Here is a 117,045-nt window from a genome sequence, read left to right as displayed (position 1 = left end):
CACTCCGTAAAAAAAGTTAGAAATTTTACAAACAAATATAAATATTTTCAAAAAAATTTAATTGCGAGGGTGATGTAGAATAATTTTAATTAATGCTTATGGACAACTAATACAGAAAAATTATTTTTAATTTAATAATCAACTAATATGGAACAAATGAAATAATAATAATTAATATGAATATAGAGTATTCTCAATATAGAAAATCAAGAGATACTTTACTCTTTTGTATCTGTTTTATCCTTTACATTATACTATTTAATAATAGTTCATTTTTTAAAGTATTAAATTAAATATATTTAAAGGGTAATATAGTCATATGACCCTTATTATTTATTGTTTTTAAAGGGTAATATATTTTATGTGTCAGTATTTACTCAGACACATAGATTTAGAGTCTAGAATAACTTTTTGGCTTTTAACTTTTTTTTTATATAATTAATTTTACGTTTAAATCAAGTGCTTATAAATATGTTTTAAAATTCACTCAACAACCTAAAAATGATATTTTGATTTAAAAGCGTTTAAAAACGTTTAAAATAAATCAATACTAACGGGATGGTCCGAACCCAGACCAGGCCATGCCAACTTTTGGACTGGGGTGTATGTGTACTGTGAGTGGCTCCTCTTTTGATGATCAAATTAAGTCATCGTCTCTTCGTGGCCTTCCATCAAGCTCTAAGTTTTTAACTTATTTATTTGGTCTGAGACCTTCCATTAGGTTGAATTCATACATTCGGTTGTGTTGTTTTTTATATTACTCCTATGTTATGATAATAATTATTATTATGATAATAATAATAATTATAATAATAATAATATTGTCACCTACCATGTACTTGTTTTTAAAGCATAAAATAAAATAATACTAGTATTTAGAATTGGTTGAATACATGACATATATACACCAAACTCCTAGTCTGCTGTATTTCTCAATGCGCGTTTCGGTGATTTGCTGGGACCAACCATATATACATATTCTCTAAAAAAGAAAAGAAAAGTCAAGTTTGCAAATTTCTGAATATAATATTATCTATAAATAAAAAGGATTTATAATTACTAACCTAATATGCAAATAATGGACCTAAGCAAGACGAACGTACATGACTAGTCTTAAGCTTAATCACAACTAATTGGTCTACAACATTATACTTTTAATAATTTTGTTTTATGACAACATCAAATGTTTAACAGCAAATTTATAAGAACAGGGGCTTATGCTTTAATCAAATAATATAATGATAAGTAAAATAATATAAAGGGACACTAACTATTTATGTCTCAAAACGAAATTTGATTTGATTGTTACTGTGATTAAGTGAAGAGAGAAGACAAAATAGAATTAGTTATCAATTGATGTGCTTTAATTAAGATACAGTAGTTAAATGGTCCCTTGTTAAATAACTGATTGCAGAGCAAATATCAAATCACACAACAAATTAAATGATTTGCGGAAAAAACGTGGTCTTAATTAAGGTAATGGTAGGACTGAAAATGTTAATTCGGCTAGCGTTTCCTATAGATTTCCATATACTTTCGTAAATATTGTTAGAGTGAAATTTCACCATATGCTTGATCATAGTATTTGAAAAAAAAAAATTATTTTTTTAGAAAAATATGATTTACATTCACAAGTTTAAAAACTATCAAAACTAATCATAAATTTGTATTACAAGTCAATTGGATATTCGTTGCAACAAATAACAAGTAGTACAATGTGGTAATTTAAAGTGAGTGCAATAAGAGTTATTTTATATACCGTGAAGCAGTCAAAGTACATGACTTTGTTATTCTGAGCCAATTGTTCATCATTTTTTCAATAACGACATATATTAACTGAATATTTCATCACTAGCTACTTTGATGTTCACATAAAAAAAATTATGTAATATAACATAACAATTACTATAGAGGATGTCTTTATAAAAAATTAAAATTTAATATAAAATTTTAATTTTTAAAAAATCATAAATAATGAGATTTCGCCAAAATACTAAAAGAAACTAATATTTAAAAATTTAAAGATCCTATTTCTCAAATATTACACTTTGGGAAATATACGGCGAAAACTGTCCTTCTAAAGTTCGTGTTCCAACTAGAGAATAACGTGTGGCATATGTGTAATGTGCTTTACATTTAAACTCTTCGACTCTTTTTAAACCAAAAATAAGAACTCTTCTACTCTTTTCATTATCATTTCATTAATTATGATGCCGACTTCAAAGCTAACTTGTAGATCTAAGATAGCTCAAAGTTGCTTCCTCATAGATTAAACACCATTTAATACGTCGACATGTAATTATTCAATATTTTCATGTAATTATTCAATATTTTCCTTCATAGTATATTGTTAGCGTTTCATTTTTTAAAAAATATTTAATTTTCACGCGGTTATGTTTATTAAAAATTATTATATCTAAATATTTTCTTTATTTTAAATTATTTATCCACTTTGAATTGATACACCTATTAAGAAAACAAATTATTGATATAGCGAATTTATTATTTTATTTTTATTAATTATGAAGTGGATAAATTAAAAAAGGATGATTTTCAAAAAGTTTTTCCCTTTTCAAAATAATCAATTAAAGGTATAATAAGTATTTTACTTTTCTTAATTTGTCAAAATAGATAAGTAATTAGGAATAATTAAAAAAAAATAGAGAAATAATTAAGGACAGAGGGAATATTTGTTTTAAAAAAAATGAGAGAGAACTGATTTTTTTTTTATATTTTTCTAAAATTATTGCTCAATAAATATATAGTCAGATTAATGTGATGAAAATAAGTAGTAATAGATTAAATTTATAAAAGAATATATTGAATTATTTAGTCATATCAATTATTATTTTATTAAAAGCGTGCAAAATGAAAAGTGGAAGAGAACATAGCAATGGCTTGAACAGACAACCTCTCTAAGAAACTTTTGTAACCTCTTTATCACTAGACTAGATTTTCTATTTATGTCAAAGGGATGAATACTTTTATATATATATATAATATATTTTTCGACGAAAATATCTACTCCTGGAACAATCGAGTAGCCTCAAAGCTAGCTCAAACCTAAAGTATTTATTTAACATAGCTTTTATTTTTCTTTAAATGTTTCATATTAATTAGTATTGCACTAATTGAAAGAGTAAGAGTGAATTTGAAAAGAAAAAAAACACAAATTAATAAATACATCCTATTTCGATAAGATGTCAAATAATTTAATTTATCAAAATGCCAATTTGGGATAGAAAAGAGTTTAATTTAGATAGAACATTGAAGTTAAAAGAAAAAAATGGAAACGTTAGGGGTGCACAACAGGGGTTGGAAATTGGTAAACATATACGAGTAATTTCAAGATTTTGGTTGCAAAAAAAAGAGACCATTTCTTCAAAGATCAAGTCTACCTAATTTTGATGTGAAAGTGTGCACAAATGGCCACATTTCATGGGGGGGTCTGAGAAACAAACAAACAGCCACACCCCACCTCATGTTGTCTAAACTTGAAACTTACTTGAGAAAAACTTGCAATATATCCAAAAACATATATTGTCAAATTTGAACAATACTTATTAGTGAAAAGAAACTTTGGTGCTTAGCAAGACAGAGAGTGATTTGTTTGTTGGAAAACAAGCACATCAATGACATCAAACTGTTTTTATATTGATAAAATTGCCACTTCACCAAATTAGATTACATTTTTCAACGTTGAATGTTTGTCCAAATTAACGCGTAAGTATATGAAGAATTTTTCCTCATTTTTATTGATATAGCAAAAACATATTTTCTCATTCAACTTTCATCTTTAGACTATTGCTTCACTTATCTTCTACTCCACATCAACTCATTTGAATTTTCCTTCTTTACTTTCACCTTGGGTGTAGTCGAAATTCTTTCAAATTTTTTATAATATATATATTTATATATATATAGTAAAAAAGATAGTTTTCCTACTGTTTTTTAATCAAATATTATGTTTTCTGTGAAAGAAAAAAAAACAATTAAGTTAATTCATATCTAGTACTTTTTTTTACGAATAAACTGAATAGTTCTCTAACTTTACGAAAACTAAATATATTTAAGTTCAAAACTAGGTAATTTCTAAATTATGCCAACTCACCTCGATGAATGTGTTTTGCTGTTGTAATGGGTAATATTTAGTTATTTTATTGTAAATAAATTTTAGTTACCGTAATGAGATAAATAAAAAAGAGTTTGATTCTTTATTATTATAATTTTAAAAATTAGTGACGTTAGTCCGTACTATTAAATTAGATAAGTTTCCGCAGTATTAAATTAGATAAGTTTAACTTATTTTTGTGAGAAACAAAATAAAATAGTATTATATCATTTATGAGACTCAGTGAACATACGGTTATAAAAAAAAAAGTTAAAACTGTGAAAGTATATGTCAGTTTCGAATTTTGAATATAAATTTTTTAAAATATATTTTATATGATATAAATTTAAATTAACTAATCTTTTTTTTAAAAAAAGAAAAAGAAAAAGAAGGTGAATGTCCAGTTGGTGAATATACAGACAAACGGATTGCCCGTGACTAGCTCTTTCTTTTATCACAACTCCCACTCTATCTGTTCATAAATTTCTACTACTCCTAATATACATTTAACGCCGTTAAAGTAGTACCGTAAAATATTTAATGCAAAGTTAAAGATGTCCGTCCGCCCAGCAATCATTTCTGTTTCTTAAAATGAAAAAAATCGACTTTCTCCTTGAATAAATAAATGCAACCATACTGTTATAAATTCATTGAATGAGTGGATAGTCCATAAGGTTGGTACATGAACAACCATTCATATTCATTAGGTTACATGAACCTTTTTGGATAAGAATGTATCTATTTATTATGATACTTAATATGGTGACCTTTGGAGTGATTTTTCACTCTATAAATAGGGTTGTTCATTCACTATTGTAATATAGATATATGAAAGTTATATACACTTGAATAAGAAGAAAGTCTTATCTTCCATCTTACTTCTCTTGTCTTCATCTCTTTATATTTATATCTCTTATGAGCTTGATTTTATAACACGTTATCAGCACGAGTCTCTAGCCAATTAAGATTGAGTTTTACTTTTTCTTTAACTCATGTTTTGGTTGATCTCGTTATGAAGATCAAAGTATTATATGCATAAAATCAGGTATGTATTTTCTAGAATATTTTTATGATTTAGAATAAAATAGTATTCAGTCACTAACAATTATCAGGAACCGAAGACATATACTACTATTGGTTGAATATGACATGCTATATAAAATTTCTTAAATAGAAGAAGGTATAAAATTTTAATAGCATGAATTTGAATGTTATTTTGATTGTTTTGAAAGACTCAAAGGATGAGTCATGTTGTACTTCGATTTATTATATCGTTGGTTAAGGGTAAGACGATGAATTCAAGTTTCATCGCACCAAAAGGGTAAGACATCAGGTTAAAGTCCGGATGCACCATAATGAAAAATATTTGAGGATAAGACGATAGATTCAAGTTCTATCGCACCAAAAGGGTAAGACATCAATTTGAGTTTTGATGCACCGTGATTGGGTTCAATTCCCATAGAATTATGGCGTAAAACGCCTTATATGGATAAGACATTGAGTTTGAGTCAATGCACCATAATGATGATATAATGATGACTAGGCTTTGATGAAAAGTCTTGAAATTCGTTCTATTGAATTTGCTTCATTCCTTGAAAAGAATGTGGTAGCAACATGTAATAACTCTGAAATCCGCCTGTTAACTTGCTCCATTCAATCATACGAATGTGGTAGCAGTGAATGTTAGTCTGAAAGATGACATGATATGAATAAGGGCGTGGAGGGACATAAATATAATAGTCATCATTGTGGTAATTATAAAAGGAAGAACACTATGGGTTCTCCAAATAGTCCTTCAAAATGTGAAGGCAGTTTTCATTATCAAAATGGTATGAAAGGACATTGGACTTGTGAATGTTATCGACCCAATAATTTATAAATCCTCCATCAAAAGACAAGAAGATAAAGTGATGGTACACTTGATCTTTCAAAGTGATGTTGAGGTGTGTCATGGAAATATGATGAATTTTAAAGCCATGACAATGTGCTTATAATGCAAATTTATGAAGTACATATAAATAATTAGTTCAATCCTTGAAGAGAATGTGACTTGTAATGAGTATCGTGAATGCTCGACCATTCTATAAGAGAATGGGTCCAGATGTGATAAAATCATTATGGGTTGGATATATGTCACAACTCACCTCTATGGAAGGTTTGAGAAAAAATGATACATGTCACTTCTCATCTTTACGGGAGATTTGAGAGGAAATAAATTTTATTTGACAGAAATGGCTAATTGTATTGTACGGTTTATATGTCACTGTGGTATGAACTACCGAAAGGGCAAAAGAAAGAAATAGTTTTTGCCTATAAGGATTGTGGTCATTATTGTGTGGCAATACAAATTTGTCATTGGTTGTGTACCTATGGTACAATAAAAGTAAAGCAAGAAAGACGTCTTGCTCGTAATGATTTTGACCATGAAATAATAATATAATTTCCTCCTTGAAGGAGATGCTCACTATAGGGATGTTGTCATGCAATATGTGATAGTACACAAAATTAATTGCAAGCTCTAACGAGTTGTGCTATTATTAGAGGAATAATATTGGGGTTGTAGCAAGTCTCAAAAGAAACTTTTTAAGTTTCGGATGAATGAAAATAAATATTGAGACTATAAATCACTACAACCGAAAAGGGTTATAATGTTTATGTAAAAGATTACCCCACTTTTCCTCTTGTTTGTTCCATACAAACATGTACATGCTGATGAAATCACATGTAAAAGTAAATTATAAGTGTACTAAAATAAAGATCAGTTGGCATGACTGATTGACCATTCCGATTAAATGTAATGCAAACGTGATTGAGAATTCAGATGATTTATATGATGAAGAAATAAAGATTCTTCAAGAATTCTCTTGTGTTGCTTGTTCTCTTGATAAAATGATCATTGTACCAGCTAAGGTCGGGACTGTAATCCCCTAAAAATTTTTGGAACATATAAAAGGGTGAATATGGACCCGTTCACCTGTCATGTGGATCATTTGCAACTATATGATTGATGCATCTATGCGATGGTCACATGTATTTTGTTGTCAACTTACAAATTGGTTTTTGTAAGGTTGTTTGCTCAAATTGTTAAAATTAAGAGCATAGTTCCAAACTATGAAATTATATTGATAATGCTGGTTCATTTTAGCAGAAATTGTATGCCTCCAATTATAGCCAAATCATGGTTATGAGAACAAAACTCCCAAATATGATTTGGTATGAGATAATTTTGTTTAACATGTAGCAACACATGTATGTATCAAACCAACAAGGTTTTCCCATTAAAATTGGTTCAGGGTCAGGAACCATATAATTTTCATCTAAAATGTTGAATGTGCGGTTATGATTTTAATTACTCCACCACGCACAAAGATGAACTTTTGGAATGAATGTTAGATTTTCTAACATTAGGGGGAGAGATGATTGACAGCTGAAAATTATGTGTGAGGTTAATTATGAATTATCTAGATCCTCGTTAAAATAAATATGTGAACTTAAAGTTCAAGGGATAATTCAGTTGCATAATGTTGCAAATCAGTTGCTAGATGAATGCACTGACCCTATGATATAATTCAGCTGCAAATGCTCCAATGTGAAGTCCTTGAAGTACAGAGTCTATGATACGCCGGAAGCGTAATAGACCAATCGATTCCAAATATAAAATTCCTTGTAGAAGGAAGGAGCAAATGATCAATATGGTCATGATAATGAGGCAAGTGCTATAAAAGAGCACATTGACATAACACTTCATAAAATCTTGAAAAAGGTTCAGGTACCTGAAATAATGAAAAATGAAGAGATCTCGATAAGTTATGTCTTGTTGGAATCGATATTAAATAACCGTCGACGGTATCTTTGATATGAGGTAGCGCTCAATGATATAAATTGTGATGAGGATCTTGAATTCAAATCTGTCATATAGTGTGGACAGATAAATGGTTGGCCAAGTAAAATACACAATTCAAGTATATTTTGTTTCACTTAGAAAAGTGACATTTTGGACTGGTAATCCATAAATCAAGATATAATGTCAGTGGGGTACAAATAAATTATTATGCGATAGTATAACCGTAAGATATCAAATACGGTTTGTGCCTTGGGGCATAAAGATTTATCGCAAAAATCCTGACATTAGTGGAGATGTTTTCTCCTTTGGTGGATGAAATGAGGTTTGTTTTGATCTGGCAACATATGAAAACTTGAATGCATGTAAATGAATAATTGTAATGTCTAGCTAGACAATGAAGGTTATATGAAAATCCTTGAAACAATCGAGGTGTCTGAAGCATATAAGAGTTTGAAAGAAACTTATCCAATAAAGCTTCAAGAATTCTTATATGGATTGAAATAGTCAAGGAAGAAAAAGGGTACAAAAGAATGACCCTAATTGTCCTTGTATTTTTATGAAAAGGTCTTGGTAAGACAAAATTTTGTCTTGACCTACAGATTGTTAATTTGACAGATAAAATATTTGTCTAACGGTGCACATACACTGAAAAATTTTGATGCAATTTTATGTGGATATATCGCATTCATTGAGTACCCCAATGATTATGAGATCACTTGACATAAATGATGATTCAGTTTGATCTCAAAAGAAGGATGAGAGTTTCTTGGTGATGAAACTCTATCTTGGTGCAATCAGGGCACTAGTGCATCTTACTAACAATATTATTCCAGATATTTGTTTTGCAGTAAATTTACTGGCAAGATTCATTTTCTCCCCGATAAAAGGACATTGAAATGGTGTTGAGCACATGATTGAATATCCTCGAAGGACTATAGTTATGGGTTTATTCTATCCCGAGGAATCCAAGACAAAATTGATTGGTTACGCAAATACAGAATATTTATCTGATCCGTATAAAGCTCTATCTCAACCACGCTATGTGTATTCATGTGGAGGCACAATAATATCCCGGCGATCAATGAAGCAAACAAATGTTGCTATGCAGAAATAAAAGTCCTCCATGAAGCAAGTTGAAAGTGTGTTTGGTTGAGATAAATGACACACCATATTCAAGAAATGTGTGGTTTTTCTTTAAAAAAGAATATACCAACCACAATGTACGAAGATTGGAGACATCATCACAAGAAATTAAGTGATGTTTAAATCAGGGGGAGTACAATACGCGTTGCACTCTTTTTCCCTTGATCGAGGTTTTTTCCCACTGGGTTTTCCTGGCAAGGTTTTTAATAAGGCAACAAATGGTGCGTATCAAAAGATATGTGTACTCTTTTTCCTTCACTAGAATTTTTTCCCACAGGGTTTTTCCTAGTAAGGTTTTTAACGAGGCACATTATCTATGGACATCCAAGGGAGAGTGTTATAAATTCATTGAATGAGTGGATAGTCCATAAGGTTGGTACATGAACAACCATTCATATTCACTAGGTTACATGAACCTTTTTGGATAAGAATGTATCTATTTATTATGATACTTAATATGGTGACCTTTGGAGTGATTTCTCACTCTATAAATAGGGTTGTTCATTCACTATTGTAATATAGATATATGAAAGTTATATACACTTGAATAAGAAGAAAGTCTTATCTTCCATCTTACTTCTCTTGTCTTCATCTCTTTATATTTATATCTCTTATGAGCTTGATTTTATAACACATACAAATTTCTCTCAGTAATTTTTAAAAAAATATTAATTTGGGAATACAACCAAATTTAGCTCCAACACACCTAAACTGATTTTACTGGACAAGATAATTGGAATATAATAATAATAATAATTAACTTTTTGAAAAAGAATTACTCTTTTTTCTATCTGGGAAAAAGTTAAATCTTGGAATAGTGTTTGGCTATCTGCTTTTGTAAAATATGTGAATCTAAGGTCTGGTAGCTGTATACAGAAAATAAATTCCTATTACTACTATATTATATTCTAAATAAAATAAAATGAAAGGATTATACTCTCTTTGTCTTTGGATTCTTGTAGCAGATCGTGCCTGCCAGCTTTTCCCTTATACGACCTCTCCCCACCCAACCACCTCATCTTTTTTTATTTATTTATAAAAAATAAAAATACACTTCCCAATATTATAAAGCAAATTAATCAAAATAAAAATAGGAAAGTTCTGACAAAGCCTTTCTGTTCCCGAGCTGAAGCTTGGGGTTTTTTTGTGTTTTGTGTTGCTGGTAGAGGAAAACTCCGACGACTGTGACTGAGGTGGAAAAGGAGAAAACTACGCCGTGAAGATGAGGTTGCTGCCGCTGTCGCTACTCATCGGCATTTTGCTTTATTGTGCTTATTGTGCCATTGCCGACACAGATCCAAATGACGGTCAGCTATTGCCTTGAATCATTCTCATTTATTGTTTCTATCTGTATGCTTACTGATCAGCTGATGCATCATTAATTTAATGGAGGTTGATTAATTTGGAAAGTCAATGAGTATCAATCTACCTGATAATGAACTCGGCAACCGTCGCAAATTTGTTCATATTTTCCTTACCTGAATAGTATAGTCTATTATATAAGTCAAAATGCCACAAGTTTCTTTCTGATCAAGGCGTGAATCTTGTAGAGGGAGCTCACTTGGATTCTTATATATTATGTATGTATTGGCTATGTCGGTGGACTTATACTACTGTTGAATCTTTGCATTATTACTTCCATTCATTCTGACATCTGACATATTGAAACTTCGTCGGACATAGTTGACTGACTTACTATTTTCAGCCAAGTTACTCCAGAAGATTTTGGCTTTTCTTCTTTCTGCTGCTTTGGAAGGGACAGGGTAGTGGGGATGGGGCCAAAAACAAGTGAGGTTAAAAATGATCAAGGACATTATAACCTTGAAGGCTCTTCTCCCAGTGATACTACACAAATAGGTTCATGGCTTGATCATCGTACTTGTTGCCTTTCACCATGTTTATTGATGTCTTGTAGATAACACCACTTGTTAACAGTTTGTCCACCGTTTGATTACTCTTCAAGCTATTATTGATCAAAAGATATTATTTCTTTGAACAGTGTAAGAATATGTTGAGCGGTAAGTATGCTTAGCTGATTTTTTGGGTGGCGCTTTGATTTTCAGCTTCTGCTCTGAGAGTTCTGTATAGCAGTCTAAATTCTCCTGGACAGCTAACAAAATGGAATGCCAATGGTGGTGATCCTTGTGGAGAGTCCTGGACTGGTATTACTTGCTCGGGCAATAGAGTTACTGAAATGTGAGTTCCTCTTTTCCTTATTGTTGTAAGTAATTATTGTTGATGTTTTCCTTCTTTACTCTTCTTCATCATGTTTCAATTCTTGGAAATGTTGACTTGGTAATTTCTGATGCTTTCTTACCTTTTCATTTTCCTCCAGCAAGATATCAGGTCTTGGACTCTCTGGTTCACTGGGCTACCAATTAACAAGTCTTACATCCGTGACTAATTTGTAAGATAAATGGTCTTCAATAATGTCCCCATAAATGTTTCTTTGATCTATATCTATATCAAATTCTTACACACTTCTAATTTTGCAGTGACATAAGTAATAACAATTTGGGAAACCAGTTACCTTTTCAGCTTCCTCCAAATGTGCAAAGACTGTATGTCTCGTAGTTAGTATAATTTCATCATTCCAGATGTGATTTTTCCACCTATCTATCTTAAGCCTTACCTTGCAATGCAGAAACCTTGCTGCTAATGGTTTTAATGGTGGCCTTCCGTATTCCATTTCGCAGATGACTTCTCTCCGATACTTGTATGTAAAATCTTTGAATTTGACTGCAATTTGCTTTCCAGCAATAAGCTTTTGGTTTAAGGTAAAGCTTTTCAATGACTTTAATATTTTTATGTGGCTGTAGAAATGTCAGTCATAATCAAATTCAAGGACAAGTGACTGTCATGTTCGACTCTCTGTCTTCTCTCGATACATTGTAAGTCTTCCCTATCTTCCTCTCATGTCATTTCTTGAGTGTTTTAATATTACAAAGTTGTGGTCATAACTTATTTATGAGGTGTTATTGGTAAAACATGTCATTCTTACTTCATTAGTATTAACTTTCCTTCTCCCATCTGAGTTATTGCTTTGGGAAAGAAAGTCAATATCATGAAAAACAGTATCTGATCCTTGTTATAATCTGTAAACTTATGTGGCTGTCCCAGTTAAGTTAACTAAGAAGCTGTATACATTTCGAGATATTCTTTAGTCAAGTCTTAGAAACCTCTAAATGACTAGTTAATCATTCTCTGTCTCATAGTTTTTGATTGATTTATCTGTACGCTTCAGGGATTTCTCCTTCAATTCTATGACGGGTGATCTTCCTCAAAGCTTCAAGGCACTGACTAGTATGAACAAAATGTGAGATAATAAATTTTCTACTTCATCCTTGTAGACAATTGGTAGAGTCCTTTAGCGGGAAGTTTACATGTTGAAGTATGCAGGTATTTGCAGAACAACCAGTTTACAGGAACTATTGATGTCTTAGCCAATCTTCCTCTGGACGATTTGTGAGTTTTCAGTCTATGCTTCTTTTTAGATGTTATCCTGATGTTTTATCTCATTTATATAGTCTCGATTGAAAGCATGGTTGAAAGTCATGTGTATTCCTTTATGCTTTAGGAATGTTGAGAAAAACCATTTTACTGGCTGGGTTCCTGATCACTTGAAAGGGATCACAAAGTAAGTATACCATGTTAGTGTAATAAATTGTGAAATTTGTTTCAGAAGTACTTTGAATTTATTCAGGGTTTGTGACACTTCTGTTACAGATCAAATGGTAACTCGTGGAACTCAGGATCTGCACCCCCTCCTCCACCTGGCACACCCCCTGCAAGCAGGCCGCACCACAAATCTGGAGGCAATAATAGCCCTTCTGATGGTGGAAGCAGTGGTGATGGTGGTGGTAAATCGGGGATAGGGGGTGGAGCCATTGCAGGCATAGTGATATCTGTTCTAGTTGTTGGGGCAATTGTAGCATTCTTTGTTATCAAGAAGAGATTGAAACGGTCATCGACGGACATTGAGAAACATGATGATCAGCCATTTGCTCCGCTTGCTCCCCCCCAGGAAGTACATGGTACTTCTTTTCATAATTTCTTGGTTTTATCAGTTAAGATGTCTATTATACACTTTCATGATCTCTGTGATTGTTATTTAACTGTGGAACATATCATTCAACCATACTATCATCAACCTCATTCCTGTATCCTGCTTAAAAAGGTACAAAATAGACCTACTGCATGAAGTGGAAATTTTATGGAAGTGACTTTGGAGAATCAATTTTAACCTTTGTGCTTTATCACTGCATGTAATGTTTAACTAATAGTGGATCAACACATTGCCAGCCACTATCTTCGCCATAAAAGAAAAACACCAAAGTAAAAACCGAACATGATATCGAAATGTAAAATTGCCAAGGCTGATAGGTCCTATTTTCCATGGAAGCAAAACTTCTTACTTACTGAAAAGTTCCAAGAACTTGATTGTAGAAGTCTGAACTGATGTTTAGACTCTGTATTGCCTGTTGAAGCTGACAGTGGGATAAAGAAAACTTCAGCTTTTTTGATAATGAAGAAAACTTCGGCTTTTTTGATAATGAAGAAAACTTAAGCCTTATGATCTCTTTCTGTGGATCTGGTCCTATGCTTGTTATAAGTAAGCTCCCCTTGATGGTTTGCCTTTCCTATGAAACTACTATTCATAATTCTAATTGACCTTTATTGAACAACTATTGCTTCAAAATGCAACTTTCAGCTTAGTGAAAGTTTCTCCCATTCTAAACCATTTGTGCTCACCACCAAATTCACCTCCTTGCAAATACTAATTCTTTGCTTTTCTCAACTCCATCACTTGTGGTGCATAGTTGTGCCTTTTAATCCTCATCTCACTCCTTTATCTCAAGCCTCATCTCACTTCCGTATCTCATTAATCCGTACCTGATTATGCATTTGCCTGTTTGTGACACTTACAGTCTTGTGCTTCCTTCTCTATCTGGATTTTCTGTCCATTGTCCTTTTTTTTACTGCAGAGTTGAAAACTAATGAAGCTTCCTCTGCGCCAATAATGAAAGTATTTGAAGCTCCTGCGGTAGTAAATCTAAGACCTCCACCTATTGAACGCCACAAGTCATTTGATGAAGCTGACATAGCAGCAAAACCAATTGTCCCACCCAAGAAAGTTAATACAGCTAAAATAGATGCAAGACAATATTCAATTGCAGACCTACAGATGGCGACAGAAAGCTTCAATGTTGATAACCTCATTGGCGAGGGATCATTTGGGCGTGTTTATAGGGCTCAGTTTGATGATGGAAAGGTATGATTTCTCGCTTATGACTGACTATCTATGTAAAGAAATGGTTCTCTCTAATTGGATAAAAATTTTATATAATGAATATTCAAGGTGCTGGTAACGAATGTTTAAGCAAGATTGTTGAAATGACAGATAAATGTTCAATATGAAAAAGTACCTATCTAAAGAAAATGAAAGAAAGAAGTTTGATCATAAAAAATTAGTTGAAAAATATGTTTTGTTCAAAACTTTCAGTTTGGAGCTACTATCATCTTGTCCTGTGTAACTGAACCATCCTCATAAGTTCCTTCCTAATTTTTGAAATGCCATAGGTTCTTGCAGTCAAGAAAATCAACTCTTCTGCACTCCAGAATCCTGAAGATTTTCTCGATATTGTTTCTGAGATATCACGGTTGAACCATCCAAATGTTACTGAGCTGGTTGGATATTGTTCAGAGCACGGGCAGCATCTGTTGGTTTATGAATTCCACAAAAATGGTTCTTTGCATGATTTCCTGCATCTGTCAGATGAGGAAAGCAAGCCTCTAACATGGAATAGCCGAGTTAAGATTGCACTAGGCACAGCAAGAGCACTAGAGTGAGTTTCCATGATTACAAAGATATTTGATGCCATTTTATAATGTTCACGGAGCTCACAACAAGGTTTTATATTTTCCTTGTACCATTGGTTGGAATACTAGTCTTGTCATATATTTTCTGGTATCTGTACTCAACAATTATGAAGTTTCTTTTCCTGGGGTGGGGGGGGGGGTGGGGGGGAGGGGAGAGAGAGAGAAGAAAAGACCAGGTTTTCTTCCTGAAGAGGAGGTGGAGAGATATATATTGTGAACTCCAATACCTAAGAACTCAGTAATTCTAGCAGTGTTCCTGGGTTTAAATCAGACTTAAATATTTATTATGAATTACACTAAATAGTTTAGATTTCTGGAACATTGATGATCAGTAACATGCAAGAAGATGATTCGTATCTGAACATGGGACCTCTGAACATTGAAAGAAAAGAAATATACTGATCTTTCCATCTTCTTCTCAAGTTTCTAGAGTAGTAGCTAAATAAGCATCCTTTGCAGGTATCTGCACGAAGTTTGTTCACCATCTTTGGTTCACAAGAATATCAAGTCTGCAAATATTGTACTTGATGCAGAACTCAATCCTCATCTATCAGACTGTGGATTGGCAAGTCTTATTGCTGATGCAGATCAGGTAAGCTATAGCTCCTAGCTTCAGGATTCCTTTGCTAAGTCTCTTTTGTTGGATGTTGCTATATCTTCTAGTGTATGTTTGGAAAGCCACTTGGTATTGGTAATTGGAATTGGTGTAAGTACTAGGGTAGTAATTACCAGCCTAGTAATTACATTGACTTGTTTGATTGCCATAGTATAATTACATATAATTACACACGTCCTGTTTGGATGCCACAGTGTAATTACACATGTTCTCTTTGCAATCATAAATTATAAAAAAAAAATTAAAAAAAATAATTAATTATTTAAAATTTATACTAGACAAATAAGGAACTTTATAAATGACATTAAATTAAATATTTAAGATATATATTCGATTTTAAAAAAATATATTAATTAATAAACATATTTTCTGTAACTAATATTATGAAAAAATAATTGATTTATATTTTTTCAAATTAAAATATTTCAATTGAATTGATCATAACAACTAAAAATATGAAGTTTCTACGAACATCATTAAATGCATGTTTGATAAAAAGAATAATATATAAATAAAATATTATAAACTATTAAATGTTTGACAAAAATATAATATACCAGTCTAATTAAAAAATGACTTGCAATGTAAATTCAATGTTACTAAAACAAATAAACTGAAAATATAACATAAGTTATAAATTCAAAACAAAATACTTGACATATTACTTTTATAACAAATTTCAACATAGCAATAAATATGATTTATTTTTATTTTTTCTTAATAATGAAAACGTAAGTCTATAACCTTACTTAACAATAAATTTTATTTTAATTTATAAATTAGAATACTAATAAAAAATTATGCTAATGAGAAAATAACCATAGCATAAATAAATAGATAATACAAGAAAATTGCGTAGAGTCAGGTAAAGTAAGGTTGAGAACAAGAAGAAAATGAAATATAATGATATAAAATAAAAAATAAACTCTTTTACAAATTTTTAGAATAATAAAAATAAAAAAAGAACTTGAAATAATAGAAGTTAAAAATTAAAAATATATAATAAAAATAGAAATAAAAAAAAGAAATTAAAAAGTAATCAGGGGTAATTACACCGTGTAATTACCAGCAATTCACAGCCTTTGCCTGTGATTGTAGAGTGTAATTACACACTGCCAATTACACCTATTACTGACCAAGTAATTACTTGTCCTTCTAAACAGGACAAGACAGTGTAATTACATCAAATGCAATTGCCAGGGTTTCCTTCCAAACTGGCCCCTAATGTATGAATGTGGGTAAGACTGGGCAACGGAACGGGACGTACCGGTACCGTTCCGGTTCGTTCCGGTTCGTCCCGTTTCGGTTGCCTATGGGACGGGCCGGGATATTCTAAACCGGTACACGGAACGGGACGGAACCGTAGTTTCGTACCGGTGTACCGGTACCGGTTCATCCCGGTTCATTCCGGTTCCGGTCCGGTCCGGTTTATTTAATATATATTAATTTTTTTATATTTTATATTTTATATAATTTATATTTATATTTTTTATAAATTATATTTTAAAATTTAAATTTTTTTCAAAAATCCCGCCCATTGAAATTGTAATTTGTTACAAATTTAAATAAATTAAATTGATATTTTTTAATTTTTGTAATTTAATTTACTTTTTTAAAATTACAAATTTTATTTATTTAATATTTACAAGATACAAGTTATAAATATAACTTATAAAATAAATATTAATAAATATAAGTAATAACTTATCAAGTATAAACTTCAAAAGATTTAAATTTTGAAAACTTTATTAGATTACTTGCAAACTTAACAATAATAAAAAAAAATTAATAAAATATCTTTAAAATAAACTTAAGTTAAAAATTATAGTATAAATTTAAAAACTATTAATTTATACTTAAAAAATAAAAAAAAATTATATTTTCGTAATTTAAAAAATATCGTCCCGTTAATTCCGTCCCGTTCCATCCCGGTCCGTTCCGGTTCATTCCGGTTCCGTCCCGGTATATAGTGGAACGGGACGGAACCGATGAACCATCCCGGTAATTCCGGTCCGGTTCATCCTGGTACCGGTCAAAATTCCGGTCAACGGATTCCGGTCCGGTCCGGTACCGGTTCATTCCGATCCGGTGACCCGGTTCCGGTCCGTTGACCAGTCTTAAATGTGGGTTCTGATTGACAAATGCATATGCATAAGGGTGCTCATGCACATGCCTATATGGCTGTACTTGCATCCTCTTTGCCTATTCATCTGTCCTTGGATAAAAGAATCCAGAAATTTTATTCAGATCTTCGATATAAGTCATCCACTGTATCATATCTATAGAAGGTGAATACTCTTTACCATGAACTATCAAATATCAATAAAGGAATTTTGTTGCCATGTTAAAAATTAGATTGACTCAAGCTGAGAAGTGCCTAGTAGTTTTCTGCAAGGTGTCTTTTTTCCTCTTTTTCTGCTAGTATAGAATTTCATCATAAAGCCAATTCCCTGAGATTCACACGAGTATCAATCTCTTCTCGTAGGCATTGAACCATAATACAGGATCGGGATATGGTGCCCCCGAAGTTGCTATGTCTGGACTGTGTACCATAAAAAGTGATGTGTACAGCTTTGGAGTGGTTATGTTGGAACTTCTTACCGGACGAAAACCTTTTGATAGGTAATGTTATTTAGTATGCCATGATATTATGTAAGTTTCTTAAAGAAACAGTACATATTTGAAGGTTCAGAAAAAATTCTGATGATGTTCTCTTAATGCAGCGCAAGAACAAGATCTGAACAAGATCTAGTTAGATGGGCAACACCTCAGCTGCATGATATTGATGCCCTAGCTAAGATGGTTGATCCAGCACTCGAGGGGCTCTATCCTGTTAAATCTCTATCACGCTTTGCTGATGTAATAGCTCTGTGTGTCCAGGTAATATTTTGAACTGGAAGTATATGATTAGCTTTCAGAAATCTGCTACTTAATCTAGTTCCTTAAATCACTCAATGGACCTCTCATTTTTTTTTCCCTTTGTGGCAGCCTGAACCGGAGTTCAGGCCACCTATGTCGGAAGTGGTTGAAGCATTAGTTCGGCTAGTGCAACGAGCAAACATGAGCAAGAGGACATTTGGTGCTGATCAGGGTACTTCAAGGGGTGAAACAGATGGCCCGGACTATGAACCATAGTTTTTCCATATGACGTTGATGTTGCCTATTCTAACACGTGGAGGTGTCATGAGAACTGACGTCGAGCCTGTTGTTTTGCAGACTTGGAGTGCATTGTACCAAAACGAGATGCTAAAATTTGTTCATAGTGCATAATTTAATATTTTCAGTTCTTTCCCTTTTTTATCTGAATTTTTGACTTGTAATTTGTTCTTACAGCGGGAGTAAAGAAATAATATTATTTCATATTTTCATATGATGTCACATAACAAACTATCATCTGAACAAACATGTACTAGTGCTATACCCCAACACCCAACAATCGATTTTCTTTATCTTACATGACGCTTGACATGATATTGCAACCGACGGCAACTATTACTTACCAACTGGCTGCAAGCCTACCCTGGCCCCAGTTGTTTACGCCAAGCTTATAATATAATGAGATGTCAGGAGGAAGGATACTTGAATCCACACAATCACTTGCCGTTGGTTGCGACTTTTGGGGCCAAAGAATCTGGAGAGGATGGATTCATCATGACCAGGGGAAACAATGTTAGGCAATACGCAGGGCATGGCACTGTCCCAAAAATAAAATCTCCTTGCACTTTACAATGAACCACCTAAATATGTATGTGATGTGACTACCACTGTATAAGGATCATTCAGAATTGGAGTCACCTTCACACATTTGCTGGATATCTCTATCTATCTATTATACTAAAAATGTTATATTGCACACATGACACCAGGAAGCATGTGCAGAACAAAAAACAAATGTATCTCTTTGAAGATGTGTAACAGTGGGCAGTCAAAACAAAAACATTGCAAAGCTATGAATGGAAGTACAACTAAAGAAGCTGAAACATAGAAAACTATCAGAGAAATAGAGTTCTCTTTTGGTACCGACAACAATCATCAAAGGTTTTAAAATGCACAAGTCACATCTGATCCTGCATCTTCCAGGCCGTAACCAAGACATTTTTCATGATCAAAGAAAGCTCCTTGTTCCTGTCAATGCCTTTTGTCCCCTCCATCAAAAGCCAAAAAGAGGCCCAATCAATTGTAGACCATGTACTTCGGTGTTGCACTGAACTTCTGATACCCTTTGATGACTTTATTCACAGCATCTAAAAAGTCTTTCTCCGTGACAGTTTTCCTCCTCGCCCGAATAGCATACATTCCAGCTTCCGTGCACACACTTCTAATGTCAGCTCCTGGAACAAAAAGAACCAATAGAATGTTACAGTCCCTATTCATCTCTGCTTATATATCATATATACCATACATTTCTCCTTTGACTTTGATGCTGCCTCCTCAACTTCAGTCTAAGTGCATCAATAGCTCACAGAGATGTTATGTCCCTAGCAGTGTGCGCCTATCATGGCAATTAATCTAAGCTCCCCCATAGCATTAAAGCTATTTAAACCTCTAACAGAAGTACAAACAAACATGACAAAACAATAATTAGTGGCCCTACAACAATGAGAGAATCAGATTCAAAAGGTATCAAGAAAGATGGCAGCCTGAGATGGATGACATACGGTCAGCAAAAGTTATAGGATCTTGTTTACATAGAACAACTACGAGAAATAATTTCTTAAAACTTCTAATGATTTCCTGTAATTTTCTGACAAACCCTAAAATGGAAATCTGGCACTAAAATAATTTCCTAGTCTTCATTAGTATGACAGTACAAATATCCGATTTACGAGAATAGTCTTTAAGCTATCAAAAGACGAAGGTAGGTGTTACAATCAGCCAGACACAGTTAAAGCCCATATATCAGATGTATTATTGCTTATTTTATAATGTCTGACATGCTACTCATGTTTATTGGAGATTACCTGTAGAGTTAGGACAGAGTCGGGCCAAGAGTTCAAACCGAATGTCCCGCTCGCAGTTCATTGTCCGTGTGTGAATCTTAAATATCTGTGTTCTACTCTCCAAATCAGGCAGCCCAAATTCAACTTTCCGATCCAATCGTCCAGGACGTAATAAAGCTGGATCAAGTGTATCAGGTCTGTAAACAATAGGATGGAGTTACAAGTTGAGCGAGATGATAACAAGCTGTGAGCAGCATTTTACGCTACCAAGCATGAGTATTTGTTTGAAGACACCACATGTCATTCCTGACCATAGACTATTATATAAATTTTTTTTTTTGAAAAGTTCAGATCACCAAGAGAGCACAAAAAGAGGAAGAACCTTCAAGAGTATCAATTAAAAAAAAATCAGGCCCACAAGGGACTTCATGTGGTTCAGCTCTAGGTGACTTTTTTCAGTAGCATATATATATGAAGTCAACTTGAAACATGCTCAGGAGAGCCATTCACGTCTTTGTCCAACACTTATTGACCAATAGCTCCAAATTTAATTACAAAAACATGAAATAACATAAGTAAATGTGTACACTAATGGAAGAAAAAACAATTGCAACATACACACACATTATTTTGCAACATATAGGCAATCTAACCTATTGGTTGCCATGAGAACTTTAATATTCCCTCGAGCATCAAAACCATCAAGCTGGTTCACAATTTCAAGCATGGTTCTTTGAACCTCATTGTCTCCCCCAACTCCATCATCAAATCGTGCACCTCCAATGGCATCTACTTCGTCGAAAAACACAATGCAGGCCTTCTTGGAGCGTGCCATCTGTTAGCAAAGTTCCAGTCAAGAATCAATGCTAAAGTTGAATCTTGCATAAACGAGTTCAACAATAAGAGTGTATTATCTCACAGTGGTGCTTTGGTTCAAAAGTAAGGACGTTAGGTAGTTGCATCTCACGAATTCGAACCTGTAACTGACACGAGGTGTGGTATTTAAGTGGGAACATGGTAGAGGTGCAGGTCAATACTCTCCTGAGTTTTCTACCAATAGACCAATTGGAGTTGGGGGATACCTAGGTGATCCAAAGAAAATAAATATAAAAAAGAGTGCTTCTAACCTGGAACAGTTCGCGAACCATTCTAGCGCCCTCACCAACATATTTCTGAACAAGCTCACTACCAATAACACGAATGAAGCATGCATCCGTACGATTTGCAACAGCTCTGGCAAGCAATGTTTTCCCAGTACCAGGAGGACCATAGCAGAGAACACCCTTAGGGGGGTCAATTCCAAGTTTGACAAATTTTTCAGGGTGAAGCATGGGAAGTTCAACAACCTTTTGTTAATTAAGCAAGAGAAGGAGCACAAACCAATTTGTCAAACGTCAACCAAAGTGGAAAAGGGAAAATATGAAACACAACAGAAGAATGAACACTCATAATCACCTCTCGCATCTTCTCGATTTGTTCCTTGCATCCTCCAACATCATTATATGTAACATCAGGTTTTTCCTCGACAGTCATCATTGTGACACTTGGATCAATTTTGGGGGGCAACGGAATCTGAATTTGATATTTATTCCTATCAACGCTGCAACATCAACAAAAATAGTCAAGCTAAGAGTCAACAAAATTTTAAAGGAACAGAAGACTTTAATAATCTTACAGATGTTCCACCTAAAAGCTAAATAATATCTATAGACTATACTGGCCATCTTTAGCAGGAAAAGAAGGTAAGTTGTTTGGGTCCATTCCACAAACCAATAATTTTGCAAGATATGCACCAATCAAGTTTCATAATCAGCAATAAGCAACAGTGTGCTTCTGATAGAGAATGTGGAATTGTGGATCCACCAATTAAAAAGATAAAATGCTTGCTAAGCCAACAGAGATAAGTGTTGCTTTCTTTCACCATCTCCAGCAAAAAGTTATGAACAACTCGCTAAACCAAATCAGCACTTTTTGGGGGAACAGACCACAGCAAAACATCAAACCATGCTACAAGATCCTGAGACAGAACAATAAGAAGAAGAATTTACCCAACTCTCATGCCTTCTTCTATATCAGTCGGTGAAACTTTATCACCTAATCCAACAACAAACTGCAGGTACGAAAAAAGCATAAAGTCAAAAAAGGTGATCATAATCCATTGCAATTTGCAAAATAAATCCAACCAACGATACTGCAACAATTGTCGCATGGAAATACATCATTCACCCAAAAAAAACTAAAGCAGTCTAAAGAGTACAAATTCTCAGGCTAAAGACAAAAACATGGGAAGATATCCTGTTAGTTAATCAGTGTAAGTTCTCCGAAGAAAAGGTCAAATTTTTTATGTGTTGCTGTTAACCACAATATGCTTCTTATTACTGCTTAAGCACAGACCTAATTCTGGATGAGTTTGCAGAGACTTACAAGACAAAAGACACTCACACAACTTGAAATACTGTCAGAAATGAAATTAATACTGCAAACGCGATATGCAAAAGAAAGGATAACATACCTTAGCAATTTGCTTGACATTTATAACATATTTTGCATCTTCAGTATTGGGGCTAATTATCTTTGTACACCTAGCCACCTGCTCCAAAGATTTAGGTACAGCTTCAAAGTATCTGACAAGCAAAGACTTAATCAACTTTCATTTCCAAAAGAAGCCACACCTGAAGAGGTTGCTCCTCCTGCATCATCTGTTTATCTGAAACTAGATCCCACTGACTTGGTACAGCCAACCCAGTGTCAGATTCCTTAATACCTGCATGATCAGTAAGACAGTAAGTTGAAATTCACCATGCATATATAGGGAAATATATAAAGAAAAAAGTAGGAAAACACATCTACACATTTTAACAGAAGCAAATCAATTCCCAGGATCAAGGGACAAGAAAAACTCTGTTCCTCCTTTCTGTCTCACCAGAAAAAACAAAGACCACAATGTGCGGCAAAGAACAGTAGTTTTCATTTAGAGATACAATTAATTAGTTCAACATCAAAGACAAAAGGCAAAGACTTACAAATACTTACCACACAAATCATTTATTTTTTTTGCCATTTCCTTGATTTCCTTCTCACATTTCTTTATGCTTGTGGAATAAGGCCCCAAACCCTGCAAAGAGCATTTCAGTGATTTACTTAAAACAATGATCAGATACTAAGTCGCATATACTTTCAAAATGAAAGAAGGTATTTCTAGAGAAAAGGAACCAAACTGTAAATTTCACAAGGAAAAGAAATTTCACAAGGAAAAGAATAGCATACTCTTAATACATATAATGTAGGATGTGTCTGTGATCGGACTTGCACACCACAAGTACATATAGAAATGTGATCAAACACTCTTTACATAAATAACACTCATGCAATGTCTATCCAAATAAATGATATTTTATCACCAAGAACTATACACCCCTATTACGTGATCACACCATATTTTAGTAAATAAATCTCCAAACTGTAAGAAGGTTTACTTCAGGTAAGATGGGTATGGCTTAAGAACTTGTAAGAGTAAGCCTAATTTCTGTTTTATCGGAGTGAATATTAAAAGGGTGCTAATTGCTCAAAGCAGAAGGGGATTGTACAGTCTGACGTAGTAGCAGGGTAGCCATCTTCCAAAACACAAGAATGAGAAAGCATTCGACAGGGCAGATCAAAAGCAGGTTCTTCATCTAATAATGCTGGTAATAATTTACTCTTTGCTCCTTCTCTTAATTGAGCTGGAAAACTTAGTCACTTCACTTACTTATATTTCAAGAAAAATCTCATGGATTATCTGCCAAAGCCAATTTCAAGGAGGGTCGGCACATCTGGAAGTAAATGGAAGGTCATATTGTTGTATGGTTGCTTTCAAGCTGATGAGAAAAATTTTGGACCCTGGATGTTGCTCATTTCTTTTCTATATGGTCCGGCCATCCGCGTAACTTAGGAAATCAAAAATTCCATCATCAGTACTTGACCGATTTCCAGAGGTGATCCCTTGATGACAGGGTGGGTATTCATACACAAAAATAAGACGGAGGAGGTTTTTAACAGTACATATTAATTAAACTAAAGGAAAAGAAAACCATACATATCTCAAGTGCAGCTCAAATGTAGCACATGTAAATTTGTTAGGTACAATAGAAGTAGTCTCAAGTTCATTTAGGCCGTAGGGATCGTTTCATACTAGTTATCAGTATGAAAAGTACAAATACCATCTAACATTAATAAACTCCTTTAGTTTTCTCAGCTCATTACTTATTACATAGCTTTGTGATTTCTAAATTTCTCATTGTTTAAGTATAACCTGTGAGTTCTTCGCAATTCTGCATTTTTGCATCATCACGATATGGTTGCAACAGTGGGTCTAACTAAAATTAGAAAGAAGGCATACGATAAAAAAGATTAGGCGAGGAAGAAGAGTACATAAGTCTTGAGTAGAGCAATATCATCTTCATCAAGAGGCCTAGGGTTCTTCTCGTCCTTAATCTCATCCTCCACATCTGCTGCCGGTGCCATTGCCTTCAGATTGGAATCTTTTAGTTTTCTTGAGAAACAAGAAGAGAATGGGAACAAATACCAGAGAACTAGAGGAGACTACTCATTATATATAGGGCTTTCTATCCACGTGATCCGACGGCCTAACTAGGCCCGATTTCTCGGGTTAAATCCTAACGGGCTCACAAATTTTAAGCCCACTCCGGTAATTAAAGGTATCAACTAATAACAATTAATTAAGGATTAAAATAACAAATACCTTAAAAGAAAAATGGATATTATCAGAACTTACATGTAAGAACAATGCAGTTGCTAATATCTGAACGTACAAGAGCATTAAATAGTATGGTTTTGAGTATTATAGAGTATGCGATAGGTGTATGTATATCTTATCAGTTCTTTTGAATTAGCAGAGCTGAAAAATTATTATGTCATAATAGAAAAACATTCTTGCTGGTTAGTAAAATGAATTGATTGAGCAAAACAGTCAATTCAGCAGTGAAACAAATGAGAAATGTCAATGAACATTAATAGCAAAATTGAACAGAAACTTTTGTATTATTTGTATACATTTTCATCTTTTCTCAACGAGCGGAAAGGAAATTACAAGAGTAAAGAAAACCAAGTGTAAGCGGAATATGAAACATGTCGATTTCTTTTTTCCATCTCTGAAAGCATGTTGATTCTGATCCACTTATATTTGCCTCAGCTTTTCTGATTTTCCCTCGGTATACATAAAACACAAACAAAGAACTAAAGAGAGAGAAATGAAACAACTCCATTTTCTACCACAAGAAAGTGAAGTTGTCTTTTTTCATCCTGAATATTGAGATGTGTATGTGTCAATATGCAAACCTACAAACTCTAAAACTGGTCGCAAGAGATAAAACAGCTACACAGAACAAAACATTGTTACTCCGCTAACCAATATTATACACTAGAATACAGACCAAAAGAATTAGCCAAATAGGCCATCTATGCTAAAGAACCGAGATTACAAGTATCGAACAGACAATATAACAACCGATATCACTCTTTACTCCAACACAATTTTTCATTTGCTTTGCAAGTAGAGCAATTGCTTTGGGCAGAGTAACTTGTCCAGTAGCAGAATGAGCTTGAGGAGTACTAGACGAAGTATGCTCAACCATTATCTGCTTCACTCGTCATCAGCGACAAAGTTTGGCAGTTCACCCTGACATAAATACTCATCACAAAGCGAAGCAGATCCCCAGTCTTTTCGTAGCCGCAAAATATCATCAGTAAAAGTAGACCCTGATGATCCAATAAACACACTAGACATAGCACAAATTGTCTTGTCCAGCATAGCTTCCACCTTCATGAAGGAAATGAGCAGACAAATAAGAGCATGCAAGACCAACAAACAAAATGCAAGAAAAATAAAGAAAAGCAGACTTCATTTTACTGGGTTCAGCTTCTGCGTTGCCTGTCCTCCTATAAGGAATAATAACATGAGCTATAGAAAAACCATACTATTTATAAGTTACATGAACCTTGTTCTTCTACCAATAAGTTCTCTAAGATCCTACATACAGCTGATGGTAGAAACTGTACAATCTAAGAGAAGAAACATGTGATGTTTGGATGTACGCATTAATCCATTGTGTCTAAAATATGAGAAATCCAGTAGGATTCACAGACTTGAACAGATTAATTTTGTACCTATTACCCGGAAATGTAGGTACCATTAAGAGCCCTTTTGGATAGGCAGAAAAAAAGTAGCTTTTAAGACAAAAAAATAAGAAGTAGAGAGAGTCCTACTTAAGGTTTTTAACTATTTAAAGTTATTTTAAGTAATTTTAACTTTGCCAAACATTTCCAAAAGCTAAAAATGACTTAAAAGTAGGTTTGGCCAATTTTTAAGCCAATCCAAACAGACTCTTAGGCTTTCTATACACATTAGGTCCAGTAAAAATAAAATTCAGGCAAGAGCAAAAATGCACAGCCAGTTCAATACAACTTTCTTGTACATCTAGTACTTCATGAAACTGGTAAGCATCCTAGAATCCTATTTTGACATCCCAAAATCCTACGCATCTTTAAAAATAAGGAAAAAACTCTCTTTTGCCAAAGAGAAATATTTACAAATTTCATGCCAGCTAATAGGTACCGATTAACCTTTTGTTTAATAAGTAAATACTAAATACAGTTTTGACTTTTTTTTCGGAATCAATCTCTCTGCCGCAGAAAGGTAGTGGTAAAGTCCGCATACGTTCTACCCTCCCCGGACTTCACTAGTGGGATTTGGATTTCACTGGGTATGTTGTTGCTGTTGACTTAAGCCCATGAAGAACTAAAGGACATCAAACTACATTCAAGAACCTACATTATCACTTGTAAAATGGCTCACACCTTCTCCACTTTGCATGTCCTTCCTCCCTTACCTTCTCAACCCTACCAACCCACAATAATTATGAAACCTCTAGACACCTTGTTTAGACTTGAATACAATGCAAGTATAATGGGGTGATGATCTATATTATCCAAGATAAAATTGGATCAGATCTATGTTACCTTCCCATAGATAGAATTAAAATTTAAGTTGCTAGAGGTTAAACTCAACGAATTCGAAATGTGCTCATTTGATAGATTAAGATTAGCAAGCCCCTAAAGGATAGAACATAGAAGTTCCAGTGTCAAAGTTACCAACTGAATAGTCCAGTGCCACATAGAGTAGCTGCTCTTAATTTTCTGCTTATGAATATGGACAAAGTGCATATTTAACGTTCAATCTCTGACTCACCTGAGGGTCACCCTCAAGGCCATGTCTGTACAATAAAGCATCCCATTTTTCGGCTGAATTTCGAGCAGGCCTTTGAACAAGGGGTACTGTCTTCCCATTGAATACAACAAGTGACTGAAGAAGACCAGTTTCACTTTCTGCAGCATCTGTGGAAAGATACATTACTGGAGAATTGGCCCTCTCAAGCACACGATTGATACAGTCTGCAGCTTGAGGAACAGGGTAGAAGCAACTTGGCTTTTTAGCATTGCTGAGAAGAACAATAAATGAGTTAGAGGTGGTAAAGTATGATAAAAAGATGAGGAAGAACTAAGACAAGAAGCTTTTGTCATTATGGCAGTAACACATAATTGGAGGCATTATTGAGCTTGGAAATGAAAGTTACTAAGCAATTTATTGATCAGCCTTGTTCCCCCTTCTAGTGATAGATGCAAAAGCAAATAGCTATTAAACACTAGATCCGGCATCGAAAGAAAACATACCAGAATTTCAGAAAACCGTGTCTGCGGAAATGAAGAGCGATAAAGTTGTCTCCTAAAAACGTTTGGACGAAACGTTGAGCAGTAAGCATAATAAGACGACTTGGCTCAATAAGTGTCTTGCATTTGTGGGAAATGGGGCCTCCAGGCTGCATTACCCAGTCCTTCTCCACATCAGCAAAGAACACATCACCTATTGCAAGAACATCATCATCCATTGAAAACTTTGCCACTATGTCTTGGGCAGTCCTTTTCTTTGGATTCTTAACATCTTCATCCCAAGCAGCTTCGAGCTTATTCATAGATATCCCTAATGACTTCAATTTCTTAACACGTTCTTCATCCAAAAAACAAGGTTGTGGCTGAGAGAAATAACAAAGGAATTTATCTATGTGCAAATGGCTCTTTCGTCTTTCTGCAAACTCATCATAGGTCACAATTACTTCTCTCCCCAAGCACTTATTTATATGATCAACATCTAAGACTCTACGAAACTCATAATCAACTTTTGAGCTCGGAATAACCAAAACGCGGTTGAGCAGAGCTGCGAAGAACATATGCTTTTCCAAACAGATCAAATGGTTTGACATCTGGCCGGAGACACAAATTGCAAACAAGTACTTGTTGGATCTTGGTTTCCATTCCACAGTTCTCCTCTCGGACAAGTTGTGATCCACCTTCCGACACCTACCTAAACCACCAAGACTAGGGTCTGTGGAATTATCTGATGTAATTAAAGAGTTACCTAATTGATGAGAGGATAAAAGAACTTGCTGAATTTGTTTATTTAGTGAAATCTGTCTGAGCAAATCGTCTTTGAGATCTTCGACAATTGAGGACCTCGAAACCAAAGTAAACCCAGGAGCGGACTCCAAGCTATGTGTAGTAGAAGTATCATTAACTAGTGTGTGATTCCACAGCTTGAAAAGTCCCAATTGCTGCTGTTTAAGCAAATAAAGAGCCCGCAATTCGGACTCGCGCATGGAATTGACAGAACCATCATACTTTATGGTGGTAACAGTGGTCTGAAATAGGGCCTTGATATCGGTGGCGAAATAAAGAATGAGTACCAGAAGTGGAAGAATAATTGCCAGTAAATACGTCTTACCGGAGGTGAAATTGAAGCGCCGACAAAGGGCAAATCGGTCCTTGACGTCTTCGATTTGGAATGTGGATGGGCGTGGAGATTTAGAGAGGTGATTTACTCTTTCATTTTGATGGATCAGGTTCTCTCGATCATCTTCTTCATCAGATGATTCTCTGTCCCTCATCATGTTCTTACGGCATTCAAATGGTAGTGATATTTGTTGGACTCTAAGCTGTTGTAGTAAACAGGACGACTCTGTGCTCTATATAATTATTAACTAAAGTGATGAGATGTGTTTGGTGAGTGGTCCAGTCAAGTTAACAACTGCTGCTACCTGTGATTTGTAAAAATATTTCTAAGTGTGGCCCAAGGAATTACTATCATGAGAGTAGCACATCGTCGGTGGGAGAAAATGACCCGCCATCGGTCTGTATGGCTCTGGACCCCTCAAGGTATTGGGCTAGTAGCTATAGCTGCATCATTGGAAACGGGTTCCAGTGTTGGGCCTTGGCCTATTTCAAGGGTCGCCAATGATCCTTGGGAATTTCACTTGGTTGCCGCGTTTAATTAAGACTGAATTAGAACCTATTTACATTCACTTCTATGACTTATTTTTGTTATTTAGCTTTAAAATATTTTTTAATTTTATTCTAAACAATTCAAAGCTTAAAAAGTATTTAAAATAAGTCAATTCAGATGATCATTTAATAATTTTATTTAATTCTTACTCGCACTTCTATTTCTTTTTGTCAATTCTCTAAGTTTGATCGTTTCGACTTCAAAATTAAATATATTTTGAACTTTGTCTAAATTAATAAATTTCAGACCCTACTTTTGACTTGGAAATTATTAAGATATTTATAATAAATGGAACACAAAATAGTTTCCAGTATGCACTAGAGACATCTGGAGTTGACGATACAGCGAGACATGAAGCCACGTGGCTTTGCCATATCCATGACCTCGTTGTTACTAATATATAATGTAGAGATGATGCAAATATTTAGCAAAAAGAATTGATTTGTGATCGGTGTAATTTAGAAAATGGAGGGAGTGTTGAAAGTAGCACAAACCACCGCTAAGGTCGTTTTCCGTCACTCTGCACTGCGGTCTGTTGGCAAAGCAGCTAATCGCTCCGCCGTCCACGGCACCAAGCTTCCCATTCCTGACGTTGTCGATGTAAGTGATTGATACGTCCTTCATTCCCTTTCTCTTCTCATCTCTTTTGCTATTAGCATGTACTGATTTTGCAGAAAGAACAAGTTGAAGTGGAGATCAATCAAGCTAGGGAGGTGAAGGAAAAGAAGAGGCGAGAAATGGAGAATGCTATCGACTCCCAACTGAAGAACTGGAACGTTATACGCTTCTCCAGCTAAACTGCACTTGTTATACTCTACTCATATGTAATAATCTCTATCTGCTTGTTGGTCATGTAATCTAAGACATTTGCTTTAACATCATCCTCGCACAATGATAAAACATTGATAGAAACGAAACAAATGTCACAATAATTGGAATGAACTAAGTGAAGCCCAATGGGATCCTGAAACTTTACATAAATGGTCATGAAACAGATATTACAACAAAATATGTATCTAGCATGAAACTAGAGACTGAAACGCCTATTTGCAACTATCAAAGCTCAAACTATCATTGGATTTGCAGACAAAACTCCCTTTTGTCAAAAAGTGTACTCTATAGTGCATCCATGAGATGCATTCCAAGTGTGTAAATCGGATACTTCAAATAATCTTTCAGCTAATCTAACATCCTTCACTTACTTCAACCAACCTCCCACGGACCCATTTCTTGGTGCTGGTTGTGGTGGTCGTCGCCTCAGTCTTTGAGCCAGAAATCAATCCATTTGGAAGCGGTTTCTGTTCATCTCCTGGGCTTGCATTAGCTTCATCCCTGTTTAGAAGCTGTTTCTGTTCATCTCCTGGGCTTTCATTAGCTTCATCCTTCTCATCAAATCTCTGAGTCGAGTTGGTGGACTGTGTTACATTGACCTCCTTTTCCAGAGATAAACTACTGGAAATCATTTGATAGACTTCCTGCCTGTCACCAAGTAAGTCATAGTCACTGGAGCTTGACAAGAGAGTTGTGCTTTTACCATTTGGTAAACCTCGCAAGGCATGTCGTCCATCATCTAAATGATAAATATCCCTGTCCATAGGCGTCGCAGAATGCCAACCATTTATTCTTCTTTCACTAGGATCAGCCAGAGCTCCAAATTCCGAATCTCCTTCGTCTGCAGTGTTGCTACCCAGCTCAGTTGAAGGTGGTGAAAGATCTTCATCTGAAAGAGACACTTCTTTCTCTATGGATTCAATGGAGCGGATAGCTTCAGAAATGAGCTTCCTAGTTTCAATTAGCGACGCTTGAGCAACAGGGCTATTATGGGCAGCCATTTCCAAGGCCTCTGCTGCCTTCTCAGCCTCAGCTATCAATGCTCTGCAACATTGTTAGCACACCAAGAACGTATCAGTTACTACCTAGCAGATTGATACTGTAATAATACAATCGTGCAGAAATAGATATTGTCCTAAAATCAATGATTTAGCCCTCTCCTCAGTTTGAGGTATCAACATGCCCTGTTTCAATATTATAGTTTACTCCACTATTACATTTCACCTCCTAAGAACTTATCAGTTACTACCTAGCAGATTGATACTAAAAAAATAATCGTGTAGAAATAGATATTGTCCAAAAATCCATCATTTAGACCTCTCCTCAGTTTGAGGTATCAACATGCCCTGTTTCAATATTATAGTTTACTCCACTATTACATTTCACGTCCTAGTAACTTATCAGTTACTACCTAGCAGATTGATACTAATAAAATAATCATGTAGAAATATATATTGTCCTGAAATCCATAATTTAGACATCTCCTCAGTTTGAGGTATCAACAGGCCCTGTTTCAAGATTATAGTGTACTCCACTATTACATTTCAACTCCTACGAAAAAAAGTTAAAAAGACAAATCATCAATATGTTTTTTCATCATTATAGATTATGGAAACAAGCAAGGGTAGAAGCCCGAAGAACCTTCTTCTTCAATCACCTTTCTTGCACTATCTTCCTTCTTTGGGGATGGAAGGGGGATAGAAGAGTTGGAAGGAGGAGGGACTTTCTAAATTTTTAACGCAACCCTTTGACCTATATATAAATCATTTAAAGATTTTTTATATAGATGTGGAAGATAGAGAGAGAAGAAAAGGAAGGGGAAGTCTACAAATCCTACGATAGTTTATTTGCTCTGGCTAGAATAACAGGAAGACTGAAAGAAGGAAACCAATTATTCCCTGACGTTCCTATACCTAACAGAGACGAAGAAGTATCAAATTCCTTTTTCATTGGAAAATGTAAAGATATGATATTTAGGTCTAACTCAACCCCAAAAGCTAGCTCATGAGGAAAGGGCCCAAATCCATATAAGCAAATCATTAGTCCATTCCCCAACCAATGTGAGACTTTTAACTACTCTAACAAAGAATAAAATTACCTTTTCCACCTTGCCTTACTTCCATTTCTCCCCCTCTCAGTTCCGAACGAAGTCTAAAGACATCCATAAGTCACTGGATATATATAGGAAAAACAAAATTCGAACTTCCATAGAAGGAAGATTGTACTAATTAAGTTTCCTGTCAATATATGCACTAATGCTTCAGGTGCAAATTAATAATTCCAGTCAATAACAATTTGGGGGTAGTCTTCTTAGCATTAAGATAGGCACATCTTCGTTCAGAGAGAATTCATCTTTCACCATTTTGGCAGCAATTATATCAGGTTGCTATGAGGTTCATAAAATGACAGAGTGACCAGCAGACTTCAAACGGAAAGATGCCGAGATAACGAAGATTTAATAACAACTTACTTTGCTCTCATGACGGCTTCAATTTTCTTCTGGTCAATACCTGCTCTCTGTGCCCTGATATTCTTTATCATTTCTAACTTGGAACTAGCCAAAGGATCCTTGTACATTGGTGTGTTTTTTCTCCTCAATCGAACACGTTGAACTTGGCTCTTCGGCTCGGGCTTTACCGGATTATCCAATTCATTAGCTTTTTTTTTCGGAGGGCTTCTTTTTCTAGTCTGCTCATCACTAGCGGGCTTTCTCCTTGGTCTTCTTTCAACTCCATCGGGTATTCCATGATATTTGGACAGAGCGGATTGGACCCGAGAACGGTAATCCTAGTTGGAAGAAAAGGTAGATTGGTAAAAAAATTATTTTTTGGAAAGCTATCAAAATGTGAGGAAGTTCAAATTCGCAGCCTTCAAACTCGTAGCTGTGACCCTAGTCATAAGAATGGAGGAGGAGGGTGAAAATGAAAAACATGTGGATGGAGGGATGGAGCTATTCCCAAAGAGAAGTCCAGTCCCCAACAAAGAAAGACACTTACAGGATCAGCCCATTTAGCTGCAATGGCCTCTGAAATCTTCCTCCTCTGTTCAGCAGATTTGGGAGCCCTCTTGTTTCCCTTCAGTCTGGGCCTATTTTTCCTTTCTTGAACACTCTGTATCCACTCCTGCTCAAGCTGTTTGCTCAAGATCTCGTAAGAGTCCCACTGCAACTCTTCCTCACCCAGAAGGCCCCTCCTAGAAGCTTCTGCAATCAAATTTTGCCACTCATAGTGGCAAGTTTCCTGGAGCCTCAACATCCCACGGCGCCTTTCCCACCCCATCCTTACAGCAACACCTATTTTCAACCTTGTCTCCTCACTGCAATTAAGGGGAAAAAGTCTCCTTTAGCAATTTGAAACATAAAATTTTCACTAATCTCCAATATTAATTTGAGGTTCTGGATAAATAGGGTGATTTTACAATTAGGGATATGAAATGCTAAATTAGTACGATGTTGCTAGGTTAAATTGAATTCCCAAGGAAGAATCTCGTGATGAAGAGATTAAAACTCGCGCATTACTGCCATGTCAACTTAAGCATTACCTTGCAATGTGTCTGTTGCACACTCATTTGGCAGTGACTTCAAGTGAAGCGTGAGTTTCACATATTGAAGCACAAGTTATCATGAAATAGGAAGCAACGGTTGAACCAATACCTATGCTATTTAAGCTACCAGAATAGACAAGTTCTATTGTGCAGGTTATTTTTCACTCACATCTTGATTAAGAGACTTCATTACCCTATCAGAAGGGCGTAAGAACGAAATTCAAGAATAATTTGCAAAACCCACCTTTGAGCATGCCCCAGGTTAACCAACTTCATTTTCACCTGTATAATTAGAGCATATCAGTAATACTGACACGCAAATATTCTAAAGCATGACATTAAATGGATATCATAGCTGACTAATAATTAACTGGTTATCTCAGATTTTACGAGATCATTTGCAATTGAACAGAAATGAACAATATCTTAATAAGTTGTTGACTGAATAAAACAATGGTTATTTCAGACACCAAAATGAAGGGAAAGAAAAAGTCACACCCTGTCCAGGAGAAAAATGTTGCGGCAAGATCAACAATGTGGCTAGTGTTAATGCGACTAACTGATAGTTGTGAGTAGAAAGTTGTCAACATACAAGTTTTAAAACTTTGCTGGAATCATCACCTAATCACATCTTCCTCTTCTTTAAGAAAGAGGCACTCTACCTCTACAGGGAACATTTTGAATGCAAGCTTTTCAAGTATAAAACTGGTTAGTTCACAATTGATTTCAAACAATTCAAAGGAATTAAACGTGTTGATACAAAAGGAGATTCAAATACTCGTACAAATTCACGAGGGGCAAAAAAATATCCCATATGAATTAGGAATGTTACATATCAGTCCCACAGTCTGGAAGCTCCTATCTGCTCCTCATTGTGACTTTGAAAATCACTTCCAACATGTGCCTATGCAGGTAAGTCACATGAAGTTATGTATATATTTCAACTATATATAGCTTGGCTGGGAAGAACTAAGTCATGCATTGTCACGACCCCACTTCTCAAGTCATGATGGCAAGTTCAAATAAAACCTGAACGGACCCCATACGCTTGACGGGTACACAGAATAGCTAAGTTTACAGAGAAAGAAGAAATACGGGCTCCCAGTCCAAAGTAACCAAGATAACCCATCAGACTCTACCCAGCCAACAATGCACTCCCACCCAGCTAGAAAGAGTGATTCAGGGATACCCAGCCAGGCTAGAAAGAGAGGCCGGGGGGCTTACACTCCAAGCCCAACTAGAAAGAACAGCCCCGGGGGGTGATGGTATCTCCAATAGGGTCCAATCCAACAATAACCACCGTGGAACACCATCCATTCTGGAAGGGATTTCTGTAAATATTTTTTTTGGTTTGATTCCGTCTTGTTGTCCTTTGTTTAGATTATTATTTTCACTAGTTTCTACGCTTTTTACTTGATGTTCTGGATTACGGACTGACTTACCTACTGGTGGAGTATAGTAAGTGTCACCATGACTCAAGACATGCATAAATAGATGACCACATAGCATAGTAGAAATGTGGATAATGTCATAATATCCACAGATGACACCAATATCGACTTGAGTTATTTTCTCAGAAATGCATAATGAAGTTTACTGAGATTAATGACATCCAAAGAATGACACTAACTCCTGAGAGTTTGAAAAATGACAAATAAAACATCTCCAAGATACCCGGAGGGCATGTACCTAAAATGTAATCAAGAATATTGATTCTCTAGTCCCACACTGCACCCTTAAACAGGTTTGAACCTAGACGAATGACCACAAAACACATCTTCCAGCTGAATTAAGATTGAGCTTCTTCCCTTGAGAAAAATGTTAATCTGTACATTCTGCTGAGGTCCACCTTAGTTAGATCCTACTTGCATTCTATTATACCTTTTCATTGGTTTCCCGTAGTTAGCATTACACCTTCACCATTAGACGGTATAACTTCACATGCCCATAATGTCACAAAATTATTAGAAGTCGCTGCACTATAGGTACTAATGTTTTCAGAGCACTTTCGAGGTGCCCTCCTATTAATCAAACTCTCATCTTTTACTACTTAATTCACAAAATTATGCTTACATGACATCACCTTAGGATCCTGCATTGCAAGCCTGGTACGTTCGCGAATTCGTTGTAAAGTTTCTGCAGATGATTCAAATATGCTTGAAAATATTAAAGCTTATCCATAACAATCAGTTCAAAAGAATTAATGGGGCATGCTTTAAGTACCTGGACTGTGCTTCCTGCCTTTATTCCAAGGTGTGTTCCCTTTATTAGCTTTGGATATCCTCATTCGCCTCAACTTCTCTCTCTCATTCAACTCAGCTTCCTCACTTGGCGACTGCTGCTCTACAACAACAGAAGTTGAACTTGCTGCATATTTTCCCATCCTCACATCACCAAAATTGTTTTGTTCCTCATTGGTTTTGGTGTTCTTGGTGGGTCCTTTTTCGAGGGTAGCTATTGCCCTTATCATCAACCCACTCCGAAACAGTTTAATTCTGGAATTCGGAGCTTTTTGTGGTATTCGGAAGGAATTCCAAGTAGATACAAATCTAATCTCATTATTGTACAGAAATCTAGTAGCAAACACATTGTGAGAACTAATTGAACAGACATTGTTCCTAAAACAAGGCTGTGTAGTAGCTATATCTGCGGAATAAAACATGACGGCTACTTCAGTACATATCCCAAATAGGCAACAGATTCTGAGACTTACCCATTAACCCAATCACAAATTTGAAGAGAGAGCTAAAATTCAAAAGTGGTTGAATTCACCTAATAAAGGCATGGAGAGCTCATCCAGTCAAACTCCAAGTCGGTCAAATTCAAGAAGAGAAACGGAATGCAATGTGTTTTTCAGTTTCCATACACCGACTACTGGCAACTGTGTATTGAATTGAAATCTTGGGTTTAGTGTTGTTGGAGTAAAGAAGATTACAGAGAAAGGCAAAGGCGGTTGCAAGCGGGGGAGAGAGGTGACACAGCGATAGATAACCACACAACTTCCCTTTGTCCAAAAGTTCACAAGCCGCTGGATAATATACTCTACTTCTATATGATATTTCAAAGATTTTTAAATTTGACGCATAAATTCCAATATGTCACAATTATTTCATTTCTTTTTCTTACCTATCTAATTCTTTCATATAATTTATATATTTAACAAAATTATTTGATGTGATTTTAAATTTCATATAAAAAAAATTCTTTTATTATTGTAGTGGATATGAAATTATGAATAATTTCATTCATTAAGATTTTTTTTCGTTGTTATTGTAATTTAAATTTTAGACCTCAAAATTTAAAAATAATTTTTATATAAAATTATCTCTTTTTTTAAAAAAAAATTAAGTATGAGAAATTAGTTCTAGATGAAAATTTTCAAATTCAAAATTTAATATAGGGAAAGAAGTTTGATGTTTAGCTCAAACCAATATAGACATGTCTTATGTTTGAATGTAGGGTTCTTATTTATTTAATTACTATATATTTTTTATTTTATTTCATTGAATCACTTAATCAACTCTTTAATGCCCATCAGGTATTATCTATTTCAGTACTTCACTTTTCAAATAATTTCCCAATTTGTAACCCTTGGTTATATTAATTAAACAGTAGCAGTCAAGTATAACAAGCTATTGATTTGGACATTACTAAATTGTTTTAAAAATACTATGTTTAATAGGCTCTCCTTTTGTCTACAATAGCGCTTGTTTGACAAAAAGCTTAAAACTTATCTCTACACGGCGAAGCTTAATAGTTAATAGTAGCACGCAGCTGCAATTTTTGCAACGTAACACTATTTTGTCTTGTGTAAATTATTTGACCATTGTAATGTTGTTTACCTTGTCATTCAGCACATGCTGTTTGGTGCCCTGCACAGCACGCCTGCTGCTTTTGATCAAAACTTCAAACTCATCTTCTTTTTTTTTGTGTAACACGAAATATTCAGCTGCTAGGACAGTAGTCAAAACCAAAATCCTTATAGATAATGTTGGTGAGTAATTAGTAGTCAATTAATTATTTATATTCAAAAGATAAACCTCAAACCATGCACTATAAATAGAATAAACATGCAGGGGAGGGGAACACAAATTAATTCATGGTTTCATCAAGCAGTAGTCATGAAATGATAGCCGTAGCAGTGATTGCAGCGTTTCCTATAATGTCCATAATAACTGCACACAAAGATGCATTGTTGTCGCTTGTAAACGCCTCTAACTATAGCATTATCAGTACACAAAAACAAGACAACAATTGTGTAGATGATCACTTGACATGTATAATATGCCTTGCCCATATTTCTTTGGCTGAATCCCGGCGAGTGCTTACCAAATGTGGACATGAATTTCATACTCATTGCATTGATTCTTGGCTAAACATCAATTCGATTTGCCCTCTCTGCAGAATTCCTGTGCCTGCTAACATTTCTATGAGATCATGTACCAAAAATCGCTTAGTTTCGTCCTTGATATCTGCTGCGGATAACATTTGGAATTGGTTTCTTGATCCTCTTAGCTCTGAGGTCATTGCTTCCCTTACAAATATGGAATGCCTCACCTAAACGAACACGAGACTGTATTTGCTTTAATTTGATTTTTATTTTTTTACAGGAAATTAAAAGCTCATTCTTTGACCAGAATGTTATACTTCTGTTTACCTTTCCATTCAGCACATATATACATGTTGTTTTACAATATATACTTGTCAAAAGCAGAATCCTAATCCATAATCTATGGACTGATCTAAACAAATTAATTAGCAGAGAGTCATAATTGTAGTTGGTTTTCAATAGTTGTAATTTGTTCTTTATTTTTTCGACTTCTCTATAGAAAAAAAATCCTTACGAAAACATACAATTTTATCAAAGTTCTGGTCTAACCGATTACATTTTGAGTAATAATGTTGCCTGTATGATGAGATACCGTAGGAGATGACCGAAAACAACGACTAGTACCATAAGCTGTTTGGAGCTTGATAAACATGAGCATCGGTCTAGACTCTAGACTTTGAATATACCAAGTGTTCTTTTTTCTTCTTTTGTCAAAAAAATGTTTTTCGAAAAAATATTTTAAAAATAATAGTTTAATTAATTTGAAAATATATTTTGTTAATAATTGATGCTTTGATCAAAGTTTCAAAAACGCATTGATAGGAAAACATTTTTTTAACTAATGAATAAAAGTTTTTCCTATTACTTAGTTTGCCTAGATTATTTTTTATTTATTTATCAAAACCAACGACGTTAGTTTGTAAGATTTATGAATCTAATCAGAGCAACAGTAGTTAGTTTTTTCTGATTTTTATTTCTACAATTTATGGTCTATTAGTTTCTTTTGACCACTCTTAGAAAAAACACATTTGACTTTTCAACCACATAAATTATAAAACATGTGTTGTTGAATCATGTGATATTTTAATGATTAATAACTAAAATAAACTTATTAAAATTATAATTTTATTTGAACATATTATTAATTGTGCTAACTATTAGCATAAATGGGCTGGATGATGTGTTATGTTGATGAGCAGGGAGAATTTGAATGTGTACGGGTTCAAAGTTTTACCCATGAGTTCATGTAACATTTATTGTGAAATAATTCATAAATTTAATTATTATTGTGTAATAATTTGAGATGTACTTATATTTCAATCAAAGAAGTAGAAAGACCCTCAAACAAATAGGGCCTCCATTTGAGATTATTATATATTATAAAAAGATTACAATAAATGTTGAGTATGTCTTTTTCCATTGAATGTTCAAACAAATGGTCAAATGAGAAAGTTCCTCACAAGTTAAGAAGGGAAGGCGGCCAGAATTGTTTATTTGAAACCATATATATGCCGCCATGCTGGGAGTCTTTTGGTGACTCTTCGTTTCGTGTGTGTATTTACCACTGTCGCACTCAAGCTTAGACTCCATTTTCATCTCTTAAACTCCCCATCACCTTCTAATTGGACTTGCAATTTTCCCCCTCTCCACCTTTAAATTCTCTTTCCAAATCTTCCCACTTTTCACATCATACTCCATAATTCCAAATTTCATACTTGGTGTTTTGCGTCCACTAATCTAGCTAGCCTCTGTTTGGAACTGCAAATTCAAAATACCAAAATGGGAAGTGGTAAATTAGGTGATTCAGGTATTATTGCGATCACGGCTAAGATCATGATGGCTGTCGTCGTATTTCTCTTCTTTACGGTGCTCTTGGTATTCTTCCTTCACATATACTCCAAATTTTTCACGACAGAGGACGCCAACCCCAACGACGGCACAAGGCGCCGCCGGTTCGACTTCGCCGGTGGTTATCAGGAAGTGAATGCACTCCGGAGAGGCATTGACCCTTCAATCCTTAAAACCATACCTGTAATTCCATTTGATACCAAGGATTTTAAAGATGGACTGGAATGCTCAGTTTGTCTTAGCCAAGTCTGTGAAGGTGAAAAGGCGAGACTTTTGCCTAAATGCAATCATGGGTTTCATGTCGATTGCATTGATATGTGGTTTCAATCTCATTCCACTTGCCCTTTATGCCGAAACCCCATTTCAGATACGCAATCCACAAATTCCGGGGCCATCTCAGTAGCTTCCACAGAGACACCAAATTTACCAACTAATGTTCTTTTCTGGGGAGAGGAAACTACTACATCATCAGCATCCACAAGCAATAGGCCAGATGGGGTTTTGATGATTGATATTCCAAGACGCAATGATGAAGAAGAACAGAAAACACCAACACCAACACAATTGAGATCTTTAACGAGGCTATTTAGCAGTTTGAATCCTTGCAGTCCCAGAAATGTAGATGTAGAACGAGGAAGCAGGGACCTGAGCTAGAGATTGTTACACTTCTGGAATTCGGACAAGTGTGGAATCTTAGGAACTATAATTCACTAGATTGAAGTTAATTGATTGATTCTTGATGCAGATGAGAAGTCGTCTGCAATCTTCATATGCCTATTATGTATTTGTAATACTAGATTGTATATGTGTAAAACAAATTGCTAGGGCTAAGGGGCTTCTCTGTTTGAGAATTGAGGGGAATCTATCTTCTCTTACAGGAGAGTATTTGTTATTAATGTGAGTGTTCATTTGTCGTATGGGTTCTACAATTCCTTGTAAATATATGTTACAGCTTACTCGAAATATCATGCAGGCGTTTGGACGATATTTGGTCGAAATTTAAGAGTAGTTTGCAGTAAACATGTATATAGCTGTAGTAAAAATGAAGCATTACGAGTGTGCCTGATTTTCCTGAAATTCGTCAAACAAAATGTTGATGTTGAAGCTATTCAAATTCAAAACTCCAAAATCATGGGTGAATTCAGAACCTATTCCTAGACTAGCATGTGATGATGAAAAAAAGAAGCTGTTCCTTGCAAGTTGCAACAAATGCAAATTCTTTTTTGCTTATGATATTTGTTTGCATTCACCAAACACATAGATTCAAGACACATACCTGTAGTCTCTGCTAAATTAGACCTACCCTTTTGCAATCTTAAGTTACCAGATAAAGAGGCCCATAAGATTGAACATCAGGAGTATTATTCTTAACCTTGTTAAGACAGAGATAAGGTATTTCATTGTCCACTCTGTTAATTGGACCGAACAGATATGTTAGGGGCCCAGACAAAGGTTTATTGGGCCTTCCAGCTATAGTACCTGGCCCGCTGATCCCTGGCATTGGACCAGAGACACATCCACGCTTCGGCTTGTTAATGGTGGAGCCTTTTGAAGTTTCTTTGCTTCCCTGATTCTTCTTCTTATCAGTCTTCAGCCATGAAAACAGAGATCTTTTCCATGACTTCTTGCAAGTTTTCTTAACATCATTTCCAAAATTGTTGTTTCTCAGTTCCACAGAACGTGGAGGTGTAGTGCTGAATTTCCCTTCAGATACATGCTTTCTCGCTTCTGACAAGAACTGTAAAACGCGCAAGTCATAAATCATCAAATGTCATCTAGCTGGTAAGGAGAGGCGGATTCAGAATATAAACTTGACAGTTCAACTATTCAGGTTCAACATTTCACAGCCACTTGAGCCTGACTCAACCCAACTAAATCATGGATCGGAAATCAAAATGGGGATAGACAAAGCGGGGAGTAACTTATCTCATTACTCAAAGAATACAATGATATTAACACACAAAGAGAAAAAACAAACTACAGTAACAAGATATTCAAATCTCTAAAAGTAACCTATACTATCATATAAATACGCAACTGAAGTCTCTAGTGATGTTGTAAACAAAGCAGGGCAGAAAGGTACATTGTATATACCAAGTTTAATTCCTTTTTTTGGGTGTATAAAGTAAAAAAATGTTGAATCACTTATTGGAAACTCTGCCTCCACCACTGAATAAAAGATAAAAACTTGAAATGAGTTGAGGGATATAAAGCAAAAAAACAAATGGACTTACATCCGTAAAGTCTGTGTGAGGATCAAATCCGTAGCCACAATAGTCCCCACCTTCATATTTTGGGTATATGGGAAACTTGTTCATAGTTTGCTCCCTGGAATTTCAAAATGCAGGTTCGAGCTTGAGCCCTGTGAAGTGAAAATTTTCATCAAGTCTTACAAGTTACAACCCATGCCTATATAGAGATACATTTTGTTCCTTGCAGAAAGTATGAGGGCTCCCCTAATAATAGTAGATTCCAAAAGAGAAATAAATATGGAAAGACCAGCAAAGGCTTTTCCATATCCCATGAGAGTGTATATGAAAAAATGGAAAAAACTAGTGGTTGGATAAATTGGATTAGTTAAGGAAAGCTATATTTACCAATGCTTAACAATGAAAGGAAGTATCAGCATAAGCAACTGTTTTTATCGGTTGAAACGGATCAGAGACCTAAATAACACTCAGTAATTTAAAAAAGAAATATCAATGAGTATGGTTTTTTGCAATTTCTTTACCTAAGGAAAAGAGTTCCTTCAGAAGAAGTGTAGTAGCATTTGACTCTTGAGCTTTTCTGGAAAGCGGTGAAGATTTGAATTCATGAAGAAATTGATGTTGGTAACAAGAGTGAGAGAGACGTAATCATATCTCAGGGAGTAATTAAATAGGAAAAGCAGGTTTTGTTAACGTACGATTTCACGTTATAAACAATGGAGTAGGTAATAAATGTAAATTTTGAGGCGCAATTTTTGGAGTGGAGTTTTAGGTGAAAAGGTTTTATAAATACCAAGTGGGCGACAAGGAAACGTGAAAAGAGGGGTTAATGTGGCATCATCAGTGATGGGTTTCAAATTTCAAGCATGGCTCGTCCAAGCACTTCTTATTGGATTTTCATCTATCTAAACATTCAAATTTAGTTGATAGATTGATAATCTCCGCTTCCCGTAAAGAAAAATCTGAGACTTTAGTGAACAAGTAAAAACCAGTCACGAGTGACATCCGCACAGAAATAATTGGTTTAGTCAGCTCATCCAAACACGTGAACAGAAAGCATTAGTAATGACAGACTGCCTGCTTATGCTATGTATAATTTTACCAGAAAGAACAATACACTAGACAGACTGCCTGCTTATGCTATGTATAATTTTACCACAAAGAACAATAGACTAGACATACTTTTACTATGGCTCCACCTTTTAACTTCACTTGTGGAGCGTATAACTACACATGTCTATATATACCTCATCCCCTCCCTGAAAAAAAAGAGGAAAATAAAGTAAATAAAAGACTTGCAAAGAAGAATAAACCCACATTTGCCAACTATACACAGACAAAGCAAAAGCAAACAACTAGCTCCTGCAGCTCTGAGCCCTTCACAATAAAAGCACATTATGTAATCTTTCCACTGACGTGCACAATAGGAAAGAGAAGCCCATTAGCTAGATTAAGAGATTAGTTAGATCTCCACTCAAGAGTAATGCCTATACATTCCCCCTAGGTAAATCAAAAACCTATAATATTAGGTGAAATAACAGGAACCAGCAGCGGGGATTACTACGTATCCATGTGAGATATGGGGTGGTTCGTTCTTCACCATAGTGCACAAAACAAGATTCCAGTCATCAAAGCTGAAGCAGAGGCAGGGCCATTACAACACCAAAAATTGAAACTAGCAACAGCAACAACCAAGTTGGAACGGATTTCCTCTGTTGGTTTTTGACGTCTTTTAGAGGCTTCACTCTGTTCACTTCGTCCTTTGGGGAATTGTCATGCTCTTCCAACAAGGGTCTAGACTTATCTGCTCCAGCTGGCATAGATGATACCTGCTCTGGAACTGGCTGCGACGAGAGCTGCTGCTGTTCATACTTCTCCACATACTCGGGAAACAATTTCCTAAAGGTTGGGCTATCATAAAAAAATAGAGAGTAAGTTACCCTCCTACCTAATAAAAACGTAATAAAGGAAAATACACAGTAAAATAGCATATCCATCTCTCATGCAGGAGATCTTGCACAATGGAGACAAGCTCGAGGCAATTATACAAATACAACACAACAGCAAGGAACTCGCAGTCAACTCACTTTTTACAGTTAAAAGCCAAGGATGCCTTCGCAAGCTTCTCCTTCTCAGCAACGGTTGTTGAGACACTGCCTGTGGTAGGACTATTGTCCATCTGCAAGTAATAGATAGTTAGAGCACGAGACAGAAGCTGCATTACGCAATGCATGTTTAAACCCCAACATGATTTGCAAAAAGAAATGATTCAACTAATGAAGAAAATGTTATCTAAGCAAGCAATCAACTAATCAGTAAACCACCTATTCATAAACTGCAGATAGAAATCGGAGAATTGGTTCATGTTTCTGAATATTTTTGGTGTTCATGCCAGATGGTCTGAGTAAAACAACCATCAGATGGAAGGGTCAAAAGATAGACAAGAAGCATAGAGAAGTTTGGAGAACAGTCCCTTTGTGCATTTTTTGGGAAGTGAGGGTAGATGGAAATATTAGACAATTTTGAGGGCGAAGATCATACAACTGGCAGAGGACATCATCATAGAGGTGATAGAACATGGAAGTTTAGAATACTGTTCTTGGTAGGCAGATGTAAAACCACAAAGGGGAAGTATGGGGCAACTTCACCAACTACCAGACTCCCTCCTTTTCCCCTATACCGATCAGAGGTAGCTTTTATGCTAGCTAAATGATCTTTTATGTGATGGATGACTTCAGATTGTCCTCAATCTCTACCAGTCATTTCAAGATGAAGAATCTATTTCATTTAGTAAGGCTTCTGTGCACAGAGACAGATAGAACTCAATTGTCCAGACGCATGAAAAAGATATAACATTTTGATTAAAGGAAAAGCACAAAGTAAATAAAACATGACCTGAAAATACACAAGCAGATGAAATGGGAACACCAGGAGTCATTATAAGCTGCATTAGTATAACAAACTTACCATAAATGAGAGCAGCCCTGTTAGTATGCTGCATGCAGAACAGGGAGAAGTTAGCCCGAGCAAAGAAGAAAAAAACATCTCATTTTAGCTGTAAGAATAAATAGGCATGTTTTTGCTAATTTGTTTCAACAAGAAATCAGAAACATGTTAAACAAAAAAAAAAACAATAACATAAGTTATAACAAAGTAGACACACATGGATGGCAACTGAGGAGATGGTGTTTGAGATTTCAACTAGTATGGATTTGAGAGTATTTTGCCTTTGTTGTTGAAAGAGAAAAAATTTGGTAGGCAAACAAATTAACTCAAGCAAAATTACATGGAATGAGAGAATGGGACTTAAAAAGGGAGGGAGACAGGGCAAAGGTTTATGCTAAAGTGGAGCAAAAGAGGGAGACTGGCACCCTGGGGATAGGGCATCTGTTTGTGGGGGGTGAGGGAGAGTCTGGAGTGCAGTAAGGTGGATCTCAGGTGGCAGGGAGATACAGAGGAGTGGTCCTGAAAACAAAATGTTTCATAAGTGAAAACACATATAACCTCTTCGTTAAGAAATCATGTTTGCTTTTGAAAGTGGAGAGGGTGATATATATTTCCTTGTCATGGCAGAAACGAAAACATAAACCTTTTTTTAAAAAAATTGCAACAATGATTTGTTTTTCTTGTCATTACAAAGTCAGAACCAGACAAGTTTTTTGGTTACCAAACAGGCACTAAAGAAAGCATTGCCAGACAAATAAGCATTATTTATTGTTTGCAGCTCATTACCTTGACACGGACCACATTGGATTCCAGCTCTCTGGATGGACTGAGAGGAAATAAGGCAACAAAGGTTAAAAACAGACCAAGATCATCACAAAGCAACAGAAAACTGTGACAATCAGGCAATTCTAAAAGCACTTACAGTCACTCATAGATAAGCAGATTTTCTTTTGCGTCATGAATCTTCCGTTTGGAGTAGTCATACTACAGAAAAAGAAAACATATGTGCTGTAAAAATCAGCAGGAAACAAAACCCTCAAAAGCATGGAGACAGCAAGGGAATTTCGAACTCATCTGACGTTAGACTACCTGATCCCTGGAGGTTTAAATGGATATTCTGGAGGAAACTTGATCTTCCCATAATAAAATCCACCTAATGATTGGAAGTGTTTATCATTTCGTGAACAACAACAAAAGGAGCATAAGAAGAATATCAAATATACAAAAATGACAGGAAGACGGGTTGGAGGAACGGGAGTGCTATCACCCAACAATATCAGCTAATCAAATAATTTAAACACTGAACTCAGAAAAAAGTAGCAACCTGCAAATGGTGTTCCTTCACTCCCCTCCAAAACATAATCTGGACACACAGTTTAGGTAGAAGTAGGACCATTAGTAATATCAAAGCAAACAAATGACGAATTAATTGATCAAGAGAAACCAAAGGAAAACAAGGAAAACAAAAGGAGGGCCACTCCCTGCAAATAAGTCTAGTCAGTTATATTAATTAGAAATACTGCTACATTTTCATGATTACTTTACTTGTAAAAAACAAAGAAAAAAAGATCATTTGTTAAGAGACAATTTTATTCCATAATTGACTGCAAGAACATGAGCAGAAGTAGGACTCACGCCACTCAAGGATATCATTCGGAGAAGGGCGGGCCACAACATGGGAAACAGGTTCCTGCAATGGAGAATGCATCATTACCATAGCGTTGTACAACATAATTAAATTTGCATGGTGTAGAATAGTCTAGCCCACAAAAGGCATAGGAGGACGTCATCCCACAAGAGTAAGTCCATGAAGTAAAACATTCTCCAAGATATGACAGGACTTCAAGCACACAACTCGCATATCTTCAGGCCTAGCAATGGTGTGGAGGGAAGCAAAAACCCACCATTGCATAATTAACAATTACTAGCCTTAGTTTACATGTGTTGCAAATAGCTATAGACTGAAATAAAGTATCTGGTAATGCTTCAAATGTAGAGCAATTACCAGCAACTAAAAGGTTACGTACTTTACAAAGTGCTCTATATTCCTTCTGAAGGCGCTTTACACATGCTTTTTCTGCCATGTCTTAGCTTCAAAATATATTGAAACTAAGAGAGAATCCTGCAAAGCTTTCCTTATCCTCTTGACCACCAGAAATACAACAACCTGTAGACATATGAGAATCTTAACAAACCCAGGAATTCCAAACTTATTAATCATAGAATATATAGGGCATTACATTTTTAGGTAGAATAATGCCCAAAAAAGACTATTAAGTCCACAAAAAAATAATCCAGGAACAAAAAGCAGGCAAAGCCAGCTAAATCTGTTCCCAGTAGCAATTAGGAACAGTGGCGGAGCCAAGAATTGAAAAATAGAGGAAGCTTACAAAGAGAAGCGAGCAACGTGTATTTTCAGAGAAAACAATAAACAGGGAGCATCAGGATATATTTTAAAAGGTTTCTTCTAGACTCTCATATTTCCTAATTTAAACAGGCCAATAACTTCACATATTCTTAATAATGGCAGTGTCCAGGTCAACTTTACTCATCTTGATGAATGCATTGGATATCTGCCACCCCCATACACACAAGTACCCAATAACTTTGGTCCAACGAGGCTTAGGTAGATGACAAGAAATGCGTTCAATCAACAGTAAATATTGGACAGGAGACTGTTGATCAAGAACCCTCCACTTTCGATCAACTGAAGTAGTCACTGGGGGAGGGGAGAAAACACTGTGGACACCCTGAGGAGTGAGGAGAGGTTTACTATCGAAAAGAAGAATAAAGAGAAATATTGTTCAGAATTGCCAGGTCATTTACAATACGCATCCATATTGTGCATTTGAATTTCAAAAGGACAACTATCATATATAATACAGGTCACTGACGAACATCATTCCAGATTATAAGATTGGAGAAATAGGGTGTGATGGAAATAGTGACTGAATAAAATTCTAGCCAGCAAACAAATGCACTTTCTTCTGACTAGGCCTAACATTCTTCACCAAGCCCTTCTGTTGAGGCATCACCTCTTTACCGATCCTCCCTTCTTTTCAGCAACAGATAGGATTCTTCCTGGACTTTGAAATGTGTATAAACCGTAAGTTTGTAATGAAATGGACAAATGTTTCCCACAAGTCATTATATTTAGCCATACAAAGGATAGGACAGGTTTCCAAAGTAATGAGGGCAAAGAATAATGGAATAAGAGAACAATATTTGTAAAGAATCCAGTCTTCAACTGAGTCTATGTTTTCGTAAGAGGAACCAACACGTATCAAGTCCTTACTCTATAGTACACAGTTTTTCTTTTTGATGGGTCTCTATAGTACACAAGGTTCAAACACCAATAAAGATTCTACATACTCGAGCATTGTGGAGGAAAGGAGTGAAGATTTTTTAGAACAGGAAAAGGCATGAAGAATTTTTGTTTTCTTTCTTAAAGTATTCACGACCAATCATGGATGGGGATTGAATGAGAGTACAACATCATTGGCAAAACTATGGAATATAGCCAGCAGATAATACCAGGGAATGGATACCGTCAAGCATGGAAGATCTTTTTCGAGTAGAAGGTTTCACATCTACTGTTTTTAACTCGTACGGCTGTTACATAAGAAAAAAGTTCAATGCCGTACAAGGCACTGCCTTTTACCTTAAAAAAATGACGCCTTCATGGACCTATATAGACATTCATCTGGTTATTTAGATATTTCTAGTACTATATAGACAATCTAATGAAAGAAATTTCCTGGTGAAAGCAGTTGCATCTATAAGAAGATAAAACTCTATCTGGTCTTTGATTAGGAATAGGTCTTGTTTTATTGCCTACATTAGAATAATAATAAAACCAGATATACTGACATCTATGATCACATCTTTATTTCTTTCCCCGAATTTCTAACCCAAAAAATAATAACAGTCAAATATTCAAAGGAAAACAAGTGATGGAAATGCTAGGACTAGATAGGAGGAAACAGTTGAGAGCCAAAACACGCAATTCAGCAAATAAGTCCTCCAAGAAACCGGAAGTAACAGAAATTAAGTACATTACTATCGAACGACGAACATAAAGCACATATTCTCAAATTAAAACACTATTGATAATCAACACCGTAAACGAAATAGCCGAGAGACATACGCATCATACAAACAAGAAAACAAACCGCACAATAATCCAGGTAATCAGATCGAAATTCATTGTCTTCGTATCAAAATTAACGAAGTAGATGATGTACATACATAAAGAAGAAGATCATATATTACCGAAGATCTCGAAGAAATTGGAAATTGAATTGGGCGAATTGAGGTTTTCCAGAATCTGATGAAGATCTACTTCAAACGGCTGCGAGTTGAGGAACAAAAATAATTGAAGAGAAGCTTTTCTTGGTTTTCGGCTTGCAGATGATGGACACTGACCCGACTCACGAGCCGAAGCTGAGTCCGATAATGCAATTCAATAAAATTTATTTCAAGGACAAAATTGACCTTGCCAATCACTCCTAATATTTGATGGACGAGTTTACCCCTATTAATTGTAACTTCGCCGACTTATCATTCTCCGTGTGGCACTGTCGCGTCCATATCATTGGTATTGTTAATTTGGGTAAAGGGGCCACATAACTTTTTAATTATAAATTTATATACTATATCTTTCGGAATATTTTATTTATAAAATACGAAATTACTAAAATTTTAAGATACTGTAATCTTTATACGAATAATTTAATATAATTTATGGAATTAATACTAAGAAAAATAGATGTCTAGACTCTTTCTATAGTTCAAAATCCGCATGGATGGAACATAATAAAATGACGAGTTCATATAAATACCTTTGATTCGAATGTTGTATTTATAAAAAAATAAAATTAATATTATAAATGATATTATTTTTAGAATCCAATAAACAAAAATATTAATTCAAAACTATTAAGTTAAAAAAAATAATTAAAATCTAGCTTCCACTTCTTTAAATTCAAAGAAAATAACAAATTACATAATAGGATTATAGGAATAGTTAAGACAATGCAAGAAGGACGATAGACTCCAATTTGAAAATGTAGAAAAAAGAAACTTATTTTGTGCTTTACATAATTGATTTTTTTTCTTCTCACAATCTGATGGACTCAAATTTCATATTTTTTGAATTTACAAATTTTAAATCCACCAACTTATGATCCGAAAAATCCAGTTTCTCACAATTAATATCAGTTATGAGAGATGCAAAACAATATTTTTCAAACTTTTAAAATTATTTTTCATGATAATTATCCGTAATAATAACATAATCTGTCTTATTAATCGCGGTTAAAAAATGATGCTTGATTGTGAACACGTCTTTCAAGCATGTTTCTTGATTACTATCCTATCTTAAACGCACATGGTCTCCAAAAGTAAATGTGTTCTTTATTTATAACAAAAGAAAGAAAGAAAAAACTTAAAACTTTAAATTAGCAAAAGACGGTAATATGATTAGTAAATTATTAGTTGGAAAGGGAAGGGCTTAGTGGTGTCTAATATAGAATTAATCAACGAAGCATCTCAACTTTGAAGTTTTCTTGTTCGTGTTTTTCAACTAAGATGGATCATTCTTTTTGTCTTAAAATTTCACACGCATTTCCAGAAGAAAAGAAAAAGTGCTACCCACTTTATTATTTCATATAAAGATGTGTAATGTAATGATTATGGAAGTAATAGTGTCATGAATTATTCTGATTAACCGCACAGCAAATTATTAGGTAAATTAAGATTGATAATTGTTATGATCTACCTTAAAGGCTCAAAAGTGAACATAGAAAATCCAATAATCAAACTTAAAAGAAAATTCAATCCCATCCAGAAGACCTATTTAGATTGAATTTGAACTGTCTACCCTAAATTTAAAAGAATCATATTCAATTTGATGGCCCGTATAAATTGTTTCAAGTCGACATAAAAAGTGGTGGGTGTTTGGGGGAGGGACGATATGACAATTGTCATCCAGGAAAAGAAGGATGGAGATCTGCGCACACCCATTTCAAAAAGTGAAAAATCTGAGGACTCCTTTTATAAACAAACATTTTCCAACAGAAATATAAAATACATAAAAGAGCATCTTTTGACTTGCAAATACTCTCAAGCATGCCCTGTAAGCTACACGTATAATTAGACAACTCATAGGAATAAAGAAATAAATAAATTGCACAAAATCATCCACTGTCCAACACAGTCCAAATTTACACAATATAATAACTACGTTTCAGATTGTTATCAAATGCAAACGCAAGTGAATTCTCACTAGCCATATTGTGCTTCCGAGTGAAACTCCAAAAAATTAAAACAAGACACGCATAAATTTTAAAAGTTTTGAGATCTAGTTGAGTTAAAGAAAAGGGCGAAAGCAATTCGCAAGGGATGAAATCAAATCTTTCAATATCAAAAGTTAAAAACAATAAAATAATCACCCTCTTCCAGTAAATAAAATATTATCACGTGCCAGGTCACATGATCACTCTGAAACTTTCTAACAACTTATCTGGAAATCAGAGTTCCAACACCGAACAGTCAAAGAAACATCACATGATCTCACTAAGCATTGGATCCTTCAACTGTTCCAACACATTCAAACATCATATATATATATATATATATATGAGATCTCATCACCTCAGCTTCAAAGCTACCAAATCACCATAAACATAGAAAAAACACCATTTAACTCAGCTTACAGCACAGCAAGACTATGAAGAGCTATTCAAGAATACTAGCTGCTTTTGTTCTAGCACTTCTGTTGATTCTTACTTCAGAGTCCAATGCCGCACATGCAGCTCGGTTCCTCTCCAATAAACAGCACCCGTCCCAAAAAACTTCAACATCACAAACACTCAAGGGTCTGCATACAAAACAGGAGAAACCATTCAAGAAAGTTGATTCAAGCTTTAGGAGAATACCTCCAAGCAGATGGAATCCTATACAAAACAAGTAATTTCTGAATCTAAAAGTGTTTTTCAGTTACATCCATAAGCAGTTTTCTCAAATATCACATTCTTGTACCAGGTACAAGCCTCCATAGGATGACTAAAAGAAGCATCCCCTCAGCAAAAAACAGCACCTTCAAAGCAATTCGTTCATTCAATATCAATGCAGTTTCGTAGTACAAAGTTAGTTTCCACTATCCAGCTAGGATAGTCACTTGCAGCACAAATACAGGATCCAATTTTGTTCCTTGGTAGCTATGTAATATGTTGTTAGATGTATTTCCAAAAGTTTTATAAATGTGAATACTATTAAGTTCTTCATAACAGTACATATATATGAACCAACCATTTAAACTTACCAATGAATAATTTAACTAGAATCAACAAAATTAAGTGTTTTCGGCATCCAATAGAAGTTCCATCATTTCTGATCAAACAACAGAAAGTAACCAAAACTGAGAGCTCAGATACAGTAATGTAAAATTCAATAAAGAACCTAAAAGCATAACAGTTAAACTTTGATCTTCTTTCTTTTAGATTCTGACTCGCCATCTTTCCTATGCCTTTTCTTCTCGTCTTTAGACCTTTTCACTTTTTTTGAAACCTGATGAGCCAAGAAGGGGGTAATTGAAGTTTTGGCAGAAGCTAAAGTTGTCTCAATCTCTTTCCTAATGTCTTTTAACTTTCCTGGCTTTGATTTGGAAACAGTATCAGCAAGAAAGCTCTCCTTTTCAAATGATTTGGTTTCCTTTGGTCCAAATGTAGCATAAAATTCTTTCAGAGCAGATTGTTGTGAAGCTTGTCTTGACTTCCACAGGTCGGGTTGCCTTGCAAATCTATCATGACAGAAAAGGAAGCCAAATAAGTGACAATAAACCAGGAGAGTTTAACACAACTTTAGATGAGACTGTCAGAATGGTTTCAGAAGGTCTTCCCACTATCAATTTGCACTCTTCTCCAATGAAGATGATTGAATTGATTACAGCATGTAATCTCACAGTTCAGAGATGTATTTATTTACTTATTTTTAAAGAAAGGCTACTATTCAAACTGCCAGAAAACATAATTCGCCGCCTCTAAAGGCGTCCCTTCAGATGCTAATGTTAATGATAAACAGCATGAAGTAACTAAATTATAAGAAATAAGAAGCAATTGTACTTGGAGAAACAGTAACCTCAACGTCTAGCCCTTTAATTTTGTGACACAAACAGGATTAAAATGCATAGAAACTAAGAGTTATGACACAACATAGCCCGGAACGGGAAAAAAATGTGCACTCAGCCACAAAGCACTATACGCCTCTGGTGTTAAGCTACATTAGATAGTGGAAAGGGGGAGAAGCCATGAAGATGCAAAAGGAAAGGCTCACCCATCAATATCAAGTTTCCTCAGTAGGTAAGGTCCCTGCTTAGACTTGGATAACTCTGGTTGGAGAGGTAACATTTCCGATACTATTGTCTCTCTCAGATTCAAGTTACTAGCAGTGAAGCACTTTTCAACAGTAAATGAACCAAATGGGTGCACTGAGAGTTCACCAAAATGTCCTCGAAGCCTTCAAGTTACAGACCATCATTATTAGAAAATCAACAATATCAGTTCCAACTGTATGGAGTAACAAAAGTATGCTATAATACATACTTGGCAACTAACTTCCTCTTTTGCTTTCCCGATATATTCGAGTTGAGAAAAGATTCAATGAACCGTGAACCACTAGGATCTTTCGATGCCTCGAGAACATGATGTTCTTCTAAAGATGTGATACTAGTAATGTACACCTGTATTAGTTCCTGTAGCATATAAAAAAAATTATAATCATGCTAACAGTAACACTTCACTCGTTACTATAATAGCAATATAGTACAGGATAAATATAAGATACACAATACTAAGCACTGGCTTTTGAAATAATAGAAGAAATAAGAGTTGACGCAAACAAGCTAGATAGAACACTTCAGATGTCAGACTTAAGCTTAAAGACTATGAACATAGTAATGGAAGAGATAAATCTGTGGCATAGACATGCATATACATGGAATCAAATTCAAAAGAAGAATGACAAAGGAACCCATACACTAGGAAGTCTAAATATCGACTGCAGAATCAAAGATCCAACGACATGAATCTTTGTTCCATGTGGCCAACTCCAGTTCGATTTGTCTCTTGAGCAAAAGAAATTTTCAAGAAATAATATTCGGGGGACGATACCCTTGGGAAACTCATCCCCTGTGCATACAGAAGCAGCAATGGCCTGACAACACTGAAACAAAGAAGACAAAAGGAAAGGAAAACACTCAGCTGATCCTTCATTTTTTATAGTCAAAGAAAACATTTATCAATAAATAAAGGCAATGAATACAGAAAGAAATATTTATCGTTATCAAACTGGATACTGCGCAAACAAATAGTTCTTTTGGAATCTAGGATAAAGAAAATTTTATTCCAAACAGTACCACGATGAAACTGTGAGAAGTACAAAACAGCTTAGTACAGTTCCTCCCCTGTGGCCTGTTCCTTTATATCATCCAAACATCTAGAATGTTTGAACACAATAATCGGGAAAATATGAAGTGTGACCTTGAATTTTCACAACAAACCTCATGTTCATGGCTGTGGAGTCTTTGAGTTGCAGCAAGGACAGAAACAACAACTCCAGACTTTCCCATTTCAAAAAGATCGCGAAACTTTGTACCAAGCTCCTCCCAGATCAAGTCCATCTAGTAAAAAAATAGGGTGTGAGTGAATACCGTAAGCCAACATATGATTAAACATGGGAAACCATTGAAAACCTATTTCAAACTATCAGTATAATGTCTTGTCAGATAGTATTTAATGTGCAAAAAGAATAGAAGACATGCTTTTAAAGTTCATCTGGCAACACTGCATACTGATTTTAACATTAACCAACATTTGGATCTAGATGAATTTCTCAAGATCGTTAAATTCAATTCTACTTGTCCTTATGTTTATCTTACATGAAAGAAATATTCCTAATAGTGAAGTTTGAAAGGCCTTACATGATCCTGACTTTTGGCATGAGATGCTAAAGCCTGCACAACAAAGTTTGCACAGTGATGAGATGACATGCGAAACAATGACTTCCTGAAAACTTTCGTTAACAACTCATCGTACAATGTTTCAGGAGCAAATTCCAGGATGGCCTGCAACATTGTGCATTAAATCGTCAAATAAGGAGAATACTTTACAAGTTAGAAAGCAATGCAGCTAAAAGAAACAGAGTAAATCATGATGTCAGAAAACTTGCAAACGTCTCTATAGACCTAGGCTTCATCTGATTTTACAGAAACTGGTGGAACTGTCAACAAACCACAAAGGACTTATGCTGATATATATTAGCATAAGCCATAAAGTCTGCTTCCAGGATAAACAAATATATTTGCTCTAAGTTTTTCTTCAGATGTAGGATTGTGTAACACATTCAACCATCCTCCATCTTGCAGATGTACTAGATTGCAGAAATAGAAGGCTGATACTTCATCAAAGAAACAGAAGGCTGGCATGCCAAATATATGACGTACGCAACTAATTCAGCTGGAATTGTAAAAAACTGCATAACTTGGGGAGGGAGGGGGGGGGGGGTTGAACGTTTCTGCAATTTACAGGTCAAGAAAATCACTGAGAAGAAGCAAGGAAAGCTGTTGTTCATGCATCTAAAGTAGATACTGAAGATAGTCCTTTTCCTGAACAGGAGAAGTGGTCTACTAGGTACACATTGCCCTCCCCAGACCCCACTTGTGGGATTACACTGGGTATATTGTTGTTGGAAATACAACCATTTGCAGCATACAGATAGATTCCATAACTAAGGAACTCTAAAGTCTAAACTAATTAAATAAATATTAAAATACTGCTGGAAAAGCTTATACAGAGAGAAAATATAAATAGGCATCGATGATATTTTACCTCCATTAAATGACTGTATGCAGTTTCTTCCACTAGCCTTAAAATGTTCCGTATGGGTATTCCTTCTAACAAGTTTCCAGCATTGGCACTTCCAGCACTGCTTCCAAGAAGAACTCGAATTAAATGCAACAACTCTTGTTCATTTCCGGCCAATGATTTCAAAACAGTCTGTAAATAAGAGAACAAAATATTCATTGCTCGTTGCTCGTTGATATGTAATTCGACAGTTGTGATTTAAACCAGTAACCTTAAACAAGATATGAATCATTACTTCATACAAACACATATTAGTAGTGCTTACATAGTCATTGACTTATCGTTATCATCTTTTGCACATTTAAATACTGCAAGCAAAGTGATTGACATAAGAATGGAAGCTGGGATAAAAGTTATATACCTGCAGAACTAAACTGCTGTATTGATTCATTTGAAGTTTCGAAATGTCTTCGCTGGCAGTATTTAACATCTCTGATACGAATTTTTTAAGCAAACTAGGAAATATTTGCACAGGTTGCAGTGAGACGTTTTTTGCATGAGGTGCCTTGAGATTCAAGCGCTCGGCCAAGCCAACTGATGACTTTGTGGAATGGAACTCTTCTAAAGGCACGCCTTTGAATAGACAGAGAAGACTCCGAAGCACATGAGATCCATGACAGTTGCACATTATATCTACAGGATTGACAACAATTGCCTGACATGGAAATACAAAGGAACCAATGAACAATCAAGTTAAGAACCTGGATCATGTAATGTTCAAGAAATTATACTACACATTTATTCTGATCCCCTGTGACATTCGCCACGTTAAATCTTGTAGCAAATTTGTAGAAGGGCTCTCACATAGAACCAGAAGAGCTAAAAGGGATTATGCAAGCAACTAAGAGCCTGTTAGGATGGCATAAGTCATAAGTTATGGTTTTTGACTTATTTTTAATTTTACGCAAACACTATAAAAGTGCTTAAAAGCACCACAAATAAGCTGATCCAAACAGGCACTAACATGTTGTAATTCAAACTATGCAATACGGCAATATTGCACAATTATAAACAATGAAGTTAACAATATTTCATACCTTACAGATTTTTTTCAGAGCATGTTCAATCAGAGAATGATTCTCATTATCCTGAAGGTGAAAAGATAAAGATTTTAAAGCTGTTTCAACTACATGAGAACCAGATCTGTCAGCTGCAATATGAGAGAAATTCTTTGCACAGCTCTGAAGGAAAGTACAAAGGTGATCCAAAGAACAGCCTTCAAGTAGGGTTTGCAAAGTATGGCTTATTATATAATCAGTTGCAAGTTCTGCTTCTTTCCCTCTGGTTTCTTCCAAGGCATTTCCACAAATGACAGATCGCTCCTCTGGGTCAATTTCAGTACCTTCTATGGCATTAGCAATCTCTGCAAAGTATTTTGCAGTCTCAGGATCAATCTGCTTTCTACACAAAGAATCATGAAAAAGTATGAATGTTTCACATTGATATATGCCAAATACTTTATCTACAAAAATTTGAAATGATGAACCAAGTATATGAAGCAATTTGAACCTGAGAAATGATGTCTGTGGGACAGGGGTTGTCTTTTTGTCCTTGTGAGGTCTATCATTGTCATCGGCATTCCCTCCAGACACACTTTCAACAGTATAGTCAGTGTTAACTCCAGCATGCTTTTTCGAAGTCTTTCGGCCCATTGTTCTTTTCCTTACCCCCTGATTATTCGTTTGGTTCTCCCAAGCAGTTGGTTGCTCCGTCAAATCACAGCCTCTATGCTTTCTTGAAACTAAAGCATGCAGACCTACAGAAACCATGGGTTTTTACACTGCAATGCTTGCCCATAGTAAACTAAGATTCAATAGCATGCTCAAGCAAATGCTTATGAATACTTTTTAACCAAAGAGAAAAGAGTAGCCTTATACTGTCAAAGAAATATATTTAGTGTTTCCAGAAAACACCTCAGCGGGAAAAAATATACTTCTTTTATAATATGTTTTTCATTTCAGTACTAAAGAAAACTATAATCTTCTGTTTACTACAGTCTATATCATCCAATGATAGAGAAAATGTAAATTTCCTACTTGAAGCGATACAATGCCTTATGCTTGTCGTTCCAGTGCACATATGTCATATTTTGAGTATAGGCATGCTATTAGAAATAAATTTGGAGAAAAAAGACGGCGTGGTTTATCTCCTCAAGAATATTCCTTGGGATACTACTATGGAGAAAATGGCACAAGGAAGAAGTTTGTGCAAATTCATAGTAGATATCCACTACCTAGAAGTAAGCTTTTCACTCTATTCCTCTTTCCATTGGACCAGGTCAAGGCTATTGTAAGCAGTTCTGATCTCAAGCACCAACCACGATTTTCGAGTAGCTCTTATCCACCGAAGCTGCACCCACCCGGCAGGCGGCCACGGGTCATAACGCACTCTTCACACAACAATGGGTTTTTAAGTAGATCTCATTGGTGCTAATTGTATTAGTCCAACTTCGGTGGAATAATTGACAATCCCATATTTTGATATGAATATGCCATATGAATGTAATGGAGTATGGCTGGTGAAGTCAGCAAGAGATCTTATCACCACAAGGGACTACAAGGAAGTCATGTGGTGCGAAGTCTAACCTTTGAAAGGATGTTATCTATGGTTGGGCTATCCTTAGTTGAATAATACAATGGATATGAAATGTATTAGATTGCTTCACAAATTATACCCCTCTAAACCAATTTATGTGATGCACTTTCACAAAATTCAAGAAAGAAACGAATTTTGGGAACAAATCACCCCTCTAACCCATCTATACAAGCCTTTGCACCTTTTTCAGAAAATCAAATACAAGGATGCAATTCTGGCTACTAGAATAGCTATAATACAGTTGGATCAAAGTAGAGTAACATAAAGTTCCAAGAGTACAGACATCAGAAACATAACTAGAGACAAGATAATGTTACAACGGCATCTGCATTGCGCATAGACAGAGCTTAAGCTAAGAAACCCTAGATTATTCAATTAAGCAGGTGACAGATATTCATATGAAAAAAAACAACTACTCTCTCTGTGCTAGCTTATATGACATAGTTCAGATTTCTAAAGTCACACTTCTTCATTTTTCTGACCGTGCATTAGGACATACAGCCTTTAAGGTTTTTGAAAAATAATTAACAAAATCACAAACTGTATAAAAAGTAGTATAAGTCACTGGAATTAATACAAAACCAAAAACTAGTGCCCCAGCAAAGCCAAATAAAACGGAATTAAATTCAATAAGATATTTGTAACCTCAACTCATAAGTATTACAGTAAAGATAGCAGAAAACTCATTTAGCAAAACCTTACGCATATGAAGCACGAGGTACGTCAGAAAGACACTTTCAGATAAGTCAATAAAACTGTAAAGTTTATCAAATTCTTACAGGAACAGCAATGAGGGCAGCAAGACGGAGGAGGAAGTGATGATTTTTCTGCAACGTCGTTCGTAATGGGGTGATTTGTCGAAGGACCAATAACATAAATTAGGCGATCAAATCCTTCGTCTTCCCCTCCTTTATTATAACTGGGCCCATAATTTTTGTCTATCAAAAGTGCATAAGCCCATGAAGTCCATCATCAGCCACTAAGGTCATTCTGGCAGGCCCATTAAATACACCACACACAAAAGCCCACCCAATAGAACCAACTTTTGATTGTAAGTCACCCCTCACATCTTTACACAAATAGCCTATCGGATGGTTTACTTACTTTCGTAAAAAATTATATATTAATTACATCATACCTTCATTAACAATTTTGAATTTAAGTGATCAGGTGAACTACTAGTTAGGTTAATTTTTCATTTTTTCCTTTTGTACATATTCCAATATTTATTACTCGTTCATCTTATTTCCTAACTTTGCTTGATTCATGTGATTCAAATTATACTTTTAAATTTTTAAAAAGTCTCTTTAAATAAAAAAATTTAGAAGAGAAGCAATTAGTGTTTGATCGATAAATTTTTAAGCATCAATTGGGATTTGACAAATTTTAGCAATTTGAAAAAATAATTTTATGACATTTCAAAAACATTTATTTTCTCTCTCAAAAAAAACTTCTTTTTTAATTAAGTACTATCAAAAAGAAACACTTCTCAGCGAAATAACCTAATAGTACAATTTTTTATTCCTACAAATTAACTGTTTTAAATTATGTGAAAAGAATAGATGATTTAGAGTCTTTAAGTTGGAGATTTTTAACCACCGACACAATGGGAAGTTTCTTCATTATCCACCGACACTTCACATTGTTTTTCATTTAAGCACATTACTACTATGATGATGGACGTTTTATACTCAATTATATTATTTATTCATTTTGTTTTTGGCACACTTTCTAATAATTAATAAATAAAATAATAAAATTATCATAGGCCTTTTTCCGCTTAATATAAACAGACATCGAATTTTCTTTTTATGTTTAATTATTATTTTCTCATGGAAAAATAATGTAAAATTATATAGTACTTAATAATAAAAGTAAAATAGGAAATCATTTATTGAATTTTTAAATTGAATGAATCTTTTTTATTATTCAAAATCAGTGAAGATAGAAGGTATTTCTAATAATTATTATGTCAAAGTATGCGCATGTTAGTTTTTGCATAATTCACGCAAATTAAGGGGAAATTTGGTGGAATTTTAATTTTTTTATTAAAAAAATTCAATTTAATTTTTTCTTAGAATTATTATTCTTTTTATTAAAAAAATGATGATGTGGTCAAATTACAAAAGGTCATGTACCAAAAATAATTTTTTAAAATTATTATTAAAAAATAATAGCATGAATAAGTCTTTCTTAAACGATAATAATATAAATAAGCCAAAATTTTAACGAATGACATAAATAAATATTTTCTGAAAATTTAATGGCTTTGAGCCTTTTCTCGTAATATAATTAAAAGGTTGAAAAGACATTCTTTTTAACATCATAATTTATACCTACCTACCTACATATATTTCTAAAATCTAGCTGTGCTTTGACGTTATGATTTAGTACTGCATTATAATTCAATGTCCGTTTCTATTAGTCAAATAATTTGTCTGATTAAATAAGACATTGTCTTATTTCATTGATTAAAAACAGATGTTAACCTTTCTTTTATTTGGTATTTCCTTTATTAAATTTTGACAAGTCTCATGAATTTGGTGTTATAATTTTCTTTGTTGTTTCAATCAATCAAATAAAGTCTCTTTTAAAAATTTAAAACATTAATACAATTTATGATTGGTGTAGCATAATCCTATTTATATTTGGTACAAAAAAAAAACTTGTACTCTTGTGATATGAGTCATATCTTTACACCTTTTCAATAAATTCATTACATATTTCCACATGCATATATATCAGTAGAAAATACGGTAATAATATATAGTTAGTAATTAATACTTCCTTCGTATGAAAAGTACTATAAATTACAATTTTTGCATGTTAATATAATGAAAAAAATACATCTTAAAATGTTAGTCAAAGTTTTATAGTTTAACTCTAAAAATATAAACATATTCTTATTTTACTTTATAACTTAACATGAGAAATTAGTTGTTTGAATACATCTACATTTCCTTAAAATTCTGATTTCTGAGTAATTTTATAAATTAGATACTCAAATTTTTAATTATTATTATTAATTCAGTACCCCAAACACAAGATTAAACTAGTTTACTAGATATATCTAACTCGATTATTTCTTTGAAAGGATTACATGGGTGTAAACAAACATTCATTTTTCGTCAGTGGATTTCTAAAATTAGATATTTGAATTTCCAAGAGAAGAAGATATTCAAATTTCGAAAATAGAAACGTTCATTGCCCTTACACTGATTATTCCTTACTCTGAAGAGGACAACAAAAAAAAAACAGTTGAAGCAAATATATTAAGTTTAAATTACAGGAGAATCGAGACTAATAGCGTGAGGCTATACAGGAAACGTCATCCATGTGCGTCAACTTTTTTTTTAAAAAAAAAAAATTGGTTCTTTCTATCGTCAACAACAAGTTGTGGTGCTGTACATGACCTACCCCATTTATGAACCTCTAAACTATACTACAAATTAATCTCCCTAAATGGTGCTATAAAGCATCCATCATTAAGACACATCGAATAAGGTAAAAGTAGAAAATACTTTCTTTGGCCAAGTTTTTATAAAGCCAAAAGTCCTTTTTAATTAGAGCGATGCAAAATTTGTGCTTTTAAGTTGTAGCATGATTAGTTTTTTGTAAGCTTTTTTCAAAAGTAGCTTTTTTTGTGCATAAGAGCATAAATTATTGTTTCAATAATGAAAAAAGTATTTTTTAAAAAATGATAGGTCAACCACAACTTAGTTCTCTTAAAATACTTTTTAAATAATAAATATTTTATACATTCTATTTTTTTGTGTATGGCTGTTTTCTTAATCTCGATTCAATAATAATGTTTTATTTCTATAGTTAATAAGTTTTTGATATCAATATTAATTCTATATGACAAGTTTAAAATTACAATTTTAAAAATTAAACACATCTTCAAATTATCGAATTAAATATATTTATGTATATAATCAAACTACTTAAGATATTTAAATTAAAAATAAAAAATTAAAAGATATAATTCGATCAAATAAATTATAAATATAGTGGAGCTTGATGTCCACATACTTATAAGCTATAACGTTGAATTCAGAGAGAAAATAATGTACTCAGATAAGTATGCATGTCTATAGGGTTGGATGGACCGGGACTTACTCCAATCCTTCTACTTTACTTTATCAAATAAAAAATATTAGTAAAAAATTTCTTTATTGCATTATTTTTAAAAAGTTGATCATGGGTAATATTTCAAGAAATTAAAAAAATAATTACTTAAGGACGAAGATAGAATTGAACAACTAAAAGAGACGAAATATTCTTTTGTTAGAAAATTAAACGGAAAACAACGTGTTGAACAATGAATACAAACCAACCTAAATCACAAGTTGGCAGTTGCCTTGTGAATTAATGGCAAAAGAGAAAACTGTAACAATACAATTTATTACACCACAAATTAAGACACACCTACTGGTAGGGGGCGGAGCCGTATAATATTGAGAGGGGTTATCCTTAATTTTTATAAGATTTTTTTTATATATTATATATAATTAAAATTATTTATATATGTAATTTGTTGAAAAAAATTATTACTTTGATCATCTATCAATAGTCATTATATATCTATAATAACTATCTTATAATATTGAGAGGGGTTATTTTTAATTTTTATAAGATTTTTTTATATATATTTATATATAATTAAAATTATTGATATATATAATTTGATGAAAAAAATTTACTTCGATCATCTATCAATAGTTATTATATATCTATAATAACTATCTTAATTTCCCTGCCCCCACCTAGTTGATAAAATTGCTTCGACGACCTTTCTTCTATATTTTTCTTCAATTACTTTAACCAATAGTCGATATAAATGTGTTGTCACATACTACTTGTTACATCAATCTCACTTTTTGTAAATAAATATATACGGTCTTTTACTTTTGATATGTTCTATACAATTTATTATAGTATCAATACAAATATAAATCTTGAAATTTAAATTTAAGAAATTTCATCATCACTCAATACTTATATATTTTGTTTATGAAAGAAAGCTATAATAATTTTTTACAAGTTTCTAAAATGATGATAAAACTAATAAGTACCTATAAAGTGGATGTTATATTGTTTATGAAAAAGAATCAAACTAGACCATGAGTGTTGAGAGTGTGTAAAATATCATTTATCAAACTTTTTTTTTATTTTCATTAATAAAATTATGTCCCTAAAACTATACATGTTTTTTCTAATAAATTTATTTATTAGAATGATTTTTTTTGAAATATTTGTCAATTAAACAAATAATATTAAATAACAATTACTTTTTTCTAGGTAAAATATTCTCCTCACTATCAAACACACCTCAAAAGAGTACAATGTTCATGTGATTATACTGTCCCTTTTTTGGGTTTTCACCATTTTTGAATAAAGATATGTGATGTTAACAGAGTATAATACACATTTATTTTTAAAAAAACACCACTACATTAGTTACAATTTAGTTGTTCAATTTTAATTTAGATAAAAAAATTTAGAAAATAAATAAAAAATTTAAATTTTATGATTTCATTTAAAATATGAAATATATCAGGTATAATGTTTGAGAAAAAAAGAATAGGATATATTTTGAAGGAAGAGAATGTTGATTTCGTATAAAATAATGTTCAAGAGAATAAAGAATATGCTTGGGTAGCTGGCATGGCTGATAGCTCCTAATAAAGCTCAAGTACTGGCGGCTTCTCTGTAATTCACTCTAAAAAAGCCGTGGCAATTGGTATTAGTATTCATTATTTTATTTTAATTACTATAACATTTTTTGTCATTTAAGATCGATTCTTTTGTTCAGTCCCATTCATAGGTCCATTGGATCCTTTCACTGTTGATACTTTATCAATTGTAAAGAACCCGTGCAAATATCTAACAACAGCTGGTCCCTATTCTCTATTAAATATGCATTGCAAAAGCATTTTGTCTGTCTTATTGTTAGATTTTTTCTAGGAATACATCGTCTTGATTGGCGGCTTTTCACTCTTAAGGCATCTCAATTCAAATCAAATAACAAGCCGTCTCTTGTATGTTGCTCCACTCTTGTTACAAAAAAGAAATATTTTCCATATTTAAAAATTAAAATACTGAGTAATTAATTATTTTTATTTTAATAAACGAGAAAGAAGTTAATGTAATAAAAAGTTTAATATGAATTGAGATCAAAGAATAAATAAGATAACTTTTATAAAGTTACTTTTTAAAAGAGTGTTTAATTGCTTATAAACATTCAATTCGCTTTTTGATATATGTCTTTTGATTATCAACGATGAACAATTTTAGATATTTAGTTTGTATCATAGATTCTCAATTTTTGAAGAAAGTAGCCGCTCGTCTCCGGTTCTTGAAGAACTTTACTTATAGCTAATTTAGAGAGCTTTACGTAAGATATGAGGTTCTGCTCCTCCAAGGTTCCAAAGTCCACCCTTACATATATCGATTTTATAGATAGATTAAATGGGAAATAATACCACAAAGAAGTAAACAATTGGATTCTTGGTAATTTAGCCTACACACTAAACTACTCCATAATTAGCAGTTCATTAAAACACTTAATTAGGCCAAAACAAGAAGCTAGTTAACGAACATCTGCCAGGAAGTGTCATGCTAAAAAAACAAATTAATTACTAGGAAAATAGACTAGGCATTAACATTAACATCTAGTTAAATTTATCTATTTTACGATGTCCAATATCCTGGCCGCCCAGGCTAAAGTTTTACTTCTTTTTGTTGCTTCACCCACTTGTTATTCTGTCAACAAAATTCAATATACAGCTAATCATGTCACCTTTCAAATATCAATGATCGGAGTGATAATAATTGATTAAAGTTTAGATAAAGGCACGACTCAGCACAACAAGAATTCTTTTCAAAAGTAATCAAACAAAGAAAAGTATCGATACCTTCCCCACCATTCACGTGGCATCTATTATTACATGCAAATTCACATTATGACCAAAACAATAAATCAAATTTATTCCTAGTAAATGCCATACTGTACTTTTTAAAAATTTCGAATATTATATTTCAAAAAATTAGCGTATATATAGTTTTTCGACAACTTGATAATATATATATAAAAACATAAAATTTAAAGTAAAAACAAAAATAGAACGTTGAAATTAGGACCAATGTCACGGATATAAAACCCCCACCAATCCGATCCAATTTCTCCACAACTCTCCCTTAAATTTCTTCATCCAAAATGACACGTGTTGAAGATTTTTTCAGCAAACAAATCGATTTTTGTAAAAGGAAGAAAAAAATCTACTTGGCCATTGTTGCCTCAGTCCTGCTGGTTGCTGCAGTAATCGGAGTAGTCGCCGGAGTAAAATCTCATTCGAAAAACTCCGACGATCATGCAGACATAATGGCCATTTCGTCTTCAGCCCATGCTATTGTAAAATCTGCGTGTAGCAACACTCTACACCCCGAACTGTGTTACTCTGCGATTGTCAATGTTTCTGATTTCTCAAAAAAAGTAACAAGCCAAAAAGATGTGATTGAATTGTCCTTGAATATCACTGTCAAAGCCGTTCGACGCAACTACTATGCAGTCAAGGAACTCATCAAAACTAGAAAAGGTACTTGACACGTTAAACTTAATACTCCATTGTAAAAATGTTAGAAGTTCTCTTCTTCTTTTATTTGAATTATAGTTGGTTTATCTCACTATATTATTTTTCATAGGTTTAACCCCACGAGAAAAGGTTGCGCTGCATGACTGCCTGGAGACGATGGACGAGACACTCGACGAGCTCCACACTGCTGTAGAAGATCTGGAGCTATATCCCAACAAAAAATCATTGAAAGAACACGCGGAAGACCTGAAAACTCTAATAAGTTCCGCAATTACAAACCAGGAAACTTGCCTCGACGGTTTCTCTCACGATGAGGCCGATAAAAAGGTACGCAAGGTTTTGTTGAAAGGCCAAAAGCACGTGGAAAAAATGTGCAGCAATGCTTTAGCTATGATCTGTAACATGACCGATACCGACATTGCAAATGAGATGAAATTATCGGCCCCCGCCAATAATAGGAAGTTAGTAGAGGATAACGGCGAGTGGCCGGAGTGGTTGTCCGCCGGCGACAGGAGGTTATTGCAGTCGTCGACGGTGACGCCAGATGTGGTTGTGGCGGCCGACGGAAGCGGAGATTACAAAACGGTGTCAGAGGCGGTAGCAAAAGCGCCAGAGAAGAGTAGCAAGAGGTATGTGATTAGGATAAAAGCTGGTGTTTACAGGGAAAACGTGGATGTGCCAAAGAAGAAGACGAATATTATGTTTATGGGAGATGGCAAAAGCAATACAATAATCACAGCAAGTAGGAATGTGCAAGATGGTAGCACTACCTTCCACTCTGCTACAGTTGGTAAGTTATTATTATTATCTTTATCAAACAATTGCCTTAATTAGCAGCTAACTACTTATACAAGGTAGAGTTAAATTTAATTTGGTAAGCGAGTGATATAATTTTGTATCACATGTTAAATGTATACTAATTTTTTACTTTAATACTTTATAGATAAGTCAGGAACAAGTAAAGTGAAGCAAATAAACACACTTCATTCGCGTGCTAGATAAGTGAAGCAAATAAACACACTTCACTCTAATGTTTGTCAAAGTGAGTAGCATTTAGGTTGATCTATTATCACTGTTAAATAAAAGAAGTTCACTAATTTACCTTTAAAAGGAGAAAGAATAATTAAATTAGACTTGACCAAAGAGTTCGAGTACTAAATTAGTTCAGTAATAGACTATTCTTGTTTGGTAGTAGTTGAGAAGAATTTAGGAGCTTTTGTTACTACAAATAGTCGTATAATTAAAAGTAAAGTTTATCTCATTATTGTACTACAAATAGAGAGAAATAATTTCACTTATAACCAAAAACAATGTACATACTCTTGTTTTTTTAATCCTGAGATTATTATCCCTTAACCAATCAACCAAACAGTTAATGTTATTGGTGAAGGCTGGCTTATACTCAATATGACTATATATAACGAATCCCACGTCTGTAAAGGTTGGATAAAAGGCATATCTTATGGACAGAAGGATATAGATTTGTCAGCCACTTTTTGCTAGTGGTGTATCTATCAGCTTGTGATATAGAATCTGCTTTCCAGCTGGGGTAGCGCTCCCTTTCCCTTGAATAATTCATAAATGACTTCTTTCTTGTATAAATATTTTTTACTACATATAATTTTCGTACCGAAGGTCCGTTTTCTTTGCAGCGGCCTATAATAATCGTGTCCTTTGATAAGGACAGCTCAGGGGTACATTCTTAGCTGACAATAATAGAGACACCCTCCACTTTAGTCGCTGAGATATTTATTCAAAAATTTAAAATGTAACATGACAATTATTAATGAGTTGTCCAAAATAGAAATGACATAACTAATTTGATGCAGCCGCGGTGGGGGAAAAGTTCTTGGCCCGGGATATAACCTTCCAAAACACAGCAGGAGCCTCGAAGCATCAAGCCGTGGCACTTCGCGTGGGCTCTGATTTGTCCGCATTTTATAGATGTGACATGTTGGCTTATCAGGACACCCTCTACGTCCACTCTAATCGTCAATTCTTTGTACAATGTTTAGTCGCTGGTACCGTTGATTTTATATTCGGGAATGGTGCTGCTGTTTTTCAAGACTGTGATATTCACGCCAGGCGTCCTGGTTCGGGCCAGAAGAACATGGTTACTGCTCAAGGAAGAACTGACCCTAACCAGAATACTGGTATTGTTATCCAGAAATGTAGAATTGGTGCAACGTCTGATTTGAGACCGGTGCAGAAGAGTTTCCCTACATATCTAGGAAGGCCGTGGAAAGAATATTCGAGGACAGTGATCATGCAATCGTCGATTACTGATGTGATCCAGCCTGCTGGATGGCATGAATGGAATGGGAATTTTGCATTGGATACTCTGTTTTATGGGGAGTATGCAAATACAGGGGCAGGAGCACCGACGTCAGGAAGAGTTAAATGGAAAGGGCACAAGGTAATTACAAGTTCAACTGAGGCCCAAGCTTATACTCCTGGCAGGTTCATTGCTGGAGGTAGTTGGTTGAGCTCCACAGGCTTCCCTTTTTCTCTTGGTCTTTAAAACTAAAAATAAACACGAGCGAGTTTCAATTATTTGGAGACCTAAGTGTGCAGGGCCTTGGCATTTAAATAACAAGATCCTTTCACGAATTTCCCTGTCTTGTCAACTTCTATTCGTGCTGAGGAATTTTAAGTAATGTACATGTTAATATTAACTATTGTGTGCAATATTTATCTCATGCGAAAACCAAAAGAATATAAAAAAAAAAAATAGAATTTCCAAAATTCTATATGCTTATACTTGGCCTATATCCGATGACTTGTGGCTGTCGGTTTATTCGTTATTCTTCCCTTAACCTCAAGTAATAATAAATAATATCTTAAGAGATTAGTATGTATTAATCATAAGATACAAGTAAAATAGGAGATTCATTTTATAATCCGTTGTCAACTAAAGTTAGTGATGAACTTTTATTGTTTAACATAGAAAATGTCCATCTATATTAAGTACTACTTCTTTGTTAGGTATAGTATACCAGGTCCAAAGTTGTTTATACCAATTACCATCCCGTTATGAGATTGAGATGAAAAAGAAATCACTCTTTTAACAATAGATAAGTTGAAATATTCTGACAAGCGGTGCCATTGGGCATCGGCTATCTATGTTGTGGGCTTGGGCCTGGAGCTGTTGCTCTTTGACTTTTCTTATTAGTAGGAACTCGGCAACATCTTCCACTGCAAACCCATATTGGGTTGAAATAATCAAGTCCGTATGTGAGAGAGGGTATCTTCACCCAATGGCCAATATAATTCTCCATCTTGGTTTAGTTAAATACACTAAACTATGTATACTTTGGAAGTCTCTAAACTAACTTACCAATCTTAACCATCAAGGTTGTTGGTTACCTGGATACTCATAAGATGTTTTTTGGTTTGACTCACGCTAATGAAAAACCCGCGTAAAAAATAACTTTTTTTTTTAAAAAAAAAAGTAAAATGCAACATGAATATTAATTAGTCTAGGCCTCACAAATTAAAATAGATACAAAACAGATAATGGAGAAAAAAATAAAAGAAAACTTAAAAGACGAGGGACATGAGTAGAGAAAGATTGTTACGAGGCGCAATTAGCGGAGCACGGAGGCAACAGGAATATAGTGTACTTTTGTCAAATGGGATCCACAGTTTTGAACGGTTTCCATGTGATGTGGATACACTCAAAATGATAATTAATTACTCTATTTATTCATCATTTGCGCCCGCGGCATGCGTACGCGGCCCTTTTCTAACATTTGGACTTGCGGCCCGCGTATTGCCATGATTCCAGGCTCCAGCTGCACATTACATCTACAATTTAATAGGGATATATATATATATATTTAACTTTTTAATTAATTGAAATTTGTGTTTCATTCCTTTATCTAGAAAGTATGTTAAATTTAAGCTATTATTAGACCTATATTATCATCAAAATATGAAGTAATTAACAATATAAGTTTATCACAACACTTGAGCAATTTTGTAAAGAAACAGTTAATTATTATTGTAAATTAGGATCAAAAAAGCTTTTAAACTACGTGAAATGAACAAAAATGTAATTTAGTTCAAAAATGTTCCTCATGACAATACTTTGTTTCAAACTGCTCTTACTGTTATTTAATGGGTCAAAAATGCTCATTTTCAAATAAATATACTTATTTTCTTTTAACACATTTTTTTTCTAATAGTGTTTTTTTTTTAAAAAAAGCTAAATGTTTATCCTACTTAAATTCAGAACAAAATAAAAGAAATATTTCTTATTTTATTATAATCATTTTCATCGTTATATGAATGAATATTAATACTAATGAATATGCTATGGTTTTATATATATGACTTATATTATCCACCGAAAGGGTATATGGAGTTATTTTATTTTAATTAATAAAATGAGATTAAGAAGAAAAAGAAATTTTTTTTTTCAAAAAAAAAGAATATGAGTTTTTGATAAATATTTTAATTAAGAAGAAGATGTGTTTAAAAAGAAACAAACCATTTATTCAGAAAAATGACATTTGGCCCATTTATAACTATAAGAGTATTTTTGCACTAAAGTATTGATATCAATAACATTTTTGAATTAAATTATAAATAACAAATATTTTTATTCTTTTTCACATAGTTTAAGAAGATTTTTTACTCTTTCTCTTCTATCAAAGGGATCAAAAAGTCCATATTTCTTTTACATTTAGTTAGATATCATAACGACCTAAATTGATTCAATTTTTGTATATCTTTGCTTTCAACAGGTCCAGCTAGTTTAAATACTATTCTGTGTATGGTTTCTGTTGGCTCTCCATCACGCTATTGATGAGAGGCGAATGAACTATGATATTTAACTTAGTCAAAGTCTTTTCATATCTGCCCCAAAATATAGAGAAACAGACAGGCCAGCTAATAACATTATTTTGTCTTTGCAAATTAAATGTATACCTGTCACACGATTGAGTGGTCAAATTACACACAAATTAAATAAATAAAAAGTAACTCGATATACTAAGCATTTCACAATATATATTGATCCAGTTATACCCTTAGATAAAATTGACTTATAATAATAATAATTAAATTTAAAATTATGAATTTGATATTTTAATGAAACATATCTATGGAAATCTTTAGGACGAAAAAAGGTTAAATAGTTACAACTTAAACTCTATACTTATTAATTGTTGTTGCTTATTGTGCTCACGATGGAACTCATAAGACAGACAATCATGTTATTTTAATAATATAAAATGATAAGTTGTGTGTTGCCACTAAATTATTCAGGAATCAAGAATGAGATCTTCAACGACATGGAAGCATCTTGGAAAAAGTGAAGGCCCCATTTTGTCACCTAAACTTTGTATAAAAATGGCATCCTTCAATTAGAATTCAGAATCAGACACAAAATACAAAAACTTTCCATATTCCAAAAAACTCAACAAGTTACTAAAAAAAATAATAGTAAAAAATTAGTTCATTTTCTACATCAATGGATACGATGAAATCTTTCAAAGGCTATGGCAAAGTGGACGAGTTGGAAGAAGAAGCTTTCAGGAAGAAAACCCGCAAGCGTCTAATCATCTTAATCGTCTCTGCCGTTCTTCTCCTTATTGCAGTTGTAGGCATAGTTGTTGGAACTGTTGTTCACAAAAACAACGATTCGAAACAACCCTCTTCTACTGCTCAATCTCTGCAAGTTCTCTGTAGCTTAACTGAGTACAAAGATTCGTGCTTATCAAGCTTATCATCCTCAAATGTCACTGATCCAGAAACGTTGTTCGTACTTTCTTTGAAAATCGCCATGGATGCGGTCAAAAAATTGTCTTCTGGACCACAGAATTGGGCGAAATTGACTAAAGAACCCAAAGTACAAAAGGCATTGGAAGTCTGCGAGACTGTATTCGACGATGCAATTGATAAACTTGACGACTCTGTTTCGTCAGTGCAAGTGAACGGAGGCGCAAAACTGCTTTCAGGACCTAAAATCGACGATCTCAGAACTTGGTTGAGCTCGACGCTTACAGATCAGGAGACTTGCTTGGATGCACTCGAAGAAATCAATGCCACATTCGTGAACGACGCTAAGCTGTTAATGAAAAATTCGACTGAATTTACCAGCAACAGTTTAGCTATTGTGGCTAACATTTTTGGGATTCTAGGTAAATTCAATATTCCGATTCACCGGAAATTGTTGAACATTGGAGAATTCCCGGAATGGGTGGCAGCAGGTGACCGGAGACTAATGCAGGAGGTTAATCCTACCCCGGACGTGACAGTGGCGAGTGATGGTTCAGGAAATGTTACGACTATTGGAGAAGCAGTGAAAATGGTGCCGAAAAAGAGCAAAACGAGATTCGTGATACATGTGAAGGAAGGTGAATATGTGGAGACAGTGAGAATGGATAAGTCGCTTTGGAATGTCATGATGTACGGCGATGGCAAAACTAAGACCATTATTTCCGGAAGCTTGAACTTCATCGATGGAACTCCCACTTTTGAGACGGCCACATTTGGTAAGTTTTCATTTACTCATTATTTACACAAAATACAAACGTACCGTTCATTTGTTAGTTATAAAAATTCAACATTACTGGGGTGATTATTGAATTTACATGGTTAAGTACTAAATTAGCCAACTGAAATTACTACGTTATATTATGATCTTTCTTCTAGTTCCAAAAACTACTAGTTGCTGATTGAAATTGTACTACAAGGTTACAAGAAAGGGTCAACCTTTTTTTGTTAAGAAAAATTCTAGTCTAAGATATTAGTTATAGATTATTTAAAAATCGTATTTTTTCAGAGGTAGGTTGGTCTAAGAAATTGACTTTGATATTTTCTTGAAATTTTGCCTTTCTTTTCTGGTCTATTTTTGCACATTTAAATGTTTATAACTACTTGTTGAGCCTCGATGAGTTAACAGATATTTTTGATGGTACACGCTTTTGAGTAGATGTTTGAATTGAGTTAGATATGAAATTTATTTATATCACATCTAGGCTCATCCAAATGAATTATTTAACTCGATAAAGTTCATGCCCAAAATATCTAAATCCTGAAATAAGCATCCCAATGCTTAGTGAACTCGTGGTTTGATGATATGGTGTGTTTGCATGTGGGCTTTGATGGCCTTATCTAACTGATTCAGTGTCATCAGAATGCACATGGTTTTTGTTTGTCACCATGTGATTTGATGTCTCAGTTTGCCACCCATGTGAACTCAGTTGACAACTGGTGCAGTGGTTGGCTGAATGACTATCATTAATTGTTCACTTATCAATGTGCCCCTCTTATCTTTTGGATTTAGCCTAATATTCCTTTTGCTGAAAATCTAATGTTACAATTTAACCTGGTTAATTATTACAACTGGTTAAATTTAATTTGGTTCATGTATCAGCTGTTGCTGGTAGAGGCTTCATTGCCAGAGACATAACATTCAGGAACACAGCTGGCGCGGCAAAGCACCAGGCAGTGGCCATGCGTTCGGGGTCCGATCAATCTGTATTTTATCGATGTTCGTTTGATGCCTTCCAGGACACCCTCTATGCTCACTCCAACCGTCAATTTTACCGAGAATGTGACATTACAGGTACAATCGATTTCATGTTTGGTAACGCTGCGGTTGTTTTCCAAAGTTGTAAAATCCAGCCGAGACAACCATTAGCCAATCAGTTTGTGACCATTACGGCCCAAGGCAAAAAAGATCCAAATCAGAACTCAGGCATGTCTATTCAAAAGTGTGATCTTTCACCATTGGATGATCTGAAAGCGCCAACATACTTGGGCAGGCCCTGGAAGGACTACTCTACAACAGTAATCATGCAGTCCACTATTGGTGCATTCTTGCATCCTCTTGGCTGGATTGAATGGGTCAAGGGTGTGGAGCCAGCCAACACCATTTTCTATGCTGAGTATGCCAACACCGGCCCAGGTGCATCTGTGACCCAAAGGGTCAAATGGGCCGGTTATAAGTCCAGCATTACCCCAGACCAGGCGGCCCAGTATACCGTACCGTCTCTCATACAAGGCGACACTTGGTTACCAGACACAGCTGTTGCCTTTGATTCTACCTTGTAAACATAAATTAACATTTTCTTTTTTCTTTGAAGAATCCACTTATTTGGCAATCTACTACTGTGTGTATTCTTTTTTCTGGCAGTGACATTCTTTTAACCTCATGTAAGAGTATGTTTTATAAAAGCTTTCTGAACAAAACTGACAAATATTGCTTGTAACTTAATTTTTAAATTATAAAAGACTTGTGAATAAAATGAGAAACGTTGAGCCAAGTCAACAATGGAAGGCTCTCTATGCTCTTTCTTGGCTATACAAATAAAGTTCGGTATTGATAGCTATTAAAACAAAACAAAAAAAACAGCTAACATAATATTCGATCAATTTCTCGATAGATATGCTTTTAATCTAATTCCACTGATTCTAGGAAACCTATGAATTTTCTCACTTAGCTTGATTTATAGTTTTCATGTGACCCCTTGTAAAAAATTTGAACCAATCGAAAGAAGGATAGTCATTTCGAAAAGTATTTTATACTCATTCTTTATCAACAATGGACCTTAAATTAGTACCTAATTGATTAGGAGGAAGACGACTTACAAGAATTAAAAAAAAATGGTTTAGTAGATGTAAAAGAAAAAACTTACAAGAATTTATTGAAAAACTATTTTTTTTGTTAGGACGGAAAAATACATGTATTATTTAGGGGAATGATTTTGGTAGAAAACATGATGCGGGAAATGAAATTAAGATCGTTCAATCATGTGAATAGTAAATATTCAATGCCCAACTAGAGATTGACTATAAATGTTTGCAAAAAAAAAAAAGTATGTTAACTTATCAAGAACATACCTATAGATAGAAAGTTGTGAATGATACAAATTCAGAATAGTCATTTAGCAGGTAACAGTGTGCTGTTTTGCTATTCATATGTACGAGTAGATGTAGTCATGGACGGAGCCACATGGCATTAAGGGGGTTCATTAGGCGAAAAATTATATTATTTAACATGATTAAGATAAGTTAATATGTATATATAGTAGATGTCGAGCCCATTTCGGCTATCTATTTTTACAGCTTATGAAATCCGTTATTGAAAATTCTGACTCCGCCTCTGAATATAATTTTGCTTTTATAATGTTTTTAACTATTAGTTATTTTTTGTACTTTGTATTATTTCGTTGTACTTCTATTATTTTCTCAACTGTAAAGAACTATATCTTCTTTTAAAATAAAATGAACTTTTGTTTACACTCTTGCTCTTCTGTGATTATATAATTTAATTTTTAATTACACAAATATTAAATCTAAGAACACAAATCTTATTGTTTTCTAATTATTTTTTTGATCTTTAATTACTTATTTACTTTTAAATTAATAAAATGAGATAATAAATTTACCATTTATCTCTATTAATTATGAAATAGATAAATTAAAACCTTAAGATTTTCAAAAAAAATAAAAAATTATTTTTTTCAAAATAATAATTAATTGTTGATTTATTAAAATAAATAAGTAATTAATTAATTTTTTTTTTTTAAAAAAAGACAATAATTAGACAACAGTACGAAACTTTAAAGAATTTGAAAGCCAATATAAATACCAGGGGCGGCGATTGGGTGGTCGCCATCGTCAGAATACCCATAGACTACTTCTCTATTAAAAATAAAATATCTTCGCCAATCAGAGTCAAGATAGGGTACTAATTCTCTGCTAAAAACGTGGGCGTCAAGTCAAAAGTGCGCTCGATTTATGCGAAAAGTGGTAAAAAAGTTGGTGAATCGTAAACGTTCACCGTTCTTCACTCTCCGCCCACTGTTCGCCAAATCCATAATGCGGAGATTCGTTGCTGATAAAGCCAAAACTCTCATCAATAGGAGCAGGACCACCTGTTCGTCTTCTTTTCCTCCTCCTATTATTACTTCTACTTCCGTGTTGCAGCGGCTCACCTCTTCTTCTTCTTCTTCATCTCAATCAACTGCTGTTCTTCGTTTTTTATCCACTTCTTCTGATTCAATGGCTTCCGATTATTCATCCACTCCGGTCACTCTTAACAACGTTAACCCAAAGGTTGATTTTTTGATTTTTTATTTTTCTGCTATTGCCCTTATTGACTTGAGCTTTTTTTAAAGGATTTTTCAAGTGTTGCGTGATTGGTTTTTTTACATATTTATTTAATTGGTCCTTGTCAGTTTTGGTTGCTCCGGTAAGAAAGTTCCTTAGAGAGGGGAAGTTCTCTATCCGCGCATGAGCAGGAATATAAAAAATAATGGAAAATGGAAAAGCGAAACATGTACCTGATGTATGTGTTTATATGTTTCTTTACACGTTAATCTCTTCCCAGAAGTGTAGGATTTTTCATCTATTTATTCTTTACTTACTTTAATTAGCCTGATACCAAGTAATGTATACAAATTATTATACCAACGAGTAGTGTATGAGACATCTATATAGTTCGTTTGTTTTAATTGGGGTGTTTAAGATTCGTGATGTTTGTTGTGCTAAGCATCGTCTGATTTGACCCTACATCATTGGCGTGAATGCTATAATTTTTCCCAGTTCTGGTGTACTTATGGCCTATACAGTCAAATGACTTGATGTTTTACTACTCATTTTTCGTATCAGGTTTTGAAATGTGAATATGCTGTCCGAGGAGAAATAGTCAACCTTGCTCAGGTAGTTTGGAAGTCGATTTTACTCTTTAGCTAGAGTTATCAATCTGAATTTCAGAATCTTGTTAGTTGCACTTGCACCATTTATTTTCTGGGAATGCTTAATCTTGGAATAAAAACAATATATTCATGGTGTACTATGCGATGCATTGTCATGCAGAAATTACAACAAGACCTCAAGGAGAATCCAGGCTCTCATCCCTTTGATGAGGTATTAACTCTTTTAGACTGGTTTTTTGTTTCCATTTAAGCTATAGTATTGCATATCTTAATGAATTTTGCTTCTTTCACTTTTACAATGCTTAATATAGGTGACCTGGAGCTTTATTGTTGTCTAGATCTTTTCTGTACTCATTCCTCTAATTCATGCAGATCTTATACTGCAATATTGGAAATCCTCAATCCCTGGCTCAGCAGCCTATTACTTTCTTTAGGGAGGTGAGGAACCTTTTTTTGATTCTCTGTTTCATAGATTGCATCTAAGGAGGCTTCTTTTGTTAGGTCCTTGCATTATGTGATCATCCACTTATTTTGGACAAAAGTGAAACTCAAGGTTTGTTCAGGTATGAGGTTTTGTCTATCAACCTTGGTGCACCTTGTAGCTCAATGAAACAATTCATATATACCTATATTTGAAGAAATGGAGTTGACATGGCTAATTTCTGTAGAAAAAATATTTCCCCTTGTATTTTTCAAACATGGTACAGTTAAGTCTCCTGCTACAGATGGAACCTTTAGTCCTTGCTATTGTGTAATAAATAATTTGCAGTAGGAGTAAGAATCAAATTTTAATGATTGTATTCCTTTTAATTCTTTTAATAAAAGCAAGTGATACTTATTATAATTTGTGCAAGTGAGCAGTATTTTACTATATGTGCTGGTGAAGTGAGCCATTCATGTAAGATGAAATGTTCGTCACTATTCCTTGGAGGAACCACAAGGGTAACATAATCTTTATAAAAAGAGACATATTGCAAAAGCTTTTCTTGCCCCTAAAGTTCTAAGCAAATATTTAGTTTGTAAAGAAGGCGTTGGTTCCACTGTTGGAGTTTGCTATTAAATGCTGCTTTCATTCTGCAAACAAATTGGAAGTTCCTCGTTCATTATCAATAGAAATATAGAGTTCCCTGGGCACATGTCCAAAATGCAAATTCCCAGGAGAAGCATGCAACTTGCGGTAATGGGCATACTGTGGGTGCTTGTTTATGATCCCAAATCCTTTGCTGTCCGATAACATGTTCTTGAGTTTTCTATTACATGTCCACTTGATATATCAAGTAATGTTCATGAGGACTGACAAAAGTAAAATGTATAGGATGTTGAAGGTTATGATGATTGAGAAGCTTTGAGTGGCATATTTTTGAGATAATTGATGATTCTGTTCTAGTTGCACCTAATTTGTATGGGTATTGTTTTTGCTTTATAGCTTCAAAATGTATACATATTCTTCAAAATGTTTGATGATTCTGGCTATAATCAAACTCCTACCTTTTTGTTATTCTTTGAAGTCTTCACTTTTGTTTTCAATTTTTTGTGTTTTAGATGATAGGTTTCTTTTTACATTTCCCCCCCTAAATACTATGGTATTGATTATGGCTTGCACCCAAATAGAAGCAAAAACCTGTGAACTCTGCTTTACATCACATACAACCAGTTATTTTGATGTCTTCCATTTTCTCTTTTCTTTGTAGTGCGGATTCAATAGAACGAGCTTTTCAGATCCTCGACCAAATTCCTGGTAGAGCAACAGGTGCATACAGCCACAGTCAGGTGACTATATCTTCTATCGTATTGCCCCAGATTTGCAGCCATTATAATCATATAACTTATTGTTATGCTTTGCAAAATCTAGGGTATCAAAGGATTACGTGATACAATTGCTTCTGGTATCGAAGCTCGTGATGGCTTCCCTGCCGATCCAAATGATATTTTCTTGACTGATGGTGCAAGCCCTGCGGTAAATTTGTTTGATTTCATGAAGTTATGTGTACAGCTTTGAAGAAGTAACTAAAAGAACAGTAAGATGTTTATAATGTTGGGTTTTCATCTTCTATTCAGGTTCACATGATGATGCAGTTGCTCATCGGGTCAGAGAATGACGGAATTCTCTGTCCCATCCCCCAATATCCTCTTTATTCTGCTTCGATTGCTCTCCATGGTGGCACTCTCGTAAGTGCATTTGCTTCAACTTATAGTTTTATAAGTGTTAGTTGTGTAGTTGTCTTTGAATGCAACTACCAGATCTTTATAGAAAAGATATATATTAATAAACTTGGTTGACCTGCTTACCTATGGAAGATATTATTTTAACCTATTATCTAATGAAAAATGACCTGATTGACTTGCTCTTCAGTTGAAGGTAATTAAACAGGAGCCTCAATGTATGCTTTTATCTGGTATTTTAGGTTCCTTATTATCTTGATGAGGAAACAGGATGGGGACTTGAGGTCTCAGAGCTTGAGAATCAGCTGAAAACTGCAAAATCTAAGGGTATTAACGTTAGGGCTTTGGCTGTGATCAATCCAGGCAACCCAACTGGGCAGGTAATGATTTTTAAGATTTTGCAATCTCATTGTACCTTTTTTTTAAAAAAAATAAGTAAATAGAGGATGTAATTTACATTATTTAATGAGAATCAACTGTGGTGGAAAATTCTCGTCTTCCCTTTCCCAATAATATCTCAGAATGACATGAATAGTTTTCTATCTATACCTTAGGTTCTCGCTGAGGCTAACCAACGAGAAATTGTGGAATTCTGCAAGAAAGAAGGCCTTGTTCTTCTGGCGGATGAAGTGAGTCTATTCCCCTCTAGATGCTTTTTTGCTTTGTTCTGATAAATTATTTTGCTTCCATGGCAATTTACCAGTGATTCTCCACTTTTTTGGGAGGGTTCACAATGTTTTCCATTCCTGAGATTGTGCAACTTTTAATATTCTAAATTATTAGTCCTCTGATATCTTGTGGAACACATGCAGGTGTATCAGGAAAATGTTTATGTGCCTGAGAAGCAGTTCCACTCATTTAAGAAAGTTGCCCGCTCTATGGGATTTGGAGAAAAGGACATCTCTTTAGTTTCTTTTCAGTCTGTGTCTAAAGGTAGATATTGCTGCCTCAATCCAGCCCTCTCTTGTTGGTTGTCTTTCTCTTTCATTTCTCTGTATGTCACAAAGTTATGAGGAGAAGGGGAGGGTTCAATTTTTACCAATGCATCAAATATTTTTGATTGTTTAATCCTTATCTGTTACTAATTTTCTTTATTGGCTTTAGGATTCTATGGAGAGTGTGGAAAGCGAGGAGGTTACATGGAGGTTACTGGATTTAGCCCTGAGATAAGAGAACAGATATACAAAGTGGCATCTGTCAATCTGTGTTCCAACATTTCTGGTCAGATTCTTGCGAGCCTTGTCATGAGCCCTCCGAAGGTTGGTAATTCTCTGTTTGTGTAACACATGGGCATTGCATTCTGAAAAGAGAGTGAAATTGATATCGAAACTGACCCCAACTAGCTTTGGGATGAAGTTCAGCTGTTAAGAGGAGTGGAGTGTCCACCTTCATCAATACAATATTTTGGAAGTGGTAGTTATAGAATCTATGCCCAGAACGAGTAGCTCAATGACTTTCTCGCTAATTTTGTCGGGTTTGCTACCGTTCAAATAGGAATATTAGTTTTAGGATAATTGCACGAGGGAATTAGATGTAGGATAGGAGTTTCTTTTTTATCACGTTGGTACGATTATAGCATGATCAAATTTTTCATACATAACTATCTTTTTCAGATCACTGTAAAACATATAAACCAGAGCAAAGGAGATAATATGAATTTTGAGATAATCTGAAGTGACGAAATGTTAAACAAATGAGATAACTGTAGGGAAAAAAGACACCTTCAAGTGGAAGTCGGACAGTTTTTTTCTATTAACTTAGAGGCTTGTTCGGAGGTTCCTTGTATCCGTGTTATAGATACTTAACTATCAGCACTTGCTCTACTGCTTTCTGCAGGTGGGTGATGAATCATACGAGTCTTTTGCTGCTGAGAAAGAAGGGATACTTTCATCCTTGGCAAGACGTGCAAAGGTCAGTAGAATCGGCATATCCAACTGGTGGTGACTAATTAATGAACTAGTTTTCTGGTGTAGTAGTGGATTATTTTTGGATCATGCTGAAAAGTAGGCTGGTTAAAGTAGGAAGCGAAAATGATGTCTGATATTTTCTTAAAATAGAGATGTCCTAATTAATTTCCTCTAGAGTTCCATTTTAACTTTGGCATCGAAATTTTGTGCTTACTTTTGGTGAATTTTATACGGTTTTTGTTTTTCTTCTGCGTCTGGCAAAATTTTGACTAATTTGTCAACAGACACTAGAAGATGCATTCAGTAATTTGGAGGGAGTAACATGCAATAAAGCAGAGGGTGCAATGTATCTATTTCCACGTATCAACTTACCTGACAAAGCAATAAAAGCAGCAGAAGAAGCTAAAATTGCACCAGATGCATTTTATGCTCGGCACCTCCTTAATGCTACCGGAATTGTTGTTGTCCCAGGCTCTGGATTTGGCCAGGTGATTGTTATATTTTTCACCACTTGCGTCATGATATTCCTAGTATGAATATGGTTGGTTACTATCATCACTACAACTCCAACGTGTCTAGTGTAATTCCATAATTGAGGTCTGGGGAGGATAGAGTGTATGCCAAGTCACAGACCCTACCCCCTTACTAGAGAAGTTGTTTCAGATAGACCATCGCTAATTTTTAAAAAATGCATAAGGCTTCACCGGGATTGATTACACATCAACATGCAACTGTAATAAGCATTTTCTAAACAGTTCTAGTATCTTTACCTTCAATAAAAAATGAACTGTGAAAAGAAATTGGGCAAACAGATTTGGAGGATTTTTCTCAATGGGAAAAACAACCACTGTTTCTGCAGTCAAGGTTTGTCTTATTCGAGAAACGTTCCTTTGTCAAGACACTGATTAGTTTGCATACCTGGGAGGACGCTGATTAGTTTGCATACCTGGTAGATGTTAAAATTTGTCTGTTTTAATTTGAAAACTAAAGGGGTATTTGTTACACTACTGTTTACTGAGAACTGCTCGTTTTGACTAAAACTGTTTTTATTTGTTACATCCTTGAAGCGTCCTGGAACGTGGCATTTTAGGTGCACAATATTACCGCAAGAAGAGAAGATACCAGCTATTGTATCTCGTCTTACAGAATTCCATAAGCTGTTCATGGATGAATTCCGCGGCTAAGGAGTCTGGGGGTACATTCTATTGGAGACTTGATCATAGAAAATTTTTAATAAGCCATCTTTGTATGTTTTATTTCCATTCTCACCAAAAACAATTATGTTTCAGTAGTGAAAGCTGATATAGGATTGTTTGGCACATACAAGTTGGCGATTGTTTATTCTTCTATTTTGGACTTGACTTGACATTGATCCTCTCTCCTAGATGATCAATGTGAAGATTGTTTTGTATACCAAACAGGTAAAGCTTTTGCAATCTTATTTTTAACGCAGGCAGTGTTTGTCACTTCCAACTGGTATCAAGTCCAGTTTTATATCACCACTGGGCAAGTTATAACCTCGTTTTTATTGACCCTTCATATCTAGTTTGTGGATTATGGTTGCATATGCAGCATGACTTTAGTCATAGGAGCACTGGAGCAGTGGGTTTAGAGAAGGCTGAGTTTCCCTTTTCTTCTTTTTGGTTCTGACAGCCGAGAAATTTTGAAGACTAATGGTGTATGGCGTGTAGTATTTTGAATATTTTTTTCCTTCCTTTGTTTTATACTTAAATGTAGAGTTGTTATTTGTTGAAGGGTTTGAAGTTGCCATGTGCAGCTAATTCATACAACACTTGCAGGTTAATATTTCCAATCCACGATATTTGAAATTAAAAATTTCAACACCCACTCTACTGTTTTTGTTGATGGTTCTTAATAGCAATATCAATTAAAAAGGGAATATGACATCAACTTAACGATAAATGTTTATACCTAGCTAAACAATTTACCTTTGGAATTGATAAATTAAAGTGAACATGACGATAGCGATTAATTATTAAAAAATATATATTAACCTTGAGAATAAGTGAAAATGTCAATCGTGTCACATATAAACTTTTAAGAGTGAAAATTCCATGTATCTCGTCAATAAAAAATTTCTATTAAAACTGAAATTCAAATAAAATTTTGTTCTGTCTCACCTCACCAATCTCGGTTGTTCCATATGGTTGACGAGTGGTGCATAGCTGTTGGTGTTGTAGACGTTTCAATTTTTGAGAGTAGAGGGAAACAAAGAGGTGTCAAAGCTAGAAATACTCTCATCAGCAATACCACCTGTTCGTCTCCAATTACTTGCGTGTTGCAGCACCGCACCGCACCGCACCTCTTCCCTTTTATTCTCCACTCTTCACCATGATCTCCTCCTTCTATGGCTTCCGATTATTCATCCACCCTCAACGACCTTAATCCAAAGGTATTTTTTTCTTCTTTTGACTTCCACTACCAGGTCCAATCACCTCATCTAACATTTGAAAAAATCAAATACTGTTTTTTGAATGAGTAGACAAACGGGAGCTAAGCTCAGGTAGTTTTTTATTTGTTTCAGGTTTTGAAATGCGCATATGCTATCCGCGGAGAAATTGTTACCCATGCTCAGGTAGCTCCCAAGCTCAATTTTACACTAGCAGCCCATGTCACTCTAATTTCAGTTTATTTTGGCTAAAAGTTGGTTTTCAGTTTTTCTGGGGAAAAATTTCCACAAACAAATGCTACCTTGTTTATTTTACAAATCCTAAAGAAAACATCTACGATGTATTGATGGTGTTCTTTGTGATGCAGATATTACAGCAAGACCTCTTTGAGAATCCAGGCTCTCATCCGTTTAATGAAGTACCAGTCGTTTCCATTATATTCTTAATACATATCTTAAGGAATTATTCTAACAAAGTTCAATTGGAGCTTTGTTAGTACGTCTAGTCATTTTAAGTAATATTCTCTAGTTCATGCAGATATTATACTGCAATATTGGGAATCCTCATTCCCTGGGTCAGAAGCCTATCACTTTCTTTAGGGAGGTGGGAATAATTTGTTTGATTCTAGATTATGTGTTCTTTTTTCAATCTCAATAAAATGATTTCTAAGGAACTTTCTTTATTAGGTCCTTGCATTATGTGATCATCCACTTCTTTTGGACAGAAGGGAAACAAAAGCTCTGTTCAGGTACGAAGTTTGTTTATCAATTGGTGCACCTTGTAGTTCAATGAAACAGATCATGTACCTACGATTTCATAGGTGTCTAATGTCTATCTGGAATTGACATGACTAGTTTCCATAAAACAAATGTTCCCCCGTGTATATCTCGAATGGTATGGTTAAATCTCCTGCGACTGGTGATGGAATCTTTTATCCTAATATCGTATATTGAGTAATTTGCAGGGGTAAGATTCAAAGTTAAAATGAATGTGTTCTTTATTTCAATGTTCAACTTATAAAATCAAGTGATTATTACTGTAATCATTGCAAGTGAGGAAAAGTTAACTACGAGGGTGAAAGTGAGCCGTCAACGTAGGATGATATGTTTATAGCCATTAGTTGAGAAAGGAAAAGGAAAATCTAGTTGGATAGTTTATAATTTTTGTCTTTTTTATGAAAGATTACATGTCTTGTAAGGTACTAATGCTGCATTCCTTCTTCACACAAATAGGAAGTTCTCCACCGGCCATTATTCATAGAATTCCGAGTGCACATGTTGAACGTGCAAGTCCTCCATGGGCTGATGGGAATCATCCCCAATATGATCACAAATCCCATGCTGTCAGATCAGATGTACTAGAGTAGTCTAGTTTTTCATGTCTAATATACATTATAATGTTCTAGAGTCTTTTAAAAAAATGAAAAATATGACTTTATGCTAGAAAACAAATAGGGTGTTAAAAGGTTGTGATGATAGGGAAGCTCTCTAAGTATATTGATTCTGAACCTTTTTAAGATGATTGACGTCTCTGTTTATTTTACCACCTATTCATATGGATTTTCTTTTACGGATTTTGAGCCTCAAAATTTTATCATATTTCTTGGTGGTTTGAAGTAAATGCAAGTGGCTATCACGTTTCTTGTTCTTTGAGATTATTGCAATGTATTTTTGTTATGTTAGATGTGATTCACTATTAAGTCATCAATCCATCCATTCCTCATTTTCATTGACTGGACTTTTCCGTCATTCATTTGAAATCAATGAAATGCAGTGTTGAAACTGCTGTATTCTGCAATTTGCTTCTTTATTGAGCTATCAATCAGTCCCTTGTTATTGACATAAAGCATAATTTCTGCTCACTAAAATTTAGTTATTTTACATTTTGTTTTTGAATTTGGAAAGTTTTAGTTGATGGTTTCTTTCTTTGAGTATTTTATCTAAATATTATTGTATCCTTTGGTGAATAATTCTCATAAAGTTCAGCATATTCTACAGGATTTTTTGGTCTAAGTGGCATTCTCTCTTTGTTTTGTAGTGCGGACTCTATAGAACGAGCTATCCAGATCCTTGATCAAATTCCTTGTAGAGCTACAGGTGCATACAGTCACAGTCAGGTGACTATATCTTGTGTTGTATTATCCTAGTTTTGTATACCCTTATAGTCATAAAACTTATTGTTGTGTTTTGCTAAATGTAGGGTATCAAAGGATTACGTGATAAAATTGCATCTGGTATTGAAGCTCGTGATGGTTTCCCTGCCGATCCAAATGATATTTTCTTGACTGATGGTGCAAGCCCAGCAGTAAATTCTATGGATCTCCAAGTTAACAGCTTTGACAGGAGTAATTGAATGAAACATCAAGATTTTAACAGTTTCTGTTCGTTCATCTTGTATTCAGGTTCACATGATGATGCAGTTGCTCATCGGGTCAGAGAATGATGGAATCCTCTGTCCCATCCCCCAGTATCCTCTTTATTCTGCTTCAATTACCCTCCATGGTGGCACTCATGTACGTGTTTTTGCTTCTATCTAAGTTTATTAATGTTATTTGAGTAGTTTGCTTTGAATTAATTTCTTTTATAAAAACTTAGTTTATTCTTCTTTCTTTTGGAAAATATTATTTTTTTTCCCTTGGATTATTGAGAAATTCCCCAAAAGAGTCTGGCATATATTGTGGCTAATGGGGCCATCCATCTAACCTCCGCTTAAATACCAGTCTCTCGTAAGAGATTGTTGCAAACAATTATTAAAGAAATATCTGACCTGATTAAATTTACTCTATTATTGAACAGATAAAATACAAATGTTTTGTGATTGTTGGCTTTTTGGTCTAATCTTCAAGATGTAAAGGAGGAATACTACATGCTAGATTTTATAGATACTTTACACGAATAGATTTTTGTACCATGGAATCCTCTCTTCTTTTTCCCTTTGGTATGACTTATGAGGGATTCCTAGACATTATATTGCCTTTGCACCTTTTCAGTGCCAGGCTATTTTGTTAATAATATACTCTGCTTACTTGCCTTTTCAAAAAGAAAAAAATAATTCGTTTCAGGTAATTCATGCAGAAGCCTCTAATTTATGATGTTATTTGGTGCTAGATTTCATATTATCTTGATGAAGAAACAGGTTGGGCACTTGAGATCTCAGAGCTTGAGAATCAGCTAAAAACTGCAAGATCCAGGGGTGTTAACGTTAAGGCTTTGGTTGTAATCAATCCAGGCAACCCAACTGGGCGGGTAATGGTTTATACGATTTTTGAAGCTCATAGTCATCTCCTTTTATTTTGTATGGACAACGTGATTTACTTCATTAAATGAGAGGATACAGTGATGGTAAATGTGGACCTCCCTTCCCTGCAAATTTTCAAGAATCTTTACATGTGGCATGATTAGTTCTCTATGTATGCATTAGGTTCTTGCTGAGGCCAACCAACGGGAAATTGTGGAATTCTGCAGGAAAGAAGGCCTTGTTCTTCTAGCTGATGAAGTGAGTTAATTCCTGTTTAAATGCTTCTTTGCTTGATTCCGACAAATTCTCTTGCTTCTTTGGAAATTTAAATAACAGTGATTCTGCAGGTTAACATTCCTTTTCATTTCTGAATGTTCTTTGATTAATTTTCAACATTGTAAGAAGAATAGTAGTCTGGTGCACTAAGCTCCCGCTATGCTTGGGGAGGGCTGGACACAATGGTCTATTGTAACATTGTAAGCACTCTCATATTTTGTGGAACCTGTGCAGGTGTATCAGGAAAATGTCTATGCACCTGACAAGCAGTTCCACTCATTTAAGAAAATATCCCGCTCTATGGGATTTGGAGAAAAGGACATCTCTTTAGTTTCTTTTCACTCTGCCTCAAAAGGTAGATACGAATGCATTCATCTCTCCCTCTCTGGTTGGTTGTCTTTCTCTTCTGTTTGTCTGGATGTTAGGAAGTTGTGGGGAAGAAGGGGGCAAGGCACGGTATTTCATTTTCAAAGACCTCTGAATTGATTATTGCTGTTGCTAACTTTTCTTACTGGTTTTAGGATACTATGGCGAGTGTGGAAAGCGAGGAGGTTACATGGAGTTCACTGGATTTAGTCCTGAGATAAGGGAACAAATATACAAACTGGCATCTGTTAATCTTTGTTCCAACATTTCTGGTCAGATTCTTGCAAGCCTCATCATGAGCCCTCCAAAGGTTGGTAGTGCCATGTTCCAAAAGGAGTAAAATGGATATTGAAGATTCATATAGTTGACCCCAACAAGTTTGGGTTTGAGGCGGAGTTGTTGAGGAGGAGTGGTATCTCCACCATCACTTCAATATTTGGGAATTAGCAGTTATTGCATTCCCAGAATGTTGCCTCAATGATTTTCTGGCTTATTTTGTCAAGTAGAATCTGAGTCATTCATATAGTAATAATTTTGGTATGAGGTTAATAACATGGCATGAGATGGATTGGTCATGTCCTATATCGACCTCCAGATGCATCAGTCCAGACTCCGGAGTTGTGAAACCATGATAATTGAATGTGTTAAAAGAGGATGAGATAGACCTAAAATCAACAGGTAACTGGTTTTTCCCTAGGCTTTCGAGGAGGAAGAAGAGTAAGAAAAGGGAAAGGATTATATGAGAGAAGGGCAAATTTTCATACTCAGAGAGAATGTTTCCTCCTTATCCTGGACAAGAATCCTCCCATAGCCCAAGTCCTCCGAGGGGAACTTTTGACCCCTTATCCTGGATAATAATCCTACATTGCCTAAAGTTCCCAAATGAGTATTGTGGATTCATCCTAAACCTGGTGATCTCATGGTCTAAACGTCGAATTAGGTTGATATTGCTTCAATTAGTTAAGATTGCTGGAACATTTTATCAAATTTTCTAGGTATCACACTTTTTTATGTGGTAAAATAAAATTCGATGTTACTACGACGACATGAATTCAGCTCTCTAATTGTGAACTGTAAACTTTGAAGCTTTGGTGTGAGGCCCCTTGTGTCCGTGTTACAGATGCCTGACTCCTATCAGCACTGCTCTGTTGATTTGTGTTCAGGTGGGCGATGAGTCATACGAATCATTTTCTGCTGAGAAAGATGCAATACTCTCATCATTGGCGAGGCGTGCAAAGGTCAGTAGAATTAACATATAAGACTGGGATTGACAAAATAAACTTCTGGTTTATTTTGCTGAAGTGGTTAAGTTGTTTTACAATCATGAGTCTTGAATTTGATAGTAGAAGTGCTCAAAATAGTAAGCAAAATGTCTAAAATTTTCTCCAGAAAAGTTGTCCCAGACTATTTTTTTGCTTAATTTTCATTTCTGCTTTCCGATAATGGTGTGTGAATTTTTTTTCATTGGAGTTCCATGTAAGCTTCCTTTTGGTGAATTTCCCATTGATGCAGTTTCTAAAAATCGACTACTTCGTCAACAGATACTAGAAGACGCATTCAATAGTTTGGAGGGAGTCACATGCTATAAAGCAGAAGGTGCATTGTATTCATTTCCACGTATTAACTTACCTGACAAAGCAATAAAAGCAGCAGAAGAAGCTAAAACTGCACCAGATGCCTTTTATGCTTGGCGTCTCCTTAATGCCACTGGAATTGTCGTTGTCTCAGGCTCTGGATTTGGCCAGGTGATTGTTATGTTTTTGCCCACTTGCTTCCTCATTCCACTTATTTATTGTTACTGATAGTCAAGGCATACTCTGCCAACTGTCATCGCTCATTTTAGAAAACGTAGATGTTTTTCACCGGGACTATTGAACATTAACAGAGAGAACTTAATTAGCATATCCCCAACACTTTGAATCTCTCTACCTCAGAGGAATTTAACTAATTGGAAAAAGATATTTGCGGTGGGCAAATAAAAAAAATTCAAGAATGCAGTACAACATAGTACCTTCTAACTAATGAGAGGGTGGTGATTTTTGGTGCAAAAGCAGCACATCAGAATTAGGGGACTCTTATGTTTCTTTAGAATTGTTGGATTAGACTAAATTTGTATTTACTTGTTGCTTCTATGAAGCGTCCTGGAACTTGGCATTTTAGGTGCACAATATTACCGCAAGAAGAGAAGATACCAGCTATTGTATCTCGTTTTACACAATTCCATAAGCAGTTCATGGATGAATTTCGCGGCTGAAGAATTGGGCGTTCTTTATTAAGAATTTTGAATAAGAACATCTGGTAAGCTTTGTTTTATTTTTCATCTTCACTAAAACAAATCATACGAAAAGTGGTACCTTTTAATCTTATTTGTATTTGACCTGGTATCTATTTTTCTCCTTCTAGATGATCAAAGTGATGTAAGTTTGTAATTATTCTCTGGTTTGCTTAAATAAGAAATTCCTCCTTGGCTCCTTGCATATGTAAATTCTAGACGTTAATATATATATGAATTCCTTGGAGAATTATATTATTCAAAATAAACTTATCAACACCTTTGAATTGACATCCATTTTTAGTTTAAATATAAGAACCTAATTTGCTTTAGTAGATGTTTTCAAAACGAGATAGTCACTTAAATTGGTAATTAATAGGAGTAATACGTCAACTTTAAATAAAACTCGATAATCATTTTCAGTTTAGATAATATTATTATGAAATGTCTATAAAGGCGTGCTAAGAGCTCACTTTCAAAAAGAACTTTAAAAGATACTGTAAGTACAATTTATGTGTGTGCCAGAAGAAATAAAGGTAAATTACCTTTTATGTGTAGCGTAAAGGTAGTGTTTTTTATGTTTGTCTTATTATTAGGCTAAGATTCACGTAGCAATGGCTAGTCTTTGATTTTGAAAAAAAAAAGGGATTATTTGGAGGCTCGAATTATTTTCCTACCCTAGAGGTTAGTGTCCGCTAGTACAGCTTTAAAGAAGGCGATTCAAAAATGAAATTAAATCAAACTAGTATTAAATATCCTAATTTGTTTGTTTGATTTGACTGATGGGTAAGAAAGTTAAAAAAAAAAAAAAAGTAGTAAATTTTATAGTTTAAATTAAAATATCTTTAAACGGATAAAAAAGTTAAAACTAAATTTATAAGAAAAAGAAAGACACTCTTTTTAAAAATGGATTAAAAGAATCGAGAGGAGAGAGTAAGATTGACTTGCAGGTAAGAAAAATTGGGGTTTTATCTAGTGAATAAAGAAAATCTGTAATGATAGTGTCGTGTATCCGCAGAAATCTATCAAAGTATACTTGTTTTGGGGCCTCTCTCTCTTTCCTCAATGTAGAGCTTGTCAGATGGACCTCATATGGATGTGTTTTGTCTTCATGTCTAAATTGGAAACCATGCAGACCAAGAATCCCAAAAAGCCTTTGTCACAGCTAAGGCCTTTTCCTATCAACACACATTAAAATATTTTAAAATCTTTATGTAAACATTTTTTTAAAAAAATTTAGTGGTGTCATGCTATGCATTGGTGCAATGAAGTTGTAATAAGAGAAATTAACAATCTAAAACCCAAGTAGCCCTTCTTTTCAACTACTGCTTAAATTAATAATTGAAGGCAAGGTACAATTATTGCACCAATTTTAGCAGCTTATCATGAGAAGCTATGCCCAGGTAGCAGTTGAACGTGGTCCCAGGACATTTAAGATCAAATCAAACTTATGATTACAATAGAAGTTAAAAATCTAAATTAACAACAAGCACAACTGACGAACAAACAGCATCTTGTATTTCTTTTTCCAGCTAAGACATAGACTCTACTAGTTTGAACAGTCTGATTACTGGAGGCCTTAATTCTACTACCTCGGAAAACTGTGGTCCTATTCAAGACAAAGGATTGCACCCTCAACTTTGATCAATAGATGCACTGGTAATCCAGATTAAAATGTGGAGAACAATTCTAAACACAAGATGGATTCAAATTTGTAAAAGATACTGGTCAAAAACACGGAGTATCACTTCTTGCGAGTTTGTGTTTGTGTTTGTTACATGAGATATCACCAAGCACACCTCAGAGCCTACTAAACCAGCTTCTCAATTTGTGAACATTCCATTTTGTAAAAGAAGTTGCTGGGATTCTCACAGTGAGGCCACATTATAGGATATATAGTAACAAATTTTTCATCTTAGTGCCAGAGCTGATAATGTCATCGTTTCACACAATCAATTAGAGTCGCCTACTAGAATGATGTGTTGGCCCGTAAAAGTGTTGCATTAAGATTTTTTTCTTAGTAGTAACGAATACAGAATGAATCTCACTGAACATTGGTGCTCGATTCCGAATTAAATAAGATGGTTTCGGCATGGCAAACACCCGCAGGAAGATTGGGCAGATAAATGTGAGTTTTGCCTTGTCAACATCATCTTCCGTGATTGATCAGCCACTTTTTCTATTTGGTCCTTGTGTTGTAGTTGAGCTGTAGTTCTCCATTCTTCAGCTTTTCTGTGAACTATCGCCATTCTTTTCATTAACTTCTCTTCCAGATTTGATTTCATCTTCTGGATTTTCACCTGAAACAGAAGCAAATGCTATCCCCATAAGAGTATTGTAGTCGTAGGAGTCCTCTAATCCTTGAGCCGGTGGTCTAATGGAATTAGTCTCTCTACCTGTTTGAGGTAGGTAAGGACGCAAGGTCTAAGTACACTCCTCACTTTGTGGGACCATACTGAGTGTGGAGTTGTTGTATAAACATAACTTATGTTTCTAGTGTCTGATGGCACAAGTTAAAAAGTTGAATCAGGCCATTTATAATATTCTTAGGAACAAAAAGGAGGAGGGGACGCACTAATTTCAAAGGAATTTTACTACTGCATGCAGCTGTTTCACATGGGTTTGGAACTTCCAGAAAGAATTTGTCATGCATGTAAATATAATAATGCATTAATGTTGACTAATTTGCTATCATCGCATGTGAGAGGATAAAAACTATAAGCAGTACATAGGGGGAAGAGGAGGAAACATGTTGGACCACAATGGAAGAGTACTGAGTGGCTCTATGTAGAGATCAATACTATATACAAGACTCATAAATTGTCAAACATTGCCCAGCTACTCTTTGGAGACTGTTTTTAGTTTATATTCTTTTGACACCTATCATGAAAACAAGCGCAATCAAGGAAAAGGATCGACAGACTTGCCTATACATACTACTTTAGGCAAATCTCAGATCAAAAAGGGAGAAAAGTGAAGTTTTACATAAGACCAGAGCATACGCTTACAAATTTGCGAGGCTTGTTAGGCCAAAACAGACAGTAGCGTAATATGGATTTTTATGGCCTGTAGACAATTCTTTAGGATATGAAAGGTAATGAAAACAGCTCTACTGCCCAAAAGTTAGAAGAAAGGATAAAACAAAATACCTCAAGTTTTTTGGACTGAGCTTCTGCTTTTGCATTTTGGAGGTTTACCCAAGCCTGAATTTTTGCTTCTTCTCTTTGGTACCTACAACTCAAAATAAATGTTAAAACTAAATAAGCTCCAAGTACACATGAAAATACAAAAGACCCAGTGCAAAAGCCACTGACCTGAGACAGCATTTGTTCTTCTCTTCTTCTTCCCACGAACGTGTTTTGGACTCCGAGACGCTTTTTCTACACTCATTATTTATCTCAAAATGTCTCAAACTCTTCGATACATCCTCCTCTTCTTCTTCTCTCGAACTCCAATTGGTTGTAACAGAATCGAATTGTGTCCCAAACTGCAATTTTGCTAGATGGCACTCCTCAAATTGCATGATATCAACTGTGCTATCAGAACCTGAACTTGGTAAGGGCAATGGTCCAGATCTGTCTGCGGGGTTATTGTGTCGAGCAGGCGATGGGCTCTTGAATGGAGTATGGCATCTAGAAGTAGTAGAGCTGCCAATTGGGGTCATTTCTGTCCCAATATCTCTGTGTTTAATCTCATGAATTGCCTCTTTCATCGATTTTCCTGCTGCATTTCCAAACAAAAATCCTTCTTTTGTAGGTTCTAAGCACCTAAATTTGGGATAAATAGACTCCACTTCATCTGTGAACTTATCTGCAGTTACAATAAAACTGGTGTTCCTTCAACATCCACCATAACATTCATAAAATTGTTCCCTTGTATCAGTTTTAAATTTTACCAAAATTAGAGCTACAACTTAAAAAGATATAATGCATATTTATGTGGAGCATGCAAGGGCAGATATAGATATATCCTAACAAAACCAAGTCTATACCCGAGACCTTTTGTCCAACTGCACTGGTAACACTTTTAAGTCCCAGCAAAGATATGTATGTGAAAATATTTCAACAAATACAGAACCCAAAATCTCACATGTACAATGAGGTCATTGAAGATTGAAACTATCATCAAATTAAAATCTTGAACTGTAATTGATAAGCTAAAGGTAAAAGCAAACTCCTCTTATTTATTTTACCTTTTAGAAAAACATCAGTTGCAGCAGAAACAGTGTTGGCAGCTCCAGCAGAAATATGGTGATGGTGTAAAGGTAAAAGCACCTGAAAATCTGAAGCTACTTTAGATACCTTTTCATCTGTAACTCTGTTTTTTTCTGCAAAGACATTTTCAGTTTCTTTAAGCTTGAACCCATTGCACTGCTTTAACAAATTTGAGGATTCTAATGCTGGCTTTAAGCCATTATTATTATGATGAGAAGCAGGGGAATCTTGAATAGAACTTCCATTAACAAGCCACTTCTCTGCATCATCCCACTTCGAAGGGAAATTTTTTCTTGAAAAATTCCCAACACTGAAGCTGAAAATGGGTCGACCCGGTGTTGATGGAGCATCCATATTCCTCCTTGTCACTGAACTTACTCCTTCTTTCCTTAAAAACCCTGCTGCTCCATTGCTTGCTGTTGGCAACGACTTCACAAACTCAGATGTCTCCTTTAGATTAAGTTTGCAAAGCGGGTCAGGGAAACTATCCAAGAATGGGTTCCCATTTTTCCCTTCTAGTGCTGCTTCCTGTCAATAACAAACTCAAGAATCATTAGCTAAAAAAGAAACCCCATTTACATAAATATCATTCAAGAAACATAAAAGAACAATCTTGAACATTCACCCCTTGAGATGGAGGTTCACAGTAGTTAGCCCTTGCAAGATCCATATATAAATACAGTAAGATTTTTGGAATTATTTTTACATGTTAAAGAAAAGTTTTGTTTAGGTGAAGTAGAGAAGTGTGTTAAACATATGCCAATGCAAAAGGAAGCAGGAACAGTTGAATATTAGGTAAGCATTAGAAGAACATGCATTGAAGGACAAAGACCATATACAAATATGATGAGTTTCAGGCCTTGTGTTGAAGAGCTGAAGGGAAAATGAAATAACAGTCCTTGCTGGTTAGGAACTGGATAGTGAGGACAAGGAAGTAAACAAACAAAAAACTTGTACTTATAAAAAACTCATGGAGGTGTGTGATGCCTTGGGAGACGATAAAAGTTCGTCAAACTTGTATAATGGCTGTATTAGTTATATATGAATTAATTGATCTGTTTTAATTTTATATGTAATAGTTATGTGAATTTTTAAATCACAAACCAAACAAGTTTGTATAATGGCTGTATTAGTTATATATGAATTAATTGATCTGTTTTAATTTTATATGTAATAGTTATGTGAATTTTTAAATCACAAACCAAACACAATATATATGAACAATTTATCTACTAATCAACTATCAATTATAATATATTTATACGATATATATACGGTATTTAATTTTTACGTAAACAATTTCCTAGCAACCTATTAATAATATAATAATAATGTAGCAAGTTAGTCCGTATGTCTCAACTGCTGGAACACACTTTTTATTGTTAGCATGTTAAAAATAATGACCTTTATTTTATCAAAAATAATTTAATTATTAACTTTTTGTTTTACTCTATATATGTATATGATTGTTTTTTACAGCAATTTTTATTTTAATAAAATAATCTTGAATACTGAGTACACTACGTAAACTGCATCAGTTTTACCAAATTACCTATTATTAGTTTTCATCATAATTTTTTTTGCATATCAATACTAAGAACTTGCATCCAAAATTTTGAAGTTGTCAAACTTTTTTATTTATATATATATGAACTACATAAGTAATCTTTACACCCGTCATACTACTAAAAAAACATCAAGAACAACTGCAGATTACAAGGATATTTTCTAGTTCCAATATGTAATAACGTGAGGAAAATGAGAAACTTCTTTTAAGGTTATTGATAATGTTAACTAAACTGTGTTGTATAGGGTGGGCTCATGCACCTAAGACTGAATAATTAAAGATAATAGTAGTAAAGTGCTTTGTTAGCGTAGTGCAAAGCAAAACTTATCAGACGTTAATGTTCACATAATTAATCCACGTCAGAGACTGTTACTACTATTAAGGTACTGTTTTAGTAAACCAAAAAATTGAAAAGAATGTCGGGGCCCTTCCTTGGGCTTTTGTCACTACCTACTACTTTATTCCCTATTTAGCATGAGCTTGCTCTTCTATTTCTACGTTTCGACTTGTACCAACAAAATATTAATGTGTTTTGTCGAGGGGATGAATTGAATCAAATTTGAATGGGTGAAAATGAAATGAATTGAGATAATAAATATGCGGATGTTAAATAGTTTGAATGTTATTTGACGGAATAAGGTTTTATATCCATCAATTTGGATTATATATTAACTTAACTTTTAAATAAATTGAGTTAAAACAAATTTAAGTAAATTGAGTAATAAATGGACAGGTTGATCAACTATTGCTTCCATAGGCTTATTTGTCACTCTTATGGTTGTTTAGTTTTGAGGATAATTTATGTTGAAATTAATTATGTTAAGATAAAATTATTTTGATATAATTTCTTATTGTCCGATTGATTTGTTGTATTAAATAACATACAATTACATAATCTCTATGAAGTTGTCTGTTTATAAAAAATATCAAAACACTTTATTTAGTAGAAAAAAGGTTCCATGGACCTTGATTTTTTTCATTTATAAATTCCATTGTTACGGAGTGTTACTACTTACTAGTACATATTACTTTTACTAATCTGATTGTTAAGCTTGAAATATTTATAGGTCCAACACATTTCGTCTTTCAACTAAAAATACTTTTGAGGTAACGTAAAAGATTGTATGGGCTTTTGATGGTATGAGAAGCCACAAAAGATTAACAATATGCTTATAATAAATTAAATAAATTATAGTAGTGGGTTAATTCATACTGAAATTTTCATTTGACTTCCTTTATTTGTTAGAAAATAAATGATAAATAAGGAATTAATAATTTGATGGTCATTAAACTATCAATTATTTTGATAGAGACTCACTCAATTTTCATTTTCAACTCAAAAGTCACTCAATTATGATTTCTTTACACAGAAAGTCACTCAAATTATTTAATTATTTTTTCATTAAAATTTAGTGACATGAAATTCTAATTATTAACCAAAATTCTAAGAATCAAATATATATATATATATATATATATATATATATATATATATATATATATATATATATATATATATTCATTTAAATCATTTAATGACCCGCCCATTTAATTCAACCCGATAAAAATATAATATTAAACATTTTATTTTATCATTAATTTCCTAAATCATTTTCCATTGAACATTTTATTTTACCATGAATTCGCTAAAAGAATGTGGAAGGACAAGGGAGAATGATTTAGAGAATTAATGGTAAAATAAAATGTTCAATATTATATTTTTAGCGGATCATCAAATTATATATATATATATATATATATATATTTGATTCTTAAATTTTTTGTTAATACTTAAAATTTCAAGTCACTAAATTTTAATGAAAAAATAATTAAATAGGTTGAGTTATTTTATATGCAAAGAAGTTATAGTTGAGTGACTTTTGAGTTTGAAAAAGAAAGTTGAGTGACTTTCTGTGCAAAGAAATCACAGTAGAGTGATTTTTGAATTGAAAATGAAAATTGAATAACTTTTTATCAAAACAATTGATAGTTGAGCGATTATCAAAGTTATTAACTCGATAAATAAGTATTAAGTGTGGGAGTATCAACTTTGAAATAACAACTATGAACGGAAAGAAAAAAACATATTAGTTAGATACTCAACCGAAATTAGTCATTCAAGACAACAAAGTTGTAATCTCTTATAGTGTTACTTTTATTAATCAATAAAATTCATTCAATCCTATTAATTTGAATTCGAGACTATAGTCTCACTAACAGATAAAACGCTAAGTCTCCTCACGGACCCAGTTTTTTCAAGTACTCTGACTTTGCTCCATTGTTGTTAACAAAGATCTTTATGTTATAGTTATAGAAAAAAGTTATAAATAAACTTCTTTCTCAATTTCAATATTGTCTTTTTTGTTCTCCTCACTCTTCAACACAACCTCATATTTACTCATCCCTCGTAATATTTATTTAATTATACATAAAGTCTTTTAAAAAAATATCTTTTAACATAAAAAACCTCTAAAAATATTTTCTAAACGGAATTCATTTTCTTTTGTACCGAACAATCCCTCTAATCTTTTTAATTTCTTGTTTTAGTTTTAATGAAAGTTGAGACAAACAAACGTTATCACACTGAGGGGATGAGAGACCCACCAACAAACAAATCAATCAATCAATTGGGTAAATAAAAAATTTAAATCAACCGTCCAAATGACTTTGTAAGCCCTTATATATATATATATACATACCAACACAATACATTAGTTTGAAGATAATGCTGATAGGTCCCACTTCCTCCCTTTAAACCTATAATAATTAGATAATGCATCGTGACAATTGACAAACACCCAATATTAGTTTTCCATAATATTAATATCATTTCTCTTTAGCTTACAAACAAAAAATAAAGGATTAACATCAAATCATTCGAATACTTTAATTATTTCGGTTAAATTTATTTACTTATTAAATACAACTGTATAGAACAAACAGCATTTCATTTCATTTATAATTTTATCTTCTCTTCCATTATTTTTCCCCATACTAAATATGGCTGTGAGACACTCTTCTTTTGGTGCTGCTCCTCTAATTTGGAAATCATGTTCCAACAAAAGGGAAAAGCATGCACAAAGAGTAGTGTTGGTGTACTCATGTGCAAGTGATCAATATATTTCAATCAAACCAACTGCTCTTCAGATCAGATCAACTTCAACCTCAAAACTTAAGGTGGTTTTTTTCTTCTTCATCTTATAAATTGTAGTTAAGTGTGGTGAATTGTAGCACTACAATTGTTTACTGATATCTGTTGATAGATATTTGAAGATGAGTCAACAGGGATAGTTTGTTATAGAGATGAGAATGGAGAGATCACTTGTGAAGGATATGATGAAGGCCCTCGTTACTGCCAACAACTCACCAGATTTTGTTCTAATTCAAGGTAACATAACAATGATTTAATAATCGTGTGATGAACAAGTAACTTATTATCATTATTATGTCTATATGCAGAGGAGATGAAGAAATCATAGAGCTCCTACAAAGATGCTGGTGGCATCATGTAACTGATTCTGCTCAGGACTTCAGTTAGGATCACTGCTCACAAATAACACAATAAAACAGAAGCCACCATATTTATTTGTTTCAGTAGTGTGTATGCTCAAAATGTAAAATACTACTCCATCAATTATTAAGTATATGTAGTGAATTTTCCCAATGTTTTCCACAAGTTACTGCAACTGGATTGGGTCAGTCAAAAATTAAAAATTTACAAGCTTTAAGTACTATAACATAGATAGATTACTACTTGAACCATTTGGACCACAAGTCCACACTCTGAAAACTTAATTCCATTAGCTCTGTGAACATGGATGGAGATCAACCCAACGGGACGAAATCCAAAGATACAATATTACAATTACAAAAAATAAAACACCTGTTCCAAAATCATGCATTCTATAAAATTGGCATTGATCCTTTGGAACTCATATGTACTTGAATTCTACCCAACAAAAGGAAGGAAAAATAAATTAATGAAACAAAAGAAATGTACAACATTATATCCACGGAGGGACACCTGAATTCTAAGCAGCAGAGACTTTCAACGAAATACAAGCCTCACGGTTTTCTGACAAGAAATCAAGTGAGAACGCAACTGGAACTGCGTTCCAAAAGAATGGGAATCGAAAATACGAGAGATGTATAAACCCACTTGTGTGCTCAATATACTGACAAACAGCATTAACAAAATCACGCGGCAGATCATCCACCTTGCATGTTCTCGTCGCATAAATTAGTCAGCGATTTACTGGGAACAACAGATGTTGGTGACCACTGATCAGGGACCATCAGGAAATAGGTCGTCATGGCCTTTCGGAACCTCTTTTTGTACTGTTTAGGTGAGATTATAGTCGGCGACGCATTTTTGGGTCCACCAAGGATCCCAGAGGCCTTGACCCAAGTCTCCAAGTGCTTATCCCACGTATACTGTCTCATGAAGTCAATAATCCCAACAACAAGCTCATTCTTCTCTTCATCAACCCCAACCAACAGTGAGTAATCCATCACATCAACTGCCTGCAAGGATAATTTACTCAGTTAGTCAAGAACCTCACTAACCTTGACCACAGAAGGAATTTGTTAGAAAGTGAGTATACACTTGTATGCTGATTATGAGAAAATGTAACACATATACAACAGCATAATGGTCTTCAGTTAGATGTCAAAAAGTTACTCTTCTTGAGAAAAGCAAAGTAAAATAGGAAAGGAACAAATTTTCTTGTATGTCGGTATTTGAAATGGAAGGATACTTGACACTTCCATCCAGGATCCGCATCTTTCCGATAGACTGATTTGCTATGGAGGATATTGTTTCTAGTAAAAAATATTTGACCACCCCTTTCCTACTAGCAAGCACACAAGAACAGTGGACATTTAAGTATTCTAGCTCTTTCCTTCCATTCTTGGCACCCAAAACTGTTGTTTAGGTAGGACGAAGATGAAGGGCTTTGGGAAAGGCAAGCATCTGAATCCTTAACTGGAGAAGAAGTGAAGGTTAAAGTGACCATCCCTAATTTAATCTTTTTGCAAAAAGGAAGAATTTGTAGGAGGGATTGAACCCAAATCTCCTCTCTATTCGTATCATAATCTAATCAATTTTACTTATTTTAGTTTTGGATGTGGAATTGTGGGAAGGGAATGATAAGGTCCGTGGAGTCTCAAACACACCCTAGATTCTGCTGGACCGTCATCAATTGCTCAACTCCTTATGACTAACAAAGGTGTTTTCTCCCTCCCTCTTCCACACGCAATCCTAGTACCAAACACAAACTAACTTGTTCTGAATAGATATGAGAAATCTTACGGGTTGAAAATGCTTCAATCTACAGCAATCTCAACTTACCAAGCTTTGATGGACCATCAAAGACGAGAAATACATGATCCAACCACAATAGGTGCAAGTAGTCGACATTAAATTCATTAAATGTAAGCACAAAAACTTACAGCAAGAAAAGCAGTATCATTCCATACAGCTCGCTCCAAAAGTCTTTTTGCTTTGTTTCCAACAAAAATAGGTGAAGTTGGCATTGATTCAATCAAGTTCTGATCCAGCAAGACTTTGTTGCTTCCACTGGAATCAGGATTGTAACGAGACCTTGCAGAACCTTTCAGATCATAAAGCCTTGCCAGTTTCCTCCCAAAGAGAAGGTTCTCCATAACTAACACATCCATTTTAGATTCCTTACCTCCTTTAAGCTGCTTTGATGACACCTTCACAGAAACCATTAGAAATAAAAACTCTATACGAACTGATAATAATATAACTATACAATATGTTTGTGCTATGAGCCTATGACTAGCCAGAATACACAGAAAGGAAATAATGAACTGATTATATCGGTAACTACTTCCAAATACTGCAGCAAGAAATATGCATCCCATGCTTTGTGGTTCATTCACCTAGAAGATCATGCCATAAGAAGGTAAATACTAATATCACAACCCATTAATCAAGAATCCATCATATCAATCATGTTTCCCCAGAGCATAACTAATATCTGCCTCATATTCACAGCAATCAGATCACTCTGTGTGCTGCGAGTCTAGTCACAGAGAGCTTTGTAATTCTAAATCAGCAATTTGAGAAGCTGAAGTAGTCAACTTATCACAAATACCTGATAGATCCCCAGAATTTTTGCCAAACAAGTTGGACTCCCCGTGATTATTGATTCAGAAAGATATTTGAAATATTCAGGAGCGAATTTCATAAAGGACTCCAGCTCTGTCTTTGTCACTTGCTTGATAATGAATCGATCATCCAAGGTTTTAGCAAAGAAAACGTTGCTCTTGCCTCCTTGGGCCCCCCACTTCTTACAGCGGCTAAGAGATCTTATGAAATCCATCTCTGAAGGACAACATATCCGCCTCAAGGCTTCAAAGCGCTTTGCATAATAACAAGTCACTGAGTATTTCACTTTCCCCAGAGATCCATCATCTCCAAAAGAAACTCTGGCATGCAATGTCTTTGTGTATGAGAGTGGATCCAAATCAAAAGAGCTGCGAGAAATGGGCAAGGACAAGAGACTCTCATCCATGGATCCAAGACTTCTGTAGGATTCTAAAAACATTTCATCAACTGATTGAGGGGAGTGCAGATTACTGGAATCCAGTGAGTGGAACGAAAAGTTAGAGTCCAAAGAAGCATCCTTAGATTTCTCGAGCTCACCGGATAGTTGAGCATGATAATCATGAGACGCTAGAGCATAAGATATAATACTCGTGGGCTCATCATCATACACTGGTATAACAGTATCATTAACCCCAACAGGTAGGAGCAATCTTGCTCCACTTTGGGCATCTGACTCCCGAAATGATGAAATGTATACTGGATTATATCCCCCAAGTGGATCCAGTTTCTGAGCACTTGGTAAAAAGTTTTTGTTCAGCGTCCTGTAGAAGCTAATAAAAGAAACACCTAACCAGCTCCCAGCGTCTTCCATGTTTTCGGAGCCTTTAGAGGCTAAAAGAGAGGGAGTTTGAGACAGCATAGTCGCATGGTCTTCAGTATACACTTTTTCAGCCATTCCAGTTGTAAGTGTATTCACCAGATGTGGTTCAGAAGATTTACAGGTATCACCCTTTATCACTACAACACCGGAAGTTGTTTCACCAGTCCAAGCTGCCTCGAGAGTATCTGACAAACTCTCCATGTTTGGGAACTGCCCAGCGGATAGTGCTCTTCGCCGCTGTAATATGGATTCTTCGGGATGTGATCCGCAGAAACTTTTTGTTGCAACAGGAAGACCAGGTGGTTTTTCGATTGCACAATCAGCATCAAAATCAACTGCAGATTCTTGATGAACAGCATCCACGTGACTGTTTTGGCCAACACTTCTTCCTTCATCCCCATTTTCACCAGCCTTTAAAATTGCGGGAACAGATTCAGAGCTATTAGGACAGTTGCTGGGATCAGCACAATTATCCAGGTCAGTGGACTTATCATCACAAACCAACGGTTTCTCAGGTTCCAAAGAGGTGACATCTCCACTAAACCAATGACTCTTGTCATCCATACTGGCTGCATATACTAGACGGTGGTCCCAAACATAAGATTGAAAAAGGAGCTGTCTTCTCAATCGATTGATCTCCAAAATATCAACAGACTGCCCCTTTTTAACTTCCTCCATCAGAATTCTCTGGAGAGATTCCTGCTAATATCAGTACCGAATTAGAAATATCCTATTAGATCAGGACAGACAAGTTAAGCTCAACAATGCAAATCGTTAACAATGAAAACAACCAATACAAAATCTAATGCATCAGACAGTATCGGTAGACAGATTGCAACACAGACAACAGAGAAGATAATTTCACCACAGTTTGTATACCACAAGCATGACAAGGTTATAAACCCGCAATCAAACTGACATAGGGAAATAGACCTATTTGTCAGAGAGCTAACTGGTCACTCAAGAAAAAACAAGTGGAGCACTTAAGTGTAATTACCAGTGGTCAATATCCTACAAGCACATAGAAGTAGTGCTAGGGAGAGAGTAGTTAATAATGTCTACATGACCATGTAGGTTAAACAATGGTCAATTAATGATCACTGAACCCTCTCACAAGTCCAATCCGTTGACTCATACCTCAAATTCTTGTTTCTCCTTCTGCAACATCCCTTCCAAATCAGAAATCTGACGTCTTGCTTCAGGTACATTAATGCTGCTGTTAAGTTGTCTCCCAGATCTCTTCTCTACCAAAAGCCGAATTGCATTAAGGACCTCAGCGAACAAAAGTTCAGCTCGGAAAATGACCTGCTTATATTAAAACAGCAAATCAGTAAAGGGGGATATCAGATGCCAGCAACTCAAAATCCAATCACATTCTTTTTACCTCATTCACTTCATGTTCTATCCATTCCTGATTCTCATAGTTGAAATCCAGTTTTGAGGGAGGAAGGTATACTGAGTGAACATCAATGGATGCATAGCGAAAGCAAGCAACCATCTTTCCGAAGCTGCAAAAGTTACAAAATGAGTATTGCAAAATACTCAACGTTTCAATATTTTCCAGCAAGATATATTATCATCATCGCTTAGTCTTTTTGACCATTAACTATAGAATCATGCCAACGTATTAAATATTGTGTGTGACCAATAAGGAGAAAGCATTTCATACTACCAAGAGAGTAAGATCATACCCGTAAAATCGAAGACAATCTCTATGTAATGAATGACCACAGTTTGCCACCCTACTTGCAGCTGCGTGGTTTGAAAAGCTAAGTTCTAGAAACTTCCCTAAGGACAAGCCCCAAGCAGCATCAGACATTACTACTCTCCGAGTTGCTGGAGGAAAGCCCTTATTATCGCGTGGACATTTAAGGCATCTGCGCCACATCCATATTTTTCCTTCCTTTTCACCTGGCAAAAGAACTTCCAGCAGCTTCTTAACAGAAATAGTTAGAGTACCCTGTCGGTGTGTATAACACTGAACATGAGCTTCTGAAGGCATCTCACATGAATGACACCTGTAACTCTGAGACACAAATTGAAGGAAAAAAAAGTGAAGATCCTTTCAGTCACCTTGAGCATATTGGAAATGTTTCGAGCATAAAGAAAGGGAGGGAGAGATTACTTGATCAAACAATTGGTCTCGTAGAAAACGACCCAATGGCTTATCTACGTTGCCATAGTATTTAATCCGAAAGAGACGAGACTTATCACAGACAGTTCCCTTCCAAACACATCGAGACGACAAGGAAACCAAAATGCTTTGATTGTCGGATGGAGATGGAGAGAACTCTTTCTTCAAAGAAGTCAAATCATCAGGGGCGTCTTCCCCACCTTGGTTCACATCCATAGTATTGCAATCATTTTGAACACTCTGTGACAACATGTCTTGATCAACCTCCTGTGAAGGACCAAAACTAGTAGAAAGGAACTTGTTTCCATGGGCATCTTGGACATCGTTGGCTACTGATGCTTTTACCTCAGAGCACTTCATCATATCCATGATACCTATCTCAGATTCATGATCAAGAGAGGGCTTACAGAAGGAAGAGAAGTTGTCTTTAGTAGCACACAATCCAGGAGACTCTAACACACCCATTTTCTGAGCACAATTGCTGACAGCCTTGACCAGGCCAGTTGGCGGAGCACTCATTGACCTTTGTGGCTCACTGCCAGATAGCGGCCCTAGAGTTCTTTCATCGGCAGGAATCATAAAACCAGGTATAGTTGAGATGGATCTGTCGATTGTTAATGGCTTATCTGGAAGTGCCACAGTTATCGGAGAATCCAAAGGAAGTTCAGGAAGAGAAGCTCCTTCATCAGCAAGAAAGGATGTTTCTAAAGCCAAATGATAAGCAGCGAAAATAGAATATTGAACCACGCGCTTCACTTTCTTCAATTCATCTCTATTTGCACCACGGAGTAATATCTGAGATAACCCATGCAAAGAGAGCCAATTAAATATTTCAATATCCAAGGAATACTTCGAAGATTTTTGTTAAAAGAACTTGGTCTTTTTCAAAAGTAGGTTTCAGATAACTATTTAGATCATATCTAATCAATAGATAATCTACATCTTATTCTTCTTGTAATTATAATAAACTTACGGTGCATCCCAGTGGCTTTGGACAGCCTTCAAAGTACATCAGTGTTTTCACAAGCTTCTTTCCAATCTCTCCAGCTGTATCATGTTCTTCCAAAAACTTCTGAACATGAAACATGTCACAGTATCCCATCTTTTGAGATGAGAGATGATCTACTGAATGAACTATTTGACCACCAGTGCAGCGAGCTATACGCTCCAAGACTGGTTTTTTGATGTTTAAGACAAGTGATATATCTTTTTCCAAGAGGTACTCCTGTGCATAGCGAGAAACAGATTTTTCCACCAGAAGAACATCCGGATTGTGTGCATCAATTCTGGCAACAGCCATCTTCAGATGATCCATTTCCTGAATAGCAAAAAATATTTTTAAGCACAAGAGCACTACATTATCAGTTAAAAGTCTTTGAAGAAAAGGTAAAATAATCAAAACCTGCTGCAACAATGTAGCGAAACTTGATAAGTGGTTAGAGACGCGCTGGTACTCGAGAGCACCTTCAAGGATTACTATGCGGGCTTTCTCAACTTTTGATGTCATTCGCCGATGAGCTACATTTTTCTTGCAGACAACTCCTTTCACCACAGCACTATTTAATGGAACGAGTTCAAATAAGAGAAGATATGACAAAATGTACACAATAACAAAAGGAGCTGAAGAAGTGCAGATAAAAACACAGGAAGAAGAAGCAAGAACAGAATCACAAGAAATAAAAGCTGCCCAATTATGCCACACCCTATTTATAGCTAGCCCAATAAGACAAGTTAATCTAGGGAAAAGCAACCCCGACTCTAAACACCTCTTTACTCATCGAAATGCTACAACTTCACCAAATATTACTCGAGGGCAAAGAATTGAAAGTTTTAAGGGAGGAACACAAGCTATCTCACCAGACACAAATGACTCACATGCAAAGAGGGAGGGAGGGAGGGGGGAGACAGACAGACAGTGAGACATTGTGCATGCAGATACATGAACCACAATAACGCTCCAATTCTCCAATTTCAGAAGTTGTCTAGCTACTAATCCTAACTCCATGAAATATGAGAAGCAACATTCGAACAAAGAGCTGAGCAATATAGTGCACCAAAATGAAAAGCTTTATTTTGTTCACCTGTCACTACGATGTCCAGATGCAATACACTTCACCTTTACATATCCCCCAGGGTCCATTCCCCCACCTTTGCTAGTGTCTGGTTTCAAAAGTGTTGCAGCTTCCCACGATAGGGATGTAACTATCTCCAACCAACTCTCTTTGTCTTCTTCCTCACCAATGACAAGTTTTTCAACCTGCATAAGCTGAGACACTAAAGCCCTGAAGTGGCCATCAACAACATTCTTGACTACGTTCTTTTGCTCTTCATTTGACCTGTCCCTACCTCTATACTCACCACTTCCAAAACTGCTTGACGCATGTAAATATCCCCATTCTCCTGCAGCATCTCCATCATCATCATCATCATCAAACAGCATTCCATCCCGTTCATCTTCTTCGTCTTCTGGTTCAGGTGGGAGCCACAGAATTCCACTGTTTTCAAAATCCACAGGTTCCAGATTAGCATCTTGCGCAGCATATAGGGATGATGAAGCTTCACATTCATCACCAATATCCTGTTTTACAATCTGCTGCACTTCTTCAGAAGCTTGGGTTTCAAAATTATTCTGCGAGGACAAGCTGCTCACACTTTTTTCATCAGTAGCTTCCCCATTAGGATGAACTTTATTTGATCCATAGTCCTTACCATTGTCATCGTAACTAAAGTATCCATTAGTCTGAGAATAATGTTTTCCTTGGGAATCTAACTGGTAAACACCATACTCATCATCTTCATCATAACTCCTGATTCCAGAAAATAACAAGAAACAGTTAACTGAAGTGAATACATGTCGAACACAAGTAGCAAGAAGGGCAGTCAAATAGAGCAAACCTATCTTTAAAAATTAAAACAATCTCAAATAGGAATGGGAAGTTGAAAGTGAGTTTACCAAAGTTACGAGGAAAAAACATTATTCTCAATAAAATCCGGAGCTAGATTTCCTATTTTCATCTCTGGACTCATGAGCTCATTGAGGAACGAAAGAAATAACTATGGAAAGGAAAACAGATTATTTCTCCTTTCTCTATTCAGCTTATTATCTATTAGGGTCAAAGGAGATTGGTCACGTACTATCGCTGGTTGATTTTCTTGCAAGTTGCTGGTAAGAATAACATCAGGTTTCCTCTGATTAGTCACTGCTTGGACATAGCTGGTCTTAGGAAAACCAAGTCTTGCATGACAACATATGTGCCACCATAAAGGCCTTGACCAGGCAGCAAATATTAGCAGGGCCTTTATAATATTGCTTCTGATATTCATTGTTAAAGAAATTCCAGCCAAACCACATGATATTTCTAATTTTCTTTTTCAATAGTACTTGAAAAGGGAAAATGTTTGAAACATGGGTTTAACTAATGCCACTTTTGGCATACAGAGAAATTGTAGAATCAAATCTGATAGAGAGGGCAAAGCCTGAGGGTGATCACAAATAACTCAAGTAAGGCCAGTCTACCTCATTCACTATTTAATTTTAAATATGCCTAAACCATTACAAGTATCTACCTATTAACATTTGAGAACAAAGAAATGACAGATGTTGCAACTTCCCAAGGTGAAAAATCAGTAAAGATGTGAAGAAAAGTACCTAGTTGTGCAAAATGAAAATTGGTTTGTCAATGGATCCCTGATCCCTATATCAGCAGGATCAGTGCTCCCTTTTGCTGTAGCAACATTATTTTGTCTGACCAAAGAAGATTCCATTACTGCTGACTTGCATGAACTAAGTACAGGAGACTGTGGCACTAAAGTAATGGAACTGCTACTACTGTCACCAGTTCCACTAGATTTTACGCTGATAAAACTAGCCGCAGAAAGGAAAGTATTGGAATCCAAGTTAGAAACCTGAATAGCATGATTAAAGCCTTGCTTCCATTGCTTGTAACAATAATGACAGACCCTGACTTTTTCACACTCCTCTTGTAGTAACCTTGGTTCGCGAGGTGGTACAGGAATAGAGTTAGATGTGCACTTGGCACAGAAAACACGTCCACAGAGTCGACAATGATGCCTCCGGTTAAACAATGTGAACAAAGAATCACACTCATAACATACCCTACAGCTCTCGTCGGGCATCCAGAAATCCCTCGACACGTCAGCAGAAGAATCCCGCTGAGGGATCCACGATTTCAGCAACCCTAAAAGATCAAGGGATTTCCTATCCATCAACAAATGAGACCTTCTGTGCCTCTCATTGCTATAATCTCAATCAGTTACGACCCTCATATCCAATTCCTTATACCAAAATTTCCCTAAAGAAAATGTCTCTGATCCAAACAACAGTATAAAACCCTTAACAAGTTGACCACAGAACAGAAAAAAACTTAATGCCTCAATAACAGGCTGCAACTCCAAATACTTCCGCAGATCGGAATTCTCGGAACGAAGACACAAATCACCAGTTCACACGTTGATCAATTCAACAGAAGTCCTAAGCCTAAAAATGAGTATGCACCCAGAAAAATAGACAACTGAAATCGAAAACAATCAAAATAAGGAATTTATCCCAACTAAACAAGTAAGATTTCAGATAAGCAAACCTTTTTTTATAGAGCGCAGACACAAGAAGAAGAAGACGCTACCCTCGATAAAAATAAAAATAAAAACCCAACTGTCGTCAAATCACTCCGACGCGGAATCCATAAAAGCCGCAATGAATTAAAAACCCCATCTTTGTCACTTCTGAAATTGAATCATGAATAAAAATCGATAGTTAATTCTTCGCCAACAAAAATACATCTCAATAAATATCGCTAAGTTAAGTAGATAATAGAGCCGCCATGAGTTCACCTTTTCACGGCAATCAGCAGAAACAGATGAGCAGATGAAGACAAAAACTTTGAGTTTTACTGCGCTATGGTTTATGCAATTCGAGGATTGTGTGTGACGCCGCACAAAACTATTTTATCCAATCATAACAAAAACAACACTGTAATATATTTACGCCAGTCAAATCATCTTTTTTATTTCTTTGTCATTTTTCTTACACTTTTTGTCTAGACTTTGAGTCTTTTTTTCTTACCGAAAAAGAGAGAAAATATAGTAATTTGTCTGGAAAAAAAAAAAAAAAGAGGAGGTCAAACTTAACTGGAGAATCTTCTTCATCCTTTTTAATCTCTCCGCACAATTTCCAAGTCAACTAAAATTTAAGTTTTTTCTATCGTGAAGTATGATCACGATTTGCGATTTACGCGTAGTGAATTGGTGGACAAAAAATTTACAACTGTAGCTCTCTCCATGTTTAATATTTTAGTGATTCATTCTTTCAGGAGAGTAGTAACTCTTTTTTTGTAAAAGTAAAATGGAAAGTGACTTGGTTATGCCAGCATAGTTGCAGAATGTGATGCAAAACAAATCAAACTTGACTTTATTTTATGACTAGGATATCAATTATGATTATCACGTTAAAGTGATTTTTACTCGTCTTGACATTTTCAATTAGGAGCAATATCAATTTCAAACTCGAAGAATTTACTAAATTAGTCTCTTAGTTTCAAAGTTTGATTTGACATCATAATTAATAAAATTAATAAATTAAATTAAAATATATTATTTGAATTTTATTTTTTTAAATATATCACGTAAAAAATTAAAAATAAAATATTAAAAAAAAAGTAATTCTTCTTTAAATAAAAATTTTAAAAAAATAATTCATTCGTTTTTCAAATCGAAAAGGAAAGAATATTTGATTAATGGTTTAACTCATTTGATTCTCAACTCATATTGCAAAGAATTAAGTAGTGTGTAGTTTAGTTAATTAGTTGCCTGACATTAAGCAATATGAATGCAGAAATTCCACCAATTTATGCCAAAGCGCGTATTATTTGGCTGATTTACTCATCACACAAGTAATTCATGTATTTGTGCTTAGCTGTACACGGCATAATACTAATCACTTATGCTAAATAGTTACTTACTATTAATTAATAATATGTCGAGGAAATTGTTTTTTATGTCAACTGAAATGATCTTTCAAACGCTCTTTAATTTTATTTATAATTTTTTTAAAAAAATAATTATATATTAGTTTATCATTCGGAGTTGCATCAAGGCAAAGCCCGGTTATTTTTTTTATTAAACACAATACTTTATTAACAAATTTATTTAATGTGTATGAATTATTTTCAGTTAGACCCTACTAAGTAAAATCATTACACACAATCTCAGATATTGGTTTCATACTAATCTTTTTTCATTACATAAGTATTTCATTTTAAGTGATTTATCTTTCAAGTGATTTATCTGCAGAAATAAAATTATTAAAAATAAAGAAAGGCAAACATAGTCAAACACAAAGTTAGGTGAAGGTTTATGAATTTATAGTTTTTTCGTAGATTTTATATTTGTGCTAATAAAATTAATTAGTTATATATATTGTTGAATGCCTTGAATCGGACCCGCTACAAACAGAAAGGACGGGGGTCTCGCCCCCCTGGGGGTCCGGGGGGGCGGAGACGCCCCCGGCCCGACGGTATACAATGTTGTTGTATTGGGCCCTTAATTTTCTGTTGATTCTGTATGTTGGGCCCAAGCCTGTCAGGGCGTAGCTTAGCACTATATATAGACGCTATGGGAAACCCTATTCTGTAATTCTGTTTTTGCCTCTCCATAATAAAACTGCTCCCTCTCTTCCCGTGGACGTAGCCAATTTATTGGTGAACCACGTAAATCTGTTGTCTTGTTTTTTCGCGTTTATATTTTCTCGTATTATCTCAAATTCCGCACAACAAATTGGTATCAGAGCCTCTCGGTTAATCGGTGTTCTTGGAGAATTCGAGATGTCTGCTTTGAACGTGAAAATCGACAAATTCACAGGGAGGAACAGTTTCAGTTTATGGCAGATCAAGATGCGGGCCTTGTTGAAACAGCAAGGCTTCTGGGCGCCGTTGTCGAAAGACAAGAACGCCGTCGTTACTCCTGAGATGGCGATTCTGGAGGAAAAGGCGCACTCGACGATCATGCTGTGTCTCGCGGATGATGTCATCACGGAGGTCTCGGATGAAGAGACTGCTGCTGGTCTGTGGTTGAAGCTGGAGAGTTTGTACATGACAAAATCTCTAACCAACAAGCTGCTTCTGAAACAACGTCTATTCGGTTTACGAATGGCTGAAGGTACACAACTCAGGGAACACTTAGAGCAATTGAATACTTTGCTATTAGAATTGCGTAATATCGATGTGAAGATCGAGGATGAAGATGCTGCCCTGATTTTGTTAGTATCTCTCCCAATGTCGTTTGAGAATTTTGTTCAATCGTTCATTGTTGGGAAAGATACTGTGTCACTGGAAGAAGTCAGATCGGCCCTTCATAGCAGGGAATTACGGCATAAGGCTAACGGCACAAGTACGGACATACAGCCTTCCGGTCTGTTCACCAGTAGCGGAAAGGGAAGGAAAAACGGCGGAAAGAAAAATAAGCCGATGTCGAAGGGTGCAAAGCCGGATGATGTTTGTAATTACTGCAAGGAGAAGGGACATTGGAAATTTGATTGTCCGAAGAAGAAGAAGCAATCGGAAAAACAATCAGTGTCTGCTGCTGTTGCTGAAGAAGACACCAATTCTGAAGAAGATATTGCCCTAGTTGCGGATGAGCACACTCATTATTCAGATGTGTGGGTTCTTGATTCTGGGGCATCCTATCACATCTGTCCTAGGAGAGAGTGGTTCACGACTTATGAGCAGGTAGACGGAGGCAGCATCTCGATGGCCAACAGTTCTGTCTGCAAGGTGGTTGGGACAGGCTCGATCAAGATAAGGACACATGATGGTAGCTTCTGCACATTGAACGAGGTCAGGCACGTTCCATTGATGACGAAAAATCTGATATCTCTCAGTCTTTTGGACAGCAAGGGATTCAGCTGGTCGGGAAAAGATGGAGTCTTGCGGGTCTGGAAGGGTTCAAATTTGATTCTGAAAGGTGTCATGCGTGGTACTTTGTATTTTCTACAAGGTTCCACGGTTACAGGTTCAGCCCATGTTGCATCGTCAGAATTTCACCAGAAGGATATGACTAAGTTATGGCACATGAGACTTGGTCATATGGGTGAAAGAGGGATGCAAATTCTGTCAAAGGAGGATTTACTTGCTGGTCATAAGGTTAAGAGCCTAGAGTTTTGTGAACATTGTGTTTTTGGAAAACTACATCGCAACAAGTTTCCAAAGGCCATTCATAGAACAAAAGGCACACTTGATTATATCCATTCTGATTGCTGGGGTCCATGCCGTGTTGAGTCTTTGGGAGGCTGCAGATTTTTTGTGTCCATTATTGATGACTACTCAAGGATGACTTGGGTGTACATGATGAAGCATAAAAGTGAAGCCTTCCAGAAGTTCAAGGAGTGGAAAATTTTGATGGAAAATCAAACAGGGAAGAAGATCAAGAGGTTGCGAACTGATAATGGGCTGGAATTCTGTTGGTCTGAATTTGATCAATTCTGTAAGGATGAAGGGATTGCTCGACATCGTACAGTCAGAAATACACCACAGCAGAACGGTGTAGCTGAGCGGATGAATCAAACACTTCTGGAGAGAGCAAGGTGCATGCTCTCTAATGCTGGGCTAGATAGAAGATTCTGGGCAGAAGCGGTTAGTACAGCTTGCTACTTGATTAACCGCGGACCACATACAGGCATACAGTGCAAGACACCTATGCAGATGTGGTCAGGAAAAGCTGCTGATTATTCAAATCTGAAAGCTTTTGGTTGTACGGCTTACTATCACGTCAGTGAAGGTAAGTTAGAACCAAGAGCTAAAAAGGGAGTATTTGTGGGCTACGGAGATGGAGTGAAAGGTTTCAGAATCTGGTCTCCAGCAGAAAAGAGGGTTATTATGAGCAGGAACGTTGTCTTTGATGAAAGTCCTCTGCTTAGAACCATTGTGAAGCCTACAACTACGTCAGAAACTGGGAGTCTTGACAAACAGGTGGAGTTTCAAGTCATTCAGAACGAGAGCGATTTAAAGGAACCTGAAGAGGAGGATCAAGAGCCACAGACTGAAACTGATATTCCAGAATCTATGCCATCAGATATCCATCAGAGTATAGCTCAAGATCGGCCAAGGAGGGTTGGAGTTCGGCCACCTACGAGGTATGGTTTTGAGGACATGGTGGGTTATGCACTGCAGGTTGCTGAAGAGGTAGATACATCTGAGCCGTCTACTTACAAAGAAGCCATTTTAAGTTCTGATTCTGAAAAATGGTTTGCCGCTATGGGAGATGAGATGGAGTCCCTACACAAGAATCAGACATGGGATCTGGTCATACAGCCTTCGGGGAGAAAGATTATTACTTGCAAATGGGTTTTCAAGAAGAAGGAAGGGATATCACCAGCAGAAGGAGTCAAGTATAAAGCCAGGGTTGTTGCCAGAGGTTTCAACCAAAGAGAGGGAGTGGACTACAATGAGATCTTCTCACCAGTGGTCAGACATACTTCCATCCGAGTGTTACTAGCGATAGTTGCACATCAGAATCTGGAGCTTGAACAACTTGATGTGAAGACAGCGTTTCTACATGGAGAGTTGGAGGAAGAGATATACATGACTCAGCCGGATGGTTTCCAAGTTCCAGGGAAGGAAAATCACGTCTGCAAGTTGAAGAAGTCCTTATATGGACTTAAGCAGTCTCCAAGGCAGTGGTATAAAAGGTTTGACAGCTATATGGTGAAGTTGGGCTATACTCGGAGCTCATATGATTGTTGTGTCTACTACAATAGGCTCAATGATGATTCATTCATCTATCTGGTGCTTTATGTAGATGATATGTTGATAGCTGCAAAGAAGAAGTATGACATTCAGAAGCTGAAGGGTTTACTTAGTGCTGAGTTTGAGATGAAGGATCTGGGAGCCGCTCGGAAGATTTTAGGGATGGAGATCATTAGAGACAGAGAGAGAAGGAAACTTTTCTTGTCACAGAGAAGCTATATTCAGAAGGTCTTGGCGAGGTTTGGCATGTCTTCATCTAAGCCCATTGATACCCCCAGTGCTGCCAATATCCATCTCACTGCCATGTTCGCTCCACAGTCAGAAGAAGAGAAGAAGTATATGTCACGAGTCCCTTATGCCAGTGCCGTAGGAAGTTTGATGTATGCTATGGTCTGTACAAGGCCAGATTTAGCACATGCAGTCAGTGTAGTGAGCAGACTCATGGGACAACCAGGGAGAGAACATTGGCAGGCTGTGAAGAGAATTTTCCGGTACCTTAGAGGTACATCTGACGTTGGTCTCATTTATGGAGGTGATACTCAGTGCTTGGTTACTGGCTATTCTGATTCAGACTATGCTGGAGATGTTGACACAAGAAGATCGATGACTGGCTATGTGTTTACCCTTGGAGGATCTGTCGTCAGTTGGAAGGCAACTTTGCAACCTACAGTGACTTTGTCTACTACGGAAGCGGAGTACATGGCCTTGACAGAGGCTGCAAAAGAAGGGATTTGGTTGAAAGGGCTGGTTAGTGATCTTGGTCTGCATCATGATCAGGCTACGGTGTATTGTGACAGTTTGAGCGCAATTTGTCTAGCCAAGGATCAAGTCCATCATGAGAGAACCAAGCATATTGACGTAAGGTATCATTTTCTAAGAAGTGAGAAGAGAATCAAGGTGAAGAAAGTAGGAACTGCTGATAATCCTGCTGATATGTTCACAAAGCCGGTTCCACAGAGCAAGTTTCAACACTGTTTGGACTTGCTCAACATCAGAAGCTGTTAATTGCCCTGCGGGGCAACTCTGAGGAAGAGGGGGAGGCTTGGCACTATCATAGTGCGTCTGAAGAATCTGTTCGGAGAATTCAAGTCAAGGTGGAGATTTGTTGAATGCCTTGAATCGGACCCGCTACAAACAGAAAGGACGGGGGTCTTAATTTTCTGTTGATTCTGTATGTTGGGCCCAAGCCTGTCAGGGCGTAGCTTAGCACTATATATAGACGCTATGGGAAACCCTATTCTGTAATTCTGTTTTTGCCTCTCCATAATAAAACTGCTCCCTCTCTTCCCGTGGACGTAGCCAATTTATTGGTGAACCACGTAAATCTGTTGTCTTGTTTTTTCGCGTTTATATTTTCTCGTATTATCTCAAATTCCGCACAACATATATATATATATATATTAATTTATGAATCCCTAACAAAATTGATCGACAGCTATTAAGAAATTTAAAACCTCAAACTCTTAATTTTGATTTCGCCTCTAAACACAATATTCATTTCAAATATTATAATAAGGAGATAGTTATATGAAAAAACACATCATATTTCATATATATAGCTATATAATAAGGAGATAGTTACATGAAAAAACACATCATATTTCATATATATAGCTATAGAGAATAGCAGAAAAAAATATAATTGGGAACATAATGCTAGCCAAAGATCATTAACTAAGATCGTAAGATTCAACTGAAGAAGATGAAGTTATAAAAAAGAACTTGTTTATGGAAGAAGATTATTTGATTTGGATTGTTCTTAGGTTCTTGGGTTGTTTACAAATGACTAAAATCAACAGTATTTATTTTTGTTTAGGAATGATTTTAGATACCAAGGATCTAGACTATTCTAATCTTTTCTACAAATATATTCCTTAAATATCTAATACTCTAGACTATCTAGATTTTTTTTAAGTAGATATATTAAATATGTTTACTCTAAAAATTCTACTAAATATGTAAAATATGTTTTGTACCTCCAAAAAGTTAACTTTCATTTTTCAGAATAGCAACACACGATTAGATACTTATAAGTTACTATACCAAACATGTAAAGCTAGTTAACAGTAGTATTAATTTTTTTTTAAATGGATTGCATGTCATCACCACCTTATTAATTAAGCCTAACTTGGGAGAACAACCATTTTTAATCTTTTAGCAAAAATAGCAATGTTAAAAAGTAATGGTAGGAATACTTTTTCTTAATGGTGCAATTTTCAAATTACAATACTAGCTTTTTCTTGATTGATGTACATTTTAGTTCTTGCTTTTTGTTTATTCCTAAGGAGTAAAGCAGTACAGCCGTAGGTATTTATATATATGAAAAGGCAATTAACAAAATGGCTTGCGATAGAATAAAAGCTAACAGA

At 35.1% G+C, this 117,045-nt stretch overlaps 15 protein-coding genes across 40 annotated transcripts; 7 read left to right on the top strand and 8 right to left on the bottom strand.

Annotated features, from left to right (window-relative positions):
• The first annotated feature begins 10,191 nt into the window (after positions 1 to 10,191).
• On the top strand, positions 10,192 to 18,967 carry LOC101268082 (protein kinase superfamily protein). Its single transcript, NM_001347677.1, has 16 exons — positions 10,192 to 10,405; positions 11,162 to 11,294; positions 11,434 to 11,505; positions 11,594 to 11,659; positions 11,743 to 11,814; positions 11,918 to 11,989; positions 12,343 to 12,414; positions 12,498 to 12,563; positions 12,676 to 12,735; positions 12,825 to 13,132; positions 14,084 to 14,370; positions 14,679 to 14,944; positions 15,438 to 15,570; positions 18,080 to 18,216; positions 18,318 to 18,474; positions 18,583 to 18,967. Exons 1-16 carry the CDS (start codon positions 10,321 to 10,323, stop codon positions 18,727 to 18,729), a joined length of 2,133 nt encoding a protein of 710 aa, NP_001334606.1. The 5' UTR covers positions 10,192 to 10,320; the 3' UTR covers positions 18,730 to 18,967.
• A 501-nt stretch (positions 18,968 to 19,468) lies between these two features.
• On the bottom strand, positions 19,469 to 25,125 carry LOC101268371 (26S proteasome regulatory subunit 7 homolog A). Of its 2 annotated transcripts, XR_003246182.2 has the most exons (11): positions 24,945 to 25,105; positions 23,568 to 23,649; positions 23,207 to 23,298; positions 23,047 to 23,124; positions 22,583 to 22,644; positions 21,990 to 22,134; positions 21,662 to 21,880; positions 21,188 to 21,369; positions 20,556 to 20,731; positions 19,997 to 20,139; positions 19,469 to 19,925 (listed from the first exon to the last, which is right to left on the bottom strand). XR_003246182.2 is itself a non-coding variant. In XM_004235470.5 (10 exons), exons 1-10 carry the CDS (start codon positions 25,035 to 25,037, stop codon positions 19,768 to 19,770), a joined length of 1,287 nt encoding a protein of 428 aa, XP_004235518.1. In that variant the 5' UTR covers positions 25,038 to 25,125; the 3' UTR covers positions 19,469 to 19,767. The 2 variants fall into 2 exon arrangements, 1 of the variants encoding a protein (XP_004235518.1); XM_004235470.5 differs by lacking the exon at positions 19,997 to 20,139 and having other exon boundaries at positions 24,945 to 25,125.
• A 645-nt stretch (positions 25,126 to 25,770) lies between these two features.
• LOC101268664 (O-fucosyltransferase 36) lies at positions 25,771 to 29,933 on the bottom strand. Its single transcript, XM_004235471.5, has 3 exons — positions 28,263 to 29,933; positions 27,781 to 28,030; positions 25,771 to 26,352 (listed from the first exon to the last, which is right to left on the bottom strand). The coding sequence occupies exons 1-3, from the start codon at positions 29,531 to 29,533 to the stop codon at positions 26,176 to 26,178; spliced, it is 1,698 nt and encodes a 565-aa protein (XP_004235519.1). The 5' UTR covers positions 29,534 to 29,933; the 3' UTR covers positions 25,771 to 26,175.
• A 913-nt stretch (positions 29,934 to 30,846) lies between these two features.
• LOC101243687 (uncharacterized) lies at positions 30,847 to 37,356 on the bottom strand. 2 transcript variants are annotated; one of them, XM_004235473.5, is made up of 7 exons: positions 37,072 to 37,356; positions 36,523 to 36,945; positions 36,383 to 36,435; positions 34,544 to 34,581; positions 33,753 to 34,071; positions 33,227 to 33,543; positions 30,847 to 31,800 (listed from the first exon to the last, which is right to left on the bottom strand). In XM_004235473.5, the coding sequence occupies exons 1-7, from the start codon at positions 37,082 to 37,084 to the stop codon at positions 31,110 to 31,112; spliced, it is 1,854 nt and encodes a 617-aa protein (XP_004235521.1). In that variant the 5' UTR covers positions 37,085 to 37,356; the 3' UTR covers positions 30,847 to 31,109. The 2 variants fall into 2 exon arrangements, with proteins under 2 accessions (XP_004235521.1, XP_004235520.1); XM_004235472.5 differs by having other exon boundaries at positions 36,523 to 37,104.
• Positions 37,357 to 40,161: 2,805 nt separating this feature from the next.
• On the bottom strand, positions 40,162 to 43,446 carry LOC101244939 (uncharacterized). 2 transcript variants are annotated; one of them, XM_004235475.5, is made up of 3 exons: positions 43,209 to 43,446; positions 42,712 to 42,839; positions 40,162 to 42,215 (listed from the first exon to the last, which is right to left on the bottom strand). In XM_004235475.5, exons 2-3 carry the CDS (start codon positions 42,793 to 42,795, stop codon positions 41,793 to 41,795), a joined length of 507 nt encoding a protein of 168 aa, XP_004235523.1. In that variant the 5' UTR covers positions 42,796 to 42,839; positions 43,209 to 43,446; the 3' UTR covers positions 40,162 to 41,792. The 2 variants fall into 2 exon arrangements, with proteins under 2 accessions (XP_004235523.1, XP_069151770.1); XM_069295669.1 differs by having other exon boundaries at positions 41,487 to 42,215; positions 43,075 to 43,365.
• LOC101244650 (RING-H2 finger protein ATL3-like) lies at positions 40,409 to 41,462 on the top strand. Its single transcript, XM_004235474.5, has one exon. The coding sequence runs from the start codon at positions 40,409 to 40,411 to the stop codon at positions 41,129 to 41,131; it is 723 nt and encodes a 240-aa protein (XP_004235522.1). The 3' UTR covers positions 41,132 to 41,462.
• A 616-nt stretch (positions 43,447 to 44,062) lies between the features above and the next one.
• LOC543683 (ubiquitin conjugating enzyme 2) lies at positions 44,063 to 50,072 on the bottom strand. Of its 2 annotated transcripts, none has more exons than XM_069294835.1 (10): positions 49,903 to 50,052; positions 47,636 to 47,797; positions 47,266 to 47,501; positions 46,955 to 46,993; positions 46,720 to 46,783; positions 46,553 to 46,614; positions 46,417 to 46,456; positions 45,652 to 45,679; positions 44,772 to 44,863; positions 44,063 to 44,595 (listed from the first exon to the last, which is right to left on the bottom strand). In XM_069294835.1, the coding sequence occupies exons 3-10, from the start codon at positions 47,360 to 47,362 to the stop codon at positions 44,313 to 44,315; spliced, it is 705 nt and encodes a 234-aa protein (XP_069150936.1). In that variant the 5' UTR covers positions 47,363 to 47,501; positions 47,636 to 47,797; positions 49,903 to 50,052; the 3' UTR covers positions 44,063 to 44,312. The 2 variants fall into 2 exon arrangements, with proteins under 2 accessions (XP_069150936.1, NP_001234557.2); NM_001247628.2 differs by having other exon boundaries at positions 44,082 to 44,595; positions 47,266 to 47,320; positions 47,658 to 47,797; positions 49,903 to 50,072.
• A 2,812-nt stretch (positions 50,073 to 52,884) lies between these two features.
• Positions 52,885 to 60,058, bottom strand: LOC101245238 (pumilio homolog 23). Of its 3 annotated transcripts, none has more exons than XM_004235477.5 (11): positions 59,927 to 60,058; positions 58,062 to 58,308; positions 57,590 to 57,953; positions 56,914 to 57,207; positions 56,517 to 56,684; positions 55,610 to 55,753; positions 55,190 to 55,309; positions 54,667 to 54,852; positions 54,234 to 54,382; positions 53,965 to 54,147; positions 52,885 to 53,431 (listed from the first exon to the last, which is right to left on the bottom strand). In XM_004235477.5, exons 2-11 carry the CDS (start codon positions 58,202 to 58,204, stop codon positions 53,107 to 53,109), a joined length of 2,076 nt encoding a protein of 691 aa, XP_004235525.1. In that variant the 5' UTR covers positions 58,205 to 58,308; positions 59,927 to 60,058; the 3' UTR covers positions 52,885 to 53,106. The 3 variants fall into 3 exon arrangements, with proteins under 3 accessions (XP_004235525.1, XP_004235524.1, XP_010318450.1); XM_004235476.5 differs by having other exon boundaries at positions 58,062 to 58,332; positions 59,927 to 60,049; XM_010320148.4 differs by having other exon boundaries at positions 58,062 to 58,340; positions 59,927 to 60,031.
• A 6,212-nt stretch (positions 60,059 to 66,270) lies between these two features.
• PMEU1 (pectin methylesterase) lies at positions 66,271 to 69,428 on the top strand. Its single transcript, NM_001246928.2, has 3 exons — positions 66,271 to 66,745; positions 66,852 to 67,532; positions 68,572 to 69,428. The coding sequence occupies exons 1-3, from the start codon at positions 66,367 to 66,369 to the stop codon at positions 69,261 to 69,263; spliced, it is 1,752 nt and encodes a 583-aa protein (NP_001233857.2). The 5' UTR covers positions 66,271 to 66,366; the 3' UTR covers positions 69,264 to 69,428.
• Positions 69,429 to 71,795: 2,367 nt separating this feature from the next.
• LOC101245743 (pectinesterase 3) lies at positions 71,796 to 74,944 on the top strand. Its single transcript, XM_004235478.5, has 2 exons — positions 71,796 to 73,242; positions 74,127 to 74,944. The coding sequence occupies exons 1-2, from the start codon at positions 72,219 to 72,221 to the stop codon at positions 74,804 to 74,806; spliced, it is 1,704 nt and encodes a 567-aa protein (XP_004235526.1). The 5' UTR covers positions 71,796 to 72,218; the 3' UTR covers positions 74,807 to 74,944.
• A 648-nt stretch (positions 74,945 to 75,592) lies between these two features.
• Positions 75,593 to 83,327, top strand: LOC101246035 (alanine aminotransferase 2). 4 transcript variants are annotated; one of them, XR_011220202.1, is made up of 17 exons: positions 75,593 to 76,813; positions 77,369 to 77,419; positions 77,576 to 77,626; positions 77,788 to 77,853; positions 77,917 to 77,978; positions 79,107 to 79,185; positions 79,268 to 79,372; positions 79,474 to 79,584; positions 79,821 to 79,958; positions 80,133 to 80,207; positions 80,391 to 80,511; positions 80,683 to 80,837; positions 81,415 to 81,489; positions 81,770 to 81,973; positions 82,553 to 82,680; positions 82,775 to 82,906; positions 83,032 to 83,327. XR_011220202.1 is itself a non-coding variant. In XM_010320149.3 (16 exons), the coding sequence occupies exons 1-15, from the start codon at positions 76,496 to 76,498 to the stop codon at positions 82,667 to 82,669; spliced, it is 1,728 nt and encodes a 575-aa protein (XP_010318451.1). In that variant the 5' UTR covers positions 75,593 to 76,495; the 3' UTR covers positions 82,670 to 82,680; positions 82,775 to 82,951. The 4 variants fall into 4 exon arrangements, 2 of the variants coding, with proteins under 2 accessions (XP_010318451.1, XP_025886029.1); XR_011220201.1 differs by having other exon boundaries at positions 82,553 to 82,906; XM_010320149.3 differs by lacking the exon at positions 83,032 to 83,327 and having other exon boundaries at positions 82,775 to 82,951.
• A 5-nt stretch (positions 83,328 to 83,332) lies between these two features.
• LOC101246328 (alanine aminotransferase 2-like) lies at positions 83,333 to 90,316 on the top strand. 4 transcript variants are annotated; one of them, XM_010320151.4, is made up of 15 exons: positions 83,333 to 83,898; positions 84,031 to 84,081; positions 84,264 to 84,314; positions 84,425 to 84,499; positions 84,583 to 84,644; positions 85,934 to 86,012; positions 86,096 to 86,200; positions 86,298 to 86,408; positions 87,004 to 87,141; positions 87,317 to 87,391; positions 87,644 to 87,764; positions 87,931 to 88,085; positions 88,939 to 89,013; positions 89,317 to 89,520; positions 89,936 to 90,316. In XM_010320151.4, exons 1-15 carry the CDS (start codon positions 83,854 to 83,856, stop codon positions 89,999 to 90,001), a joined length of 1,413 nt encoding a protein of 470 aa, XP_010318453.1. In that variant the 5' UTR covers positions 83,333 to 83,853; the 3' UTR covers positions 90,002 to 90,316. The 4 variants fall into 4 exon arrangements, with proteins under 4 accessions (XP_010318453.1, XP_010318452.1, XP_069150919.1 ...); XM_010320150.4 differs by having other exon boundaries at positions 89,913 to 90,316; XM_069294818.1 differs by having other exon boundaries at positions 83,334 to 83,898; positions 84,434 to 84,499.
• Positions 90,317 to 91,734: 1,418 nt separating this feature from the next.
• LOC101246610 (uncharacterized) lies at positions 91,735 to 95,278 on the bottom strand. 3 transcript variants are annotated; one of them, XM_004235481.5, is made up of 5 exons: positions 94,887 to 95,278; positions 94,240 to 94,789; positions 93,362 to 93,857; positions 93,197 to 93,278; positions 91,735 to 92,347 (listed from the first exon to the last, which is right to left on the bottom strand). In XM_004235481.5, the coding sequence occupies exons 1-5, from the start codon at positions 94,929 to 94,931 to the stop codon at positions 92,120 to 92,122; spliced, it is 1,401 nt and encodes a 466-aa protein (XP_004235529.1). In that variant the 5' UTR covers positions 94,932 to 95,278; the 3' UTR covers positions 91,735 to 92,119. The 3 variants fall into 3 exon arrangements, with proteins under 3 accessions (XP_004235529.1, XP_019068742.1, XP_025886030.1); XM_019213197.3 differs by having other exon boundaries at positions 95,094 to 95,272; XM_026030245.2 differs by having other exon boundaries at positions 95,101 to 95,272.
• Positions 95,279 to 98,617: 3,339 nt separating this feature from the next.
• Positions 98,618 to 99,492, top strand: LOC101247199 (uncharacterized). Its single transcript, XM_004235483.5, has 3 exons — positions 98,618 to 99,005; positions 99,092 to 99,216; positions 99,288 to 99,492. Exons 1-3 carry the CDS (start codon positions 98,829 to 98,831, stop codon positions 99,364 to 99,366), a joined length of 381 nt encoding a protein of 126 aa, XP_004235531.1. The 5' UTR covers positions 98,618 to 98,828; the 3' UTR covers positions 99,367 to 99,492.
• A 118-nt stretch (positions 99,493 to 99,610) lies between these two features.
• LOC101246905 (1-phosphatidylinositol-3-phosphate 5-kinase FAB1B-like) lies at positions 99,611 to 110,257 on the bottom strand. Of its 12 annotated transcripts, XM_069295443.1 has the most exons (14): positions 110,068 to 110,230; positions 109,770 to 109,908; positions 109,562 to 109,661; positions 108,568 to 109,450; positions 107,000 to 107,725; positions 106,321 to 106,474; positions 105,892 to 106,236; positions 104,910 to 105,713; positions 104,476 to 104,810; positions 104,169 to 104,292; positions 103,922 to 104,089; positions 101,951 to 103,483; positions 101,280 to 101,546; positions 99,611 to 100,352 (listed from the first exon to the last, which is right to left on the bottom strand). In XM_069295443.1, the coding sequence occupies exons 4-14, from the start codon at positions 109,143 to 109,145 to the stop codon at positions 100,038 to 100,040; spliced, it is 5,349 nt and encodes a 1,782-aa protein (XP_069151544.1). In that variant the 5' UTR covers positions 109,146 to 109,450; positions 109,562 to 109,661; positions 109,770 to 109,908; positions 110,068 to 110,230; the 3' UTR covers positions 99,611 to 100,037. The 12 variants fall into 12 exon arrangements, with proteins under 12 accessions (XP_069151544.1, XP_010318457.1, XP_069151543.1 ...); XM_010320155.4 differs by having other exon boundaries at positions 101,951 to 103,486; positions 109,770 to 110,257; XM_069295442.1 differs by having other exon boundaries at positions 109,770 to 110,257.
• Positions 110,258 to 117,045: the final 6,788 nt, after the last annotated feature.

This window comes from Solanum lycopersicum, chromosome 3, assembly GCF_036512215.1.
Source record: "Solanum lycopersicum chromosome 3, SLM_r2.1".
In the NCBI taxonomy this organism is placed as follows: Eukaryota; Viridiplantae; Streptophyta; class Magnoliopsida; order Solanales; family Solanaceae; genus Solanum; species Solanum lycopersicum.
This window is presented reverse-complemented; position numbering and strand designations above follow the sequence as displayed.

What these genes read in the sequence shown, in the direction of transcription:
- LOC101246035 (XM_010320149.3), top strand. Translation starts at nt 76,496, where the DNA reads ATGCGAAAAGTGGTAAAAAAGTTGGTGAATCGTAAACGTTCACCGTTC. An exon ending in AAATAGTCAACCTTGCTCAG is followed by an intron (nt 77,420 to 77,575) that starts GTAGTTTGGAAG and finishes ATTGTCATGCAG; the next exon opens with AAATTACAACAAGACCTCAA. An exon ending in TTTTCAGTCTGTGTCTAAAG is followed by an intron (nt 80,512 to 80,682) that starts GTAGATATTGCT and finishes TATTGGCTTTAG; the next exon opens with GATTCTATGGAGAGTGTGGA.
- LOC101245238 (XM_004235476.5), bottom strand. Translation starts at nt 58,321, where the DNA reads ATGGTTTCTGTAGGTCTGCATGCTTTAGTTTCAAGAAAGCATAGAGGC. An exon ending in CCACAGACATCATTTCTCAG is followed by an intron (nt 57,954 to 58,061) that starts GTTCAAATTGCT and finishes TTCTTTGTGTAG; the next exon opens with AAAGCAGATTGATCCTGAGA. An exon ending in AGGAAACTTGATATTGATGG is followed by an intron (nt 53,432 to 53,964) that starts GTGAGCCTTTCC and finishes CTGTCATGATAG; the next exon opens with ATTTGCAAGGCAACCCGACC.
- LOC101244650 (XM_004235474.5), top strand. Translation starts at nt 40,409, where the DNA reads ATGGGAAGTGGTAAATTAGGTGATTCAGGTATTATTGCGATCACGGCT.
- LOC101268082 (NM_001347677.1), top strand. Translation starts at nt 10,321, where the DNA reads ATGAGGTTGCTGCCGCTGTCGCTACTCATCGGCATTTTGCTTTATTGT. An exon ending in CGACACAGATCCAAATGACG is followed by an intron (nt 10,406 to 11,161) that starts GTCAGCTATTGC and finishes TTTGATTTTCAG; the next exon opens with CTTCTGCTCTGAGAGTTCTG. An exon ending in CTTACATCCGTGACTAATTT is followed by an intron (nt 11,506 to 11,593) that starts GTAAGATAAATG and finishes CTAATTTTGCAG; the next exon opens with TGACATAAGTAATAACAATT.
- LOC101246610 (XM_004235481.5), bottom strand. Translation starts at nt 94,931, where the DNA reads ATGGATCTTGCAAGGGCTAACTACTGTGAACCTCCATCTCAAGGG. An exon ending in GTGAACCTCCATCTCAAGGG is followed by an intron (nt 94,790 to 94,886) that starts GTGAATGTTCAA and finishes TGTTATTGACAG; the next exon opens with GAAGCAGCACTAGAAGGGAA. An exon ending in AACTGATGTTTTTCTAAAAG is followed by an intron (nt 93,858 to 94,239) that starts GTAAAATAAATA and finishes TTGTAACTGCAG; the next exon opens with ATAAGTTCACAGATGAAGTG.
- LOC101247199 (XM_004235483.5), top strand. Translation starts at nt 98,829, where the DNA reads ATGGCTGTGAGACACTCTTCTTTTGGTGCTGCTCCTCTAATTTGGAAA. An exon ending in CTTCAACCTCAAAACTTAAG is followed by an intron (nt 99,006 to 99,091) that starts GTGGTTTTTTTC and finishes ATCTGTTGATAG; the next exon opens with ATATTTGAAGATGAGTCAAC. An exon ending in AGATTTTGTTCTAATTCAAG is followed by an intron (nt 99,217 to 99,287) that starts GTAACATAACAA and finishes GTCTATATGCAG; the next exon opens with AGGAGATGAAGAAATCATAG.
- LOC543683 (NM_001247628.2), bottom strand. Translation starts at nt 47,714, where the DNA reads ATGGCAGAAAAAGCATGTGTAAAGCGCCTTCAGAAGGAATATAGAGCA. An exon ending in GAATGATATCCTTGAGTGGC is followed by an intron (nt 46,994 to 47,265) that starts GTGAGTCCTACT and finishes CTGTGTGTCCAG; the next exon opens with ATTATGTTTTGGAGGGGAGT. An exon ending in TTGGCTTTTAACTGTAAAAA is followed by an intron (nt 44,596 to 44,771) that starts GTGAGTTGACTG and finishes TTTTTATGATAG; the next exon opens with CCCAACCTTTAGGAAATTGT.
- LOC101246905 (XM_010320155.4), bottom strand. Translation starts at nt 109,145, where the DNA reads ATGGATAGGAAATCCCTTGATCTTTTAGGGTTGCTGAAATCGTGGATC. An exon ending in CAAAGCCACTGGGATGCACC is followed by an intron (nt 105,714 to 105,891) that starts GTAAGTTTATTA and finishes GGGTTATCTCAG; the next exon opens with ATATTACTCCGTGGTGCAAA. An exon ending in GAGACCAATTGTTTGATCAA is followed by an intron (nt 104,811 to 104,909) that starts GTAATCTCTCCC and finishes TTTGTGTCTCAG; the next exon opens with AGTTACAGGTGTCATTCATG.
- LOC101244939 (XM_004235475.5), bottom strand. Translation starts at nt 42,795, where the DNA reads ATGAACAAGTTTCCCATATACCCAAAATATGAAGGTGGGGACTATTGT. An exon ending in CTCACACAGACTTTACGGAT is followed by an intron (nt 42,216 to 42,711) that starts GTAAGTCCATTT and finishes CGCGTTTTACAG; the next exon opens with TTCTTGTCAGAAGCGAGAAA.
- PMEU1 (NM_001246928.2), top strand. Translation starts at nt 66,367, where the DNA reads ATGACACGTGTTGAAGATTTTTTCAGCAAACAAATCGATTTTTGTAAA. An exon ending in ACTCATCAAAACTAGAAAAG is followed by an intron (nt 66,746 to 66,851) that starts GTACTTGACACG and finishes TATTTTTCATAG; the next exon opens with GTTTAACCCCACGAGAAAAG. An exon ending in CTTCCACTCTGCTACAGTTG is followed by an intron (nt 67,533 to 68,571) that starts GTAAGTTATTAT and finishes AATTTGATGCAG; the next exon opens with CCGCGGTGGGGGAAAAGTTC.
- LOC101243687 (XM_004235472.5), bottom strand. Translation starts at nt 36,961, where the DNA reads ATGTTTTATTCCGCAGATATAGCTACTACACAGCCTTGTTTTAGGAAC. An exon ending in AGGCAGGAAGCACAGTCCAG is followed by an intron (nt 36,436 to 36,522) that starts GTACTTAAAGCA and finishes AATCATCTGCAG; the next exon opens with AAACTTTACAACGAATTCGC. An exon ending in AACCTGGGGCATGCTCAAAG is followed by an intron (nt 34,072 to 34,543) that starts GTGGGTTTTGCA and finishes CCTTAATTGCAG; the next exon opens with TGAGGAGACAAGGTTGAAAA.
- LOC101268371 (XM_004235470.5), bottom strand. Translation starts at nt 25,037, where the DNA reads ATGGCACCGGCAGCAGATGTGGAGGATGAGATTAAGGACGAGAAGAAC. An exon ending in ATGTCAAGCAAATTGCTAAG is followed by an intron (nt 22,645 to 23,046) that starts GTATGTTATCCT and finishes TCGTACCTGCAG; the next exon opens with TTTGTTGTTGGATTAGGTGA. An exon ending in AAATCGAGAAGATGCGAGAG is followed by an intron (nt 21,881 to 21,989) that starts GTGATTATGAGT and finishes AATTAACAAAAG; the next exon opens with GTTGTTGAACTTCCCATGCT.
- LOC101246328 (XM_010320150.4), top strand. Translation starts at nt 83,854, where the DNA reads ATGGCTTCCGATTATTCATCCACCCTCAACGACCTTAATCCAAAG. An exon ending in AAATTGTTACCCATGCTCAG is followed by an intron (nt 84,082 to 84,263) that starts GTAGCTCCCAAG and finishes TTTGTGATGCAG; the next exon opens with ATATTACAGCAAGACCTCTT. An exon ending in CCCTCCATGGTGGCACTCAT is followed by an intron (nt 86,409 to 87,003) that starts GTACGTGTTTTT and finishes ATTTGGTGCTAG; the next exon opens with ATTTCATATTATCTTGATGA.
- LOC101245743 (XM_004235478.5), top strand. Translation starts at nt 72,219, where the DNA reads ATGGATACGATGAAATCTTTCAAAGGCTATGGCAAAGTGGACGAGTTG. An exon ending in TTTTGAGACGGCCACATTTG is followed by an intron (nt 73,243 to 74,126) that starts GTAAGTTTTCAT and finishes TTCATGTATCAG; the next exon opens with CTGTTGCTGGTAGAGGCTTC.
- LOC101268664 (XM_004235471.5), bottom strand. Translation starts at nt 29,533, where the DNA reads ATGATGAGGGACAGAGAATCATCTGATGAAGAAGATGATCGAGAGAAC. An exon ending in CACGGTTTTCTGAAATTCTG is followed by an intron (nt 28,031 to 28,262) that starts GTATGTTTTCTT and finishes TGTTCTTCTCAG; the next exon opens with CAATGCTAAAAAGCCAAGTT. An exon ending in GCCTTGAGGGTGACCCTCAG is followed by an intron (nt 26,353 to 27,780) that starts GTGAGTCAGAGA and finishes TCCTTCATGAAG; the next exon opens with GTGGAAGCTATGCTGGACAA.